At 42.9% G+C, this 144,179-nt stretch overlaps 5 protein-coding genes across 11 annotated transcripts in view; 2 read left to right on the top strand and 3 right to left on the bottom strand.

Annotated features, from left to right (window-relative positions):
* Nucleotides 1-2,109, bottom strand: part of LOC118214491 (glucagon-2-like) — a 3,377-nt gene extending 1,268 nt beyond the window's left edge. For both annotated transcript variants that reach the window (XM_035394481.1, XM_035394480.1), the window contains exons 1-4: nt 1,996-2,109; nt 1,612-1,714; nt 1,245-1,400; nt 102-218 (exon numbers count right to left, since the gene is read on the bottom strand). In XM_035394481.1, coding sequence (XP_035250372.1) covers nt 102-218; nt 1,245-1,400; nt 1,612-1,706 — 368 coding nt within the window. In that variant the 5' untranslated portion in view covers nt 1,707-1,714; nt 1,996-2,109. The remainder of the gene's footprint in view (nt 1-101; nt 219-1,244; nt 1,401-1,611; nt 1,715-1,995) is intronic.
* A 2,124-nt stretch (nt 2,110-4,233) lies between these two features.
* On the bottom strand, nt 4,234-30,174 carry LOC118213702 (dipeptidyl peptidase 4-like). 5 transcript variants are annotated; one of them, XM_035392748.1, is made up of 28 exons: nt 30,120-30,174; nt 29,034-29,111; nt 16,391-16,487; nt 15,941-16,025; nt 14,751-14,843; nt 14,526-14,617; nt 14,346-14,420; nt 14,194-14,246; nt 13,984-14,056; nt 13,310-13,430; nt 12,884-13,038; nt 12,423-12,520; nt 12,168-12,297; nt 11,919-11,957; nt 11,597-11,695; nt 11,409-11,479; nt 10,975-11,025; nt 10,345-10,475; nt 10,091-10,141; nt 9,745-9,843; nt 9,580-9,649; nt 8,832-9,026; nt 6,666-6,720; nt 5,961-6,060; nt 5,691-5,749; nt 5,418-5,490; nt 5,186-5,259; nt 4,234-4,827 (listed from the first exon to the last, which is right to left on the bottom strand). In XM_035392748.1, the coding sequence occupies exons 3-28, from the start codon at nt 16,394-16,396 to the stop codon at nt 4,726-4,728; spliced, it is 2,250 nt and encodes a 749-aa protein (XP_035248639.1). In that variant the 5' UTR covers nt 16,397-16,487; nt 29,034-29,111; nt 30,120-30,174; the 3' UTR covers nt 4,234-4,725. The 5 variants fall into 5 exon arrangements, with proteins under 5 accessions (XP_035248639.1, XP_035248636.1, XP_035248638.1 ...); XM_035392745.1 differs by having other exon boundaries at nt 15,941-16,028; nt 30,120-30,173; XM_035392747.1 differs by lacking the exons at nt 29,034-29,111; nt 30,120-30,174 and adding an exon at nt 16,875-17,032.
* Nucleotides 30,175-35,538: 5,364 nt separating this feature from the next.
* Nucleotides 35,539-42,216, top strand: zgc:92027 (uncharacterized protein LOC449543 homolog). The gene is made up of 8 exons (XM_035394123.1): nt 35,539-35,774; nt 37,003-37,167; nt 38,212-38,281; nt 38,890-38,933; nt 40,146-40,293; nt 40,859-40,972; nt 41,160-41,218; nt 41,351-42,216. The coding sequence occupies exons 1-8, from the start codon at nt 35,751-35,753 to the stop codon at nt 41,375-41,377; spliced, it is 651 nt and encodes a 216-aa protein (XP_035250014.1). The 5' UTR covers nt 35,539-35,750; the 3' UTR covers nt 41,378-42,216.
* A 2,580-nt stretch (nt 42,217-44,796) lies between these two features.
* On the bottom strand, nt 44,797-103,148 carry LOC118214274 (potassium voltage-gated channel subfamily H member 7-like). Of its 2 annotated transcripts, XM_035394121.1 has the most exons (16): nt 102,651-103,148; nt 101,661-101,891; nt 79,706-79,861; nt 73,363-73,800; nt 73,031-73,051; nt 70,944-71,155; nt 66,293-66,718; nt 61,352-61,751; nt 60,371-60,570; nt 58,095-58,347; nt 53,571-53,776; nt 52,892-52,973; nt 52,129-52,335; nt 50,023-50,179; nt 45,982-46,165; nt 44,797-45,320 (listed from the first exon to the last, which is right to left on the bottom strand). In XM_035394121.1, exons 1-16 carry the CDS (start codon nt 102,724-102,726, stop codon nt 45,045-45,047), a joined length of 3,525 nt encoding a protein of 1,174 aa, XP_035250012.1. In that variant the 5' UTR covers nt 102,727-103,148; the 3' UTR covers nt 44,797-45,044. The 2 variants fall into 2 exon arrangements, with proteins under 2 accessions (XP_035250012.1, XP_035250013.1); XM_035394122.1 differs by lacking the exon at nt 73,031-73,051 and having other exon boundaries at nt 58,095-58,349; nt 60,370-60,570.
* Nucleotides 103,149-119,474: 16,326 nt separating this feature from the next.
* LOC118214350 lies at nt 119,475-127,610 on the top strand. The gene is made up of 20 exons (XM_035394251.1): nt 119,475-119,522; nt 119,997-120,036; nt 120,565-120,638; nt 120,754-120,834; nt 121,048-121,209; nt 121,332-121,424; nt 121,766-121,927; nt 122,048-122,140; nt 122,809-122,970; nt 123,091-123,183; nt 123,670-123,831; nt 123,955-124,047; nt 124,366-124,527; nt 124,876-125,007; nt 125,231-125,321; nt 125,703-125,835; nt 126,039-126,138; nt 126,684-126,754; nt 126,881-126,978; nt 127,219-127,610. The coding sequence occupies exons 1-20, from the start codon at nt 119,475-119,477 to the stop codon at nt 127,242-127,244; spliced, it is 2,076 nt and encodes a 691-aa protein (XP_035250142.1). The 3' UTR covers nt 127,245-127,610.
* The last annotated feature ends 16,569 nt before the right edge of the window (nt 127,611-144,179 follow it).

Raw genomic sequence — 144,179 nt, forward strand, 5'->3', positions numbered from 1 at the left:
TAGAGCAGGGTCGATGGGCATGGGCTGATCTTTCCCTCTCCTGTAGGCACATCATGAGCAGCGGGGAGCTGAGCGGAGGGGGGGAGGGGGGGGGGGCCTACTCTCTTCTCCCCCGCCCGGTCTTCAGCCAAGAGACGAACTCCTTCGCCGCCTGGTCCTGCAGGTAGGAGCTGACGTCGCTGGTGTAGGTGCCTTCCGCATGGCGTCTGGTAGGGCCGCTGAGGAGGACAGAGAACGTCGAACACGCACGTGTGTCAGACCACGACTGTCACTGCGGGGACCTCGACAGGTGGGAAGTGTAACTAACCAAGCAAATGATGCGTATTGTTGGGGTGAATGACCTGCTCATGCCATAATGTATTATGGCTACACTGTAGCCCAGAGGAGCAATCCAGAAATCGGCTGGTGGCAGAACATCTTAAAATGAATTAGTTTTTAGTCCTGCATTGACTGTCTGCTCATGTATTGGAATATGGAATTTGAATGTTTTCCTAGAGTCTGTTTTATTTTGAGGTGTTACCACACATTTAGCAAAAATATTTTGCTCTCCTAGAAAAGCCCAGATCGTTTTTTTATATCTGTATTTCGACCTTGCCAATTGTTTGCATTATAATATGAGTGAGATTATGACACGGTTTCATTACTGTTGCTTACAGTGTTGTATTGCAAGCATAAGCACAGTATTATTCCCATTCCTGATGTCACTGAATCCTTTATTGCATACATAACCACTCAAAGGATTGACTCGGGGGTGATACATTCTACCATGAACTGAAAAATAGGAGAAAGTCGTAAGATTCAGGATAAGTCATATATTGTATATAAGTGGGGCAATCTTATCCTTTTGATTGGATGAAAGCACAGATGAATTGCAAATATTCACTTCCTCTAAAAAATGTTGGAGGGCTTTCCATATACAGTTGAGTGTCTGTCTTGTGGATCCCATAGAAAACCTATTGAAGTTTAAAATGATAAATGTGTCCTTACAAAGAAGGTTGTTTTCAAAATGGGTAACTTTTTAAAGTGAATGTTCTATTACTTCAGACACATGTCATGCAGATCTCAGTGTGTGACACCTGGAAAGCCATGGAGAACTTCATGTGTCTTACACTTTTGTGTCACATGTTACACGTGTTTGCAAGATGAGTGTTCAGCGGTAGCATTTATGGAAAAATAATGACACATTCCGTGATGCTTGCTTGGTCAGAATGTAATGAAGATTCCATATTGACTGAAAAACTTACCCACTTCTCTTAGAGTTCATCAACCACTGAACAAAGTCTTGAGCTCGCCTTGTCTCCAAATATTTGCTGTAATCGTTGGTGAATGTTCCTTGTGAATGTCTCTTCACATTTGTAAGTTCCTTAGGTTCATCGAAAAGCGAGTCTTCTGTCATTAAGCTACAAGAAAAGTGTTTGATTATTGAATTCTGAAAAGGATCCTTCCAAAATCAGACATTGAAGCTGCACAATTGCTCGAAATGTAAAACAATAACTTAGTAGCATAGTTAGAACTCCAAATATCATTACTATTAGCATTAGATATTTTTTGTCTATGTTACTTTTTTTAGGAGAGTTTGAAAATTGGAAAAGCATGCTCTAGAGACACTACCTGGAGTTGTCTTCCGTCTCCTGAATTGGGATTTCCCAGCTGCTTTGCACAATAATCAAGAGCAGTAGACCAGCCAAAGAGTGAATGCCTTTCATAGTGCGACCTGCGAAAAATGTGACAGGCAAACAGAGACATCAACACAACATCACAAAGACACAACCAAGACCGCTCCCCTCAACACAGTGGAGCGCCACAACACCGCATGTGTACTATACAGCTGATAACAAGCCCCAGTGTTTTCTCCCACGCGTACCATAAACACTACGGCGAAAGCACTGCGAACGGCCGGTCAGCAGCCCACCCTGACGGCAAAACAGAAGCGTGCATGCCCGTGGGTGTCGCCTCGCGGTGGCGGAGAGGCTGGGGAAAGAGTCCGTGGCTCACCTGCGTCTGAGCCGATGTGCGGAGGAGAAGTAGAGAAGTAGAGAAGTAGAGGAGTAGAGGAGTAGAAGCTGCACGTGTTCTGCTGGTGGATGCTCTTCGCTGCTCTTCCCTGCCTCCCTGGAGTTGCTTCATGGTCTCTCGCTGGTGTGCGGAAGCTTATATAGCGGAGCGTTCTGACAGTGCGCCCAGGTGACAGACTCCGCTCAGATTATTTGCCACATCCGTTTCTCTCAATCCATTAAACAGGCTTCGTCGGTTTATATTTGTTCAAGGGAGACGAACCAGTGTCCTGAGGAGATAAGGGCTGTCACATAGGTGTAGGGATCAAACAGGATGCCGTCCGGTCAAATAAAGCAAAAAGAATATTAAAGTGCTACCGTGTCCTTTCTAACTCAGTCGTCAGGAAGCGGGATCCTCTTTGCTCTGTCTTATTACGATAACATTTACAATGTGACACCGTCCGACCGCGTTTTTCCGCTGAACACGAGCCAGTGAACTGCACCACTACACAGCTGAGTGAAGTAGCACCAAAGTGGTGGTGCTTTACACTGTAATATTAAAACAATAAAGGGATTAAAAGCTATCTGCTGTATGAGACAGCCGATGGATTCATTTATATTTTTATATAGTTTCCGGTTGGCTTCATGACCTATAATCAATGGTTTCTATGATGTACCTTTTTTTAAAAAACAAATTATTTGAGATCATTTCTTAGAGATAATATTTTTACTCTGATTATCCTGTCTCTTGATTTATGGATCACACAAGTGCCTGCAAATCCTGGCCCAAAAATGACAGTGAAGGATGTACACAATTTCAAATTTGACCAATGCAAAGCACTGGAGAGTGATGAAATAAATGAATTTTGCCTTTGATGCATTGCATTGATTTAGCAAATACTTTTATCCAGAGTGACTAAAAAAGTAAAGAATATTTGTATCTAGTAAATGATAATCGTATGTCTACTGTAAGTCTACTTTACAAAGGTTTTTGGCCATTTAGCAGTAATTAAACTTTCTAAAGGCTTTACATGTAACATACATATTACATGTGAATGTTTTCCATAAAATGTGTGCATTTACATAATGTCTGTATTACATGTGAATATTTGTACCTATGTATGTACAAATAATTATACGCTGAACATATTTTGTTGAATGTGGTTAGCGTCGATGGCTTCTGCAAGTAATGAAAAAACAGTTCTCCACACTCTGTTCTTTCAGTAGTCAGAATTTATTCACGCTAATGGTATGGCCATTCTGATTTTCACCAGAACCGAAGTGATCAAATGTAAGGTGGACATATGTGATCTCACATCTCCCAGTGGAATACAATATCAAAGCTCATTTTGTCAGTTGCACTTGCATTCACAAAAGAAGAATAGAAAAAAGAAGAAAGAAAATAAGAAACACAGCACAGAACATGGCAACCAACACCATCATTTAAGATCAGAAAACAGGCAAAATCAGATATTTTATTTCATAATGTGTTATATATATGCGGTGGGTTCTTGGTGCCTGTGGATAGATGTTACAGATGTGGTGGGTGCTTATATCCTCTTTTGCATCTTTGGATAAACACTTTAGATTTTCAATAATCCTTATAAAAAGGGTGTGGGGGATTTTTAAAGGGACTATTGATCAACTATGGACTAAATATATGACAAAATACAGCTGCAAGTAGCAATTGTGGAGAATACATGAAAGTGCAAATGTGTCTGTAATTAGTGTTTATAGTCTTTAATAGCACATATAAAATTAAAATATTAAAAATTATATAGTGTTTAGCACATGTCTAGCACATACCTATGTTCACGATGTGAACCGAGGACTGATGAATTGAAGACCACAGCTAATTAACTGTGCCTTCAGGAAAGAAGCATTCATGTGTCCCCAGGGTTATATATTTTGAAGAGGTGTGACCTTGTTGTAATGTAAATTGCTGACTTTCAGCAGTACTGGAAACATGACAGTATACTGTTTTACTTGCAAACTAATCATTAAAAAATAGCAAAAGGTCAAGATCATGCATGCCAAATTTCATCCACATGTGCCATGAAGATATCTATAATTTAATGTATGTTTGGAAGATTTATGGCCTTTTATCTGCATCCGTATTAAATGTGGCTCATGTAGTTTTACCTACAAACTTCTAATTCACACAGTGGAAAAATGACCACCAGTGCAATTTATACTGAATATGTAAATTATTTAAATGAATCAGGGCAAACACAAATGAGACACTTTAAATACATTTTATTGTATGTCTGAACACACATTGTAACAACTTTTTAAACCTGGAATGTGCAGTTTGCAATTACCACAGACAAATAAGAGAGAACATTCCAGAAACATGCAAGGGTCTTTAATAAATGATGATCACAGCACTTTTTCAGTTTCTCACATCAATTTCAAATACAAAAGTTAAGCATAGAATAATGATAGCAAGACGTCCTTTTTCATACGAAATACCAACAGACCTATAGGAATACAGGAATCCTATAGGAATCCTAAGTCACTAATACAGTGAGTGCAGTTTCAGTCTCGTTTCCATTAACTGTTCAATTGCTCGTCTGCCAAAGTCATAAACGGACCACGCAGACAGGATCTCACATAGACAAAAACAACATCAATTGATCCCATAGGCAGTAGATTTACAGTGGAGACTGGGTGTGGCTCTATTTGGTTGATCCCACAGGCAGTAGATTTACAGTGGAGACTGGACGTGGCTCTATTTGACCTCGGTCAAGCATTTCTTCAAGAAGTGGCTCATGTGAATGAAGACGTGGTGGAAAGCCGAACCTCTCAACCCGTGGTCCTTATCAGTGTACCACTGGAGAAAAGACACAAACATGCAGCATGCTTCAAAGTCACGTGCAACAATTTGTCAAGGGTTCGGTCTTCTCATTCATGCTGAATTAAAATCAACTATTTTGTTTCAAGACACACCTGGGATATGTATAATTAGCATTCAATTTCAACATATACATTCATAGGAAAAAAATAAATATTATACAATATATAATATATCATTGCTTGCTAAACGTCATTGGTTTTAGCAGTTGTAAGGGACTATTGACCTGCATGCTTAGTTAGCATTTAGCCTAAAGATGGTATATACTGCATCCTTTCTTGCTTAGTTAGCATTTAGCCTAAAGATGGTATATACTGCATCCTTTCATGCTATTTACCATCGCTTCAAAGTCCACTTCCTGACTAACAAGAGCCTTGGATATCTGTGCAGCTTGCTGGAAATGGACATTATCTGAAATGAAAGAAACGGAAAGTTCATCATACAGTACAGTCCTTGATGAAGGAGCAAACAAATACGTGCCTCTGTGAAATTTAAAGTATGCACAAGTCTCTGTTCACACAAGAGAACCTTACCTGATTGTGCTGATTTCTGCTAAGAGGAACACTTACCATCAGCGGTCCCATGAACCAGAAGATAGTCCACTGATTTAAAGTTCCTGGCTCTACGTGTAACTGTGGAATTCTACAATATAAACAAAATATAGACTGCTCCTTGACAACTGATTCAACTTTTTTAGTTTAATACTTCAGAAATGACAACAAATAGCGAACCATACACACGCAAAAATGGGAATTTATTCTAAATGGTTGCAATGAGAAGATTTTACAAATAGGAAATGCAAAACAATCTTAGGCCCTTGGTTACAATTATGATGGACTTACTCTGTAGGATTCAGCATTTTCAGTAGGTCGATTCATATAACGTTCAGTGTAGAAAGAGTCTAAAAGTTTCAACAAAACACTCAATTTGTATACACTTTGTATATTAGTATACACTTTGGTGCCACACACTTAACTATCACTGACAGTTTAACATACTTTGGGATTTAAACTGTGGCTTCAATGTAAATTATGACATATGTATTATATATTTGTATTCTAACACTGAAAACAATATGCGTTTATTATAGTATTTTGGTGCATTTTACCTACCATAATATTCCCACTTAGCCACTGGGGCAACTGCAATTCCACACTTGAAAAGTCCAGTTCCTGCACCCAAAGCCATGGAGGTGACATACCCGCCATATGACTATAAAAAGAGGTCATCGCAGCATCAAAATATTAGCATGTTCTGTCACTTATGTAATTCCTTTACAAATCCAACAGATGGTGCTAAAAAAAAGTCACTCGCAAAAATCACAATTTCGCATGTGAATGTAACTAAAATATTCACGTGAAAAGAAAATGTTCCATAAGAACAGTACATCTTCACATTTTTCACACCTGAATGATGATTTCCGCACGTGAAAATAAAACGTGTGACATGAAACCACGTGAAATTTGCATCTTCGCATGTGAATCACACGTGTTCACACTGATAGTGATTGGCTTTCTTTACACCTGAACTGCAGTTTACACATGTGAAAAAGAAAACGTGTGACATGAAACCACATGTGAAATTTGCATCTTCACATGGGAATTCCACATTTTCACAAGTGAAAATGACATAAATATTAAATGAAAACGAGTATAAATGACACAGGCGACCTTTTTCTGCTCTCGCCTTATAAGTGGGATTATTTTTATCGTTGATATTTTTTATAGTATATGTACTCCCCCTACCCATTGGGGCTTAATGTGCGATTTTAACATGATTTTTCATAAAGGGATCAAAAGCAAAATATTCATACTTACCCAACCCCAAATAGCAATTCTTTCTTTGTCCACAAAGCCCATATCAATGAATTTTCTGAGGAGAAGATATACAGGATGTAAAGGTTTTTTGCTAGATATACACTCACATTGCATCAGAAACCTTGGTGCTAGCCTAGCAGACAGCACTAAAGGGACAGCTGTGCTATATCTTGAAAAGATCACCAGACTGCACACACCTACTCAGCCACCCTGCTAGCTCCATGCTCCCAGCCCCCTGGTGTGCCTGCACTTACAGGTCACCCTATCCTGCGTGTTCGGGCCCCCTAGTGGTGGAATGAGCTTCCCACTGCAGTCGGGACTGCATCAACCCTGCTTTTCTTAGGCAGCGTACGTACCACCATGCACCCTGCACACTGCAAGTGTGGGCTTGGTTAGTACTTGGATGGGAGACCTCCTAGGAAAACTCAGTAGGAAGTGGTCTTGGTGGGCCAGCAGAGTGATATTCCCTCTGGTCAAATGAACCCCAGTGCCCTAGTACAATGATGGGGACACTGTGCTGCAGGAGATGCCGTCTTTCGGATAATATATTTATCCGAGGTCCTGATTCCCTGTGGTCATTAAATATGCCATGAGATTCATCCCAAAGGGTGTGTCCCAATACTCTAGAAATGCATCCTCCTTTTCTCCACTACCACCTCATCTCCTCTGTGCCGCAGAACTGATCTTTGCGTCCTCCTCACTCTCTCCCTCCCTCTCTCCCTCCAATGTCCCAATATTGGAGGAGACATGCAGAGCAGCTTCAAACTCGGCTTTGATGTTGACTTTGATGACGGGGAAGAAGACAAGCCATCGGAATTGTCTTCATGCCTCCTCCTTCCCTCCTTTCCTCCACTCGTCTCCTTCCCTCCTTTCCTCCACTCATCTCCTTCCCTCCTTTCCTCCACTCGTCTCCTTCCCTCCTTTCCTCCACTCGTCTCCTTCCCTCCTTTCCTCCACTCGTCTCCTTCCCTCCTTTCCTCCACTCGTCTCCTTCCCTCCTTTCCTCCACTCGTCTCCTTCCCTCCTTTCCTCCACTCGTCTCCTTCCCTCCTTTCCTCCACTCTTCTCCTTCCCTCCTTTCCTCCACTCGTCTCCTTCCCTCCTTTCCTCCACTCTTCTCCTTCCCTCCTTTCCTCCACTCTTCTCCTTCCCTCCTTTCCTCCACTCGTCTCCTTCCCTCCTTTCCTCCACTCATCTCCTTCCCTCCTTTCCTCCACTCGTCTCCTTCCCTCCTTTCCTCCACTCTTCTCCTTCCCTCCTTTCCTCCACTCTTCTCCTTCCCTCCTTTCCTCCACTCGTCTCCTTCCCTCCTTTCCTCCACTCATCTCCTTCCCTCCTTTCCTCCACTCGTCTCCTTCCCTCCTTTCCTCCACTCGTCTCCTTCCCTCCTTTCCTCCACTCGTCTCCTTCCCTCCTTTCCTCCACTCGTCTCCTTCCCTCCTTTCCTCCACATACTTGCAGGGAGGAGACGAGTGGTACTGGGGGAGTGGAGGAAAGGTGAGGAGTGAAAAGCAATGGGACGCAGCCATAGAGTAGAGGGTTCCCCGGTGTCCTGGATAAATTTACAACCTGGCTCTCTCAACCAGCCACCTAATCATTCCCTGATTTATCAAACTGTTTTACTTATTATAATGCAAATGTAAAGCACTTTGAGTTGCAATGTATGAAAGGTGCAATACAAATAAAGTTTATTATATTCTTACTTTATTAAAGTGATAAAAAAAAATCAATTAATGTGATGAAGAAAAAATCAATCGATAGCTGAATGTTTCAAAATCCCAATCTTTTGAACATTGACCTGACATAGCTATGACAACAGTCACTAAATCCATCAATGGGCTTAAAATAGATCAAGCTACAGGAGAGTAGTTAAACTTGTTTCCACGTCACTAGTTTATTTTTAGTGTTTGCTGGTTTGGAGGGTATTCATTTAGACGTCAGAACGATGTGTGACACAGTCGTCTAATGTGACGTGTTCACCCATCATCATTATGATGAGCTGATGAGTTGGAACAACAAACTTTTGCTACGGATGCATCCTGACTTACTTTCATTTGTAGAGACAAGGTCAACTGGATTGGCTTATTGGCCTCGACTAACAGTGCGGCTCATTTGGGGGGGTGGGGGGGCTCTATGACTGGTTGAATCCAGAGCGATAAGACTCACCTCACGGCTGATATCTGATCTTCCACTTCATATGTTCCCAGGCGCTGGTAGATTGCGTGCATTATCTTATCACCTTGGTAACCGGTTCCCCTCCCATCAACGCTGGCGACTATAATATTCTCTGTGCTGGCGAGGTATGTGGCCCAGTTCAGCCTGAATCGAAAATCTACCCTTTGACTACAGGGCCCAGCATACCTGTGAACAGATAAAACTGAATTAGCACATTATATCATTTTTAATTACAGACAGGTTCTGCTGGAACACTGTAAAATATATGTCAGAAAATCGTTGAAGTTCATACAAAACTATTTGCCTCGATGCAGTTCCTCAGTTTGTTTCAAGAGCTTACGAACATACCGTTTGCTCCCGGTGTACTTGTAAGCAGTGTGTTGTTAAGCAACTCATTACAAATAAACCTACACACTGGATCACCCTTGCACTTTCTTTTTAATGTAGGAATCAGGACTCAACCTACGTGCAACAGAATTATGTATTTTTGAAGGAGGAGGGTCATCTCACTCATCCAACGGTCTGGTGATCATGCAAACAGTTGTGGTATAATTCACATCAATACAGCATTGATAGTACCTGTGAGATTAACAATTTTGTGAATTTGGCCTTTTCTTTTCTTGACATTACATTGAAGAAAAGGTCTATATAATATAATTAACTGAATGAGTATATGCATATATTATTACACATTAATTACAAGAAATGCATATTAAAGCGTACACAAATGAAAACTCACACATCGATAAGAAGCGGGTATTTTTTTGATTCATCAAATTGAGGTGGCAATGTCATCTGGTACCAAAGGTCTGTAAGAAAGTACGTTAACAGGAACCAGTCAACAGTGACATGATGGGAACATACAGAAATGTTATTGAACTTAGTTAACAATCACTAGTCTTACCAAATCCCCCTATTTTCATGGTTCCCCGACGCATGGTCGGCATATGAAATTCGTTTAGAATTTGTTCCAAATCTTTGTTGTCCTGAAGAACGCGGATCTCTTAAATTGCAAACAAATATACAATCAGGAAAAACATTCTATTTTTACTGAACATATGACAAGTCCCATTGGAGAGCATTTAATTACTGGATAATTCAGTCTTTATTAACAGTGCAGTAATACAGAAATCTAAATGGCTCTCAATTTGATAATAATAATAATAATAATAATAATAATTCTATGTGTTAAAGATTAATTGTAGCAATTGTGTAACTAATTGTAGCAAACCAGTTAGGGCATGACACACCTGAACCGGAGTCTCTGTTGTCTCTAAGCGTGTACAAAGGCAATCCCGGTCCTGAGGAGAGAGACGAAGTAAACGGACGTCAGACAGGCCTGCCGCACCCATGCGCAGAACCCGAGCCAGCCAATGGGCAGGGCTTCTGCTGGCTGCCCCGAGGGCCAACGCCACTGTGAAAACGGATTTCTCCTAACGGAGTTATCGCGCACGGCGGCTATTTCTGTCTCGCGGATGAGGGGGGGGGGGACTGGGTAACTGACCGTAGCAGTCCATGCGGTAGTAGCTGGCGCGGGTGCTGAAGTAAGCTGAGCTGTACTGGCACCTGTCCGCCCGCAGGTCGCAGGTGAGGCACAGCGGAGCGGAATGGCGGCCGCCGTCCGCGATCCCGATCCTGACGCACAGACAAAATGCTCTCACACCTCGGGGAAGCGCTCCCCGCTCCACCGCGCAAACAGCCCGTTAGCACGTTAGCTCAGTTCCGCTTCCTCCTCGGAGCCTCACGGCCGTCGCAGCGGCGGCGGTGCTGTGTCTGTCGGTCCGCCTGCGTTTTGCTAAACGGAGCGGCAGTGGCCCATAGCAGCAGCGTTCTTCACCCACTATTTAGCATTAATTTGCCAGCTGTTTATCGCTGTAGTGACAATTAGCTGATAAGGGCCCACTGCATGCTTGGTCGTGGGTCAGGGAAGACAGCTAATTATTACAACAGTGACAATAACTATTATCACATGGTGAGTGTCCTCTCATACACAATGTCATCACGGATGGATATTGCATGGTTGGTCATGGTTCTCCCTTATGATATGGGATAACTGAACATAAGCTATGATGACATCACACAACCCACGGTTAATCTGTTATTATTTATGTTTATGTGTAAATGGCAGACTTACTTGTAGAGGTTTCTCTTTCCTGGCCATCGGTATTCATTGCTTACATAATATCTGTAAACAGAAAAACCCTTATTACACGGTATAGAACATTGTTCTCTACCTGCATACAGAAGCTCTGTGGAATGTTCCTACTCACTACCAACAGCAGCAGCAGCACAGCAGCAACAACAACAATATATGTAAGAAAATTTTAATCTGTCTTTAAATTACATATTCGCACCTATGAATATTGATTTACCCATAGGTTAAACACACAGTATTTTCAGGGACCACTGCCGCAGAAGTCAAGGGAATATCAAATTCTAAAATGACTTAATTTTGGTGTGGCACGGTCTAGACATAATAAAGCATTTATGATGATTTTTTTCCCAGGGAACATATTTTTTACGTAAATCTCATCTCGCCACCAATTGTCCTCAAACCCATTTACTTACATGGCATCTTTGGTCAATTTTGAAATGTAGATGACCTCCCATTCTCCCGATGTGATGGGTTTTGCAACGCCCTACAAATGATTAACACATGTGGGTTTCACTTGGCAGTTCTCAACGTCATTCTCAACTACAAAATAGCCTAATAAACCTTGCATCTATGTACATATGTTCCCGTGCGAAGCACTTACAGAAGTCACGTAATGGATGTGTTTATAGCCGTTTGAGTCGCTCATCACTTTGTAAAAACTGATGTTGTCCTCAGCGAAGAAAGGATGGAGGGGTGCATACTGAAAAACAAAAGTGTGATAAATGTTAAATACAATATCTCACCTTACTCACTATTAAAGGCCAAGAATGCATCAGTTAGGTTGTGCCTAATGCTACACAATAACACATCATGGCTTTAGTACCAATGTAGCAATACACTAAATGACATGCCAGTCATTATTATTTCTGAGTACAGAAGTGTCCCTTCAGTGCCAGCTATCCGATTTACTGTGAATGACGTACGTGGCCAACCCAACCTGTCTTGCTTGTCTCTTCGTAACTCTGTGGACAAAGAAATTGCACAATTTAATGATGCTTACTGCATAAAGAAATCCACGCACTTCAGCGACATGATAGTCAGTGTTAATGATATCTTTTGAATGAGCACCTTATGGCTTTGTTTCCTTTTCCAGTTACACTGAGCATCGCAGCTTTTAAATGATTATTAACACCTAAATGGTTCCACGTTGAGCAGGGATGCGCCACACGTACCGTGGTTTCGTTCCAGCGATTTCCATCTAAGTCATATATCTGTAAAACGACACTGTTCTGTCTCCGCCTCTGCCACTGAACTGCAATTCGCTCATCCGTAACCCAGGTGACGGAACTCAAATAGTGGTCACTGCAAGACATAAAAACACAAATTCTGATATGAAAAAAATATTCGTCCAATTCTAAAAGCTCTGTTTTTGGAGGACTGTGTATTCCCTTTTGCCCTGTGTTGTAGTAAATAGCTTCATACTGTACCTTGCACCAACAGAATCTGGCACTACAACCTGTGTGATTCTTGATGGGTTTGCGGTGTCAACAACGAACAGCTTTGCCACAGGGTTTGTAGAGCCAGCCTTTGAGAAAGAACAGCATCAGATGCTTCGCAAATTCAAGTACAACAACAAAAAAATTCTCTTTGAGCTGCTTTACAGTATCAAAAGTAATCAACAAATGAAATAAGCTCAAAAGATTCCCATTTCAGAGTAAATTAAACTTTAACATTTGTTTACTGTAGCATTCATTTAACATGAACATTTTGGCATTACATTACATTTAGCATTTACAACATTTTATAATTGACAGAACTTGTTTTTCAAGCAAGTAGCATGCTCTTAGGTAAAATAACATTTTTTCATCAAATTTGTCATTTGAACACATGGACCTTAACACACGAGGCCTTGTTTTTATATCGGGTATAATTTTCTTAGATGTCCTACCTTGGGATACGGAATTTCGACTGTTTTGGGATACTGTCCTTCTCCATACCAGGAGTAGTCAATAGTTTGAACCAAAGTGTCATTGAATTCACCGTAGGCCAGGTACGTTCCGCTTGGTGACCACCACATAGCATAATTTGAGGCAAACATTTCTTCTGAAAATGAATAAAATACATAAAACCAATACGCCCATATTCTGGTAAGTTCATAAAGGAAAAAAAAGTGCTTCAGAAAACTTATCTTTTTTTTCACAGAGAAATTATACATTTTTTTTATTGCTCAGAGTTAAAAAGACCAGTTAAAAATGACAAGTATTCAGCATCTTGACTTTAAAAAAATGATATAATTTAAGAGGGACATGTGCAGTTCTATATATTCCAATCACCACGAAGTTCAAAATACAATAATCTTCCAAGGACCTCTCACCTTCATAAGGCCAGTCTGGGACACCATTGAGAATTTTATTCTCCACTCCATTGGTTGTCACTTGCACTGCTGCTGCAGTGGCATTTGGTTTCAGATAGACGTTGTAATTCCAAACATAGGCCTGTAAGAAGCCAAAAAGGACGGTTAATGCAAATCCCAAATAACGGCCTGCAGTACAGCACAGTGGAGCTGGGATTGTAATTCAGACATTGCGGATTCAATTCCCACATGCGGTGCTACTGCTGTTCCTAGAGTAAGTAACCGGAATCACTTCAATAAATCCCCTGGACTGCACGTAAAAAGAATTAGCCATGTAATTTGCTCTACCTAAGAGCATCTACTAAATTATACAATGAAAAACAAGGTAAACAAGCTGTATTTCATATCAGTCAAACTAAGCTGTATTTAAGTCAGTTAGCTGATCTTGGCTTTTACATATGTGAGCAAATTTAATATCCATGAAACGTACAAACTCCTTGACGCTTCATTGCTAATTATTTACATTGTAAGGACAGGGCATGCGAAGGACCAATGCAATATGCAATGAACCATGTCCACACACAGCGCATGCCCCATCTCTGGGACGTTGAGAGTCAGCTTTCCCCCTCGTCGTTCGGATTGAGAGGCCGAGGTCAGCGATTAACAGCGATCTGGTCCCGGTCACCTCAGCTTACCAGTGTGTTCCCAGTCGGGGCCCACGTTAAGAGATGGACTCTCTGAGGAATGTCTGACGACGTAAGAAAACTCCTAAAAAGAGAGGAAAAACATGCCCGGTTCCTGTGCAGCTCGTTTTGGCATTAACAGCACCACAGTGTTATTACACCCGTGGCTCTCGTCGCCCGCCGTTGTATTTCGCCACTAGCAACAAAAATTAAGCTACTTACATGCTCTCCATATCGTAGATGGAATAAGAAGCTGTGAACGAATGCCTCCATTGCTGTGGGAAGATGCAATGATACATGAAAAACGGTGCGCTGGAGTGATTTTCTACATTTTATTGTTGCTTGGCTGAACGAATGATCTGGAGACGCGCTACCTTTGTGTAATTGCTCTCGAAGCACACATATTTCCGATCGGCAGACAACAAGTAGTCAGTGGCATCCACTTGAGCCTGCAACGCAAAAACAAAATACTACTTCAGACGGAGAACCCATGCGTTGATGTTCTGATATAAAAAAAAAAATTAAATGCTGTATAAAAATTAAGAGTGACTTGCAAAAATGGTTTGGTTCAAAAATAACGAAGAGTTTCCAGTCTCAACATTGTGAAGAAACACTGAGCCTTCTGTTTTATGAAGGTATTCGTTGTCTGCAAGAGGACGAAACAGAGGTTAGTAGAGGTGAACTAAGTCAGGCGCTAATGTCGATATCTTCCACTGAAATGACACAATTGAACAAATGGAATATTTTAGGACCAGGCCAGTTAACACCATGTGCATTACCTGATATCCACAGCAGGTTATATGACCAATACCTAATGGTATCATTGAAGTAGTCCTCAAGTGTGTATGTCCTCCGGGGAACGCCTCCAGTGTCTTTGCAATTGATAAAAAATGACAGAAAGCATGAGCCCTCTAATATGCATCATAGCTTAGATGGACTTAGGCGGACTACAATGCAGTATATCTTATAAATGTCAATGCAAACACCTACCTAAATCAAGCAAACCCCTCCTCCGTGTATGAGACTACGTATGTATTGCCACTAAGACACTGTCTGGTGTTATAATTATATAAATATGACATAGCTTTTAATGTTTAAATAATTCAAATGTGTGACGGTTTATTTGGCCGAGGATACATTAATGTTATGCCAAATTAACATGATCAAAAAATGAGAGTTCATTTGATAGTGAAAAGGTTTTATTTAACTTTGAAACTGCACTGTTGACACCTCAAACTGGTACTGGTACTGCTACAGTAGTTTGTCAACTCTAGCAATGTTTTGTTTTCTGATATGATTTTGCCAAACCTTCATAATCACCTCAGATAACATTTATAGACAAATACATAACATGTTTGCAATATCATAGCAGACATTTTCAGAAGACTTTTCTAATGTTCGTCAAATTTCTGTCATCATTGCTTGGTTTGATAAAAGCTTATTTGCCCTTTGAAATTCTGATCTGAAATAGTTTTTAAAGTCTGGGGTTTAATGAGTATAATTCTAATTTAAGCTTAGTTTAAGAATAATTATCCACTGCACGTTGCTTGATTGCCCAAGCTTGATTTGTTGTATCTCATAAATGACATAGTTCAGAATTATTATTACAGTCTTAATTACAGTCTAATAACCTGGATTCCTATAATGCATAGCGCCTTTGTATTCATAGATATACAAGTAGCCTTCAGAAAATATTAGTTGCAGTACATATTACCTCTACATTTGTGTGCAATCAACATTTGCACAACAAAACATTTCGTTCGTTCAGGCTATAGACAAACGCTGTCTGTAGCCTATATGTAACTTTACAAATAGGCTATTTTTGACAGGCATATTAAGCAAGATGTTTAGAAACAAATAATTTAGAAATTCAATAAACACAGAATTAAACTCAGACCAAACTGACAAAGAAAATAATATATTCAGCAATTCGACGTCATTTAAGAACACGTTAAATGGGTCAACTCACTGTTTAAATATATCGCCGTGGGGACTGCTATTAACGTGATGACGACAGCCGCTCCTACCACACCCAGAAGTACCCTGCCACAGTGCTTCTTAAAAGGTGAGGCAAAAAACATCACTGTAAAGATTGTGGGATATAGCCCATAATTATGTACTAGTCAGCAATGAACGCGTTAAAGAGTCAACATATATGCGTGTTAGTCTTTGCTGACGAGCAATGGGCTAGTTTAAGACGTTTGTGAGCGTCATCCTTCCGCTAACTTGTTTAATTCATTCTTGTCGATGTTAAACATATTCTTCTGTTGCATATACAGATGATTATCACTACATAAATATTTCCAAACAATACAAACAGGCTAATCGTTGCAAAAATTCAATTTTTAAGACATTTAAAAACCAAGTTATGTCCAAAAAGATATATAAAGACAAAAAACATACATAGTAAGTTACTGACCAACATGTTTGCATCAGCGATGATTAATATTCACAGATGAGAAGACCAGTTCTGTGTCTGAAGAATCCAAAATAGCGTGGCTGAAGCCTTCTTCACTCTGTGGTTAAAAAAAGAACACCAGAAGTAAGGTTATGGACTTCTGGAATCCTCGTTAAACATTATCTCAACTTTCCAAACGGGCACCGTCTAAATCAGTTGGATTAAAGTTCTCTTAGTTTAACTATGTTTTCTGCGGGACCACTGAACTTCAGTGCGCACTGTTAGAAAGTTTGAAGCCTTTGCACAGATGAATTCTAAAATCCCCCGTCTACTTTCCGCGGTCTCCTTTCCAGTTATGATTAATTGCAAACAATGCACTATGTGGCTTTTCATTCACCACACCAGCACTTTGGTTTTAGCATTACACAAATCTCTATTCATTAGCACTGAAACGATACTCAAACGACATGCAACACAAATAGGATACAGAATAATTAATGCTCACAGTAATTTAAATTGCGACAGGATTTCCACTCCCCTATTTCTTAACATGAATGTGCCAAACAGTGGACCTGAGGTTAAACGCAAGTGTTTCCTTTTTGCCGTATAAACATGCACGCGGTTTCGTTGTACTATGTGCACAAGAATCGGTTGACAGAAAAGAAACGGCGAAACTGGAAACCCCCTGACGGTGATCATGCGAACTGAAGTTGTACGGCAAATGTCCATTCACGCGAAATGTTACAGAACCGTTACGGGGGAAGAGTAGATAAAATATAGGCTATAGGCTAGACATTCATTGACCTGTAATTGGTTGACATATACAATTTAAATCTGCTTTTAATTGTTAGTTGTGTTTTAAATGCACATTATTGGAATTAATGGAGTTTATTTATTCTCCTTTATAGACGCCATATAAATATATAAAAAAACATCATCTGTCACCATACGTCCTTTCCAAACGGAACATGTGTTGTGACAGGTGCTCTGGGATGACATTGTGGCATGGGAATGGAAAAAGATACCTCGCTGGTATGCCGAGAATTGACAGTTAGTCGTCCCAACGCTATTATTCATTTTCACATCACTTTGTTTGAACCCAATGCCCCTTGTGTTGATTAGCTGCTGTATTTGATGCAACAAGAAGAAGGTGAATAACACAAACTGACAGCCTCTTTAATTGCAAAACATTTTATTTTTGTAAAATTGCATCCCATATTCCAGATACCTGTACAAGTGACATTATTCATCAAATGTAAAAAGAAGGAAAGTCCTGCACACTACTCTTCAATGCTCCCTTTTATTGAACTGTATAAACTACATACTGTACAACGTTTCGACCCTCAGGTCTTCATAAGGTGATGTATACACCTTGACATGCGTGTACCTGCGTGTGCCGCACCTGGTGAAGGCCTGAGGTTAAGAACGTTGAACTTATTTTAACATTGCCCTATGTGGAGCATAAGTCATTTGCATATTACTGGCTGTGTTCAATGGCTTTTCACTGATTGGAAACGCACCCTTTCCAGAACCAAATTTACTTTGATATAAATGTTTAGACCCTGCCACCCCCCCACCACCTATTCAGTCACTCAGCAACCACACATAGATAATTTTTCTAAGATCTAAATTATTCAATTTTTATATGACATCAAGTAAAATCACAATTAAGTTATTTAAAAGCTGTTACTACTTTCCCTGAAGCAACCATTATTTGTGGTGATCAGGTGAAAATATAGTAAAAGACATTAATGGCACAGGTTTACACCACCTGTTCTTCTGGATTGTAGTTTATTAACCCTTTGAATGGATTCTGTTCCCCTTACTCTGGTCTGAAACAACTGTGAATGAAATTTTTACTTCACCCACATGATATTGAAAAAGTACAATATTTTTGCTAATGATAAATAATAAAGCCTAATGCTACGGAATGTAGTTTCAGGTTTCCTTTCTAAAATGTCATGTTACTTAGTTTCTGTTTACTTGTAATACTTGTCAGTCCTTGTTGGGGTATGCAAGGTGATGTGTGCAGATTGGTTAAAACCTGTTCTTATTAACAGGATGTCTGAAGAGACAGGAATGTTTCAAAGTCTGAATAACACTTTGGGGGAAATCATACAGATTATACAACATTATACAAATTTCACCTAATTGCTGTTTACCTGATAAAACATATTCTACTTTCACCGTTCAAGCCACAAAAAGCCAACTCTGTTCCTTTATTTGAAATGAGCAAGATATGTAGAGCTGGTGTGTGAGTGTGAGATTGCTACTCAATGCGTGGGTGTGAGGCCTGGTAAATTAAGCTTAAGGTATGTGCTAACTTGGGCAGCATTTACACTACACTGGAAAAATGTCTGACAAAGTAAGGACTCCTTGACATATACAGTCCCCTCCATGATGTTTGGTACATAGTTTTTAAAATGTTTTTTACTCCACAATTTTCGATGTGTAATCGCACAATTCATGTGTGGTTAAAATGCAAAATGTCAGCTTTTATTAATAGGTAGCCTATTTTTATGCATTTTTGGTTTCAGCACGTAGAAATACCATATAATACAGCACTTTTTATACATAGCCCCCCTTTTCAGGGCACCATAGTGTTTGCACAAATGGCTTCTTGGGTATTTTTATTAGTCAGGTGTGTTCAGTTACTTCCTTTGAGCTGGTGTAAGGGCTTTATGTATCTAGCCTTGATTCTAGGCTTTGGATTGCCTTTGGAGTCTGTTTTTGGCATCTGAACCAGAGTTGTGCCAGTGAATGTCAAGGAAACCATTATGAGGCTGACAAATACAGGAAAAAAACAGTCACAGACATAGGCCAAACCTTAGGTTTAACAAAACCATCTGTTTGGAACATCATTAAGAAGAAAGAGAACACTGGTGAGCTCAGTATCTGTAAAGGGCCTGGTAGGCTGAGAAAGACCTCTACAGTTGATGATTGAAGAATTCTCACCATAATGAAGAAAAAGTTCCAAACACCTGTCCAACATATCAGAAACACTCTTCAGGAGACAGGTCTGGATGTGTCAGTGACTACTCTGCAAAAGACTTAATGAACAGAACTGTTGAGGCTATATCATAAGATGCAAACCACTAGTTAGCCCCCAAAACAGGGTGGTCAGGTTACAGTTTGCTAAGAAGTAACTGATCGAGCCTGCATAGTTCTGGGAAAAGGTCTGGTGGACAAATGAGATCAAGAGTCGCTTGTATCAGAGTGATGGTAAGCGCAAAGTGTGGAGGCCGAAAATGAACTGCCCAAGATCCAAAGGAACTCCCTCATCTGTGAAACATGGTAGTGGGGGTGTTATGGTTTGGGCATGTATGATTGCCACAGGTGCTGGCTCACTTGTCTTCACTGATGATGTAACTGCTGATAGCAGCAGTTGAGTGTAGAGAAACATCTTATCTTCTCAAGTTCAAGCAAATGCCTCCAAACTCATTGGATGGCCTGACAATATGTATATGTAGTCAGGCTTTATATTAAAAGGTCAAAGAGCCTTACTATAAAATCTCACTTTATAAGCAACAATCTTGACATCTTTTCATTCTGTGGCTTACTTACAGCTTGTCTCCAGTTCTTCTGGAAGCATTGACACAAAATCGTAAAATTAAATCGTAATTTTTTCATGGATTGTTGACAGTGGCTCGCTATTAGCAAAATCCTGTATCTTCTTGATATCCACCTGCAGTTTATAATGTGCATTCAAGGGTAATTACTGGCAGTCACAGCATCTATGAACACCTTGAACAACCTCACAGTCTTGTAAAAACTGTGTTCATAGATTTCAGTGTCGTATTCAATACCATCCAACCACACATCTGGCTTGGCAAGCTGATGGATCTGTAGATTGACTCCAAACTCACTGTGTGGGTTACATAATTTCCTCCTGAATCACACTCAGCAAGTCAGGCTCAATACAGTCATTTCCTCCCCAAAGACCATTAACACAGGGGCCCCTCAGGGCTGTGCTCTTGGTCTCGTACTGTACCCGCTAAACACCAATGAGTGTTAAGCCTCGGTTCCCACTCCCACCTTTTATAAGTACGCAGATGACATGGCCCTGGTGGGGTTCCTGAAGCCAGACACCTCCATCCATGGATGTGTCTGAGAGGGAGGCAGGGAATTTTATCAGCTGGCGTTCAGACGGCTACCTCAAGGTTAGTGCGAGCAAAACAAAGGAAGTGCTCATTGGTTTTTAGACGAGTTGAAGGACAAATCCCTTTTGCCATTGTTAATAATGAAAAATTATTAATGAGTTGATACGGATAAATATTTAGGGATAAAGATGGATAACCAGCTTAGGTTTAATGAGTGGGCTACTGCAAAAGTCGGGAAATTGCGACAGCATACGTTCCTTTTAAGGAAATTGCACAGATCTGAATGTTGATGGTTTTGTTTTGGAACTGTTTTGTAAGTCTTTCCTACAGAGCATCTTGTCCTTGGATCTGATTTGTGTTTTTGGCAACATGCGTACCCGGGATCAAGTGAAACTGCAGCGCATGACACAGATGGCTCACCCGCTCTACGACAAGCAGCCCGAAAAACAACAGGATCCTGCAACTAAAAATAAGAACAGCTAGGTTTAGTAAGTCTTTTGACTCTACAGAAATTTGATTAGTCAATGATCAAGTGATTGCTTGAATAATAAATAAAATGGTTGCTTCCAAGGGAAGTGTGCTATAAATATTGATTTGGGTGCAATATACAGTATATTATCCGTTTTATCACAATATTTAGAAGTTTTATCTCTCTCAGTCTCTCGCTCTCTCTCTGTTTATAGTACTTTTATTCTTCTTATATGTCTTTTTACCTTGGTTCATTGTGTACCATGATCACTTGAATTTCCCCATTCTGCAATTACAATAAAAAAATAAAACAACAACTTTGTTTCCATTCATAAAATGTGCTGCGGAGGAGGACTCAGCATTTTGAGTCAATGCTGCATTTGGAAGCATTCATTACAATACATTACTATTACATTACAGTACATTTATTTAGCAGACGCTTTTATTCAAGGCGACGTACAAACACATTCAAAATAAGGCCTCACACAAAAGTCTGAAAAGCTCAAGAATGCTGACAACTGTATGGAATCCAGGGCTGAAGTGTACTGTACTAATTGAAAACAGTCCAAGGGGTTGAGCTGGGTATTGAAGGAATGAAGGATAGAGCGAGAGAGCCAAAAAAAAGTATTCCAGTGTAATGGAATGAAGATCAGAAATCCTGGACATGAGACCGGTTCCTCATGGGATTTCCTGCTGTTTCACCATTCACTGTGGGGATGAGCTTCTGGACTCTGAGCTGGGGCGTCTCCCTGCGTCTCAGGCCTAGGTTCAGAGCCCCAGGGACAGAGATGGTTTAGCCTCGCGCATACTTCCGCAAGTATGTGTGTCCAGCAGCATATCACAGCCGTGCACAATGAGGACGACATGACACCCCAGGTTGAGGACAAGAGGTCACTTGGAATGATGTGTTGCAAAGTGAAATGTGCATCTGCCTATCCATAACTTATCTTTTTTGGTGACTCTGTGGTCGAGAGGAATACTCTACTTTAGTGGTGCCCAATCACATGCCATGGAGGGCTGAGAGTATGCAGGTTTTCACTCCAGCCAATAACTTGCATGTTGGACACTCCAGTCAAGAAGTCATATACAGGACACCTCAGTTAAATGGCCTACAGGGAACCCCAATTAAAGGCTTGCTGACAAGGTACTCCAGTTAAAAGCTCACATCCAGGCTACCCCAGTTCACAAACAGAGCACTCCGGGTAAGAACTCATGTACAGGACACCCCAGTTCAGAGTCCACAAACAGGGCACTACCTTTAAGAACTCACATACAGAGCACCCCAGTTCAGAGTCCACAAACAGGGCACTACCTTTAAGAACTCATGTACAGGACACCCCAGTTCAGAGTCCACAAACAGGGCACTCTGGGTAAGAACTCATGTACAGGACACCCCAGTTCAGAGTCCACAAACAGGGCACTACCTTTAAGAACTCACATACAGAGCACCCCAGTTCAGAGTCCACAAACAGGGCACTACCTTTAAGAACTCATGTACAGGACACCCCAGTTCAGAGTCCACAAACAGGGCACTCTGGGTAAGAACTCATGTACAGGACACCCCAGTTCAGAGTCCACAAACGGGGCACTACCTTTAAGAACTCACATACAGAGCACCCCAGTTCAGAGTCCACAAACAGGGCACTACCTTTAAGAACTCATGTACAGGACACCCCAGTTCAGAGTCCACAAACAGGGCACTCTGGGTAAGAACTCATGTACAGGACACCCCAGTTCAGAGTCCACAAACGGGGCACTACCTTTAAGAACTCACATACAGAGCACCCCAGTTCAGAGTCCACAAACAGGGCACTACCTTTAAGAACTCATGTACAGGACACCCCAGTTCAGAGTCCACAAACAGGGCACTCTGGGTAAGAACTCATGTACAGGACACCCCAGTTCAGAGTCCACAAACAGGGCACTACCTTTAAGAACTCATGTACAGGACACCCCAGTTCAGAGTTCCCAAACAGGGCACTACCTTTAAGAACTCATGTACAGGACACCCCAGTTGAGATCTCACATACAGGGGACCTCGGTGAAGAGCTCACTGAGAGCTCACAGGTTAGACAGCAAAGTGAAGGTTTCCTCCCAGCTGATATCACACAAATTCACCAGTAATTATGGAACATGGAGATATGTGGCGCAGGCTAAAGGGCAGCAGACTCAGACCCCACACAACCTCCCCCCCCCCGCACAGTCAGGGGTTTGGGCTCCTGCCCACGCCTCTGCTGCCTTCTCTGTTTCCCCCCCCATCTGAATAACGTAACAACAAAAATATGAAACGAGGGTGGTCCGTCAGTGCACAAGAAAATGTGTAAATGTAAATGTTTTCATTTGCGGTGCAGGGCATTCATTACAATACATTACTATTACATTACAGTACATTTATTTAGCAGACGCTTTTATCCAAAGCGACGTACAAACACATTCAAAATAAGGCCTCACACAAAAGTCTGAAAAGCTCAAGAATGCTGACAACTGTATGGAATCCAGGGCTGAAGTGTACTGTACTAATTGAAAACAGTCCAAGGGGTTGAGCTGGGTATTGAAAGAATGAAGGATGGAGTGAGAGAGCCAAAAAAAAGTATTCCAGTGTAATGGAATGAAGATCAGAAATCCTGGACATGAGACCGGTTCCTCGTGGGATTTCCTGCTGTTTCACCATTCACTGTGGGGATGAGCTTCTGGACTCTGAGCTGGGGCGTCTCGCTGCGTCTCAGGCCTAGGTTCAGAGCCCCAGGGACAGAGATGGTTTAGCCTCGCGCATACTTCCGCAAGTATGTGTGTCCAGCAGCATATCACAGCCGTGCACAACGAGGACGACATGACACCCCAGGTTGAGGACAAGAGGTCACTTGGAATGATGTGTTGCATAGTGAAATGTGCATCTGCCTATCCATAACTCATCTTTTTTGGTGACTCTGTGGTCGAGAGGAATACTCTACTTTAGTGGTGCCCAATCACATGCCATGGAGGGCTGAGAGTATGCAGGTTTTCACTCCAGCCAATAACTTGCATGTTGGACACTCCAGTCAAGAAGTCATATACAGGACACCTCAGTTAAATGACCTACAGGGAACCCCAATTAAAGGCTTGCTGACAAGGTACTCCAGTTAAAAGCTCACATCCAGGCTACCCCAGTTAATAGTTCACAAACAGGGCACTCCGGGTAAGAACTCCCGTACAGAGCACCCCAGTTAAGATCTCACATACAGGGGACCTCGGTGTAGAGCTCACTGAGAGCTCACAGGTTAGACAGCAAAGTGAAGGTTTCCTCCCAGCTGATATCACACAAATTCACCAGTAATTATGGAATATGGAGATATGTGGTGCAGCATAAAGGGCAGCAGACTCAGACCCCACACAACCCCCCTTCCCCCCGCACAGTCAGGGGTTTGGGCTCCTGCCCACGCCTCTGCTGCCTTCTCTGTTTCCCCCCCCCATCTGAATAACGTAACAACAAAAATATGAAACGAGGGTGGTCCGTCAGTGCACAAGAAAATGTGTAAATGTAAATGTTTTCATTTGCGGTGCAGGGCATTCATTACAATACATTACTATTACATTACAGTACATTTATTTAGCAGACGCTTTTATCCAAAGCGACGTACAAACACATTCAAAATAAGGCCTCACACAAAAGTCTGAAAAGCTCAAGAATGCTGACAACTGTATGGAATCCAGGGCTGAAGTGTACTGTACTAATTGAAAACAGTCCAAGGGGTTGAGCTGGGTATTGAAAGAATGAAGGATGGAGTGAGAGAGCCAAAAAAAAGTATTCCAGTGTAATGGAATGAAGATCAGAAATCCTGGACATGAGACCGGTTCCTCATGGGATTTCCTGCTGTTTCACCATTCACTGTGGGGATGAGCTTCTGGACTCTGAGCTGGGGCGTCTCGCTGCGTCTCAGGCCTAGGTTCAGAGCCCCAGGGACAGAGATGGTTTAGCCTCGCGCATACTTCCGCAAGTATGTGTGTCCAGCAGCATATCACAGCCGTGCACAACGAGGACGACATGACACCCCAGGTTGAGGACAAGAGGTCACTTGGAATGATGTGTTGCATAGTGAAATGTGCATCTGCCTATCCATAACTCATCTTTTTTGGTGACTCTGTGGTCGAGAGGAATACTCTACTTTAGTGGTGCCCAATCACATGCCATGGAGGGCTGAGAGTATGCAGGTTTTCACTCCAGCCAATAACTTGCAAGTTGGACACTCCAGTCAAGAAGTCATATACAGGACACCTCAGTTAAATGACCTACAGGGAACCCCAATTAAAGGCTTGCTGACAAGGTACTCCAGTTAAAAGCTCACATCCAGGCTACCCCAGTTAATAGTTCACAAACAGGGCACTCCGAGTAAGAACTCATGTACAGGACACCCCAGTTCAGAGTTCCCAAACAGGGCACTACCTTTAAGAACTCACGCACAGAGCACCCCAGTTGAGATCTCACATACAGGGGACCTCGGTGAAGAGCTCACTGAGAGCTCACAGGTTAGAGTGCAAAGTGAAGGTTTCCTCCCAGCCGATATCACACAAATTCACCAGTAATTATGGAATATGGAGATATGTGGTGCAGCATAAAGGGCAGCAGACTCAGACCCCACACAACCCCCCCCCCCCCCCCCCGGCACAGTCAGGGGTTTGGGCTCCTGCCCACGCCTCTGCTGCCTTCTCTGTCCCGCCCCCCCCATCTGAATAACGTAACAAAAAAATATGAAACGAGGGTGGTCCGTCAGTGCACAAGAAAATGTGTGAATGTAAATGTTTTCGTTTGCGGTGCAGGGCAGGAAGACGGGGAGCGATTCGATCGCTCGTCACCGTATTGTCAGGACAATTGCAGTGACAGTACAGAGGGGTTTGCTGTCGTTAGCACGTCACACGAAGGCCGTTTCTCGAATTAGGGCGACACCCCTGTGTCGAGGGAGTCGCAGGATGTGCCACCGAGCACGCTCAAGAGGGGCGTTCCGAATGCCCCCGGGGGGCAGATCGAGTGTGCGCTGGAACCCTCAATCTTGCGTCTGCCACCGTAACGGAGGGCCTCCCGAGCGAATTCGATCAGCCAGCCCGCTGATGTCTTGAACAGCCGCGCAGCCAGGAAACAAAAAAAAAAAAAAAGGAAAAAAAAGAAGGAAGGAAAAAAAAAAAACCCCCCAAAAAAACAGCCAGGCGGTTAGACAAACAGCATATGCTGCGCTGATGGGAGCTCTGCATGTGACTGGAGTGCGCCAGGACGGCCAGTCAGGAGACCTGAAGGACTGACTTTGACGAGAAACCTGTCAAGAAGCACGCTCAGCGGATGCGCAGTCTTCCCATCACATCCGCTCTGGCTTTAAAGCCTTGACAACAACAACAAAAAATTAAAAAATGAAATAAAAAATGTGCCAATGTACGAAGAAGAGGGTGAGGTAGTATTACTTGCTGGTCACTGGCAGGCTCGCTGTATAATATGCTCAAGCTTGACTGAGAATTTCCACTTCTGAAATGTCAGCAATGTGCTCTAAAATCAGAATGTGAAATAATACGACGGTTAGAGAGAGGGGTTTTTTTTATTCTCTCTGGTAACTTATCAGGAAATAGTTTTTTTTCTTTCATTTTTCTGCGTGAGTTTGCATGTTCCCCACATATAAAAAATGAGACTGTGTAGGGTCTATTAGACATAGTGATGGATATGAATTAACGACCGCACAATACTCCAGGACATACTCACGGCCAAAATAACTTTTCTGGAAACATTAGCGAGATATATGCCATGTGTTTCTTTGCCACATAATATGTCTTTTTTATTACTTGTAGCACTGAATTGTGGCCTGCCTTTCAGAAAGTAGTTAAATTATCAGACAGATCTTTGATATTGCTCTTGTGTTGTAAATCTTACAAGCATGCATAATAACATGACACATTTAACAGGCAAAAACATATTTAGAAATCCCACAGTCCCAGTAATGTTGTCCTGTGTGAATGAAATATTCTGGATTTAGGCCCTTAAATTTGTCATTTACTTAACGACCCACTTGAACAATATTTTCTGAAACTGTCTGGTACACTGTTCACGAGAACAGCAGAATTTAGTGAAGACCCACCCAAGATTTCAAGTCCTTAACCACTATGCCACACCCTTTTTTTGGTTGACAAAATCTTATATTCTGAACTAGAAGTCACAACTTTCAATGACTTTGCCACTTCATTTTTTTTTTTAAACCTCAATTCATTTATTTTTCCCTTCCCCTCCATACTTGGAACATCTAAGTGTTTTTATTGGCCAGTCACATCACTGCAGCCCTGTAGAGTTCTGGGGATACGCACACGCTCGCCTCTGAAGTGCACGCGGCCAGCTCTGCTTCTTTTCACTCCAGGCCACCAATGAAGTGGCCCCTCACTGAATCTGCAGGTCTCTGATTGGCCATTGAGGGTTGCCGGGACGCAACGTGGCACGGACAAACCCGCTGACCGAATCCTAGCTTCCCTGAGGGGTCTCCAGCACTCCGATGGGACACACCTCCAGCCTGGTAGCACATCACACATATAAATGGTGAAAATACGTTCACCAGACGCAGTGGGTTAAAGTTTTCTTTGAGGTGTAGGCTTAGAGAGCGGCAGTCCTATTGCCACATATTAAACAATGGGATAATTATAGTCGATGGAATTGTTTTGAGGGAAAATGTGACACATGCTAGAAGAACTGGCAGTGGCATATGTACAGACCTTTTGAGTTAGTCTTACACAAGATACCCAAAAAAAGCCAAAAAAATGCACTTGCAAGCAAAAACCTAAAAAACATTAAAAAAAATAAAACCAACAAAACAAAAACCAAATCCTTTTTTTTTTTTTTGAAAGGTACTTTCCACAAGCAGAGCGTGAAGCTGCAGCTGAGCAATGCAAATTTGAGCTTTAGTCATCATTATTTCCTTATGGATGGCTGCGCGTCAGCCGTAAAAGGACAGACACTGCAAATGCAAATTCCTGGCTCGAATATCTATGGTAGCAGAGGCCATGAATAACAGATAAAAACATGATGTATTGTCTTACCCTAACATCCCTCAGAAACCCTGTTTTAACGCCCTTGACCAGTGAGCAAAGTGAATTGCATTAGTATTGACATACGCTGGTTCCTCGCTGCGTCTGTATCTCTGCATTGCTCAGTGAAGTCTGGCTGCGTGTATATTCAGAGGCAGACCTTGGCTGACACGTTCGATTGACATACAGAGTGACGGGTCTCAAAATAATATATCACAATACAAACGCTTGTTCTAAATATACAGCCCTATCCAAAAAACCTCAAAGTATTTACAATGTATTGCAGCAGCGTATATAGGAATATAGCTACTGGGATAGCTACAGTAAATTGTCATCTGTACAGTGTGAGGAGAGATTCAAATGACGTTAAGAATAACAGCTGGCATATTATTTTCCAGTAATTCAGTAACATAGGCATTTCCTATTGCTAAGTGGTGGTGAAGATTGTAACTGGCATAACTGAGTAAAAAGCAAAGACATTAATGCTGTCAGTTCTTTATTCCCTTGACTTAAGATAGAAAATGCCACCATTGGCCATGCTTAATGTCATGTCAGTTGCAAAAGGTATAAAAGCCTCTAAAGTTGCCTGTTACCTCCTGTTAAAGCTGAAAATATGAGCAGATCTGCTGAGGTACCAGGTCTGATGAGGTCACAGTTTTGTTCTGCTTTTACAATGAACACGCTGTACTGTACAGAAGAATGCCGATCGACAAATGCAACACAGCTATAGAGCGAGATTTTTTCCCCGGGAACATCTGGGATTTGTTGAGATTTCAGGAACAGGCTTGTTGAACAGATTTCAGGAGAATGCGCGCTCGTGGTGCGCGATGGGTGTGTGGCTGCTACGGATCCTCAAAATCTGAACAGTCCTCGACGAAGCCAACTTTTTAATGAGCTGGCAGTCCGCTGATGATGTCAGGCAAATGACGTTTCCTCTCGGAGGTGCGCGTTCTAAGTCGTAGCGATTACATTAATGACAGTATGCTTCCCTACAGAAGGCTCATCTGACTGCCAGGAGCCGTTAATGTTCGTGTCAGCCTTCAACTATATCTGATATGAGGTCAGCTCACCTGTCACGAAGCAGTTGATTTCCCATGATTCCAAATATCTGCCAAGATGTCAGGGGCACCAGCTGGGGTTCATATGGGCTAAGCAAGTATTGGGTGATAAAATTTTTAAAAAAAAAACAGACTATGTTGGTTAACCCATAACAGTGTTACCCGGGACTGGAGCATGATTATAGATGCTTTTATGTTCACTCAGACAGTATTTCTACATAATATTCCAGTCCGTTTAGTTTGTTTAAATTCAAACAAGGAATACAGAGTAAAATAAATTAAGTGACATTCTCAAACCCTAAATCTACTTTCTTTCCTCAAATCAAATACTTAGAATATTTGCTTATACGCCCAAATTAGAGTAGGCTATTTTTGAATGCATCTTCTTTAAATCAAAAGCATGTAATAAAGCATTTACACCTGATCTGAAATTCTAGTGTACAGTATTCCATTTTGAGGGAAAAACAACTCGGTACAGTGCAAATAAAAAATGATTGTTGATTGAAAGTGCAGACAGTAACATCTGCTGGAAAAAAAGTCCCGTCAGTACAGGATCACTGGTGATTTGTGCACACGGCAGCGATGCTGTGGAAGAAACTAAAAGCCTCTGCAAACGCACGCAGCGCACCTCTTAAAAGCTTAACAAATATGGGACCCGATGTCGACAAAACTTTCTGCACCATCACACCTACGCCGGATTTCCTCAGCAAACACATAGATGACTCGTTTGATCTAATGCGCCTTTGATCTAAAGCAATATTGAAGGATGACCTATGTCCGCGTGTCTGCAACACGAGCGAACGTTACACGAGCGAACGTTATTGAAACTGTTTACATGGCACATAAAATATGTTACACATGACACTGGCCTGGTAGGACTACTTGTGACGACTTTCAGTTTTTCCAAGTTTAATCATATAGAATTTCATAGATAGCGTAGATAGAATAAGACCTTAGATTGCTTTTTGCCTAAACCACATATGCTAGCAATTAAGAGAAGTGGTCATACTCTCTCCTCTCAAAACGTTTTGACTTTTCTCAGTACAGTTATATGGAAACTACATTCTAAGAAAGTTTTGGCATATAACAGGAACTCACATTGTCTCTTATTCAGTGTATTTTTCTGCCATCACAAGGGAGCAACATTCTTTGTTACACATAAACTGCTTCTGACTGATGACAAAGTCCAGCGTTTTTTTTATATTTTAGTTGGCTAGAACGAGGCTTGGATCGGCTTACTGGCTTTGTAGTTCAATCTGATTCTTCCAGCTTTTATTTTACGCAGGATACTCACTAAAGAGGAAGGCTTCGGGCGTTTTGTACGGTAGTGCATACTTTTTTAGCATGCGTTTTTTAGTTTTTAGCAACGATGGGCCTATACAGTTTGCGAGCAGTGAATGCCGTCACAGAGGCACTGAGTGTTAAAATTATTTCATGAAGCTTTGATAAGCACTCCTGACAGGACCTGTCAACAGATTCTCTTGATGTGAAATTTACCCTAGTAAATCAATCATGTAATTCACAGGGCAGAAGAGTTGGTCCAAAGCATGCAAAGCGTAAAATGTACCGCCTTATCGCCTTTTTTAGTGAAGACAATATATAGAGGAAATATAACTGGATACCCTACTAACAAAATGTGGTTGTGGCGACGTAGCCTACTATTAACGTCCTCGATTGGTCTTGTAACGTGCGCTTTACGTTTCAATTTACGTAGTATTAACATTAAAATGTAAGACCAGCGCCCCGTCACTGCGACGTCGCAAAACAACGTTGTGGATACGTAACAATTACGTCCTTACAACTTTACTTTTGCCAATGTAATAGAATAACCTTACCCCGACGATGTGATTACCTCGCCAGGCAGTCATCCGTAACGTTATAGATTTACGTCGCTGACACGTTGTTTAAACTTCTTTATTACGTTATTTACCTATCCACAACGTTGCTGATTGGTCACTTACTTACTAAACCCTGACCATACATTTAGATTTTGTGTATTAAAAAAAGGTATATCATGCTGTTGTCATTTTGATCTCAATTCTATCCTACCAATGAAATGCCATTGCTTCTGTAATTCATATCTTCAAAATTTATTTTCAAAGATACTCAGTGCAGCAATAAAAAATGTACACATGTCAAGCCCAAATAGAATAGAAAGCCTTTATTGTCATTGTATAGAATACCATTGAGATCAGGTTCAAGTTACATTTCTAGGTAGGCAATATGTGCTGAAGCAAGCACAATTATGGTACAGATGATGCGACAAACATACAGAACTAGATACAAATACAACATAAAAAGGGTGACTTTCACTAGTGCAATGTCCATAGCAGGTCCCCCAAAGCATATGTGCTAGTATAATATACAGTACCTCCTCATCACCATAATCACTTCCACCACCATCATAAGCATCAACTGCAGCATATTGACAGAATATCATGACTACATCCTCCCTAGTATTTTTCTGATAAAATGATGGCATTACCATCCTTACAATTTCTTGATATGTCAACAGATTGAAGTGCACAAGAACTAAATTAAAACACCCAAAACTGCTTGTCAATAAAATATACATTGTCTTGCATTGTTGTAGTTTCAGGACAGTAATAACCATAGACCAATGATTTCAACATTGTAACAATGTTGAGTATTTTTGTCTTTTTCAAGCGGTGAACTACATTTAAGTTAGGATCCCCCACATATTAAAGTAGGATGTCTGCAGGCATTAGCAAGTTAAATTTAAGGCTTTTTAGACATTTTAAATGCTTCTTAGAATAACATTTAAGACACACAAGTAAGCACAGGCAAGTTGTACTCTTAGCTACTTGACATTTTTACAATTATCTAAAACGACAACATTGACATTTGTCCAAATGTTTATTTTGGTCCAAGAAAAGGACACATTGCTGGCTTTTACCATTCAAATACAAATGCATTGTAACCACAGATAAATACACCATGATATTCAACTGTCATGATGTATTAGACAATTTTCTTTGAACAAAAATAAATGTAAGACAAGTTGAGACTTTTTAAGGGCTTGCAATTGCCCTTAAATGCATGTCACATTCATTTTTTCATTGTTACTTAATTTTCAAAAATGCTTTCCATGTTAGCTATTTAATAAGGTTATAAGTGAGGATGAAATTAGTCAAAAACTGAACGACGGTGTTTTCTCACAAACGCGATTCTGTGAAAGAAATCTCAAAATAGAAAAATGGCGATTTATTGGCAACGTGTACTATCGTACTTTCAAGTCATTTGAGCAAGGAATTTGAAACGGACCGTTTGTGCATTTTCACTTCCTGTTAAAGCTGATCCCTGTGAAGTCTCCTTTCTTCACACATCCTTATTTTTCGACATCCCACACACTTTCCAAAAAGTGCGCGGGGCCTTATTAGACCATGATCACTTCAAGATGTGCATTAGCACTGACACACCAAAAGCTCTGCTTAAGTACTCTGACACAGAGGGATTTCTCCTGACGTGACTCCACGCACAAGTCTGGCAATCCGAGGAGCGCCGGTAATTTATGAGTTGCACGGAGCCAGTGGGAGGTGGGGGAGTTCTTACAGATGGTGTTACACAAGGGTCACTCAAACTTAACGACTGCGGTACCGAATCTGCCTGCAGTGCTTCTCAACGGCCTTCTCATTTAAGCTGAAAAGCAGTTGTTTTGTGAAAACAACTCAAGATGGTTACGGCTATCATCAAGTATGGCTGTGAGAAAGGCGATGTTTTAATAATTGCTGCACTTTTCACTGTTTTGAATCAAATGGCCACACTGAGAAAGAAACATTACACCACCTAAAAAGGCATTTATTTAATAAGAAAATAATATGCAGGATTATTTCATTTTATTGCTTACAAGTGTTCTTGATGAACACGTAGGCTAAAATGTGTACAGTAGAATCCCAGAAGCTTTCAATTAATCTCAGATCAAATCAAATCAAAATGTATTAATATAGCGGGTTTCACAAACAATTGTCACAATTCACTTCACAGACAACCCTGGCCTAAACCCCCACAGGAGCAAGCCTAAGCAACAGTGGCAAGGAAAAACTCCCTGTAACAGATAGTAAGAAACCTCGGAAGGAACCAGGCTCAAGGGGGGAACCCATCCTCCTCTGGCTGGCTCATAGTGTAGTTTCGTGACCAACAAGGTCAGTCAGTCAATGCACACATGGATCAAATTAGAGGCAGCTAAGCGACAATCCTGAGGTGGCGGCTGAGATGATGGGCGGGGCCGGGTGACGATGAAGGGGGAGTGGTAGGCGGCTACTGAAGTGGGCAGGGTGGAGGTGATGACGAAAGAGGGGCCGGACCGCTGTGGTGGGGGGTCCAGATTCTTTGGATTTTGGGCAAAATCCCCACCGGTGGCATGGGGAAGAAAAATGAAATGGCAGAAGTGGGCAGGCCCAGGCCCGTTAAGCCCGCCCACAGCACCTTAACTTGTAATTGTTGAGTCCTGAGGACAAATAAAAAATAAAAGAAAAGAAAAAAAAAAAAAAAACAACACACCAAAAAGCTACTAAGGGCGAAACTAGTTAAACTGTGCATTTTTTATTTTAGTTAACATTGCTGTGTTTCTATACCTAAGTTAAATGAGAATCTACTTGCAACAGCTGGTAAGAGTTTATGTGCATTTTAAAACTACAATACTTTTTCATCCTTTATGATGATATGTTTTGATTTGAAGGCAAGGGACAGATGTAGTGTTAAAACCGTAACACTACAGAGCTCAAATAGCCGTTATGTGAACACCAAACCACCTGTTTGGTTTGGAATTTGTCTTCACATGAATCCTATCAGCCCTTGACTGGATGATTCAGCTGGGATTCAGAGGAATTCTCGAAGTATCTATCTTTGCTAAGCAGTGGATTGCCCGATGCTAAGGATCAGGGACACCGTATGGTAAGGGCACCTCATCCTTAGGAGGATTACAAGGCCAATAGGAGCCCTAAAAATTGTGCAGTTATTGTTCAGGTGAGATGAGTTGCTGGGGCCCAATGTGAAATATTTTCATAGGGCCCAAAATCCCTGACGACACCCCTGCAGGATGTATGGTAAGTACCTGTGCCATTACTAAGGACGCTTCTGTCCATCTCCCTTTATTCTATTCCTACCTGTCTGTTAATGAACTAGCAAGCTCAGTCTCAGGCTTCTTATATTTTTGTGCAGCTAATTTAGAGAGAAAAATGACCTGAAACAGAACATTTAATTGAATAGTACATAAGAAAATTCCCACAAATTCTTTGGCAACCTATAGCTCCCTACTCCAAGCACTACGAGGTTGTGGAACCATCAACCCAGTGCAAAGTATCTCAATTAGTCATCTATTACCACAAGTAAAGCATCTAAGCATGTGGACATAACTTTGAAGTAAATACGTTGACACGATATTGCTTACTGTGCTACTCAGCTCAATAGGGACAGACCCAATGAACCAAATTAAGAGGAAAAGTACTGTATACTTTTTTGGATCTTTACTGTTTTGAGAAATTAATGTGAGCTGGGTGAAAGAATTGTATTTTCTTTTTTATACTTTCCTTCCTTTTACTCCACAATTTGGAATGTCCTTTCATATAGTCTGATGAAAACTTACTGCCACAACCTCCACTGGGTGTCAGTTTGGGTAAGCACAGACAGGGATGTGCCTTCCTCTGAAGCATGTGATGTCAGCTGCCACATTTTATCAGACCAAAGTTTTCAAGTCTGGTACAGAGGTGCTTCCTGTTTAACAGGTAAATTTACAGGCGCTCAACTAAACAGCAAGGACTGTCTGTTTCTGGAACTGTCAAATATAGTAGCAGTTTGCCCTCTTGTGGTTTTTTGGGTGAATTACAATTTTGCCTAGACCTGTTCCTCATGCATTAACTTTGCTGGGACTCTTGCAAATCAAAAAATGTAAATAGACAATTTATTTTAATAAAGGGGGAATTATAATAAATTACTTTTGTGAACGAGTTAGGGTTACACTGACGCTAAACAGATAGCCAAGTAGCCAGTGGGATTTTATTGTCCAGGAAGTCAGAGAGTATGACAAGTCAGGAGTGAGTACTCCGTGAGCATCTGTCAAAATAACCCTTTTGAAAAGAATTGTGTCTAGTCCAGCATTTGTAAGTTATGTATGAGTCCTTTGTTTACAGTGACTGTAGAATAGGCAGGGTTGAGTATGCGAGCTAAGGTATTCTGTGTGTGTGCTACTGGGGGTGGGAGAGGGGGTGAAAGACTATAGCACTTCTAGGAACAAGGGCACCTAAAATGATTCGAAATTACAAATTCATCATAGTTCACATCAAACCATATGATTGTGATTCTAGCCGAATAAATTCTTGCTTCAATGTAGGCCAAATATGTATTTCTGGCGCCTGGAGCTTCTCTGAATGGGAGGGACCTAGCTCCAAATGGGCGTGACTTAGCTCCAAAGAGGAGGGTTATTGCATGACGCCTGGGTTGAAGTTTCGTTTACTTTGTTTCTTTAACGTGAGCCAGGGGGCAGCAATGCCTCTGTTTGTGATCGGACTTGTTTGACTCGTATCTCACTGGAAGAAGAAGACGAAGTGACCACTTCCCGTGATAACGTAGAGCACAAGCGCACACACTTATAGGAAGTAGCGTTTTCCTGTAAATACGGAGCATTTTCCCGTACGATAACGTTAGCTAACGATACAGGCGGTCAGTAAGCTAATTAGCGAATTTGCAAGATTGTCAACTTTCCCGAGACAGATGGCTTATCCAGGATATGGAGGAGTAAGTAACATTCATCTATGTGTAGCTAGCTAGTCTAGCACGTCTTTTTACCAATTTTAATCACGCTACATTCCATCTCGATTTGGCTGGCTAAATTGAGATGGAATGTAGCGAGCCAGCACTAGCTTCTTACCTAATTCAGCTAAGACCAGTTGTATTTAGCAGTAGTTCAGATATACCTAGCTCGCTGTGAGATTTTCCGTTAAAACCGTAGCTAGCTGGATTTGATTAGCTAGCCAAGTTAACAAATGTTGCATAACTTGGCGAATAGAAATAAGGAGTAGGCTACCTTATAGACTTCGGACTGGGGAAGTCAGATCGCAGCGTAATTTAGCTAGCTTACTAGAACCAGGCATTACCCCATTGCGTGACTTGGCAGATGTTATATAATAGTAATACGTGCACTTCGTGCTTAACTGGAACAAATGCTTGATTGCGCGACCGTCCCGCCCCGGCCCGCCCCACCATAGCAAGCTAAACTCGTTGACCTGAATGGCCATTTAGGTAAATGCGGTCTTTAAAAATCCGCTGCCTGATTTGGGGAACAAGAAAAGCGTCCCAGAACCAGCATTCAGTTTTCACTTTTTGTAGAATATTGCAGTAAATGGAGGAAGTACGCTAACTTGCCACACTTGCGAACAGTTTAATATACCCCACTACACAGCCTTAGGCATTAGCTAATTTCCTGAGACGTTAACTTTCCGGAATAAAATCAAAGGGAAGCGGACGTACCTCTACATTATAATGGAGAAATGTAAATGGAGAAATGTAAAAACTTAACGAAGAATGAGAATCGGGCAATAATGTCGTCAGTGGTTAATCTGCATCTTTTGAAGCAATGATTTAATTTGAGAAAAGATAATCATGTTGCACGAACTGGAATTCTAAATTATGCAGCCCTACTCATGAGTAGGCTATAGTGCAGGTGTGTACAACAAGGGCCGACCCATTTCAGGATTTTGTGACAACTTTTGCTCTTAATTATTTAATTGGCTCAATCACAACTTGATCTGACATTTATGTAAGCACCAATTACAGCCGGAAGTTGCCAGTGTATCCTACATATTTTTCCTGTGCTCATGTACAGGAGTGAGCCAGCATTGTTTGTAGAGCTGTCAGAAAACTAAACCTAACGTAACTGGTTGGAACAAAAACCCGGCATTCGGACTTGTACCTCCGGGACCGGAGTCGTGCACACCTGATTAACAGCGTCTTTTTCATTTTCAAGTATGGGGCCATGCCTGGCCAGGGAATGCAGATGCACGGGGGAATGATGGGGGGTCCCCCGCAAGGAGGGTTTCCCGGACAAGGTGGCTACCACGGGACTTTTGCTGCTCCTTCTCCTGCTGTTAATGACCCCATGTGGGGTTACTTCACAGCTATTGCTGGGCAGGTGAGTGTCCGTTCAGAAATCACATTTTCATCAAGGTGTTTAACGTCCAAAAATACGAAAAAGGGAGTTGCATGTTGGTACATTGTTATGACCACCAACCCCCTGGGTTGTAACAACAAGGTAGTTTAAAGATTAGCAAGTGCGACACATGAAGCACAGTATTAAAAAGAGTGGTATTTAATACAAGAACATAAATCAACAGGTCAGCATTATACAGACGTGACAGGGACAGGGCAGGCATAGGGCATGTTACAGTGCCGTGTAGGCCTGTATGAGATCGCCTGGAAAAGGTCAGCCTACTTGAATGAACATGATCGCTGGCATGTATACATACTTCTGCGGTGATGTAAGCTATGGTATTACCCATCTTGTCCCGAAACGGAAAAAAAAAAAAAAAACCTGAAAGAAACGACCAATTTATGAACGCCACAGAATGACAACCAAAAGGAAAACTAGATAAATAAAGCGAAATGCTGCATTTGCTTTCACTTTGGAAACTTCTTTTCTGTTTTTGGATGGGAAACCCAAGGCATTTAAAATGTACTGATCTTTATTTGATTAAATTTAGGAAGTCAGCTGAGCACCTGCATTTGGCCCCAAACCACCTAACAAAAATTGCAGGGATGGAAAATTGTGCATCTATTCAATCCATGAAGCTTAGAGTAGAGAAATATGCAAAATATTACTCCTGACAATTGTTCACTGTTAACTGCCGAGACAGCTTGATGCTCTTTAACGTAACGAGTACAAGAACACTGAATGAGTTGACAGTTTCTCTTGTTGTGGACATATTAAATTGAATAATGCTTTGGATTTGAATTTAAGTTGGTGGAGTGTAAATGGTCTGTCTAATGGCTAGTGTAGATACTTGTTTGGATTTTATTTATATTACATTTTTAAACTATGTTACGTCACAGGTATTTAATGTTATTGGTTTGTGGCTACAGCACAGCAAAATGTGCCTTTTTTTCTACGGTACACGAGTACGGCCATTATTGGAGCTGTTCTCTGACGTGGTGTTTTTGGTGGTTTTTACGCGCACAGGATGGAGAAGTCGATGCGGAGGAACTGCAGAGGTGTCTGACGCAGAGCGGTTTCAGTGGCAGCTATAATCGTAAGTGCAGAAGGTGTCTTTGTTCTTCTATTAACCTGCATTATGGGTATATTCTCCTGAACTACCAGCTGACACGGTCGCTGAAATGTCTACAAAATGGACCCCAGAACTCGCACACCTCTGTTTGAGGTTCTGAGGTCTGCTCATCAAAGGCTGTTTAGCGTTTTTTTGTGTGTGAGGTCTGCGTTGTGTGTGCTTGTCTCTCATTTACCCTGGTGTTTATTTCTGTGCACTGCCTATACCTTTACAGATAATTATAGTAAAACAAGTGTCAGGTTAGTTTTTTTTACACTATGAGATTACAAGAAATTGGCAATTGTCTCTGTCCAGGTAGCCACAAGTAACATTCGGAAACATTTCGTGCATCACTCATTGAAGATTTTTTTGCTCTTTTACAAAGGCTTATTTTTTGTTAATGAAACATAGAATTCATATTTTAATTGCATTATGAAATGTGTTCGCACAGCGATTTACAACTGTGGGCATATATAGTAATATATGATACAGCTTCTAAGACAGTCAGGATTAAGTATTAATCCCAGCCATGTTGTGCACGTGTGTGAATTTATTTACTTACTTATTTTTTATTTTTTTATTTTTACCTTCAGCGTTCAGTTTGGAGACTTGTAGAATCATGATCGCTATGCTGGATGTATCCTTTTCAGATCAATGACTCAAGCAAGCCACCCCAAAATGTGCTGACAGTGCACCCCGACTCCCAGCCGTACCAGCGGTAAATGCCGCAAAAAATGCCCATCCAGGTGTTTTCATGTTAGAAATTTTCATGAAACCTAAATCCCAGAATGTGCAGTGCATTGTGGGTAGAGGTAGAGTGAGAAAAAAAAAGACACACACCAAACATGAGCCATTTGTCAAGTTGCTGGTTGGTGGGGCCATACCCATTACCTGTAATACAGCACAGAGTTTGGCACTCTTTAGGGTTTCCTGCAGAAATGGCTCCATTCTCCACAGACTCGGTCTTTACGCGCGTTATGCACGCCTGTAGACAGCACTGGATGTAGGCTACGTGCACAGAACCTGTATTCAGGGCGGAGTTTTCTTGTATGCTACTTAGGACACCTTGCCATTTGTTTAAGCTGCCTGTTAAATTCAGCCCTGCAGCTTCCTTGTTTCACCTTTAGTGCACCGAATTAACATTTTTCCGTGTTGACCTGTGCTGCTTCCTGGAGTGCTTTAGCCAATCACAGCACCTTAGGAGGCCTGCCCATATTTCCTACTGCTAATACTCAGATGAGTAATGGACTTTCCATGGTGGGAAGCACAGTGAAATTGGTACGAAACCACTAGAAACAATATGTCACCGTCACACTACTACTGATCATTCGGAAGTGCTGTCGGAAATTAACGTTGTTTCAGCTGGCCCATTGTTTCGTTATTGGCGCATAGGGTCATCGGATCATTAACCTGTTTAAAGATTCTCTCCTCTAATTGGTCTGCTTTGCGATGTCATGACATTCTTAAAGACTATGCTGTAAAATGCACAAATCAAGGTATTTCTATTGAGCGGTGAAAGCCACGAGATGAAACTAATGCTGCGTCCTTCTGTTGTGAAAGCACTTTAGAAACACTAATGTTCTCTCTTTGCTGTCGTCGTTTCATTCTTCAGTACACAAATGCATTTACATTGAAAAGTGATTTTAATATTAGCGTCATTTACTCAATAACGATCCATATACTGTAGTTCATATGAGTATTTACTAGAAAGTAAAGGTTAACTGGTAGTTTGCATTAACGCTTTGTGTGAATACGTTTACTGTCCAATTATTGCGCCATTCATTGATGTCAGCTGGTTGTCGTTCACTGCACTGAACATTGGGAAGTCCTTAACCTGGTCCCCTCCCAGCGGGATATGACGGGGAAGATGGGATTCAACGAGTTCAAAGAGCTTTTCACGGCTCTGAACGGCTGGAAGCAGAACTTCATGATGTTCGACCAGGACAGGAGCGGCACGATGGAGCCCCACGAGCTGGCACAGGCCATCACCTCCATGGGTGAGTGCTCCGGAAGGCTCCGGAAGGCTGGCGGTTTGGCTTCCCTTTTTATTTTTTTAAACAGTGTTTTTTTTTTTTTTGCCTTTGCGCTTTTCTGGGGTGGGAATTGTACCCTCTATGGCATAGACTTTAATAATAATGAAAAAAAAAAAAATGATGGGCTTTTCAGCTTTATTGGAGAGTGACTGGACAGTGTAGAGAGACAGGAAGAGCGGGGGAAGGAGAGAGGGGGAGAGACGTGTGACAAAGTTTGCGCGGTCGGACTCGAACCGCCAACGTCGCGGTTTCCTATGAGCATGTGGACAGTGCTCTACAGGCTACTCCACAAGACACCCCCAGACTTCAGTATTTCAAAAAAAAAAAAAAAAAAATGAATTGTTGAAAACTGGATTTTAAATCCATTTGTATATGAGCCCTAATTGTCACATGACCCTTAATCTTAGCTTGTCGGCCAGTACCTGTAAATTAATCTTTTTTTTTTTTGCGATAATGACTTTCAATACGCACTTCCAGCCAAGGCTTGACGCGTTGCTTCCTGTGGTTGGGGCCTCCTCTTGTGAAACAGGTTACAGGCTCAGCCCTCACGCGGGCAACGCCATCATGAAGCGCTACAGCAAGGGCGGCAGGATCTTCTTCGATGACTACGTGGCGTGCTGCGTGAAGCTTCGCGCGCTTACAGGTGAGGGGCCCCAGGTGTCGTGGGTAAGCTTCACCTGCGCACAGTGCGCAAGGCATTGCTCTCTGTCCATCCATCCATCCATCCATCCATCCATACATCCACTATCTATTCCTCCTTATTCCTGGAGCCTGTCCCATAATGCACTGGGCCGGGAGGCATCGCTTTAACTGCAAAACTCATTTTGCAGAGAACTTCAGGAAGAGAGATGCCATGCAGCAAGGAGCGGTAAACTTCCAGTATGATGATGTAAGCGTCCAAATTTTTTTTTTTTCTTCTTTCATTCTTATATTCGTTGTCACCGTCGATGCTTAATTTGCCAAGTGCTCGCCGAAACGCTAATCGATTCGCCGTCCTTGTCTCCCCTGGTTCCCTGTGTAGTTCATCATGTGCACCATGGCAGTCTAAGGGACCCCACTGATGTTCTGCTCTGCAAGGCCACCTACGGAGAACAGGATTTTCAAATAGATGCCACCAAGGGCATTAAGACTACTAGACCAGAGGATTTGATACAGTCGTGTGCTTTTGCTAACCATCACATAAAAAAAACAAGATATACATATAAATATGCATTTAATCATTTTTATTGTGCTATGCAACGCAAGGATGTCACTTAAATTTAACTGCTTGCGCGAATCGCTACTAAGTGTGCTAAGTGAGATACTGTTGTATTTTTTTTATTTTTATTTTTTTATATCTGGTGCCAACATCCGTTTTTTAATATTTTCATATCTGGATTGTTATTGTAATCTGTGCTTATGCTCTGCTAGAGTAAACATTAACGACTGAACAATGGGATAGTTTTCGACAGCAGTCCCAAGATTTTACACTTTCGCACGTTTGGAAGATATTCCTTCGACCACTTTCCAGTCACACTTGAATTTATCGCAGCTGTTCTGTTTCATTGCCTGTGTAACGGTGAAAATGTAAGAAGTCAATGGATATAGGGCTCTGTATTACTCTGTATCAGTGATCTCAAACTCCAGACCACGCTGTATGCATGTTTTAGTGGTTTCCTCCAATCAGCAGCCAGACTGATTCGGCATGGATTGTTGATTCACTCCATTCAGCGACTTCAATTAAGCGCTTAACGTTACGAAAACCAACAGAGATCTGAGTCTGAGAGCCCTGATCTACATAATCTGCTAACTGCTTCCTGTACGCCACGCCATCATGTTCTACTGCCATGTATAGAGAGCTTCATTATACCTGTTTCAGGGACATTAAAAGTTTTTATTCATAAGAAACAGTGAACTCCAGATTATTTCTGGTATGCATTTTATTTATACAGTTGCACACAAGTTCATATCTAAATCAGCCGTGATTATTTACATATTATATATATGTATATATGGAACATAAATATTCAAATCTACTGTAAAGTGTTGCTTTATATAAAATATGCAGTGGCAAACTTTAAAAATGCATAGAAATACTTCAGACACGCATTCGATTTAAAATGTACAGATTTCCACAGTACAAGTTTGAAATCCATGTGCAAAAGTTTGCAAGTCTATTAATTGTGTGAGAAACAGTCCTGTGGAGATCTCTCCGGACCTTCAACAGCTAAGTTTAATCAAGCTCGTGGAATATATTCACTGTCAAAGCTTATTAAAAACACTATTATAGCTTAACCGGTGCAGTAAAAGTGCAAATACCGGAATCCAGCTAATGTGGAAGTCTCTAAAATTTAAGAGGATCTTTCTGAATACTTCAAGTGATACGTACATCTGTACATCTTTACACCTGACTGTACATCTCTGGGCAGTTCAGGCAGTATTTTTTTTTTTTTTAATTAACTTTTTTCTAAACTTTGAAGTCATGATGAAAATTAACATGAAAATGTGAATGTATTTTGCCAACTCACTGTAGAGCCTATTCCAAACATTTTGTTGTGCGTACATGCCATTCATAAAACATCTCATTTCAGGGAATGTTTAAACCAAACACATATAGTTCATCTATAGAAATGTATTTTAGAATTGCCCTTAAATTCCAAATGTAAGATATGAATTACAACTGGTTTTTATAAACTTGTGTTCATGGTCGCAGTATGTAGCCACCATCTCTTTTGGGAACGCTGGCATTTTGATGGCCCTTCCGTCCTTTTACACAAGGTGAAGGAGTAAAACTCAAGGACAAATTCATGCGCAGTTGCCAGCAAACTATGTTGCCGTACAACATTCGAGATCTAGCATGTCTGTTTTCATTTTAATACCCACCCTCTTGTAGCCTGTTGGGAGAAAAGGATTAGCTTTAGTTTTTCAAATATAAATCTTACAGTACATGTTGATTAAATCATCCTAATGTGTACCAGTTATAGTTGTAGTAAAAATAAATGACATTGGAAAAGGCGAGGCATATGATGTTTCGCACAACACCATGAAAAAAATAAATAAAAATTCTAGTTAGTGATGGAAAGAAAATGCCACTTAGGTTTCAGAAGATCGTTCTAACAATGAGTTGCCAGAAGCAGCAGTTTTATTAAATAAATAACATTACAAATATAATGTCCAAAAATAATATGTAAAAAGGTTTTTCTTAATTTTTTTTATTTATTTTTTTTTACAGTAAATGTGTTTACTATGGAAGAGGATTAGGGCCACGTGCAATTTCTTTTGGAATTCTGACTTTAAAGTCAGAATTCTGAGATTCTGAGATTCTGAAATTTTTCACGTGACCCTAATCCTCTTCCGTAGTTTACCTCTAGGTTTAAAAAAAAAAAAAATTATGCGAAGTTGGCTTTGTAAGGTAAAACGCATCTGGAATTCCAAAAGACACTTAAAGAGACAAGAAATCTAAATCAGTGCTTGAGGAAAGTTTACCCCAAGGTTAGTCTCCACTAATAAACTTTGACTTTACTGTTGTAGCCCCAGCATTAATATGACGCTTGTGCTGTGGTTTCAAATGATGTTGCCTAATCTTACCGTATAAATCTGTTCCCTTGTTAAAAAACAATTATAATGGCTTTGGATGATACGTTTTCAAATAACTTTCTCATTAAGATCCACTATATACTTAATTGACCTGGCGATGGTTATTTACTCTGTATGGAATGTATACAGTATACATTATTATATATGTGTGTTTGTGATCATTTTAAAATTGTTTGTGAAATTGATTATCTGAAATATTTGTCTGGTTTTAGGCACAGTATTGCATCTGTCTGTGGAGTTTATTACTAGGATAAATATGGTGCCGTTGTACACATTTACATTTATATTACCCGATAAATATAGATTTTTTTATTTTTCCAAATATAAGGTTACAGAAAACACTAGCATATTTGAGAATATATGAGAATATACTAATGTGCCTATGGCAAAACAAAAAAAAAAAAATTTTGGTTCAAGTAAGCTTTGTCCTGTAGAAGTGATTTTACAAACATGCCCACAGCAGGACTGGTAACCAGTGGGGTGAGCTGTTTCAACATGCAGGAGAAAACCCACCCCAACATGCACTTCTCTTCTGAAACAAGCATGTAAGGTGCCTTGTGTTGAGGGCAGTGTTAAACCTGCTCCATTTACACAGTCATTGGGTACACCGTGCCCTCCGTCGTGTTTTGGGACATTCTTTCTCGATTTGGCTCTGTACTCCACAAATTTTAGATTTGCAATCAAACAGTTCGCATGTCGCTGAAGTTCAGATTCTCAGCTTCACAGGATACTTAAAATACTTGTTAGTTTCTCCATTTAGAAATTACAGCACTTTTTAGACATAGCCCCCCATTTCAGGTCACCATAATGTTTGGACACATTATAAAAAAAAATACCCTTTTAATAAAAGCTGAGAATCTGCACCTTTACCCCGTGTGAATTGTTTGATTGCGAATCTAAAATCGTGGAGTACAGAGCCAAATCAAGAAGAAAAAAAAAAAGTATCTCCCAAACATTATGGAGGGGCACTGTGCATGTTTTACATACGCCATTCAAAAGATAGGAAAATAATCTACAGTATTCCTTGCATATGGCAGGCGTACATACAGTAATCCTTCTAGACCCTGAGTCAGGCTTCAGAGGGTGTGCGGTGCAGCTGATCTTGGGGGGGGGGGGGGGCGGGCAGCCGCAGGCGCGGTCTACTCCCACGGAAGAGCGGGATCGGAGACGGGCCTCCGCAGGGCCGGCGTTCCCGCGTCGCCCGGGGAACGCGGGGCGGAATGGTTCTGGCCGGGAAGCAGGAGGGATTTTGGCCGTTGCTGCCGCGGAAGAGCGGCTTGGTCCCGGTTCTGTCCGTGGAGGGCTTCCGCGTCTCCCAGAAGAACTGCTACGTGCTCCTCGGAGTCCACTCCCGTACCCGACAGAAGCTCTTTGGGTTTCTGGTGGGGATTCCGTAGGTCGAGGAATTCAGAACTCTGTCGAATGCGCACACAAACACAGACACACACACACACACAAAATGGATATTTTCTGTCTGTAGGTCAAGGTGTCAGTGGTGTAGAGCGGCAGCATATCTGAACATAAATAAAGCTTATGGGGTTGTTCCACAGTAAATATCAATACAAGCCAATCTCTACAAACCCCAGAATTGGGCTCCTTTTCAAAGCTCATTAGTTACGCTACTAATGTGTAAACTTGAGTTATGAATAAATTATAGGTAATGTACTTTTCCTGTTAGTGTCCAAAATTTCTAAAGGTGAATATGCCACATTATTCAATACACTGTATATTCACGAAAATCATACGGCGAAACAATGCTAATATGAATATTGTACTTTAGATCTGTATAGGATTGTGAGTAAACAGAATAAGGCATGTTAGATATCAGATACTGGTTTGCGTCACTTGGAATTTCAGGTTGGAGCAACATCTAAAATCCTAAACGCATGTTTTTTTTTTGTTTTTTTAAATGAATGAAAACTGGTGTAAATTAAGGAGTATTTTTAAACCGGTGGCTAAACAGGATTAGCGGATTAGCACCCGGCCGAGCTGTTCATCTGATTGGCGCGCATTAGCGACCGTCGTTGCTAATGAATGGGTCGTGACGCAGTGCGAGCCCCAGAGTGCGTGCGATACCTGCGCTGACCCGGAGCTGCAGCTCAGCCCGGTCCCGACGGCGGAGGCGGCGGCGGGGCAGGCGGTGGGCCCCCGGTACTCCGGACTGGCCGTCACCATGCTGTAGGTGGGGGGGCCGTGGGCCGACTGCCTGTGCAGCAGCTGCAGGATGGTCTGTATGTCGGAGGTCATCTGCGACTCCAGCCTGGAATAGGGAGACGTTGATCGAGTTACCCTGGGCACTGGCAACTTAAAAAAAAAGCACAAGCGCGAATCCGCGACAGCTGCGACCGCACGCGCGCATGCATCCACACACACACCCTCACACCCTCACACAAACATGTGGCCTCTTCTTTGGCTCATGACCAACCTTTCCACAAAATCTTGTGCAAATCTGAAAATCCATTCGGGAGTTATGCGCCTTTTTGTGATAGGCTGTGCCCATCGCCACGCCCCCTCTTGGTCAATCGGCCTGAAAGTTACTCGGCTTTACCTTCAGTCATAGCCAACCTCCATGCCAAATTTCAGCCTCCTGGGGCAAAAACTGTGGCCGCTACGGGGTGGGGCACTTTTGTAGACCAATTGACCAACCAACCGACCGACAGACAGAGCTATAGAGCTGCGTTCGCAGCTAAAAAATGGGATACAGTTATGAATGAAATATTTATTGAAAGAAAACTTTTGTGAGGTTTGCTTCAATGTTTGCGTCAGTCTTTTTTTAGCATCGATTTTTAAAATGAGCAAAATTAGGAACTGTAGAATACCCTTATAATAAAGTAATGCGAATCAGTAGATGCTCATTTATGCAGTTCATTTTATATACACCAGGGGGAGTATGTGCTCTAATGATTCTGCTTGGTTCCCTCACTAGTTCGTGCAAAAAAAAAGAAAAAAAAAATCTCAGCTTTTCCCTTTTTCTTTGCCATGTCTGCTTACAAACAGCTAGAAAAATTGTGGATTTGTCTCCAGAGCATGTTCAGTTCTGTTTAGGTACTGTAGTGGGCTTTTTACATTACACCTTATCTCTTCAATTATTTACTGCTGTAGTTGTCATTCATATCCAAATGGGCCTCATTCACAAAACTTTTCTTAAATTATTCTTACTTTTGTTCTTAAAAACTGCAGACATGCAGTTTTTGTGGATATCCCAGGTGTATGAGATGATGAATGCTAACTGTGTGTAAATTTATTGCACAATGTGAATAGCCAAAGGAAACAGCCATGAGCAAATACAGATAATGGAAAAAAAAGATCAATGCCAAAATGTTCTTGGAAATGTTCTTACAAACAGTTTACGATCAAACGTGATCGTACATGTTTTGTGAATGAGGCCCATTGTGAGAACATTTGTGGATACTGAAGAAATTATGCAACATGAAGCAGGTGCCTCGTCTGTGCTTATGCAAATAGGATGACAAATACCAAGTCATCATAACATAACATAACATAATGACAAGAACAGGCCATTCAGCCAAACAATGCTCGCCATTTTCCTGACTAAAATAGTGCTTTGATTACCTACAGACTAGATAGTATCTAACACTGTATAAAGCCTAGCCTTGAGTTTAGTTCTGATGCAGTAGTGTATTACTGAGTACAAAATACAAAATAAGGAGAACACTATTTTCCCTAAGCTGAGATGCAATATGGCCATTTTGGTCACAGTGATTTTCGAGCTTCCTGTTTCGGCAGACAGGATGTCACAAGCAGTGTAAAATTCAGCACCGAATTAGACTACCAAAGACGCTCAGACACAAACAGTAGCATAAATATCAGTACCAAAGTACCAAAAACTGTCAGACACAAACAGTAGCATAAATATCAGTAGCAAAGTGCCAAAGATGCTCAGACACAAACAGTAGCATAAATATCAGTACCAAAGTACCAAAAACTCTCAGACACAAACAGTAGCATAAATATCAGTACCAAAGTACCAACGATGCTCAGACACAAACAGTAGCATAAATATCAGTACCAAAGTACCAAAGATGCTCAGACACAAACAGTAGCATAAATATCAGTACCAAAGTACCATAGACGCTCAGACACAAACAGTAGCATAAATATCAGTACCAAAGTACCATAGACGCTCAGACACAAACAGTAGCATAAATATCAGTACCAAAGTACCATAGACGCTCAGACACAAACAGTAGCATAGATATCAGTACCAAAGTACCATAGACGCTCAGACACAAACAGTAGCATAGATATCAGTACCAAAGTACCATAGACGCTCAGACACAAACAGTAGCATAAATATCAGTACCAAAGTACCATAGACGCTCAAGACACAAACAGTAGCATAAATATCAGTACCAAAGTACCAAAGACGCTCAGACACAAACAGTAGCATAAATATCAGTACCAAAGTACCAAAAACTCTTAGACACAAACAGTAGCATAAATATCAGTACCAAAGTACCAAAGACGCTCAGACACAAACAGTAGCATAAATATCAGTACCAAAGTACCAAAAACTCTTAGACACAAACAGTAGCATAAATATGGGTACCAAAGTACCAAAGATGCTCAGACACAAACAGTAGCATAAATATCAGTACCAAAGTACCAAAAACTCTCAGACACAAACAGCAGCATAAATATCAGTACCAAAGTACCAAAGACGCTCAGACACAAACAGCAGCATAAATATCAGTACCAAAGTACCAAAGATGCTCAGACACAAACAGCAGCATAAATATCAGTACCAAAGTACCAAAGATGCTCAGACACAAACAGTAGCATAAATATCAGTACCAAAGTACCAAAGATGCTCAGACACAAACAGTAGCATAAATATCAGTATCAAAGTACCATAGACGCTCAGACACAAACAGTAGCATAAATATCAGTACCAAAGTACCAAAGATGCTCAGACACAAACAGTAGCATAAATATCAGTACCAAAGTACCAAAGATGCTCAGACACAAACAGTAGCATAAATATCAGTACCAAAGTACCATAGACGCTCAGACACAAACAGCAGCATAAATATCAGTACCAAAGTACCAAAGATGCTCAGACACAAACAGCAGCATAAATATCAGTACCAAAGTACCATAGACGCTCAGACACAAACAGTAGCATAAATATCAGTACCAAAGTACCAAAAACTCTCAGACACAAACAGCAGCATAAATATCAGTACCAAAGCACCATAGACGCTCAGACACAAACAGTAGCATAAATATCAGTACCAAAGTACCAAAAACGCTCAGACACAAACAACATTTATTTCTGTGATGCTTTTCTATTTTTGGCCATTACTCCTCAAATGAAGATAAATGGGAGGGAGACAGAAGCGAGTGGAAGGACGGGAGGTAGCCTGCGGTCTCTTCCAGAAGACATAAATAAGGAGGTCAGACAGAGGGCAGTGAGAAATGTCTGAGTGAGAGATGGAACGATGAGTCTCTGCTTACACGAGAAGGTTTTTTTTGTTGTTGTTGCTGCGATTATTTCTCATAACAATACCACCTGCTCTCTGTCCAGCTCCCTAATCAGCGAGCCAGAACAGACCGGTATCACATTAAGCAAAGAGAAAAGGAACTAGGGCTACTTCTGCTGTGGCGACACACGTTTGCTGAGTAACACGCAGAGGCTGCAACAGGGCTGTTTCAAGCCTTCACAGTATATTATAGCTCAAGAGACTCCTTGCCTGAACTCTCAAAACCCAGCCTACCTAGAGCTGAAAATGGGCAGTTTAGCGTATGCTAAAACCTATAGCTGTTTGCATGTTCATGAGATCTTAATATTAATGGATGTTTCTTTTTTTGTCCAGATTCAACTTTCGCATTGAGGTCAGCTTGTCCATTTTGTATTGGTTGCTAAAATATATTTTGGCAATGCAATATCAAGAAGTAGGCTCGGCTATACTCTTATTATGAGGAAATGTGGACAGCCGAAAATATGGATAATCTGAGATGAAACCATGATTTGAGTTTAAATCTCTATCCGCTTCCATTGGTCTCTTTACTGTGTTTGAGGCCATGCGCTGAAAAGCTCTCGGTTCCTGCAGTCAGAGCGGGGGGTGTGGTCTTGGGGAAACGGTGGGTTTTCACCTGTTCAGGTGCTCCTGCAGAAGGTCCAGGCGGTTCTCCACCTCCCCGTACGTGATTTCGCTTTCGGTGTCGTCCGCGACTTTCAGGATCTGCGACTGCGCCGACTCGTCCCGGGACCTCCTGGGCTTCTCGCCGGCCCACTCCTCGCCGCAGATGTCTGCCGGAACAAAACACGCGAGAACGCGTCTCTTCACGCACGGCTCAGTTCCTCGAATTCGTTCGAAACACAAAGAACAGAAATAGAGCGCGGTTAGTCATCGCTGGCGCTTCTTCTTCCGCGCTCTCCCGTTGTTGGCAATTCGTCCGTTTGTTTGTTGCTAGCGGCCGTCGTTGCAAAGGCTGGTTATCTCGGTACACCCAGGCCCTCCCCGAATGGCCAGACCACGCAGGTTATCTCTGGCAGACCCCCGTAAAGCCCCCCTAATCTCAATGATCTATTGTTATTCGGGTCTTGATGTCTGAATTTATGGCTCTATAATGTTTGCTAATTAATCCTAACCATAGCTTAAACCAGCGACGTGACAGGCAGTGTATGTCTAAGTGCTGCATAGACCTTAATGTCTTCAATGTATTTTGATGGATAGAAATGAGCTGTTCCTTTTTACAGATTGCTTTACCGTAATATAGCTGGAGCTGCGTAATGACTATAATGGTGCGGAAACGTGGAAAAAAAAATGTCCTGCTGTGAACGTTATTGCAATTAAAATCATGCAGGACAAAACAACTCACTGTCACAGTTATGTTTACTGCACGCCGATGGGTTCAGCAATGAATTGAACAATGGAGTCTTTGTGTAATCAAATGTAATCAGATTACCCCATTATGTTCCCGCAATACTGTACAGCCAAATTGAACCATTCCATTGTACCATTCGTTTCCTATTTCCATATTTTTGCAAAGGCATGACCCTCAAAATGGTGAATTTAAAATAATTATCTTCCATTACACAGTAGGCTTAGGCTACTCATTTTTACAAAAACAATAATTGCGGCGCAACATGTTCTGCGAAGTTCCAATAGCTGTGCTGTAACTGAAGTACCTACACGCTTAATAATAACTCCACAGATAACTACTGTACGTGAAAGGTTACTGTTGATGTAAAATATTTGCGTATAAATTAAGTTAGCTAAATGAAGATTTGCAGACTTGTGTGGAATGTAAGGTACTGTCCTCAGGCTGCCATAATTACAAGGCTTTTAAAAATAAATAAACAGTTATTTCTGCCACCTACCCGCTGCTCCCTAGAATGTGCCATGACTGCATTATCTACATCTGGGACCGAAGCAGATGTGGTACTGGTAGCATGCAGGTTTTGGTTATTCAGATCAGTTGTGCATCACACAGTTAAATTTATGTAAGAGTGAAACTCTGAAAGCCACAAATAAATCAGTTTCATTGTTTAGAAATGGTTTCCTAAAGCAGTCTGGTGTTGCCCTGCCAACAGTATTAAACGTCTAGACTCAATTACAAGCCATAAAATTCAAAAATTGTAAATTATTTAAAGAAGTCTGACATCACCAGAGAGTAAGAGGCGATTTGATCCCTGGCCTTCCGGGCATGTCCAAGTGCCCTTGAGGAAGTCACCTGACCTCAATTGCTCCTGACGAGCAGGTTGGTGCCTTGCATGGCAGCCTTTTACCGCTGTTGTGTGAGTGTGTGTGTGTGTGTGTGTGTGTGTGTGTGTGTGTGAACGGGTGAGTGAGAGGCACTCATTCTCCACTATGATCTCTAATCCCACTGGGAACCCCTATGAAGTGCCATAGTCCCTGTAGCTGTGGGTCTGAACCTCATGAAGATTCTCATACGGCACAGTCACAATCATGCGTGATTTGGGAGAGCCCGTTCGAGTGTTAGTGTAAGGACGGAGTGTAGCACAGTGGGTAAGGAACTGGGCTTGTAACCGAAAGGTCGTAGGTTCGATTCCCGGGTAGGACACTGCCGTCGCACCCTTGAGCAAGGTACTTAACCTGCACTGCTTCAGTATATATCCTGCTGTATAAATGGATACAGTGTAAAATGCTATGTAAAAGTTGTGTGAGTCGCTCTGGATAAGAGCGTCTGCTAAATGCCTGTAATGTAATGTAATGTTAAAAACGGAGGGATTACCCCGGGGGGACGGGATCCTCCCCAGGCTGCTCCGGGTGTGGACGTCCAGGGGACCGTCGAAGTCCGGCCCCAGATGGGGGCCCTGCTCTGAGGGGTACCCCAGTATCTCCGAGCTCAGGAGCCCCTCCTCCTCCAGCGAGCGCTTGTCGTCTCCTGCCTCTCTCTTGTCTTTCTCCGCGTCGCTCTCTGTGCCCTTGTTGCTTCTCCCTGTGGAACGGTAATCAGCTGATTTGGCGGAACACTCCATTCACAGTCACGGAGAGCACCAGCGCTGAAGTTAATACGCTCGACCTATCAGTCTACTTTCTGTCCTTCAAGGTCCAAGTTAAAAATAAATCAAAAGCTGTCCTTTGGCTTCTATGATATTGAGTGAGTTTCCCATAATGCGTCTTTCAAATTATTTTCAATAGTTCTGGTAGATTTGTGAATCCGCAAGCTTTATTGCTCGTGTTTACAAGTCTAAAAGCATGTGTGCTGCCCACACACTTCAATTTATGTGCCAAAATATAGCAGGAGTAAATATATATTGTGAGAGCTCGAGCTACTTCAATATCAAATAGGAGATCGGAGTTATCCACAGGAATATTCTATTTAATTCAACATACATCATTTCAAAGCCCCCCTTTATGTAGTGTAACTTTTATTTGTCATGTTTATTGGTCATGTTTAACAGAACCAGTGGCATCACACTCGTTTAATACCAAGTCAATATGCTGCCCAGTCATACATGGACAAAAAAGGTACTGCATGCATTTTACCCTACCATTGCATGATTTCCGTTTGAGAGAAAACTTTCTTCTGCTTTTGTCTTCCTCATCCGAATCACTGCTTTGGGAATAGTTCGCCTGCACGGGCAAATGAAACAGAGGATCATTACAAGCCTGGCAAACAGAGAAGACATTTTAAGATGAAGTCACTGCTCAGTTATGCGTTTCGATAAATCCCGGTCGTGGTCATTCTTTTAATCCGCACAATTCCACTTTAATTTCGCCCCCAGCAGACGCGGCAGACTGAGCGTGCCCAGACCGGTCTGATTCCTACCATGTCAGTGTTGTTTAGATTAAATACCGCATAATAATAGTATCTGCATTTCAGGATTACAGCGTCCAGGGCAGGGCAGTACATCTATAGCAAATGCGCTGGATTATTGCCCGTCTACTGCATGCTGCACATTCTATGAGCTGACAGATGGCCAAACATGCACATAGGAAATACATGGAAGGGAATCATCTAAATACAGTTAGTCACTACAGTCCATGTTAAAGTATAGTTTGTTGGCTGAGGCATTTAGACTGCACATCTTTTGTTTTGAGAATGTGCAATTGTTTCATCATTTGTTTGTTGTTTTTCGGAATGACTCACTGACCCACAGCATCACAAACCTGAAGCCGTTAATCTGGGATAAGAGCCCCTCGTCCCTATCAGACGTGCCCAAATCGCACCTTTGCTTCCTCGTCCCTCAGGTTGAAAGTCAGCTCCAGGTTGGTGAGGAAGTAGTCGGCGAACTCGGGGTACATGTCCAGCACTTCCAGGAGCTCCTCCCTCTGGATGGTGTGCAGGTCGCAGTAGCTCAGCGCTCTGACGTCGGCTTTCGACTTCCCCGGCTTCGCGTAGAGGTGGATCATTTCTCCGAAGATGTCGTTCTTCCCTGGAAGAGAAAAAAGGGCAGCTAGGAACAGTGCGGTTCTCTCAGTGGGAGCCGTCACCGCTGATGTGCTTTTCCTTAAGAGCTTTATCACCACCGCTTCCTGTGAGGATAATTTATAACGGGAAGCTAATATTTTTCCTCTCCACGTTATCAACAGCGGTACGGTTGTCGGCGAGCATTATTCGCACCGTTTCTCCCCGTGAGCATACAAAGAAACGTTTTGTTTTAGTTCTCTCTGTTTATATTACAGGTCTGCTAGTCTTCAGCGTCTCCACACTGAGAACCAGAGAAAGTATTAAACACAACAAACCACAAAAACACAAATCTAGCAGGGCTCCTGTTTGTGCTTGGTCAGTTAGGGGTGATAGAAGTCTTTCTTAAATAAGACGGAGGGCAATTTTCACCAGGAACATAAATAGTTACAGAGTAACACCTTTGCTTAGGTTGTTAGAAGCATTTATCTTTGTGAATCATAAAGTGTAAACAATCCACTGATCGCTCTCGGTCTAAAGTATAGCTGACCCTATAGTATAGCTATATAAGTATAGCTATAACTAATCAGACAAAAAAAAAAAAAGAAGAAAAACCATTTCAATCATAAACCTTTAATCAGTCATTTGGCTTTCCTATTTTTATCAGTAGGTTGTCCATCATATATTTTTTAAAGAAGCATGGAACCTGTAATCTCACTAGTGAAACCTGCCCCCCCCCCCCCCCCTCCCCCGTTTCTCTCCTTCGGAATCAGCTTTTCCACGGAGCTGAACAAAGTGAGTGGTGGAAAAATGCCTGAGACCAGCGCTGTCTGTTAACACCTGGCATGCACTTCACACAGGACCCACACGTCACACGCCTCACCCCGTGTCATTAGCGAAGATCTGATTCACAGATAGAGCTGTCAACAGAACGCATTCCCTTTGTTACTATTGTCATCCCACCAGATGGCTGCGAGTGTGAACGGAGGTAGGTCATCTCAACTGAGTAACAGTTCACATTCAGCTTTATGTTGTGAGATACTAGTTGTGGATGAGTGTCTAGTGTGCCAGCTATTACCGTGTGCCACGCATACTGATAATTAGCAGTGACCTTACTGGCGTTGTCCTCGACCCGTTTGATACACTATTTACCGCAGAGAAGCTGCATCCGCTAACAAAACCTGATTTTATGTGAAGAAACACATCCAATAGAGAGCCATGCGCTTTACTCAGTTCGCTTCAAAGGGAATGACTACATTCATTGGGAGTAAATTATAAATGATGTCATGTTGCACTCTTAAATATTAAGCTTATAGAAAGAAAAGAAAAAACATTTTCCAGAATAAAAGCCTCTGGCCTTTAAGTCTATAGACCTATGGGGACCTGGCCCACCTTAAAGAGGAAACTTAAAAGGGGGACATTCAGTGGTGCTAGGTCAATCTAAATGTCATCCCCTGTCTGGCATTTCCATTTGAAGGAGAAGTGAAAGGTTAGGGTGCTGTGCGGTAGAGGATGACCTATATGGAGCCACCGCAAGGCTCTGTCTCTTGCCTGCTTCCCCCGCGCTTTAGGAACACAGCACAGCACGGAGCATGCAAATACGTGCACGGGCCTGGAGTGTATGTGTGTGTGTGTGTGTGAGAGAGAGAGCACCCAGGGCTACAGGCCTGGTGTGCATGTGTGTGTGTGTGGGAGAGAACACCCAGGGCTACAGGCCTGGTGTGCGTGTGCGTGTGTGTGCGTGTGTGTGTGTGTGTGAGAGAGAGAACCCAGGGCTACAGGCCTGGTGATTGTGTGTGTGTGTGTGTGAGAGAGAGCACCCAGGGCTACAGGCCTGGTGTGTGTGTGTGTGTGTGTGCATGTGTGTGTGTTTATTTGTGTGTGTGAGAGAGAGAGAGCACCCAGGGCTAAAGGCCTGCTTTAGATGCCACAAGCAAATGGCCCACAGCTCTTTTAGTGCTTTAGGTTTCCCCAGTACATATCCCTGCAGTGTTAAAACATACACATGAGCACACACACACACACACACACACACACACGCCATGCAGTAAACACGCTCACTCTCACACGTAAACTCACACACTTTCAAGTCTTTTCATAGTGCTGTTTCAACATAGCACCCTCTGATTTTATTTTTTATTATTATCCTGAGATGTTTTTTTAGGGTTTTTTAGGGTTATGAAAAAGCAGGTTAGCAGTCCTGTTGCCTAATTCCTTTGCTGTGACGTTCAAAGTTGCACTTCCTAACTGAAACTAGGACCTCTGCCCTAATTCAGTCAATGGCTTTGCGAAGACCATTCATATTGCGGAAATATGGGACCTTAAAATGAGGCTTACCCTACTGCACCTGTTCTGCGGAGAGTAGTTCCCCTTATTACACACAGGATCTGGCTGTACAGCACAAAGCAGGGACCATTTGCTTCTTTCACACATCGATGTTGGAATCAGGGGCCTAATACGAAACTAACTGCATACGATATGTATTACACAGCGTACAAAATTATGCACGTGCTTGAAAAAGATGAGCCAAGAAGGCGGTACAAAGTAAACCATGAGCTGTATCGGACGGTCAATGAAATGGGGGAAAATACTATTATATGAATACTGCTTCAGTCCGTATGTGTGGGTAGTTTGGGAAACACATTTTGGTTAAATGAACTGTTATATTGGTCAATTCCACTGAGTCACTATTAACACTATTTTCCACATGTAAGGGAATTGAAATATAGCTGAGCAATTGTTTATTTTAGTATTCTTAGTTGATCCTTATTATAGGTGTGAATAATTTTTGAGGGCCCTGTATATAAGAGTCAGTACAAAAGTCCTGCCCTGCTTTCTTTTCCATCTCTTTTACTCTTTACTAAAAAAAAAATCATAGAGACACTGTTCCTTTAAGATGCCAAACCTTTTGCCGAGAACTCGATGAATAGAAATGTCAAATCTCGCCATTCCATCAGACCTCTGTAGGGATAATGAGCAGGGCCAGAAGATATCACCGCGTCCTGTATCTTTAGGACAGGAAGTACATGCAGTCATCGCGGAAGAAACGTAAGCTGGCATTTGGGGAATATGGCTGTGTTACAATTAACGAGACGACAGGAGCGCATTTTTGAAAGGAGATTCTTCTCCCCAAGGAAAATAAGACTTCAATAATGCAGATATCGTCGCGGGTTATAAATACAGACGCTGCACGCTTTCAAAAGCAGCAGGATAAAGAGTCTGTAGCCGTGCTCGTGCGCTAGCATTTTATCACTGTATTTTTTGTATAGAGAAGAGAAGAGAAGTTCTCTGTTTAAGTTCCCTCAAAGAGCCTTCACCAAGTCATTGTTAAAAATAATGACCGAGCTTTTCAGTGAGGAAGTCACTGTGTCCCTCTTCTGGAATCGATGGCCATCGCTTGTATATTAGCAAGCACCATATTCCTCTATTTCTGAGAAAGGTCATTCCCCAGCCTCCTTCCTGGGATAATTTCACTCATGCAGCTGGGGCACGCAGACTGTAGGTTCAGTTTACCAGAGGAGCCGCTAGTGCAATGAGACTGATGACACCCTAACGAACGAAGTCACTCTGGAGTGTCTGCTAAACAAATGTAATGTAATGTTTAACTGAGAAAAATGGCTTTAAAGTGTTTTAACTGGCCAGTCAAATGGGTTATAGGTATATAAGTGATATTGCCCTAATTGTACATGTATTCATGAGGTAATTTTTATGCCCAAAAACCACGACGGCTGGCCAGTTAAAACACTTTAAAGTCATTTTTCTCAGTTTTACCCTTTGCGTAGTTACTGCAGTTAGGCTTTGTAGGGCAGTATTATAACCTCTATTGTTGTTATAGGTCTAATACAAAAGCCATCAGTCTTACCACTCCATGCTCCTATCTGGTTAAACTGAACCAAGTTAAAATAATAGAATGGAAATCCAATGTCCTAGCACATTGATGGACACTGTGCTGTAGACAGTGCCATCTTCCAGCTGAGAGGTTAAACTAAGATTTGATAGCGATTAAAGATCTCAGGTCACTTTTTAAAAGCCTATGGGCTTTTAAAAGCCCTGGTGATTCCCTGTCAAATTACTATAAAATGTGGCTCTTAACATTATCATTTTGTTATTATTTCTACATTATGGCCACCTAATCATCACTTATATCAGATAGGCTACACAGTTCCTTGCATTTTCTACCAAAATTGATCCCCATGCCATCAGGGCAAAGGTGAAATGAGATCTCAGTTGACTGACCTGACCTGAATAAAGGTAAAACACGTTGAATTCACATGAACAGGTAACCATAGACATTATCACTCCTTAGAATTTCTATGCCGCGAAGACTTAGCAGCTTGTGAGCTCACCCAAAATGGCCACCACGATGTCGTCCTTCAGGATCTCGATGGAGCCTCGGGACAGGAAGTAGAGGGCGGTGAGGACGTCCCCGCCGTGCACCAGCGTGTCTCCGGGCGGGGCGTGGGTGGTCTTGAAGCGGACGGCCAGGGCCCGCAGGCAGCCCTTGGTCGCGCCTTGGAAGGCCTTGCAGTTCTCCAGCAGGTTCTGATTCAGGTGGAGGCAGATGTCTGCCTGCAGGCACTCTGGGAAGCCCTTTAAGACCTGTGTGCATACCGGCCACAGCGCATGCAAAAAGGGGATCAACGGATTCAAAGACTTATTAACCGCCACATAATCCCATAAACTGTGTTTGTTCAGGATGACTGATTGCATTAGTGTTTACATTAGTTTACAGTACCTGTTTCTACTTCAGATATATGTGTGTTTTTGTGCAGACAATACAGTCTGTGAATGTGAATGGTAGTAGAATGCAGTAAGGTATATTTTCTAACTTATCAGATACTTAAAATTTATAGATAAATCTCTGATAGATAACTTAAGTCTAAGTGTGTTAAAAGCACGTACTGTACAACAAATAGATCCTGAGTCTTTGCTTTTTAATAATATTTGCAGTCAATTGAATACCAAAATGTTTCTCTGAATTATTAGTTTAATGCAAACACTTATACGGGCACTGAAATTCTATGCATGCTTGCAACAAAACAGAAATATTGCAATTGAATTTATTATTTACTGAAAAAAAGAAACTTATTTTAAAACAAAGTGAAACCCTGTCTCTTCTCAAAGTGAAACAGGCCTTTCACAGTTTGCAGTGTTTGGATGAAGCAGGTTTAGTTTCACAATACGCATGCACACGCACAACAGACTGGAACGAATTACAGAGGAGAATATTGTGAAAGGACATGCACGGCAGCTTCTGGCTAACGAGGGTGCTGCACACGTTCACTGCGATCCCAGCATTAAGACAAGCGGCAGCGTCAGCCTGGAATGACTAGAACATTCCGGCTGGGGAGGTTCACTCTGAGCCTTACACGATACGAAGGCGACAGCCTTTCACGCCGAAGCCAACCCGCGCCGGCGCACGCGGGCGACCCCGTGACGCGCGCGGACGGTCGGCGGCACGAATCGGGCGGCTGATTGCTGACTGGCGTGCGAAGGCACGCGGGACTGGAGCGCTGGGATGGGCGCGCTGGGACGGGCGCGCTCGGACCCGCGGCGAGGAACGACCAAATGAACCGCCGAGCGGCGGCGGGGGGATTCCGTTCGCTGGCGGATTTCCTCCGTCGGTCGTATTCCGCGATAAAGAGGCGGGAGAAGCGCGGCGCGGCGAGAGAGGGACGCCGTGCCGACCGCGACCTCGGGCCCGGCGGTGCTGCGGGAAGGCGGCTGTTCAACGTACCGAAACGTTCATCCCTCACTTGGATATATTACATGCCCCCCCCCAGCGCACTGACCACTTTATTATCACAAAAACAGTCGGCTGATGTAAGATTACAAGGCTAAGGGGCAAGAGGAGCATTTTTCCCTGCTCATTTATATGTCTTCCCCCTTCTCCAGATGAGCCTTCATATCGCCAGTGTCTTCAGGACTTATTCTTACTCCAAACAAACACATCAGTCAATAAGCTGAAGTACATCCATACAAGATAGTGCCGTATATCTAATAATCATTTAAAAATACAATCAGAATCTGGGCAAACCACCAGTGTTTAGCTCCGCCCTCTTACAAGCATGTAAACAGGGCTCTTTTGTGAATTGTGATAAGAAAATGGTCTGTTGGAGTCCGCTTCACCTGTTACCTAAGTGCCTGCCTGTTACCTACGCGTAAAAAACGGGCTACTCTTATCAGCACAGAGACAGTGTACGGACAATCCCTCCGGCAGGGATCTGTGCTAATCGGTTTGTCTGTACGCCAGTACCTCCTGCTCTTACCACAGTGGTGAGGCCATTCCGTTCGGTATGAAGCAGACAAGAAAAAAGACAAGTGCTTCATAAGTACATTGATTACAACCACAAAACGAGCCTGGCCAAGCAAGCAAGTAACATGCACGTATTTACTGCATTTACAATAACAAGGAAAAGATAAATTACAGTTAGGTCATTTCACATACTGTATGAATGTGTACTATGCAATAACAGTATGATTAGTAAACAAGGTCAGCAAACACAGGGAATGCATAAGTTGGGAAGACTCTGGTAAGTATGCTGGACTGGAATAACATCGGGTTCTGTCATTTTACGGGCCTTTTGGCCGAGGGGCAGACGGGAGCCACCGGCGCTCGTACCGTGTTCATGTCGATGCCGTTGGTGTAGGTCCAGGAGTGCTGGAAGTACTCCTCCAGGCGCTGGCGCAGCGGGTTGGGGATCTGGTGGAAGCGGATGAACTCCTTGACCCGCAGCATCTGCATGTGGTAGCGCGCCGTGCCCGAGTACAGCCGCTGGATGATGGCCGACACGTTCCCGAAGATGCTGGCGTACATGAGGGCTGCGTCACAGGGGGGGGGGGGGACGGGGGCCGCGTGTGAAATCTCAACAAGCCAACCGTGTCTATCAGCCCATCAGCGCGGGCCCTATTAAGAATTGTACTCAAGACTACGAAGGGGCGGCAGCAGAGTGATAGACTACCACATGTGGAGTTGCTAGTTCAAACCCCTGGTGGGCATGTACGGATGCTGACTTGTATCTGGAGATATGAATTTGGGTCTCTACAAAAAGAACTATGCCGTCGAGCCCTGGAGCAAGACCCTTAGCCCAACTAATTGCTCCAGGGGCTTTACCCCTGTTCTCTCTCTCTCTCTGACTCCCCACTTGTGACTGTTCTCTCCGGCCTTTCTCCCAGAGTGTCCTTGTGAAAGAGAAACATGTTCTCAATGGACCTGGTTAAAAAAAGGATTTTGTTCAAAAAAGGGACTGAAGCGTGAGGTGTTTGACTACAATGAAATAAACTGCACTCATCTTGCACCTTACTATACCTGTTGTACTTTGATAGTGCTTCCGATAAACTTTTAGCAACTCCCTCTGTCTTACTAGTGTTGTGGCACTGCTAATAAATAATAAATTTAATTTAGTCAGTGGTAGACAGTTGGAACCCTGCTCTTTCACCTTGGTGTGCAAAGAATACATGTTTATAGGCAATCCCATATACTGACACATTCCATATAGCTGTGGTGCATGATGAACATTGTTTTGAGTGAGCTTGTAGGTTTGTCAGCACCTAAGAGAAAGGAAATAGTGCGGGAGAAATAATGGCCTGGAGAAGGACTCACAGCCGATGAGCATGACGCAGATGGAGAAGATCTTCTCGGAGTTGGTGTTGGGCGAGACGTTGCCGAAGCCCACGCTGGTCAGGCTGCTGAAGGTGAAGTAGAGGGCGGTGACGTACTTGTCCTTGATGGAGGGTCCGGAGTCCGGGTCGCTGAGGTTGTACCGTTTGCCGATGGACAGGCCCAGGTTGTCCAGCCAGCCGATCTTGTGCTCCAGGAAGGGCCTCTCCACGTTGCCGATGGCGTACCAGATGCAGGCCAGCCAGTGGGCGATCAGCGCGAAGATGCACATCAGCAGCATGAGCACCGCGGCGCCGTACTCCGAGTAGCGGTCCAGTTTCCGAGCGACGCGGACCAATCGCAGGAGCCTGGCCGTTTTCAACAGCCCAATCAGAGTGGTGGTCTGGGGACACAGAGAAATGGAGATATCCAATTAGCTACCATAGATTTGTGCATTCCATTCAACACTGTAAGTCAGGCAGTTTTATTTCATGTAATCATTGACTGGACATTGCACGACTCCTGGGTTAACAGAATCTAAAAAATACAGTGTTCAGAAAAAGGCCAAAAAAAGCATTGAACTATTTTTGTGAAATTGTGGAATGTGTTAGAATGAGATGGCCTACAGCAATTCCTGAAAGAAATAAAATACAGTTCCTCTGAGTAGAGTTTGAGTATAAAAGTTTTATATTGTCTTGCGGTTTGGTTTAACGGTGTCCAAGTAATACCTCTGGTTTTTCACGTACACTTTGAGATTTCAGCTTGTCTGTGAAAGCTTGTGATGTGTCTGAAGGTACACTTGTCTGGAGTTATTATTATCTGTATGTCTATAAAGATGGAATGTTATTTGTTTCTTCATGGTTGTACTTGTTGTCCTCTCTCTAGTATTTAATCAAAATGCCTTTGGCCAGTCAGTACTCTGGTCTGAACAGAAAGTAAACTTTAAATTACATCGTACCGGGATGCACATTGAGCACTATTTGGAGTCATATAAACCACACTGTAACGGTAATTTGAAATTTTATTTAAGAGATGTGACAGTAATACAGAAATATATGAAGATGGCTGGACTATACCTTCAATAACACAATTGTAGCAAAATATCCATTAGATACTCCTGCCAGTAATCCAAATGTCTCCTTTCTGGCTGGATCAGCCATTTTCATTTTAGTCAAGTCTTCTCCATAGTTTAATGCAGTCTTAATCCCGAGAATGTTGCTCGATTAAACACAGCGCCAGGTCATAAAACAGCCAGCCTGAGCATAAATCCTCATTTAATAAAAAGACACGGAGCGTAACCGCATCAACGGGCGAGGCTCAGAGCTTACCATTCGGTTCACATCTCATCAGGAAAAGGTCCACCAACACCTTCATGCGGGGAAAATGCATTACCCTGACAATCACCAGTCCCCGGGAATTTGAGTTTGCAACTGTGAGCGGTTATTTTTGGAGCATAAATTTTCGTTAGCGGATGAGGAACTGACAATGATTAAATTTCGTAGGAAAATGGGCCCGGCCCGGGGCTCTGTACGGGCAGGCAAAAGTGCAGGGTTAGCATGTGTTCACGCTGCTTTGGGATGATGATGTTACACTGAAAACGAGATTCCAATGAGCAGCTCAAATAGGTTTAAATCAATCTAAGAGTTACATGAAATAAGGTAGCGACATATAACAGCACTTATTTGAATCTGACTAAAATATGACTTTTAATGCTTTACATATTGTTATACGTGTTGCTAAACGAGATGGTACATCTCAAGGGGTTATTCCTAATAAAGAATTTCCCTATATTCCCTGCAAACATCCCATTGTCATTAGGATAAGAGTCACATAACCCTAACCTAAAGGTCAGAGGTTCGATTCCTGAGTAAGACACTGCCAAGCAAGGTACTTTACCTGCATTGCTTCAGTATATATCTAGCTGTATAAATGGATGCAATATAAATGCTATGTAATAGTTATGTAAGTCCCTCTGGATAAAAGTGTCTGTCAAATACCTGTATTGTAATGTAATGTACGAGGTGGATTGTGCATCCCTCCCACTAAACAAACTGGCGGTTGCCACGGGTGGGACATTCAAGCACTCAAGATCTCTGCATGGTGAGACGTTAAAAAGAAATTTGGACGTGTTCTGAAATAGCCTTCTCCTTTGACACATTCTATATATTTTTAAGTCGTTAACCAAACGCCACGAATGGCCCCACATTTTCAGCGGCGCCTCTCCCAAGGGCTCTCGAAAAACGGCGCAGCTGAAACGTCGAGCTATTCGTGGAACTTGTTTGGTGGCGTCGAATATAAAAGTCTTTGAGGGCTATTTCTGAGCGTGTCCAGTTTTCTTTTGAGTCACTGATTTGTTCTGTGGATAAACGTCCAAAGAAGAAGACGCACGCCGTTTTTCTATTGGCTGTCATCAAACACACACGATCCCGGGAAGGCTCGGCTGCCCGTATGCTGACGCAGTCACGCAGGTTAGAAAACCGCTTCGGAAAGACCGGGGACCCGACTCAGAGGTGCCAAGGTCATAACCCTGTCGCCAGGATAAACAAACAAATGCGCCCGGGCAGGGTATCGCTCTCAGTAGCTGTTACATATCTTCCCCGTTGTGATGGATGGAATCGCTTCCTTAGCGTCATCATGTCACGCTGCCAGATAGATATCCACTGTGCTGTTGTGGATGTTCCGTCGTCAGCAAAGCCAAAGTATAATTGCCCTACGATTGTTGAGGTTATGAGATTATCATTATTACAGTAGCAGATGGAACATACCGGTCTGGAACGCTGTCCAAACGAACCCTGGCGGAACCTCCTCTCCCCTTCTTCGGGAACGCGCTGTGCCGGCCGTGACTAGCTAATGCATTTTATGCTGCGCGTGATTCTGGCGACATTATTTTTCATTTATTATGAATGGGAACTGCCGCGCATAGCAAAACAAGGGACTTATTGGTGTTTATTAATATTTGATTGGAATCATTACGTAAGCCGCTGGTGTGTTTATGTATTTTATTTGAATGGTCCGCAATACACTCACCGGGACTTACTGGGGACCCTTGGTTTTCAGAAGCGAACATCTGCCCTTGGGTTCAGCACGACTCGCATTAAAACGCAGCAGACCGCCGGCTTCTCTCTGTAGCGGCCATCTGGTCTATCGCTGTAGTAGTTACCCTTCACACACTGACCCTCTCACCTCTGCTCGTCCGAACAGCTCATCTAAAAATAAATCTACCGGCAAAAGGATGATTGAGCCATGGGTGATGTGCCACTGTGCTGACTTGAGAAGGTTAATAAGAACATTGTCATTCCGTTATTGATATGCGCGCCGGTCGATCAGTGTAGACCTCATCGCGTGTTAACACCTCCTCCGTCATTTCCTTGTTTGGTCAGGTTTCTAACTTAACCATGCAGCGCCGGCTGCTGGCCTAAACGCTCTATGCGGTCGTTTAGGGCCACAACCGTCCATTTTTCTACTGGTTCTCGGTCTGCGATCTGCACCAGTCCCCACCCACCCACCCTTAGTTCACACGGCTTCGTTTTCATTAGGGTCAAATATGAGTGTCAGTTCCGTAACCACGCAAACTTGTCCAAGAGCTGTTAGGAGGAGTGTTTATTAACGTCACACTTAAAGGTCTGACTTAGCGTGCCCGCAGAGGAGGCCGCTCTTCAGACCCGGCAGCGCGCAGAGAGAGGAGAGTCTTTGAGCCAAGTCAGAGGGATCCTTTTTAATGCGGTATTCACGCGGCTTGGGAATACTACGCACCGCACGCGTGACGGGGGACCCCAGCCGAGCTTTCGAAAGGTCAGAGATATAAACAAATTTCCCTCCCGCTGGCCGTGGTAAATAGGCCCCGCTGCCTTAAGATGGCTGATCAATAAAGTAAACTGATACAAATCTCCACCAGTTACCCTTTGACAGTGGCAAGCTGAAGCTCTCAAGCAACAGAGCAATTTGTCACAAGAAAACGATTTGTACGGCCGCTATACGTCCCGCAGGAGATGTTCAAGATGCGCTTTAATAATGGTTTGCCTATTGTTAAGCAAGATTAACTGGAAAGGGAATGAAACCTGCTTGTGTTCCTGCCAGTCATCCTCTTCACTGGAGCCAATTTGTGTCATTGCAAACTGCGGTTTATGTTACGGCTAACAGTTTCAGCTCTTCACCGCAGGGCTTATTATGCCACCCAGATGTACTGTACAAGCATCGGACTAGCTGCTGTTCCATAAGGTTTTATTCGAGTACCATTCTCACTTGGTAAGAGAAGAAAAGGTGAATTTGAGATTAGCATTGACTCTCTGACTCTTTACGGTGCAACAGAATACCACAGACTGCTGATGCAGCACCTGCCCCTGGAGGTACATCTCAGTACCAACAACCAAGCAAAGAGACATGCCAACCAGCCCTCCACTCACATGTACAAACACACACACACACACACACACACACACACACAGACACACATACACACACACAAACACACACACACACACACACACACACACACACACTCACACACACAAACACGTACTCGCGCACACAAACACAGGCATACACACAGACACACGCACACACTCATACACACAAACACACACATGCAGGCGCACACACATACACACATGATCGCATTCCTCATTTAAAAGCACCATTGATTGCCATTTGGTAAGCCATTAATCCACGTGAATCCACGTGATTCAAAAGCAATGTCCATTCAGAAAAAACAAAAATGAAACAAAAAAAAAAAAAAAGCGATTTAATGCTGTAAGCCTTTCGGATCTGAGATGGAAGCATTACTGCAATAGGAAGTAGCCTAATGCTATAAGCTTACTGAATTAAAAAAAAAAAAAAATCCAGTATGAAAACAAGAGGCGATTAAAGGCTATTTTAACATCGTACAGGACGAGTTCTACGCTGTAAGAAACATTTTAAAATAACGTGTCGACGACGACCGCTTACTTCATCAGACCCCGAGCCGAAAATGAGCAGGTCGAAGGGGATGGCGGCGACCATGTCGATGAGGAACCAGCCCTTGAAGTAGTGGACGGCGATCCGGCCCGGGTGGCTGACCACCTCCTCGTTGACGTTGACGTAGGTGGTGCGGAAGTTGATGAGGATGTCGATGATGAACATGATGTCCACCACCAGGTCCACCATGTCCAGCGGGTTGCAGGAGTAGCCGCAGCGGTGCCGCCGCTGCTCCTCGCGGCCGTTGAGGAGGAAGGCCGCCGAGTAGGGCGTCAGGATGGCGGTGTAGATGACCAGCAGCAGGATCAGCCAGTCCCACACCGCCTTGAACGGGCTGTAGTGGAGGATGGTGAACCTGTTGATGCCCGGAGTCTGGAGCTTGTACTCGGGCAGGACGTCCGCTCCCAGGGACAGCACCTGCGGTAATGACAGCGTGAGAGAAGCGTGAGAAGCCTTAAAAAAAAAGAACCACGTCGCCTTGTTATCAGCTGACTGCCGTTTAAAATAAACCATCCCCGTTTCCTAGAAGGACAAAGCTTTTATTTGTTTCAGCCAGTTTAGCTAACTTTCATCATTCGTCAGTTTTAGAACTTTAAGAATGCAGTCGCAAAGCAGGTTAAACGCAGCACATAACATGTCATTTTTTAATGACTCCAAGACTAGTTAAAGACAACACATTTTGTGTTACTTTCAACGCAGTCTGTGTAGAAAGTTTCCCTTTGTAGCACATACATTGTATATTCATCCATCCCTTGCATACTTTTAGTTCCAAAAAGTATAAATTAAGTATGGATGAATCACAGCACAAACACATATATCCTTGTAATGAAGGAAAGACAGTTATAAAAGATTGCATCATTCATCCATTATCTATACCCGCTTATCCTAGTCAGGGTTTGTGGGAGGTGCTGGAGCCTATCCCAGCGTGCATTGGGTGAGAGGCAGGAATACACCCTGGACAGGCCGCCAATCTATCGCACGGCACACAATATGAGCTTTTTTATTTATTTATTTTTGAGGCCTAAGATTATTCACTCACACCTTTTACTCACCATTCACTCACACACGCATACCTATGGGATATTTAGAGTCTCCAATTAGCCCACCTGCATGTCTTTGGACTGTGGGAGGAAACCAGGCCGGGATTTGTACCCAAGAACCCCACCTCTGCTTCTTATCCCATTCTACTGCATTTCAAGGTTTCAGTCCCTTATCTTGTTTTTTTTACTGCTGTGATCTTTAAAATACTCTCCATGAGCTATTACCTTTTCAATAATCTCAAGCCGCAACAATGAATACATAAAAAAGCTCATGGCTTTTTTATGGCTGCTAGCTTATATGCAGCTAAATGACACAGGTCTACTAAAAAGCTTGCGTTTATATAATACTTATGTTTTATTATTATCCAACAGTAATCTGGGCACTTAAGTCAATGAAGGGGAGAGACAGTTTCAGTTAAACCTGTATCTACTTATAATAACAATGATTTTAATAGCAAACAAACTCAGTGAATCCAGCCATTACTCCTAAATGATGATCTGCAAGTAGCAGTTTTCTATCACACCATAGCACATATCATCATATCATTACTTTGAAACGCAGTGCAAATTCTATCCTAGCAGCGCACCTTATTTTAAGAAAGCCAATCTGTTACCAAGCCAACAGCGAACTCTAAATATAAATGCTATTCCTCAATATCTATGGCATAAAAAGGATTTGCATGAGCAACACTCGTAGCATCAGAAGCCGACAGATCCAGCTTGCGAGAAGCCCAAACAGCAGCAGATACCCAGGAGGAGTCAGCTCTAATTTTGTTATTGAATATTTGGGACACTTTTAATACATTAAGACAGAGTTAAGTCAGTTAATGCTTCATGTCTTATACTTTATATATTCTGTGATCACCAATAATATCAGTTATTATATTATATTGCATGTTTACTTTGGCAATATAAGTTTCATGTGTCTATTTAGCCTTAATGGGTGTGATAGACATTTGCACAAGACCTCATGTTTGGTTTTGTGACTCTGCAAGTCTGGCCGGGCATACTGAAATGCATTATTTTCACGCCCAGTTTACTCTACAGCATGGAAATCACCTCAGCATGGAAAAGCAGCTATCACAGGTCCAGGGGAAAAAGAAATGCATTTCACAGACCAGATATAAGCTGCTTCTGTCCTGGCCGCAAATTCAATTTCCAAGCCGGCTGGAGAGTCTGATTCAAGTGGATGGAGAGACTGGCAGATAGCATCTAGGGTTTTTAGCGCCGCTCGAGAAGACAGGTGTACAACAGGAGGAAAAATATTAGCCGAGAACACTGCCTAAAAATAAGTGCACGAATATTGCCCAAGAACAGGCCCGTGTTCCGTTAAACTATTGCGAAAGTGCACCATCCTCCGAGCTTATGAAATAAACAGCGTCGCTTTGCACTGTCAATGTGCTCATTTCAAATGTGAAATATACACATAACAGACAGGAAGTGGTTCTGCAACTCTATAACTCCTTTCATTGGTTTTCAATGCAACTGCTCTCATTAAGGCTGAAGTGTTTTCAATGTGAGCATTGTGAGTATTGAGCAACCGACTGCTCATTGCCCAACAGTGATTTCCTATGGCCGCAGGCAAAATTACACCTCTCTCTGGGATGTTTATTATCACTGGTGTGGGTCAATAAATGATTCAGACTCTATTTTTAACTAATTAAGCTTAGCTGAGATACGCTATAATTCAGCACTCTGCAAGCTTTTAATTCTTATCTAGATTTAATGAGGACTGGCGGTCAGTGGACAGGGGCCCTTTCCTTCATAAACACCACACCGGAAATAAACGATGAAGGCATCAGGAATTTTTAATAAGGACTGACAGTCGGTGGATGCGAGCCCTTTCCTGTATAAATACTACATCGGAAACGATGGAGGCAGTGGGAATTTTTTTCGTGTTGCCTCAGCATATTTTTCTGCAATGGAAGGCATGAATTATGAATTTTTTTATATGTCTTAGCAGGCAGGAGAGGCAATGCTTCTCAGAGTCACGCTGAAATCACTCACATACAGGAAGGTAAGAGACAACAGGGGAAAATGGAGAAACACTGAAAACAGGAAGTTATAGAAAAATAACAAACATTGCCTTTCGGATAAAACACTTTTTCGTTCATACCTGGAATAAGGAGAGCAGCCATTACCACTGTGATATAGAGCAGAGTCTGGTTCGCCCTCCGGCACATTCTGTACACTCATTGACATTAATAAGAGGATACTTCCTAATCTGAGTGTGGAAAAAAACTGGAATCTCCTATACTGTGCTCCTGTTTTTAGGAACAATTCCGATATTACATTACAGGCATTTAGCAGACACTCTTATCCAGAGCGACTTATATAGTATTTTACATTGTATCCATTTATACAGCTGGATATATACTGAATAAATGCAGGTTAAGTACCTTGCTCAAGGGCACAATGGCAGTGTCCTACCCAGGAATCGAACCTACGATCTTTAGGTTACAAGACCGTTTCCTTTCCCATTATACTACACTGCCGCCCTATGAACTATCACATCATAATACATCGCACAAGTTTTCATAACAACATGTCAATGTAAGAATTCATTCGTTAAGAAATTCTTAACTTCAAACAAGCTTTATAGCGAATTCAGGGTTTGATCTGGACAATCTTCCCTCTGCAGCAAGAAAATCCTGTCTGAAGGACTTTTGTGGTATATGTACATAATGATTCTGCAGACAGGAATAGCATTATCAATCTCAGGAACACAGCAGACATTGACTTAACCTGTGCCTGATCCAATAATGCGCTTTCTGTGCCACCCAGACAAACTTCCAGCTGTCCTTCAATACACAGAAACATGCATTAGGGAACTTGGCTCTGTTCTAATACTGCCAACTAATTTGTTTTGCTGGCTGTGAGCTCCAAATTGTGGTACGTGTAACAGTGGCCAAACCCGAAGCATTGAAGCCGCAGTGCAACGGTTTCAAAGAAGGCCACGGCCATCTGAAAACAGAAACACCTGTAATGGTGAAAAAGGCATCTGTCTGTAATGAATACCATCTGTCCTATTACTGACATCACCTGTTTCAGACAAGAAGACCAGCCAATAGCGGATCCGGCTGTTGATTTCTGGCCCAGGACTGTTTCCTCTGCACTGGAATCAGTGTAGCTGAGCAGTTAGGAAACTGGACTTTCAATTAGAAGGTTCAGAAGAGTTCAGAAGGGGATTAGTTCTGCCGCTACCTCGAGCAAGTTACTTAACCTGAATTGCTTTTTTAGAATGACAAAATTCTAGAACATGCAAAATATCCAAGTTACCCTTAATGAGTGTCTAATGAATAATTTAAACAAAATGATTTAAATCAATTAAATGCGACAAAATAACTTCAATTGGTTTTGGGTGTGGCATTACTCCGATGCACTCACTATTCAATTAAAAATACAGGGCAGCAATGATTATGCATGGCAGTAAAAAAAGAGTGATGTCACACAAGTGGCTCAACACTTACTGAGAGAAGAGTTCCATTTTAACGTATCAGCGCAGAGTGACGGATCAAGCAGTCGCTGAACTTAAAGGAGCAGTACTGCGTGAGAATGCGGCGTGTAACCCGCTTAAACGCGCCGCTCCGGCGGTGACTGACCTGCGTGACCTTCTCCGTGACGTTGTGCGCTCGGTCCTTGACCTTGGGCGCCACGATGGTCTTCTCCGAGGAGGGCGGCGAGGCGGTCTTCTTCTCGTTGGTCTCGGAGAAGTTGAGCGCGATCAGCGGGATCTTGTTGATGGTGCTGTACTTGTTCAGGTTGGAGTCCGAGGTGGAGCCCAGCAAGCTGGACTTTAAATGGTTGAACGGGCCTTGAAGACAAAAGCAGAAACCATGTCGACAACAGAATGGCTAGTGTGCCGGAGTGCAATACTGCCTGTGGATGGTAAAGAGAGATTTCTTAACCGATGTCTCACTTCCAGTGCTTTTTTGTTGACTTACAACCATACAATTCAAGTATGAGTAGCAGTAACAAGGTAGCTAAGATAATACTGTCAGCCAGCTAGCAGGCAATTGAAGTAATCCTATTGAAGGCTAACTCAGCTCACACATGCCAGAAGGACAAAATGCACTGAATGTATTTACATATTTCACCAATTATGTTACACACGGCCAACGATTCCACAGCCTTATTCCTCTTTTCACACATTGCATGACCTGTTTCTATTTTGATCCTCTAGCACTTTTATATTACACTTGTATCTTCATCCAGCTCTTATATTGCACTTGTATCTTTATTCTTGATGTTGTTGGTCTATCATATCTTGTAATCAGACCTCATTCTAGCTTCACTTGGCATAGCTTTCTGACCTAGCCTGGACTTACTGTGTGGACTGGATTTGATGTTCATGGCTATGAACAACAGTCACAAAATGAGTATTGTACATTATAGGGTCGGCTTTTTAATTGTCCAATAACCTTCGATATGAACTTATTGTAAGTCACTTTGGATATTATAATTATTATTTTATTATTATTATGTATTATCATGAGATGTCTTGGGGTGATGTTGCTTCAGAGGAAATATTTTGAAATGTTAACAAGCAACAAACCATTAATATTTCTACATGAAGGTAAAAAAAAAATCCATGGGTTATAAAAAAATAATGTTCACTCGTTGAATAAGGCGATCCTAACCACACATGTTCTTGTGTTGCAAAACACATGACTCAGTATCACTTTATCCCATTGAATCTAATAACACTGTAATAAAGCTCCATCGATAAATTAGCTGAGAACTGGAGACCACAAAGCTTGTCCTCACATCAGCAGTACAGATGGGAACTTTGAAACAGTGAGGCAGCTGGTAGTGCAGTATAGCAGGAAGCTGACAGGGCTGCTCAGAGAATAAGACATGGCATGAATGCTTCTTCTCTTTTTCAGATGCGAAAATCTGTCTCGAAATCATGGTGCTCTGTGGAGCAAGGGCTTATTAAGTAAAAAAATAGCAAACTGGACTCAACAATTACAAACAATACAAAATTAAAATTAAATAAATAAAAACGAACAAACAAACTAACTAACTGACTAACTAACTAAATAAATAAATAAATAAATAAATAAATAAATAAGCCACTCATTTTTAAGATTGCAACTTTTGAATAAAGGATTTTTTACCTATTCATTAAAGGGAGTGGCTTGGAGTTTAAAAAATATTTCTGGCCATGCTTTTTGAAGACATGAGTTATAAAATTGACTGCACACTAAATCATTAAACAAAAAAGATGGATTATTCCCTGTGTTATACTGCCATGTTTTGAAAAATAAGCACTCAAATGGAAACAAGAAATGAATAAATAAATACACATTTTTTATCAGTCATGACAGGTTGCATAATTATTTTGAAGGAGGGAGAATGGGCATTCGGCATTCAAAAATGACATACTTTCAAAAACAAATTCAAGGCAAGGCTTGCTTCATGCGGGCTAGCAGGGGGGTTATTTATGCTTAACAATGAGAACAAGCCACAGTTCAGGAGCATCTCTCAGTGGCCTAGCGGTCAGCAGTAACAAGCCCGTGACACCGTGAGAACCTCCACAAAACATCCTCATAAATCATCCATGTTCCAGATCATACATGCCAAGTGCGTTCGACAGAGACTTTGTGTTCATCGTTTTCCACAGAAAACATGCACCAAGCAGTCCGATATACCATGTCGCAGGCACGTGCATGAAGCATACTGTTACCTTTGAAAGTGCGACCATTGTCTGAAACGTAGCACAGGTGTGTTGAAAAAAAAAAAAAAAAAAGACGGGGGAATAAGAAATATGAAATTCCAGCTGTATGTATTTCTCAACTGAAACCAACAGTTTCTTCAAACACAATTAATAACCAATATGCCATCTGCTACTTGTGTTACATAAATATTACTGTTATACCGTTATAAGTATTAAGTATAACAGTATTACTGAACAGTATTACTGATGGCGTGTTTGCGCTATGTGATTTGATCATCTGATTGGTTCTTTAAAAGCCTGATTGGTTCTGATTGGTTCTTTCTCAGGACGGACCAGCCTACCTTCGCTTGCGTGGCGGTCTCTGAAGGCGCTCTTGGCGTTGGTGCTGAAGGCCTCGATGTCCTGCACGGAGGACGCCCGGCGCATGCCGCAGACCCCGTCGCGGGCCGGGCCCGGGGCCAGGCAGGAGGAGGACACCCGCTGCTCCGGGTGCGGCCGACCCCAGCGGCGTTTGGGCGAGGAGTGGTCCAGGGGCCCCGGCGCGCTGAGGGGGGGCGGCGGGGGGCGGCGGGAGCCGATGAGGGCCCGGGTGTCGTCGGCGGCCGAGGGGCTGCGGCTCTCCCCGGCGGGGGACCGGTGGCTCCGCCCGGCGAAGGAGTCCTCGCTCCGTTTGGGGGAGTCCACCGTCACGGCGTCCGGGTCGTCCTGGGGGAGGGACCGCTTGCTGGCCCCCAGGAGGCTCAAGAGGGGCAGGCGGAATCGGAAGAACCTCCCCTTCTCTGCGAGAGAACGAACGGAAGACCATTAACAACTCGTCTGCCCATATGCTTTTAAAAATAGCGCTGGTTTGAGTGACAGCTTTAGACTGCACCGAACGAATAAATCCCCTCCAGGGTAAAGCCTCCCTCAAGCAGACATGGAGACTCTCACAACACTGCATATTACTTTGGGGCTTTTCATGACCAAAACACAATCATGTTAAGTTCTTTAATCTTCCTAAAAGCATCAGGGTCCAAAATTCAATACATTTTCCAAGCATGAGCAAGAACATTATCTGAAAATTTCAACAGGATTCTTTTGGACATGAGATTGTAACATAATGTACAGCTCCTGGTTAAATGGGTGCTTAAATCCTTGCAGCTGAATTTGGCCTTTTCAATAGCAGTTTTCAACAGTCTCCTTGACCAAAGCATAAAGTTAATAATCAGATTTGGAACAGGTGAAAGCTTCATATATACAGTATTTTGGTCTTAATTGAATGGGATTTTTTTGTTCTCCTAGAGATCCCCTAATTCAGTACCTTGCAGTCATGTTAGTATAAATTGTATTGTATGTCTGACAGTTATTTTGAAACAACTTTAATTTAGCGGGTTTGAACTGCAAGCATTGCCATGTTACTGAATATTTCCCCCCTTGGAAATCTATCACATAATATTAAATAGTATTTATCCAAATCAAAATTTAATTTACAAGAAACATTAATATATAACATTTTTAAATAAAATAGATATGACAAAACACGTGTCATTATTGCTCACATGTCTTGTACTATATGCAGACAATGTCAAAGTAATGTAAGCTTGAATGACGTGCTATATTTACTCTCATGCAACATCCGTGATGCTTCTTTTATTCCTTTCGCTCAAACAGCAGACGAGAGAGGGTGCAGTCAGTGTATGTACTGACAATGCCACAGTGATTGAAGGCTCTCCTTATTGATCATTAATGCAGAAGAGAAGAGAAACTGAGACAGAACGTAGAAACACAAGGCAGCTGTCATTCAGCACAACCGCTGTATCTCCTCAGTTTCCTTCTCGATTACCTTGCGGCATTCACCAATGTCACAGTGCTCCATTGACACAGTACACCCATCTGATTCAAAAAAGGTGTGAAGTACAGCAATGAATATGCCTGTTAATCGATTATTTTGACAGGTGATGAAATGCAAAGCAACAACAAATTAGTAGCAGGAATATCCGTACTTGTTCTTGCACACCTGAATCACCATTATTCTTAAACATGCACATTTTATCAGATAACTGACTGCCCACCAGTATTCAACAAACAGCTTAATAAACCCTAATTATCTTAGCTCATTCTGAATCAAAGCTAACATTCATGGTGGGTCAGCATACCAGTGTAATTTGTGTGAACAGTGCTAACATGTACAACTCTATCAACTCATTAATTCTGCTGGAGCAATGCTATCATTCCACTGCCACACAATTGCCATGGCTGGCTTGATTTGTGCTATGGGTGTCCATTAGTAGGCTGTTCATGGGCAGACAAATGGACCGGCTCTGAAATTGCTTACTGGTATGTAATCTGTAAATCGACACACAGCAGGACAATTCCACATATCACACAGGAATAGGCCAAATCTATTTCTGCTTAGAACTCATGACACAGAATTTCATATTTTCATACTATCATGTTTAGTCTTTTGTGCTCAATTATAGAAAGCACAAAGTGCATAATAACATAATTTTGTGATGTATATTTAATCATATTCTGACGTGGTTGCTAAATTAAATAACTCCCCTCTACTGGCTCAACTGCATTGCTTTCCAGTTGAGACTGACTAAATAAATACCCATATTTTACGGCAAAAAATACATAAAAAACTGAAAGCTCAACTTCCGCTCGCGTGCAGGGTGTCACACGCACCAGCGGGCTAACAGCGTTGTTATCCCGAATTACTCGTTCCTCTGTCTTGTACGAATTCAGCTGGAATGGGAGCATGAAATCCCGCTGCCAGTGTTATTGTACACACTCCGCGGCCAAGGGAAGTAGAGCAGGTCTTCGGAATGGCAAACCGGAGAGTTAATCTCTTTATACTTCAGTTCATGACTCCTCTATTTTACAACATGGGAAATAAGCAGTGTGTCTAATTTTATGTGCCATCAGGGGTCAGCCAGTCTCGGCACATTCATTTGCCATTTCCTACAGCGGCTATTAAGCCATTGATATAAATTATTGCGGAATTAGACGGAATAGTTCACAAGGGGACCGCGATTTGGAAAAACTCCCACGACTTTAATTTAGTTCCGGACATGAAATTAATAGACGTGACACTTCTTTTAAAAGCAAAAATAATGAATGTCGGGGCTCTTAATGCAAAATCCAATGTTTCTCCCGTCTGTTTTCTCTCGCGTGGCTTAAATCGGCTTTGGCGCGATTCATTTCTCAAGACGTGTGTCTAATGGCGTGATTTTAATGGGATAAATGTTCCCGCTCTCATTCACAGTATGTGGTAATATCCTGAAACAATGGGGCATTCCTTAATTGGATAACAATTTATGGTTACCAGTGAGCATTATTCTTGGATCTTTGATAAATGCTTCGGGGTTGTTGTTTTTTCTTTTTTTTTCTTTTGCAGGGTATCTAGCCTACACAATGCTCGTCAAGAATGCAGTAGCCTACATTAATACTCAGTTATGGGTGGCGCAGAACGTGGCGTATTATGAATGTGGTGGAGCAGGCAGACTGAAATCAGGGGGTTATACTCCATTACATGCACATTTTTGCTTGTTGCTATGATACCACCAGATATATTTGCATAGAATGATAATTAGATTTGAGTTGCCCGTTTCCCCTGAAGTATGAAAGCACGTTTTAGAACAGGCGGGCAAAAGGGCAGCAAATGTATTTCCTTGTACCCGTTTAATTTCCTGATATGAATCTACTAGTCAGCCATTGCCTTACTGCTTGACCACATGTTAATTCTTCCATTTCTAAATGCACCGTTCTTTGTCCCTGTGAGTCATGACTTCTGTTATAGTAGGAAATAATCACTTCTGAGAAGCAGCATGGAGAACAGTAGAGAGGAGCGTGCACATGCGGGCACACACAAAGACATAGATGTACAGTATATGTGCGCATTTACTAATACTCACACGTGCACACTTCACTAAAACACAGCTGGACATGCATACATGAACAAGCATACATGCACACACACTCACACACATGCACACGCGCACACACACACACACACACACACACACTCACACACACAGGCAGTGGTGGCACCCCGTTGCCCTGAGTGATGGAGATGCTCTTTCCCTGGGCGGCTCTGGGGCGCTCAGTAACTGAAGAAACTGGAGCCTCACGTCTTCAAACAGGAGGCCGAAAAGCCTTTTCTCTGACACTCACGCCTTCTGACACATAGCTAAGAGGAGTAGAGGAGTAAATAAGCACCACACTCAGCTGCTGATGTTCTCTACATTAGCCAAGAAAACCAAGGGACGCTTCTGGAAATGACAAAGCACGTTGAATGCTGCGTAGGGGGAAATCTCGAAATGCAGTATAATAATAGAAATCTTCACGGTCTGGAAACGCAGCGGTTGCATCGCCCGCTTTGTAAAAGTCATCTCCGATCATTCTGCTCGGCTAAGTTCCTGTGGGTTCCTTCCTGCTTCCATGATACTGATGAGAAGAGAACGTGCTCTGCGCAGGTCAAACAACACAAGTGAAAAATGATCACTGCTCCCTTTACAGTATGTGGTTTCTGCAACATACTGTACGATATCGAAGGGAAAATATGATAAATAGCAGAAATAGCAAGTGAACTCATTTTACACTATAGCCTTTAAAAATTTGCATGAAAAATGACAACAATAAATATCAGTCTATTTGTTCTTTTCTCAGTGAATAGTGAATAAAACGTGAATAGAGATGCAGGCAATAAATCACACGTTCAGCTAGCGGCCTTATGAAGAGCTACCACTTAACAGATAAGCGTGACATAATATTTTATTCATGTGGCAGCTAATTATGAAATAACCATTTCGTTTGGCAGGATGTCTTCTATGAAGCCGTGCAGACGCCTATTCCAGGGGCGAGCAGAACCACTAAGGGCTCCCCGGCCAATTAAGGAGATCTGGACGATGACCCCGCTCGGCAACCAGGGGGCCCGTTCGCGTCCCTCTGCCTCGAAGGGGGAGGTTAGGGGTGCCGTATAACTGCTTAGCGCTGGACACCCAGATTAATCTGGAGACAGCGGCAGCACGAGGGGGTGCACTGACGGAGGGGGAGTACTGACGGAAGAAGGATCATTTCCAGCTTTACGTTAAAATACAAGAAATAGAGAACGCTGCAGCCAATATTTAAAACTAAAACGTGAGTTTTGTGAGGACACCTATATAGATAATGTAAACAAATTAAAAGAAGTAATAATAATAATAATAATCATCATCATCATAATCATACTAATAATACATATTTAATATTTACAATAATAATAATAATAATAAATATTTTGTTTTGCTGGGTTCAGTTCTGGGTACTTCACACTAGGATGAAGCAGGCCTAGAGGAGCTGATAGGATGACTTATTTAAAAGCAGACTCTCTACAGTGCTTCTCGCTGGCCCTTGGTGTTCTGAGGGAACAGGTGGTGGCAGGTGTGTGTGCCGTGTGCAAATGACGCTGGAGACTGCTGGGCCACACAGCTGCTGGAGCTCGCTGATGGAGAGCGACAGCAGGTTTGGAACCGCAGCTATCTATGTTAAAAAAGGAGCACAATTCAGCGTACTGGGGTGTAATTATCTAAACCTTAATTACAATTCAAGTGCGCTTAAGTATAAAATAACGTCCTCCAAGTATAATTCAGGATACTGTTATTCACATGGGTATGAGGATCAAGGTATAAAATTCTTTACTGTATTAACAGAAAATGCATTTGTGGAAAAGAATGATTTGACATGCTTTTAGAGAGTCTTAACTGTTGTAAGAAATCAAACCCCGCCCCCTCAAAAGAGAGAAAAGTACACTATATGACCATAAGTATCTGGACGCCCCTAGGTCTGGGGCTGTTTGTCATGGTTTCGGTTGGCTCCTCAGTTCCAGAGGCGGCAAATCTCAATGCAAAGACATTCTAGATGATTCTGTGCTTCCAACTTTGTGGCAACAGTTTGGGGAAGGCCCTTTCCTGTTTCAGCAATGCCCCCGGCCGCACAACAAGGTCAATAAAGAAATGGTTTTGTCAAGTTTGGTGTGGAAGAACTTGACTGGCCTGTACAGAGCCCTGACCTCAAGCCCATCCAACACCTTTGGGATCAGTTGGAAAGCCAACTGTGAGCCAGGCCTAATCGCTCAATCAGTGCCCGACCTCAGCAATGCTTTTCTGGCTGAATGGAAGCAAATCCTTGCAGCAATGCTCCAACATCTAGCATAAAGCCCTCCCAGAAGAGTGAAGGTTGTCATAGCAGGAAAGGGTGGACCAACACCATATTAACGCCCATAATTTTGTATGAGATGTTGGATGTTAGGTGTCCACACATACTTTTGGCCATGTAGTGTAGGTCTGAGACCGTTTCCAGGTCAGGGCTTATAACCTCCTCCCATGCCTGGGTGAGGCTGATGTTAAAGTGGAGCATCACAGGTCTTCCATTACATTACATTACATGGCCCCTGGCTCGGCATGACTGTACAGATATAGGCCATCCTACATCACTGCTGCTCAGAGTCTGATGGCAAGGGTTCCCATTTGGCACTGTGAGTCTGGATCGGGGAGGGGTTTAAAAGAAGAGCATACCCTCCCTCTTCTCATTGGCCCAAGCCGGATTTGAGGTGGCCAATCAGAGGCGAGCTACACAGGAAGTCCACAAGGCTCAGCCTGTTAGAAGCACATAATGAACTGCACACCACACAGCAGAGAGAATGGCGCTGGGCCGGGTACTCACTGTGGTTGGATTTGGCGGAAGACGTGTGGCTAAGCTTCTCTAAGGATTCGCTGCTGGACTCATCCAGGACGTAGTCGAAGTTTAGGATGAACATCATCACCACCCCTTCCTCGTTCTTCACTGGGATTATGTGAGTGTTGCACAGGAAGTCGGACCCTCCGAGAGAAACAAACAAACAACGTTTTCAACCTCAGCTTGAAAAATTTCATACATTTTCAAATGTAGCTATAACTTGACTCTTCATTCTGCCATGGTTAGTGAAGAGACCTTGAGTGCTCAAAGTCATCTACATCCATCCATCTATACCCGTTTATTCCTGGTCAGGGTCATGGGGGGCAAGGGCAAAGTCATCTCCAGTACCTTCCAAATATGTAGTGAAATTGTAAAGGGCTTTTTGAAGTTTGCATAGTGCAGAACAATATGAGTGCGAGGCTCATAGGCACTTAAAATAAAATAGCCACATTTCTGTGAGAAATGCATCTTAAAAGCACACATTTATTTTTACTAAATCACAGACATATAATATTGACCGTAATAATCTATTCATTGATTACAGCAGATTTTTTCAACGTCACAAAATATTATTGTGCTCAGTCGACAGTTACACTATGCGTACAGTACAGAGAATAATGCAGTAGATGAAAAGGTCAGCGTGACAGACAGACAGTATGATGTGTCTCTGTAGCGGAGGGCCACCTGGGTTGTCAGGTGGCCTGATCGCTGGCGAAAGAAGTGGAGCGAAGGCCCGGGGGTCAGATTAGGCCGGGCCGCCCTGATCCCATCACCAGCGTTCAGCGCGCTCCCCGGACGTCACGAGAGCCCTGAGGGGGGCGGGACGCGCCAACGAAGGCCGCGTCAGATGCGCGGGGAGCCGGGACGCCCCGGCGCAGGCCCCGGCGCCATTTTGCGGGATTTCCGGTGCTTTCCGACGCCCGTTCGCTCCATCTCTCCGGTTCCCCCGGTGCGGCCGGGAGACCATTCCATAGGACCATGGAATTTATTAGCGCTAGGAACGCGTGCAGTTCATTATTCATTTCCTTTAATCAAAAAACGGGAGCGGTAGAAAATTGGTCAAGACTTCAATCCCCGCATAATTCATGAAGGCTAAGCATTAGCGGAATACAGAGTGCGCTGCGCATTAATATGATAGCAGGTCACATTAAGGTTTCACAGAGCCGGCATCTTCACTCCGCATTCTATTAGCGAGTGAACCAATCAGCAACGAGAGGAAAAGGTTCACAATCACTGCAGTATAAAGTTGCGTTGGACAAACTTATTTTGCAGTGTCTTCATGCTATGCACCTTACGAAGGATACGTACTGCAGGTGTACTCCTACATAGCACTTCAAGCCCATGTAATCTCTGAAAATCAAGAAAAAAATGTTTTCAAAGAAATAATTATCGCTGCGAATATGGCAAAGCTGCTCACAAGGGACGTACCAGAACCAGGGAACAACCAGAAATGACATTAGGCCCAAATGTCAGCAGAATCACAGCAAATACGAGCATAAAAAAGTCAGGTACACGGTAGTTTCTCCACCGGGTGCTCTTTCCGCGTTTTCATTAGTGATGGAAATACCACAGCTTTGACGGTACTTTAGCTTTGAACTCAAAGACCTGCCGTCGAAACAGCTCTATTTATACCACAGACACAGTCCAAAGCTCTCCCCCCCATGCTCTCCCCCTGATGAGCCCGGCGCAAAAACCACACACGCTCCGCATCTATCAAAAAACAGCGATGGTAATAATGATGCGGGAAAATCTATTTTCCGCGCGCGGGGGGGGGGGGGGGGCTCAGCGAATCTATTCGCAGCCGCTGCAATGTGCTGGGTTAAGCACCTCCGCGGCCTCAGTGTTCCGTCAGCGTCACTTACGCCGAGCTGCGCCGCGTGCGGAGGGTCGCCCGAACCTGAAGTGCGGCGGAAAGCATTCTTCCTCAGGTTACCCAGTGCACTGCAGTGTCAGAGCGGCGATCGAGAAAATTAAACAAGAAACCGTTTTTGGCGCGTTCTGTGCATGTCCTCCTACAGCGTATAGTCTAGACCCCAGCTATGCTTCAGTATCTGGCAAGGGAAGCTACAGTTTGTGAGATTTGTTTTCTTCAATCTGAACACTTGGCTGGTAAACCATTGGATTTAGATCTTATGCATTTTCGCTCTTATTCGCAGTGAATTATGCAGCCTGTTTTCATTTTACATACAACCCATTTGTACAGCTGGGTGTTCACTAAAGCAATTCAGCTCAAGTACCTTTCTCGAGAGTACAATAGTAATGCCCTACCTGGGAATTGACCATAAAACCAGGAAGTTCCCAGCCCAGTTGTCTAAACATTATGATATACAACTACCTCCTGTCTCTTACTTCACCCCTCCCACTGACGAGACTTCTCTGACTACTTCCTGTTGTGTCCAACTAAGATTACTCCTCTCCCCTGCACTTGACAATTCTAGTGTGCAGTAAGTAGACGACTGTAAACACAGATAAACATGGATATTTCAGATTTTTTTTCCCAACCAGCTATACTTTTTCAAAAGTTCACTGCAGTGTTCATTACATCCCTTCTTTGAAGGCAATGTTGCTCGCATCCAGGCCACGGAATGCACAGTAGACATGGTCGCCCATAAATTTTTCACAGCAAGGCATTCTGACCCACAGAATATTGCTTTCGGTGAGTGCACCGGAGCTCAAGGTCTGGGTCTTAGCGACTGCATGCTTCACCGACACTTGAATTTCATGCTTCCGTGATACCAGCACAGAGAAGTAAAAAGCTTTTAAGTCCACACATCACCTGCAAAACAGAACGCATTTCCTCTTAAGCGCTCTATAAACCATTTCATGCCCATAGCACTCCACAGCTATTGGACATGAGTGCCTGGCAAGTGTGATATTTAAAAGTGGACAAACAAGAAAAACGTTTTTAGCCATTTTAGCATTCAGCAATAAGCACTTTAGCCATATGGTTATCCAATTAACGCCTTTTAAAACATCTTACTCCATGTCCACCTCTCCATTTCGAAGGTCTAGGTGGAACTATAGGCCTGTGTCATTACAGCAGTGTTGAGGAGGGTGTACACTAACATGTAAATGGTAAATAGACTGCATTTATATAGCGCTTTCATCCAAAGTGCTTTACAATCGATGCCTCTCATTCACCCATTCACACACACATACTCACACACCAACGGTGAAAGGCTGCCATGCAAGGTACCAATCAGCTCGTTGGGAGCAATTAGGGGTTAGGTGTCTTGCTCAGGGATACTTTGATACGCCCAGGGTGGGGGATCGAATCGGCAACCCTCCGACTGCCAGACAACCGCTCTTACCTCCCGAGCTATGTTGCCCCCACACATGCGTGTCCTCTGAATTATGTACAGCCCTTGGAAAACGTATTTTCACTCTACATTTCAGCACCTGTGTCTGGCTCATGCACACCTGGCTCAAATGCTTCCTCTTTGGGTGCTCTGTGAACCATAGGGGTGCATCACAGACAGTCCACGTGCCCCAGTGAACTCCTATTCAGCATGACCTCCATGTTCTTCATGTTACGTATTCAGCACAGCATGGAACTGGATACGAGGTTTATCCGTGCAGAGATCTTTGATAGAAGGGTGTCCATGGCTTGCCCTAGTGTCAGTGTGCTGTGTATATTAAATGTATTTAGCAGCTACTAAACACAACAAGCCAGGTAAGTTTTGGGTTTTGGAAGTTCTTCAAACAAGTCGCCAATGATTCCAACTAATATTTATTAACCAAACGCTATAATACAACAGTAAGAATACTGCATGAGCAACTGCATGGAAGCCCCATAAAAATGACAAATTACAACTAAATAAATAAATAGAGGCTCCTAAGATACATATGGCTTGTAGGACCATTGCAAGCCCTTTGCCTTCAGGTTTAGAATATGCACTCTGTAAGTGATGAGTCAACTATTGTGTTCCCCCACCCAATATAGGGCTTCACAGACAAAAAATGCTTCACAGATCTTCCCAAGTACGAGGGGTAAAAAAAAAAAAAAACCACACGTCAGCTTTTATGAAGGCTTTTGTTTCCCATTGAGCACTGTCCTCTCCTGGTAAATGAAAAGGCCTCTTTAATGCAAAACCTCTCCGCTGAAAAATGCTAACTGATGTCTGTCTGGCTCTCCCGGCAACCAGCCGCGTCACGAAGGCACGTTTGCACTCCAGAATCCAATTCACACTTCCCAGCTTCTCCAGCAGAATTAATTAGCCAAATGCTCCCTGTCTATCTGCAAAGTACTCGTGCCTGTTGTTCTAAATTTATGTGTTGGGATTTCACAGGGCTGACTGCCACTGTCTGAACTTGTACAAATGTGAGATACAGAGAAATCATTTCCCTTAGTGGACATGGCCCAGGAAGAGCTGCCGCCATGTTCCTTCGGACAAAAAACTGAAGAAATACTCTCTTCTCTCTAACTTATTTCCTTCAAAATGTTCCTGCCATTTCCCTAGGCCATATTATCTGGATCAGACACATTCCACATTTTATCATCTGCAGGTATCGCCCCCCTCTCCCAGAAGTAAGAGTAAGGGGTTAACATCAATTATTCTCTTATTTTATACAGTGGCTGCAATGTAAACAGCCACGGTAAGGGGTAAGGGAAAATAAGGGAATAATTTATGTTAACCCCTTATTCTGACTGTCTTGCTACGAGCTGGGGGAGGGGGTTGAAACATATGGATGATAAAATGTGACGTGATCTTTTCACTTCTACAATATGAGAACATGCACCTGGTTTCCCTACAGTGCATTACAGTATGTACAGACGTCGAGCGCAAGCTGAATACGCCAGGCCAAAGAAGTAGACAGAATAAAATAAGACTAGCCTCAGTCCAGGATGCTCTCAGTTAAATCTTAACCGAGGATTTTAAGTGCCCTGGAATTTTAGAATCTACACAGAAGGGATAATGCATTGACATTAAATAATCATGGCTTTTAGTTTTCCGAGTCCCGGCTTCATTGAAATTGCCTACAGGAACAGCCCCTTTGCGTCTCACAAGACATCTTTTCTGGTAATTAATTTTTCAAGTTAAACTATGCACTCGCGTCTTAGCAGGCTCCTCGCTACCATATGCTTTCTGTCAGGTCCCTTTCTGTTTAAATGAAACCGTTAATGGAAAAGCCGCATAAAGGAACATCATTTAAAAACCTACAATGACCCTGCATCACTTACACACCTCGTTGTTGTTATTACAGAGATTACATGAGCTAATTAAAATTGTGGATTAAAATAAAAATACTCTAAACACAAATACACCAGCTTATTATTAGCACTGCTTTTCAATAAATGGTCACAGTTCAGAACAACTGACTCTGCAACATTGCCAAGCCCGTATCCCTAACTTCACAAAAATGACCATTACATTTCTTCAGTGATATTTGGTGTCAGTTGTCAATCTAGCAATATATTGAACTCTGTATTGACAATGAGCAGCACAGTTTAAATGTCTGATTACAGTTATTGGCTATTTTAAATACAAATAATTATGTAGCAACTTATCATGGGTTGGGTTTCTAAATTCTCTGAATGCTGGCAATAATTTAAAAAAGTAATACCAACAAAAGGCACTCTTTGTCCAGAGACTAATGTATTCCAAATGGGTCAAAGTTATATTGATCAGCTCAGAGTAATTTGACAACACACACTAGGAAAAGCCTAAATGTTTCCGATGGTCAACAACCTACCACACAGTATTCAGTGTGACCATTTTTTTTTTTTGGTTGACCTTTATTTAACCTGGCAGGTCAACTGATGACCTGGGGAATCAATGTGGACACAGTGTAAAATGCAAAGGATTGTGTCGCCAATCAAATGTCAGGGTGATAGGCTGGCCAGATGTAGACAGCCAGGTTGTAGACATGAATTTTGCCAGGACACCAAGATCTCCCCAGTTTTCCCCTATGTTCAGGGAAGCGTCACTTTAAGACCACAATGCTACAAGCATTTCAGAGACATACTGAAAAAAGAATCATCGATTTTTCTCACTGTGGCCCAAAAGAGTTCGTGCTTTTCTGTATTTGCAGATATCCTAACTGGGAATTCAACTAACACGGAAGTAAACCAATTCTGTTATATCAGTTTAAAGAATAAAAAAAATTAAAAAATGCTAATCTTTATTTCCAAGTTCACCACCCAGTTCATTTAAGAACGAATGCTGGAAATGAGACATCGCAAGCCACTTTTCAACATAAACAGGTGGTCCTGAAGCGGTTTCATTCACACACCTTGATTGCCATTAGCGCTTATTGTTAGTGGCAGGTACCTACAGGACTGACTGACCTGCGGACCGCTCTGCTCACAGCATGGCTTGTGTGTGCTCACTTACTGTAACTGAAAAAGGGATCAAAACTAAAAAAAGAACGCTAAAAATAGGAGAAAAATGCATGAGCTGAAAAATGACTCACCTCACTAAAATAGATTGTAAATAATGGTATGGCATGATTTTCTGGTATTTATGGCATGATTTTCTGGAATTTATATAATACTCACTATATATACATATACAGTATATATATATGTGTGTGTAGTAATCAGCTAGAACTGTAGTTAAATACAATATGAAGACAGTGTTTCATTGAGAATGACGGTTTTAATGGGATCGAATCTAGTTGCATTCCTTATTATGCTCATATAACACAAATTTACTGACAATAAATGTCAAATAAAATGTCTACTATTCTTTAAAAAAAAAAGAAAAAGAACGAAGCCGTAAAGATAATGGCACTGCGGAACGAGCTTGTATTTCCCATCTATCGCTATAGTTCTACCGAAAACTGTCCGATATCCCATCAGCACTGGCGCATGTATTATTTATAGCATTTGAAACAAAATGAATAATAGATCATTAAGCTATTTCTAGGGTGGCTCCAGTAACACCAACTCCGAAGGGTTCTACCGTAAATCGCTGATTCGGCAGTTGCTGTTCTGGCAAACAACTTGTGAAAACAACACGTCGCTGGTCCAAGCTGCCTGAAACTAACCCGGCCCCCAGCGCTTTCGGCATCGCCGACAAAATGCTGACCGGAGAATAACAAATATTCTCGTTTTGCAAAGTCGCAGCATTTCAAACGTTTCGCCGTGACGGAAGCCAGGCGATGATGCAGAGAGACATCCTTTCACACCTCCGGATGGACTGACCTTTTGCCCGTCCTCTGTTCTGTCACATAGTCCATTCTCTTTGAAGACAACGTTGTCAGGAGAAGCCTACAGTACATCCATCCATGCTGGTGGATATTTACAGAAGCAGATTCAGGTTAATGTTTTGCTCAAAGGCAAAACGGCAATCTCCCAAACCACTATGCCACACTGCTACTTCAGAGGATGTATGAAGTCTGTAAATGTGTACGTGTTGTTAGCATTATGTACTTTCAATTATGTACCCGCTCAACCAAGGTTAGGCTATGCAGCAACCACACCTCACATCCATTTGACCTCAACCTTTTCAGAGAGCAGTGTGTAACCCAAGCAGGACATCGAAGTGGAAGCGAAGCTGAAGACCGAATGGTTGAATCGATAAGGCCTGCGTTCTCCTGTGGCCTGTACTTCGGCTTTCTCAAACACTAAGGATGGGCAGGGAATTGTGGGAAGCTCATTTGCCCTTCTACTGTGAGTGTGCATTTATGTGTGTGTGTGTGTGTGTGTGTGTGTGTGGGCGTGTGTGTGTGTGAGTGCGTGTGTGTGCGCGTGAGTGTGTGTGTGTGTGTGTGTGTGTGTGTGCATGTGTGCGTTTGTGTGTCTGTGTGTGTGTGTATGTGTTTGTGTGTATATCTGTGTGTGTGTGGGTGGGTGGGTGTGAGTGTGTGAGCGTGTGTGTGTGTATGAGTGTGTGTGTGCATGTGAGTGTGTGTGTTTGTGCATGTGTGTGAGTGCATTAGTGTGTGTGTGTGCGTGCGTACGTGTGTGTGTGTGTGTGTGTAGGTATGTGTTTGTGTAAGTACGTGAGCGTGTGTGAGCGTGTGGGTGTGTATGTGTGTGCATGTGCGCATGTGTAGATATTTGTGTGTGTGTGTTGGGGGATGAGTAAAAACAGCATATATACTTTGTAAGGGTTGCACTATATATTTGAAAATTGAGATATTGAAACATGCAGAAATATAAAATGACACAATTTTATACAATATATACAAGTTCTCATTAGCTGCATTTATATATATTATATCATTATATTTTTGTGGTCTGTGTTCATGAGAAATCATGGCACCATTATTCCAGACAAAGGTGGATTTTGTTTCTCGCTGAACTGGATACATTTTCTGTACGCAAGCTTTTTACTGGTATAATTCTTGCGAAACAGTACTCTGTATGAAACAAATTACATTTTTGAGTATCTGTGACTATGTGATTCACAAGTCAGCTTGATGCTTTTTTAAACTCAGAGAGAGAAGTGCACCAGAATAACTAGGGTTTATTTTTTTCTTAGTTGCTACGTGCCATTGCTCCACCTTCACTTTAAAATAAGGTCATTTCCATGTATGCAAAAGATTTGCATGTATAAAGACTGCACTGTTTGCCATGTCCTATGAACTGCAGCCCGGATTGTGGTTTAATTCTGGTTTATTTAAAATCGGATTTGTGTGGTGCTGATTTGCATTAATCTGGATATGAATTTTATTAAAACATCTAATATGTAATATTATTACCACTGTAATATCGTAATTTTGTGGGTATTTGTGACATTTCAGTCACAAATAAGCAAACAAACCCTTTCCATTTACGAGTCTGCGTTCTCATTCTCTTACTGTAGTACATACAGGGGAAGATGAGGAGGGAGATGAGCAATGTAACACGTAACATCTGCACCATCCAATAAAGCGCAACCTCAAGCATCTGTCTACATCAGAGCCCGAGAAGGGTCACATGACTCGCCCAAGTCGCCGAGATAAAGGCTCGCTATTGTGCGCACATAAATAGATACGCTGTTGAGATCAGTTCCAGTTTCAGCATAATGGAAATTTCATTAGGTTCGATTTCCACCATAAATTATTAAAACAACGCGGCTCATCGGCCAATTCTCAATATTTTTTTTGGACCGCAAACATAGCTTCACTTCGTGTGCGGAGGCAGTATAAAAGAAAAAAAACTTAAACCCATCACTTTTTAATTTTCTTTTAAAATACACAAATCATTAATTTCCACGTAATTCAAGACATATACTAGATTGTGCTACTGAGCTGTCTCAACAGCATTAAGCTGAAAACATTTTACTCCGCAGCTTCTACACTTTTATCCTGATAAAAATCTAGAGAGGAAAGTCAGTTTATGATGTTCAGAGCTGGACGTCCAGGCTCTTTGAACTGTTCATTGGATACCCTAGAAATGGATGTGATTGTTACAGCATCCGAGTGGCAGGGAATCCAGCAGACATTGTGCTATGGATGGCGTTCACGTTTCTGTTTGAGCTTCTCATAAGATGTCCATATTGTATTTGCAATATGAATATTATGATAGTCGGCATGAGAAAACGTACTCTGCTGCCAAGTAGGGTACAACAAATCCAAACAAACTGTACCCCACCTACTTTTGTGATGAAATTTTATTTGCATAGCACTGATGATTAGCAGTGATGCTGCCACAAAAGCACTTCATAGGAACATAGGAAAACAGCAAAAGGCGGACACGAGGAAAGTGTGAACCGTCCTTTCCAAAGACATGCTCATTCTGGCTGGCAGTGACAGCTCTATTCCTCGATGACAGAAACCCAGCGCTGTCTTCTCTTGGAACACTTCTATCTCAAACGCTAGAGCGACAGTACAAAGTTGTCAGCCACGCAGTGAGAGAGAAAGAGGAACTCTGTTGAAGAGAACTCCTCAGTCGAAATATCAATGAGGTCCATTGGCTGGCCATTCGGCCAATCTGGTCTGTGGCTCACTGCTTCTTTTCTGTCGTCATTTTTCCTTCAACCATTATTTGTGCAACAAACGAAAATTAATCTCTCACAAAATCACAGTCAAGTTTTCAATTAGGGTTACTGAATCAGTGCTTGCCAAACTAAAAAAAGCAGCCTTTTATTTTATGTGTGCATTCATAAAGATAATTGAAACCGAGAATTCTGAGTTAAGAAAACAATCGTGCTCAGACCAGGGAGACAGTCTCAAGTGTAAACTAATCCAGTAGAGGAGAGGAAGTTTGGGGCAACACTCGCTCTCATGAGGGTTGATACGATGGACAAAAGGTCGCATTTTGCAAATAAACGTGTCCACTTATCGTACATGCGAACTTCACTCATATTATCGTACTTGTGAACTGCACTTGATCTGCATCAATACTTTTGTGTATCCGTCTATAATATGGTGTGGGTACCATTTGGTGCTATTGTGCAATAAGCAGTACGAATGGAGATCTGTACTGAGTCAATCCACTGCTGAATGTGGGTTAGGCCCAGTTTATACTTGTCTCTTCATTCAACGTGTAACTGATTTCTTGACAAATTCGATACCCCAGTTGGTAACCGCAAATCTAATCGTACGTAACCCGATTTGAGTCGCATCTGGAGTTGGTCTAGGTCAGATTCAGACAGCATCGAATCTAAACGAAGACACTCCAGCGCCCGTCTTCTCCCTTCACCAACATCCCACTGACGCACAGCATCCCATAATAAGCGCGTGGGATGCACCTCAGCTGGCTGTCAGGTCGGATGGAACGGCGAGCGCAACAGCGAGGAAAAATGCAAGCTCATCTTGTACCATCTCATGACTCGTGCTTATTATGGGATGGCATGTGTCAGTCTGCACATACAGCTTCGGATATTCAACGCATTACAAATCCACTGTAAACACCGCGCTGCATGTACTGGATATAAAGAAATCTGATTTGCCAACTATTCGATATGAAAGCAAACAGGGTCTAAAGTGCTTTCACATTCATTTGATCTGAATGCCCATCACGTCCATGCAATGTAATGCAGTATATAAATATACGTCCAAGTGTCCATGGAAACCCTGGTGTGATTGAAAGTTTTGTGCATTTTGTAAAGGATCGAACAGTGCATTGTGTCATATCTATCAAAGAGCACTGAAGTATTGTCCATGGCAGATGCACTGACAGAAAGGACAGCTTGTTCTTTCTGTAACATACGAGCCACCGTGTCTCACAGTCTGTGTTGAAGTCTCACAGCCGATAATTTGAATAAGCAAAATATGTCCAGGCTTGCGTTCAATTCTGATACTTAACAACAGATGATTTTCATCTGCAATATCATTATGCATTTGACAAGGTTGGTGTGAAATGTGTCGGAAATCTGCGGTCTATTTCTTCGACACTTACGGAGATGTGGACAGTCAGGAGAAACTAAATAAACTTTTCTTATTTACAGCGCTTGACTTGACATCGCTGAGAGTGGAAACATATTCATTATTATTACTATCGTTTTCTCAGCGATCCTCATTCAGTGCAAATGACACATAACGGGTGTATTCTCATGTGATTCCCATTTCCATTTCTGCACCTCAGAGATACATTAAGCTGTGCTAAAACCTCTGTCCTTCATGAATACAGTCCAGCATTTCAACAAGTGCGTCACAGGCCATCTAAAGAAGTGGTTATTTTGGCATGTAGGCAAATGTATGATTTCCCCTCTTGGGGGGAATGTCTTGACCCTGCTGTGACCGTGAAGCCTTTTACGAGCCATACGTGCTGCAGATCGACTTTCCGTATTTGTTCTGTGAATGCTTTGATGAGGTAACTTCTGCGATTTGACTCCTGTTGTCTTTTCTGGCCTTCTTTACAGAGGCGCTGGTCCATAAAATAATTCCGCGAGTGATGGGTTTTTGTCGAAATCTTTTGCTTCTAGCCCTCTTTGTAATTGCCAGAAGAAAGAGATGAACGTGTCTTTATGGAACGATGAAATCCAGGAAGGGCTGGGCTTCAGTGCATCGGTGCGCCTCTAAGAGAAAAAACTTTGATGTCACTCATAGGCCAGACTGTGGGTTTTAAAATAATGAAAATATAATGCGCAAAAAAAAACAAGTTCAGGACATACTCGGAGTTCTCCATTTAAAAAACATCTCAATTAGATTGCACTGAAACTTTAGTTGCAGATGCACTTTAATTAGAGGGTATGATTTATGAAACAGAAGGTATTCATTATTTATTTGAGAGTACAGTCTATTCACTGGAGGGTAAGCACCCCGTAGGTGGGCCTTATTTATTTTATGCTATGGATCAGCAAAAACAAGCTCGACTCAAGTTTTGATTCGGTAGAGTGGGCTCTGTACAAATAAATAACATAAAGAATAAAATAACTTTAAAAAAAACCCCAAAATCTGAATTTTCAAAGCTGTCTCAAAAACAATAAATAAAATAAAAAAACCCAAAATCTAAATTTTCAAAGCTGTCTCCTAGATACAGCCTGGTAGGTGTGAAATGTTTGGCAGGAGAGTTGTTGTACAGAATAGTGACGAAGAGTTAACCTAACCCTGTGCCTGACCCTAGGCGCTGTGCGCAGGCCACGCGGCCACCCCTGTCCTCATTAAAGCCTCTGTACGCCAGCTGCCACAGGCTCCACTCATTTTTAATCAGTGCAGCCCAAAGCCATTATATCTGGCCGCTAACTCAATCAGCTAATTACAAACTTTTGGCAAGACTCGTTTTTGCCCAACCTTTGATTTGTCTTTTCCAGCTGCGTTTCAATATTTGTTTCGGGTTATGATTAGCCTGACACTCTCGATTAGTGCCGTCGAAACGGCTAAATTGTTTAGCTGATTGCGCTGGACCCTGTGACAATGAGCACTTTCCTGAAGGAACATCATTCAGGTTATTTTTGAGGGCAGTATATCACTTTTAAAGAGGCCACGTATAAACTGTGCACAGGGTAGTCATCAGCTGAGAGTAAAACTCTATTACCTCCCAGGAAATTAGGATATGCAGGCTTATACTTGACATCATCATTAATGGCCGAAACGCTATTTAATTAATACTTGTACAATGAGTACAATGCATTTCATCAAATATATGAAATGATGTGTGCTTTGTTACATTATAACATCACTTTGGTAAACAGTACGTGCCTCACACAGAACTGTAAATGCATTTGCTGAGCGTTAATTCTAATTGAGATTAGGGCCTATCGGATCCACTTTAAATGGGGGATCTGTTAGGACAAGAATAGAACTTTAATAGTAACATGTCACTGTCTTTCACTGTCTGTAACACAAAGCCACTACAGACAGCTACCGGAACTTGCTTCAGATCACACTGTAAACGTATATAAATATTAAACATAAATATTGATTTTGCACATTCCGGACAAACACTATGCTTACGGTTAACCAAGCCTAAATTATTTCACCCGATATGGATTAGTAGACCTGTTCCATCAATGCAAATGGTGTTGAGCATGCTGCTAGACATACTGTGTCTCACCCAGCAGCCCCCAGTCCACCAGCCAGGCGTCTGAAGACCACACTCCATGTTCAGCAGGCACAGACGGACTGGGAGTGCTCGCTAGAGCAGAAGCGATGCTCTTGCTAAGTGAGAGTCGCATCACAGGAAATCGGCAGATTTTTGTTTGATATAGTCTCTGAACTGCAAAACAGTGCAGCGTGTGCGGTGCCATACAGTACGCCAATACAGTAAATCTCGGTCATAAATACTAAACACCATAATGGCTGGAACAATATGTGGCCCAAAGGTGTGTCCATACCATATCACATAAGTTAACAGGACATAAGGACTGGCTTGCACTTACACCTATAAAAAGAAATATATCGGCAGCAGCAATACATTTTAAGACATATGTTTAACGCAGGTCTTGTAATGTTTATTGGAGAAATGCAGTGATCGCACTGGGACCTGTGAGATCACTACACCGGTTATCCTTCATCCCTGCACATAATAATAGTCATATATCATGGCTCCTCAACTCCAGGTCATGAGGGCCACAATGCCTGCAGATATTTGTTGCAGCCACATACTACACCACCTGATTTTTACTGATGAGCTTACTACCGGAACCAAGGAGGTTAAATAATTGGTGAAATCTGGTGCCCGCAGGACCTGGGGTTGAGTAGCCCTGATATTGATACAGAATTACCAGCCTGCACGCATATTGACAACAGCAGTCTGGTGCATGCGCACGGCCTGTGGCCAGTTTGGTGAGAAGCCCTGCCTATGAAAGAATTTACACAATACAAAAGTAATACCTGCATTTCAGTGACTCTCATAAGCCCTGATTAACTATGCACCTTCTCAGGGTACCAAAGAATCTGAATGCCGCAGCCAATAAAGTCATTTTACACCTATGAAAAATAATAACTATTATAAAGTCGCTGATGAAACCTCACCTTGAAGAAGAAGAGGTATGTCATCATGGATGAGACAATTGGAGAATGCAGCCCTTTCTTTGCCGCTGGGATTCAGTTGCTATAGCAACATTTTACAGCACGGCAGATAATTGGGCAATTCTTTTTGTGGTTTTAAGCAAATGCACTTCAAAGGAACAAGTTAGATGGAGAGAAGAAGAAAAAACTAAATGAAATGCTTTCACTTTTGTATTAATGTGCTTGGGCAAACAAGAAAACAGAATCAGCTTTCCTTTTATAATCCATTAGTTGAACAGAAATGCTCCTCCACTGACAAAACAATTGGATCATAGCAAGTAATATATTTTAAGGAAACTCGATTGGTTCACATGAAAATAACTGCCAAAGGACAGTGAACTCCTTTTTTTATGGCTGCCATGGCAGCGTTGTTGCCTCATGAAGTGCACAGCAGACATTAAAAACTGGAATGCCTTGCACTGCATTACTTTCACACCAGCCGCTCTGAACTGCCCTGTCCATCAAAGGTAACCATGCCACCGAAGGTAATGTCTGCAACCCCGCTGCTTTTAACGTAATCCCGAAATAGAGCTACGTCTAGCGCGGCGCGGTAAACCCAGGCAATGTTTTCATTCAGAAAACATGGGCCTTCTAATGTTTCATTGCACTGAATGGTTGTGAGTATATGCTAGCTCTGTTGCACCATCATCAGCAGAGATGGGAGAGAGCAAGGCTACAGACCCAGGGCACTAAGTGAGCATTACATCCATCTACATGCACTCTATACTACCCTGGAGGCAGTGATATGTATTTTTATTCAGCATGACACCTGAGTATGCTATTCAAGCCCCGTGTCTTTAATTTAGTCTGTAAACTGAAACAAGATCCTGCCCTGTCCAATAATCAAATGGAATATATTTAAGTATGAGGACCTTTTGGAAAATAAAATGGTAAAAACATTTCACAACAGTGTAAAATATTGCGATGACATGAATAAGCAATGACTTGTATCTTAAAAGCATTGCAATACATTTTAAAATAGAGTTAATGTCCATACAGGGTACAGTTTACTTGCAATGCAAAATTGACATAACTACCATTAAATCAACCATAACAGAATTCAATATAGACAATATGCTCTCTATGACAAGCATATTATATCAGAGCTGATTTACACTGAAGACTTTGCTGTGCAAAAGATATAATAAGCAAGCATGACTAACATGAGATCCACATGGCGCAATTGCAAAAATTGTCCCAGGCAGAGAGGATATTTTAAAGGAAAATATTCACTGAGACAGGCCTGTGCGTATGATAACACAACGGGGAAAAAAGCCCACGCAGAGCGATCCACAGTGCCTGCCTCGCCTGTCACTGACTGAGAGTGAGAGAGACAAATATAGCATCATGTGCTTCTTGGTATTATTTTTAGCCTCGGCATTTACCATCCCAGACCCAGGTAGAGCGCTCACATTCAGCTTGAGCTGTCTTTTATTTTTTTTTTACAACGTGAACGATAAAGGTAAAGGCCGGTCCAACAGGACATTTGCCCCTGTCACTTTCCATTCGTTAGCGCTAATGCTACGGCGGGGTCTCCTCAGCTCAAGGCTTAAGCCTGCACGGAGAAGCGGGACCGTAGAAATTAAATTAAAGCGCGAGGAGGGACGCCGGCTCGGTTTGGCAAACGCCGAGCGGAACGCCGCGGGCACCGGCGATTTGAACAGACGGCTCGGGGGCTACTGGGCTGCATTCGAGGAGCGTTTCTGAGCCCGAAATTCAGTTCAGATGAATCAGCGTCTGAGTGTTTGCAGCAGACACAGTTCCACGCTAAGGCTGCCTAATGATTCCACGTGAAGCAGGTCGGCATATTTCTGAAACCGCAGACCCGCTTCACGTCCATGTCCGGGTTCGGTAAGGCCATGGTTGAAAAAAGAAAAGAAAAAAAAAAAGAGAGAGAGAAAAAAATCTAGCAGGTTTTATAAGTCACTCTAAATCTGGTTATGAACTTAATTCATCTCTCCTCCTTCAGAGCCACGTTATCACCTGTTCAAGCAGGGCTAGCAGTGGGTACTCGTCTCCCAAATCACTGCTAAACAGATCAGCTGCCACGATATCAGGCTGTCAAACTGACATCACTCTAACCAACACCTAAACTTTCTGAAAGAAACAACAGGACTTTTGGAAAGGGAAGGCAAGTAACCGAACGGGACAAGAATGTTATAGCTTGTGAGTGGCCCGTTTAAAAGCTTGCCTACCCCTGCACCCTGTTTGATCCCACAGTATAGGAAGTAGAACAAACGACTACAGAAGTGAATGACAGCCCCACAGGAACTCAGCATTCCCCTGTACCCCATGGCTATACGCGGCCCAACCCCTCCTCACTTTACACTCGTTAACGCGATTTCATACTCTTTTAAATATTCAATTGAGCAAAAACACCTCTGAAGTCCTTTTCATACGCATTCTGAAACCGAGTATGTATCACAACAAGAAAGATGGTCGCAGCGAATGCTAGCATTCACGTGTTTAATGATGAATCATTCCGTGAAACTGAAAGGCCGATCACTTGTCTTAATTGCGCACTGTGCAAAGAAAATGGCCCTGTTTCGCCTGGTGTAAGATTTCTGTCTGCATCTGAGGTCTTCGTTGGTGTTTTGTTTGTATTTCTGAGCGTATGCATAAGCGGCTTAACCTTCCAGTATTTGCCTACAAAGTGAGCCAAGAAGCAAGCCTGGACCTGCTGTTTCTGCTACCGCGGAGAATGGCCCATTCAACTTTTACCATTACAGGCCTCATTTGCTTTCAGATTTGAGAATATTTACATGCCGCGGAACCGGTTCTCGTGCCAATTGATAAATAAATATGAAACCAAATGGCAGCAAGCCAACCTTGACGAGCGCTTCAGGTCGACTTCCGCGCAAAGACGAAGGCCGTCGCGCGTGAGGACGCATCTAACGGAAAACAGCGGCAGCGACCGGAGCTTTTACATCGGCTTCAGCGTAACTCCTTAAAAAAGCACAGCTTGATATGATTAGCGCTGGCACCCAAATGTGAGTGCAATGGCTGTACTAAAGGGAGGGAGGGAGGGAGGGAGGCAGGGAGGGTGAGGGAGAGAGAGAAAGAGAGTGGGAGAGATGGAGGGAGAGACAATGAGAGACAGAGACGGAGAGAGAGTGCAAGTGAAAGAGAGAGGAGAGAGTGAGAGTGAAAGAGAGAATAGTACGATAGAGTTGCATTATTTAAGCTGGAAGCTGGCGAAGGCCTTATTTGCCTGTTTGCCTCGCCTCTGTTTGCCGTGGGTGTTTGCACATCGTCTGCCTGCCGCACGGTGACCATTTTAGGGCGTTCGGTCCTTCCTCCTACCCACTCCAGATACGCGTCCTGCCAAATCCGCCGAAACGCTCTCCTACAACGGGACGTCTTTCCGAGCTAAGTCCTGTCCTACTCGCTCGCCCTCCATTCCTTTGGGCAGGGCCAACGAAAGCCTCCATTTAAATCTCCATTTCTCGCCACTCAACATATTGGACTGAAATGAAGGCAAAATAATCTGCATGAGCGCCAGTAACAGACAAAGAATGTTCAGTCTGATAAAAGGATGCACCGGCTTATTGTGCATTACTGCTATTACTGTTGTCATGACTATTGTTACGCATTACCATTTTAATCATGGATGTCACTATCGCTACCATTATCATTATATATAATGAGGTTAACAACTACTTATCCTGTCTTGTTCAGCCATATATTTTTACGTTCAATCAGGAAGTGTACTAGAAGCATAACCAACTTAATAAACAATAAACAACTTCTGGGCTGCGTCTACCCGAGCAAGATAGGGTGGGCTGAACAACTCCAAAGAATAAAATATACATCTGTGGATTCATGAGGAGGGGGGAGTTTGACCATTTTAGTTTTACAGGACATAGTTAAGTCATTCACATAAAGAGACAAGGAGGGGTAAAGATGTTCGGATGACTTGCGCCAAATGAGTTGTTTGCCATACCGCATTCAAAGCTACATTATAGCTATATTTATACGCGTAAAAAAAAAAATAGGAACAAAATCTGTGGTGAGATGAAGACAGGAGAGAGAATAGAGCGAGTCTGCCGCTGCTTTGAAAAGCTGCGTCGCGGTCACCTCATATTTGGGTTTCGGTGTAAAACCGGGCGTGTGCGCCGCGCCGCGCTAATGCATTTCTGCTGTAAGCCGCTCCTTCTCGGGCGCGTTCGAGACTCGTCTCCGGCGGCTTTATTCATGAGCGGGGCCTGCTCAATGCAGTATAGATTGCTCAGCCCTCCAGGGAATGCAAAATGTCTGCCGGAGCAGCAGATGTAGGTAGATGGATCAGTGAAAATTAAATTTGAGACGCGTTCGATGTTCTTTTTTACCCCCCCCCCCGTTTTCGCCCCAAATGTCCATTGTCCAATTGCATAATGGTTTTAATAGCTGTGGAATTGCAACGGCTTCTGGAACATTCCATTATCAAGTCGAAAAAATTAAATTAAACCCAGAGACAGAATGTCTTTTTCGATAATCATAAACGTGAGGAAGCGCAACTGGATTCACCATAAAATGAAATAAATGAAACAATGTACCATGCACGCTGAAGCAGTAAGAATCCTAGAATAATGTTGAATGTAACTACAGTCATCCTGTGGCTTCACAGAGCGTGGCATGCATACTATTTGTATCTTACAACACAAAATAACTTCATAAAATAACATTGTAAAAATGTCTGTAAGGCTAGGTACATATTACATGATTTGACGATATACTATATGACCAAAAGTATCCAGAGACCCCTTGGACTGAGGCTGTTTTTCATGGTTGGGGCTAGGCCCCTTAGTACCAGTGAAGGCAAATCATGAGGCTACAGCATACCTTCTAGTTGATTCTGTGCTTCCCCAACAGTTTGGGGAAGGCCTTGTCATGTTTCAGCATGACAATGCCCCCAGGCACACAGTGAGGTCCATATAGAAATGGTTTTGTCAAGAACGGTGTGGAAGAACTTGATGGGCCTGCACAGAGCCCTGACCTCAACCCCATCCAATACCTTTAGGATCATTTGGAAAGCCAACTGCGAGCCAGGCCTAATCACCCAATCAGTTCCAGACCTCACTAATGTTCTTCTGGCTGAATGGAAGCAAATCCCTGCAGCAATGCACCAACATCTAGTATAAAGCCTTCTTAGAAGAGTAGAGTTTGTGGTAGCAGCAAAAGTGGACCGACTCCATATCAATGCCCATAATTTTGTATGAGATGTTGGATGTCAGGTGCCCACATACTTTTGGCCATGTAGTGTATTAGTGAATTTTAAAATGGTTTTAAAATTTAACCTTTACGTCTGTATACCATCTATAAATAGACGGATGCGCAGTTCACCAAAGCACAAGAAGGAATCTGAATCTATTGATTCTTTGAAATCTTGTTCTGTTGAGGAAGGACCTCATACATGTAAAACACTACGGTCATTCCTCTTTGACACGGAATAAAAAGATCCCGGATGAAACAGCCCCGACTGCAAAAACAGCAACTACAGAACATCTGAAGGCTGATCTGAGATCAGTCTGAACGCAGCTCATCCACTCCCCTCTGTCTGAGGGGCCCCGAGGAATATCAGGCATTGGGTACTAATCCATTATCGCTGTAATACAGGGCTGTATGCAGGACGTGCAGGTGAGCTGCTGTGTACTGCACACAAGAAGATCGGAGGTAGCATAATCTGCACAAGTCTCCACGCTGTCTGTAAAGCACACACACACTCACATACAAACACACACACACACTCACATACAAACACACATGCACACACACATACTCTCACTCACACACACGCACACATACAAACACACATGCACACACACATACTCTCACTCACACACACGCTCACATACAAACACACACACTCACACACACACCAGCACACACGCTCTCACTCACACACTCACACACATGCACACACATACTCTCACTCACACACACGCTCACTCGATCACACACACACACACATACTGACTCTCTCTCACACACACACACACACACACCTATACATGCGTACACACACTCACACACTCTCTAACTCACACACATACTCACTCACTCACTCACTCACACACACATACACTCATTCACTAACTCACTCACTCACACACACATGAACACATACACATACGCACACACACGGACACACACACGCACGCACAGTAAAAACAAATTAGGCACCAAAAAGTTGTCAAATCAAAACTGCCACTGAAGTGCAAGCTGAAGTAATTTGCAATTAGCAATGTGTTCCCAATGTTAGAGGCATTAGAGGCAAGTAGCACAATGCAGAATGACTTGAGCATTCAAACACTGATTTTGGAACAATACGAGAACTGCAGGACACAATGTGCATCGAATTAAAGACTGATCGCTGGGACAAGAAACAAATAAAACACATTTTAACTGTCTTGAAACAAGGAAAAACGTCTTTTTAATAATGATTTCAAAAGCAGGATAATATTTCTCTGAGTAGCATTAACCGTTCTCGTGAAACCCACTGTGATTAAAGTGCGATGCTCAGGCCTCTGCGGTCGTACCTGCCACTCCACTGATTTCCCTGTTATGCAATAGTAGTGACTGTCACCACCCTAAAGATCACCGCCGCTTCTTCTGTCTCCCCTTGTGAATGTGACATATGATACAACTGATTAAATAAAACATTCTCCACGCAATGCAACGTAACTAGCCCAATGTATATGAGCTGTGGCGTGAAGCCATGGTTGTGCATTTGCCTACATAAGCTATACAATACCAGAAATGCTAGCAGTTGCTTTTCCCCCCCACTGCTATAAGATCACTGTGAATAAATAAATCCATGAATAACCAACTATGCCTACGGCCATGTTTTCCAACCAGTGTGCCACATCGCGCTAGTGTGCCAAGAGAGTTTACCAGGGGTTTTTTCAAATTCCACCACAACTGAACGTTTGTGTGACATTTAATACATTTTTACTGGTCAATGGCATAATAGTATGCCTTAGAATTTGTTTTGATTATAAAGAAGTGTGTCTTCACAGAAAAAATGTCGGGAAACAATGGTCTAAGGGGCCAAACTAGTTGAACCAAAGTTTGCTTATCATTTTTCAATCAGCTTTATAATGTTTACCAGTTATTAATTTGTTCACTTTCCAAATTAGCCCTGAAGCAAAAGAGTGTATGGAAGTGAAGCTGCCCTGAGTGTTGACATTGAATGTCCCCCACATTATTTCATAGCTAGGGCCGATCTCTCCATAAGTATATCAGCAGTGCAAATTGCTGATCACTGCCTACATGTAGGCAGATTAGTGTTTTATATTACATTAGATGCAAACAACAATTAACTGCTGATTTTACTGCGCAGATGTAGTGGAAAATTACTGCACTGCAAAATATTTCAAGGTGGCCTTCATCTGAATCTTCAGTTCTTCATACTTCTTCAGTATGAACAGTATGAAGAAGTATGTAGAACTGAAAGTCCGTTGTTCGCCTGACTCAAGATTTTAAGGCTGACAGGTTACTCTGTATTTTAAGTAGAGCCGGCTTTGAAATTCATACGGCGTGTCATTTTGGTGCGTCCTCCTGGTCGCGATCTCACACCACGGGCGTCGGTGCGCACGTTCACAAGAGTAGCGCGCGCAGTAATCCAGCACGGACTCACCATCCTTGCGATGATAGGTAATTTCCACCCGCCTTTCCTCTGAGCCCAGCAGAGCTTGGGCCATCTGGGCGATGGCGTGCCGTTTGGTGTGCTGTCCGTGGAGAAAGTCACAGGTGCACGGCTTCTGCATGACGTCTGGTCTGGAGTAACCAGTCATCTCGCAAAAGCCATCATTGCAGTAGATGATCGCACAGTTCTGGACTCTAGCATTGGCTATTATGAATTTCTTATCTGCAAAACAGACAAGATAGCTGCAGTTCTTTTCTCAATTTCACTGTTATGTATTATTATTATTGTTATTATTATTATTATTGTTATTATTATTATTATTATCATCATCATCATCATCATCATTATTATTATTAACAAAACAGTTTTCATCACAATCATAATAACGGAAAAAATATGATAATATATTCCATTAAATAGACTGGAATTCGGTTTACAGTTCAACACTTTTCTCGATATCGATAGACAATACAACTGCTCAAAACTATAACAATACATTCTAAACTTACCATACTGTTTACATATAGACATATCGTCATCCTTTCACTCAGTCAGTGCTTGCAAATGATGTGTGCATACTCTTGGACGACTCGAAGAGCATGTGTCTATATGCATGTATGCAACTACATGGGGAACATATTTATTAAAAGAGCACAGCACTATCTACATTAAAAGATCTATCCGTAATTTCGCGAGGACGTAGTGTTTTTCATTTGCCTAATCCTCAACTCATTCTTTTAACCGCGTTTTCGTACGAATGTTGCAGATATTGTTATTTTATTATGTACAGTACAAGGACACGCATTCTGTCTCTACATTTCACCTTACTAACTGTACCCAGCCACATACTCCGCAAGTTGCTTTAGAGTGAAAAAACTCTATAGATCGTACAATAATTGCCATGCCACTTCCCCGTTCAAATAAAACCAATGCTTCAAGCAGCTCGCGGTGCTGAAATCTCCATGGATGAAAAATACTTACTTTGTCCTTCGAATTTCCGTATTATGACGCCGAGAAATGTATTTTGTGGAGCAACGTGACCTCTCCGAACAGGCATGATTGAAAAATATCCCCAGTTATAGTAGTAACAAGCTTCTGCCGAACAGCTTTTCTTCAGTTACAAACGTTGTAGCCTTACGATATCCCTTTTGTCACAAGTCATCCTCGGAGCACGTGAAGTCCCCACTTTCATGACCTCTTCCCATTTAATTGGTGACCGCTCGTGTCAGGGCGCAAAACCCAGCCTTTGAAACACCACTCTGTCAATACGATGGGGAAAAATAAGGAGCCGGGGGGAAAAAGTCGAGTCAAATTTTTGTTTGACTAACATTGCAAATTGCACCGATGGTGGGTACGATCTTTCTGGTTTCCGGAACGATGTGGCGGTAGTGAATGGAAGACTGAATTTGATCAGCAAAGGGAGTGACGTTACCCCTCAGGGTTTAGCAACAGCACCGCGCTCAGCTCCAGCACCTAGGGCAAGGCTCGGCGAGTGCTAGGGAAAAGCCTTTGCACGGGCGCAGTTAATACGGATGAGTTGCTACGCTCAAAACAAAACACGTGCATAAATTTTCCACGCCAACGCTGGGGCTGGATCTTCAAGTGCACAGAACTGGATATTCACGTATACCGAACTCCCGAGGAACTGGATACTAAACGCTTAAATTACAACAGCTGTTTATGACATAATACTTTTGAACCGCAGCATTATATTTGAACTCCTCAACGGCCACATCACGCTTGAATTTGAGCATTAGTATGTATGAGCCCTCTAGAGAGGTGACTTGTCCATGGTGCTGAAGTCTATGGGCTAGCAGTTGTTCTAACCGCTGTCGTCTGTTGCAATGTTGCCCCACTTAAAAAAATAAAAAATAAAATATCGGGCGGGGGAGGGGGTCATAACTAAATAATAAAATAATAACAATGGTGAACAAATATTTATATTTTACTATTATTATTTTGATTTCACAGAAAACATTTTAAAAGTCACGTTTAAGTAAACGTAATGTAAATATTCTGAATGGGTTTTAAATTGAAATGACACTAAGCCGCACGTGCCTAATGCGGTTAGCTTATATATGAATTACAAGCGAGCAGCATGGAGGCTGGGTAAAAATGCAAATATGATGTAGAATAGAAAGCCTACTGCTTTGAAACATCTGTCTCTGTATTTCTCCAAGACCTCATCGGCCATCTGCTCATTTGAGAAAAAAAGTGGTATAGAACAAAACAAATAGATACATACATGAATAAATAACTTCAGGGAGATCTGTGGAATTTCAATTTAAATATGTAAACACAATCAAATATTTGATAGTCTTCGTCACTGCATGACGAACTGCCTCAGTATAAGTTCCCTGAGTTTCACACATCTTAAATGAGAGTGTTCTCAGAATAGTTTAATAAGCCGAAACAGCAAGGGGCAAATGCCTTTCATGCGAATTAACCTTTTCAAATTAGGGTTCGTGAACGAGTAGATAAATGCTTGTTAAGGACTTTTAAAGCACGAACAGCTAGACTAAAGTAGTCTTTTTAATAAATGATCTTTGTTAATACATTAAGACCCCATCAGATGTGTGCAATTATTGTTGATAATGTCAAATTAATCGTTTCCGGATTCACCATTTTAAACAAGTGAATGCAAAATCAGTTCAAAAATGCTTTTTATAGCAATTCGTCTGCAGATAATTTAAACTTTTTGAACATGACAGAACCGATAAAACGATGAAGCCGCTAATCAGTTTGCCACTCATCCACAATAGTATCTTACCTCAAAGCGGAATTTGCAGAATAGCGTGAAGTGGACAGAACCTTCTTTCCAGTGCAAAGTGCAACAAATGCAAATTTCATCTTTAAAACGAAAAACTGATAAGTCACAGACAAACTAAGAGACGAAAGTGTTGACAGCTGTGGAGTATAATAAAATGTAAATTGTATGTATACAGAATACAAATAGTATCAATAGCTGTTGTTTCTTGTCACACAGGCTTGAATAAATGTGTATTTTCAGAACATAAACAATTGTGTCATGAACTTTCTCAGAGAGCACAAGCAATAATTGCTTATTAATGCAATACATCCGAGCAGACTTTAGGGGACACTTCCCTGCCAGACCCGTCAACTGTACAACTGTAAAATGTATATGTTGAACTATGAAGTTTACTAAATTGTTTTGTGGTTTTCATATGGCAAAAGTAAATGTACAATATAATACTGGACACTGCTTTAAGGTCTACTACAACCAAAGTTTTTTTCCCTTTAAAATCCACACCTATTCAAATACGTGCGCCAGGTTCTGTTTCACATTTGAATAGGCAAAGTACGCCCCTTAGTCATCCACGGCCGTTTTACCACGTGCCCTCCATTACAGCATATAGCATTACATTCCATCATTAGTCACTGCATGCATGTACTGGCACCCTTGATACTGAGCAAAAAGGCTGTATAAAATAAACAACAGGTAATGGGCTATATTATATGCTGACATAATTGGATAATTATATTCTTTCATTCTGATACAAATGCTCAGAGAAAACATTTTTTAACAAGTAATACTTTTATTTCCCAAAAAGATACACTATAGGTGTCAAAGGTCACCTTCCATTCACAAGGACCAAACTGCTTGAATTGTCTTCTACAATGTTTTATGAGACTGATGATCATATTGACCATATTGATGATCATACTGACCGTTCCTCCATACAAAATCTTTCAGATTCCTCCAGATCCATTGGCCTGCACTTGTGGACTGCCCTCTTCAGTTCAAACCTCAAATCAGGTTCAAGTCCTGGAGGCTGAATTGGCCATTGCAAAACAGAAATTTTGTGGTGAGTTAACCTTTTGTTGGTAGGCGGTGGGCAGGTATACAGAGTGAAATGGTGAAATATTTTGGAGTATTTTGTAATACTTGATGTAACGGAATTGTTTTGCATCTAAGGGTCTGGGGGCACTTTTTAAAGTCAACGGGGCCACAAACCCCATCAAAAAACTACAGTAAGGCCCGAGACATTTTGGCCAAAAGTCTAGTTTATTCAAAGGACATAAATAAATTGGCTGAACATTAGGATTTAAAAATATGAAATATACTGACTCCCAAGAAGGTGGTATTCGCCCCCATTTTAAGTGCTCCGTACGGGGGAAACCATCTCCTCTGGAGGCCGCAAATCCTTGGAGGGTGGGGTGGAAAATAAACACTAAAAAATTTAGTTTAGTAATGAAATTACTTTCAACAGCATCTGCACCTGCCCACAGTATTTTAAAATAGGTATGTGTAAAATAAGTATTTAAAATCACACAACAACAGCATTTTGTTTATATTTCTGAGTAGCGTCACAAGTCACATAGGAGGTCTTTAACAAAATGGCCACGGATCCGGTTGCAGAAATCCTCGCCGAATGCGGACAGAATGTTAAATTCGAGACTGAGCGAGACGGCGACAGAGAAATGGCATGGGGGAGGAGGACGCATTATGTGCAAATTGGACAGGCATGCCTAAGCGGTGACACATTGCACTCCTGCTTTTTTTCCATTCGCTGCTGAGGGGATGGCAGATATCCGAGGCAAGATTCACCACGCAGATGGAAAAAGAGCCCAATCATCGTTCCTTCCTCGCCGTCGTGCTCATCAGCACATATTCATGCACAGCATTGCATGTAAATCACTTTTTTAAAACACAAATTTGGTGCCCGACGTGGGGCTGCACGTATCCAATTCCCATTGTAGTTTGGAGCAGTGCAGTTACCCGCAACCATGGCCACATTCGTGCGCAAACACCGCTGCCGATTCAGGAGCGTAGACATCCGCAGTTATGCTCCGAAACACGTGATGTCGCCAACTGCTTCATTTCACACTGCAGGTTACAGGAAGATCTTTCATATGTGGCATTGCCATGCTGTCCACGAGGTCCGCCCGACCAGTGGGGGTCACTAGATATTGATGAGAAGCGGACCCCTAGCAGCCTGAACCCACCCATGCCCTGGGCAAGGCAACTGAGAATTGTGCATCGCCCTACGGAGCTACCAGCCACAGTAGGCACTTGCATGGTCCAGATTTGATCCGAGACTGTGGGCATATTTCCATTTAGACTTCTGTGTAACATTGCGATGCATCACGTTTGTGGATATTTCCATGCTACATTTGGTTAGAAACTCGAATTTCTCACTCACAGATCAACTCTGTGTTTACAAAACAATATATTTACAGTATGTGTCGACAGCATTTTATCATACTGCACACACATTTTAACCAAATAATATGTTTGGGTGTCACATGTTTTGAAGACAATAGATCCATATTCACACCATCTCTGACAGGACAAGCCGAATCGTTCAGGTATTTCCTACATCGACAATGACCTAACTAACAAGGAACAAGAATATTGGGTAACATTCTGGTGGAATTCTCTTTGTTTATTAGATAGCATCATGGCTAAAACATTACTATAAGGTGTTTTCCAAAGTTCCAAGTTCAAAAAAGATTCTGTCAAACTCAAAGAACAGAATGTTCCATATATATATATATATATATATATATATATATATATATATATATATTGTGTACATACTAACTAGTTACTGATGATCCCTGATGAATATAATTTAAAAAGAAATACAATGCAGGGCATGTCTTGACAACATTTCCAGAATGTCATTTTTAACAGAATAACGGTGCGCAATTCAAGCAAAACGTAAAAGCTCAACATGCTAAGCTGAACATCCAAAGTATATATAAGCAAAAATCCATGTGCCTTGAAAACAGTGTTCCAGTGACATCAAGAAACCCAGAGAAGATTTACAAGTTAGGAGCACTTACCCAAAAGTTCTGACACTGTTTGGGGAGCCAATATTTATTAACTAGATATACAGCAGATCTATAGATACCTGGGGCTATATTCACAAAACATGTTGTGGCTAAAAGTAGCTCCTAATTTGCCAATTCTTGGAGAAACTGTTAAAAATAACTGTTAATAATAATAGCCGTGTCAGTCATAACTACTGGACTCCCCAGTCATTGGTCTAAGAGTAATTCACAAAGCATTTTAGCATTGAAACCAGCTTCTAATTATGCAAAAAGTTAGCGGTAGTCAAAGAGGACTCCTGAGTCACTAAGACCAGATCACATATGGTAATGGAAATGGCCACTTCCAGCAGTCCATCCCATAATCAGGTCAATATTTACATCTAATAACATTGAGATTTAAAAATGGTATCTCCCCAGTCTTGTAGGTATTATGATTATAGTAAAATGGAAAGTACAAGTTGCCATGCTTTTGAAGTATTCATGTTGTCATGCTTCCTTCTTGGCTTTTGAAGTGATCCCTACCCCAAATTCCCTGTCATTAATGGTCTTTCTTTCATGAGCCACTTGGGCAAGAAGCAAAAGCTGTTCTCGTGTCCAGAGTGGTTTTGATTTTAATTTGCAGGGCAATGCAGTGTCACACTTGTTGCTGTCAGACATGCCCATTCTAGCCTAATAATTAAATAACTGTTTAAATACATATCTGTTAATTAATTTACAAGTTGTCAGACACATAAGACAATTAGCCAAATATACACTTGACTAGTCAGTAGCTTATGTTAAATCAGCAATACTCAGCCTATATTTGTATTTAAAAACCTGTATTTCAATATGGCAATATTCTATTCTATGAATATTTCTACAATGAATTTGCTGTCACAGACCCATCCCCTATCAACCAATCACTGTGGGCATAGGAAGTAAGCTCATTCATAAAATACTACGTCACCCATAGCAACGAGGTCAACCCCACCCTTTCTGTGAGCTTAAGAGTTTTCCCCATTCCTTCCAGACCCATAAGTTGGTCTCAGCAGTTTTGTGAATAAATTTTAAGAGGAAACTCTTAGAAACTCTTGGAGCCACATTGGAAAACTCTTAGTGGTAAAATGAAATGTTTTATGAATACAGCCTACAGATTTTTGATGGTGTAAGCCAGTGATTTAAGAGAAATATTTTTCACTTGTCACAAATTGACTTTTTAAGGTAAAATGAGACATTGAAATTGAATCTAACTCTACAGGCAATTATAGAATTTGTAGACTGATCACCGGACTGTCTGCCTCAATATCTGTCACCCTGAGACTGCCGCTAGAGATGAAAACAAGTTATTTTTGTTCATCGTTCACTTTTATTTTGCCCAACTGCAGTCCCAGCAAAACAAACATTGTAAATGACAGTGATACGTGTACAAATTATATTGGTATTGCTTTCCCTCACAAACACCCACACACACGCACATGCACGTGCACACAAACACAGGCACACACACATACACACACTCGCACACACGCACACAAACACAGGCACACACACACCTACACACACACTCACACAAACACACACACACACACACACGCACACACATGCATAAGTGTTTCATATAACAACGCAAGATTGTAGTGCTTAGATTTGAATACTGTCATGTTGGGTAGACCACAGTGTCTTCCTGTGTCTTCCTGCACATCTTATTCCAGCTTGTGCCTCACAGGCTGACAGCGTTCCTGTGATGAACAGAAAGCGAGAGGCATATAATGGTCCAGCCCACCTGAGTATCACGGGATGGATGCTGCTGTGCGTTCGCGTCTGACTGGTAGGTGGGAGCACGTAAGGACACGCACAGCATCATTCCTGTGTCTTTTCACGTGCACGAGCACGCGCACGCTCTTTCTCACACCTTCATCCAATTACCGTATGCCTGCTAAGCAACGCTGACAGGAATGGTTCGCTTCATTCAAACCGTGCATTTCAATATCAGGGTGAGTCGAACTGAGCCATTCAGCAGATTTGGCTAAATAATCACTTGACCTCCACTGAGCAGCTTTCATTGCAGAGCAATGGCCGCTGACAACTCAGCAAGAGATGGCTGCAGAGAAGAATGATTACATCATTTCCACTCGGTTGAGATTTCCATCTCTTGTAAAAGGTTTTTCGGGAAACAATGTTTGATAGCACAGAAACCTCTTAACCCAGTCTACTGGTTTATTTTATACAAAAAAAATTATTTTCTGACTTTTAATTCCATCGCTTGGATTTAGAAAAAAAAGAAAACCTAACGATGCATAAGATCATAGCGTATTATTAAAATATAATTATATATCACATAATTAAATGCATATTGTAATGTATTTACATACACTTTCACAGTAATACACATTTTCCCTACAAGACAAAAAAGAAGGTGAATCCACAAGACTTAATTTGTACCTACAGTATATGTCACGTGGGCCTGTTTCTGGCCAATCACGTAGCCTTATTTTGTCACTATATGGAGCCATTTAACAGCCGTAGATGGGGGGGGGGGGGGGTCAGTTTAATCTGCATCTCATGGGCGGAGCGTGCTCTCCTCTGTCCTCTGGAGGGGACGGTCCCGTACTCCCACGCGGCGCAGCGCGATTAGGGCCACCCCTCAGAGGGAACGAAGCGAGGAGCTTACCCCCTCCGTTAAACCTCCAGACCATTACCGCCCCGGCCCGGGAGTAATCCGCACCTCCCGTCCCACAAAGCGAAAACACAGAGCTTGCCCCAGATTAACGAGCACACAAAACCATCTGCCCAAAGCACGGGAAAAACAATACGAGCCATGCCTGAGTTCACACCCGTTCTTACGATTAGGATTAATTTGCTTAGTTTGTGTTTTTGTCCGTGCTACGCCTACATTCACAAGCATGTCCGTTTCTACAGCTCAGGGTTCACAGAAGCCTTGTTAAGTAATGAAGGGTACAGCAGAAAGGTCTGTCCCCCCCTGCTGAAAATTCCAGCGAAGACCAGCTGGGATTCTAAGCTGGTTTTAGCTGGTGATAGCTGGTGTAAACCGGTCTGTGGCTGGTCAAAGCTGGTTAAGATGATTAAACTAGCAGAGTTAGCCGGTGGCTAAACGGGCGGACTAGCCGACTACAGGCTGGTGAACAGCTGGTCAAGCTGGTCGACCAGCTAGAAGTTTCAATAATACAGCCTAAACCAGCTTAAACCAGCTTTGGCCAGCTTAGGCTGGTTTTATCTGGAATTGTCAGCAGGGCTGGGGTTTTGGCCCCGCAGCCTGGCGGTTGAAAGGCCCATCCCGTTACCCTGGCTTGCCCTCCCAGCTTTTCTTCAGCAGGCTCTCCTCCAGCGGCAGACTTTCCCTCCATTGTCCCGGAGCACAAAGGGCCCGGCGGCAGCCATCGTGAATCAGGAGCGCCGTGTCAGACCAGCCGCTCCTCGCGCGTTTTTATTGCGCCGGAGAACAACAGGCCCTCCGACTGTCCCGCCGATGATAAGGGGGACGGGGCGGGGGGGGGGGGGGCGGATGTGTCCCGGGAGTTTAATGACACCGAAAGCACAACACAGGGGGGGCGGCAAGGGCCCCGGCGATTTGTCAAGGGCCCCCAGTCGCCGGGAGACGGAGTCACAAAGCTGCCTCGCGTTGGCCCGCTGCCGATAACCGCCATCGCCGTCCGTCTCTAGCGCCGCTATCTTAAGGACGCGGCTCGTGGGAACGGGACGTGACGGGGGGGGGGTGGGAGCGTGTGTGGCCCCCGGGTCACCTGCCGATAGGGCCCCGCGCCTCCGCCGACTTTGTCTACCGTCACAGTCGCCCTCCGGCTGAAGCGGCCGTGACAGTGCGGCACGTCGCGCTCGGATAAAGCTTCCCCAGGAATGCGCCCTAATCTGCGGCGAAGGCCACCCGCGCAAGAGAGAGGCGGCGTCGCCGCAGAGAGGCCTCTCCAAGCACCCCGCTCCAGTGAAAACATGCGTAGGCGCTCCAGCCATTCGCCGATAACACGTTAAACTCAATTCAGATTCATCTGTTTTCATGTTGATTAATCAGCCAATGAGCTAAAGTGGCTGATATCGTAAGGTATGTGCATGTGTTTTTCTTAAGAAAGGTGAACTTACATTGCACCCTTTGAGTTATGCTTCAGTTGCCATCTAACAGACGGAGTTCAAAATCCCTCACTTCAAACGCACCTTTTGCCATCATAAATAATGCATCTCTTCTCCACGAGGGAAATATCTGAAGACTTGAACCACTTATCACATCACAGAGTGAGTAAAAATAAACGCATAGAATGGCAATGCCAATAAATGGGAAACACGCAATATTTTTTAAATGTAATATTAAAGTCATTCAATAACCAGTGAATCATGACAATACGTTTTTATATGCCTCCCCATACAGTACAGCAGGCGCTGCTCTGAATAAAATTGATGCAGGATTAATTATTTGCTTGGGAGGCACACTATTCACGGTGACCTGATGAATAAGCACATTTGTACCAGCAAGATCCAAATCAAACATACAGAGCGAGTCATGTTCTCCACAGGGTATTTGCACAGTACTTCAAGGCACTTCCTATGTACAGAGCGTCTATTTTTGGAAGCAACTGGCGAAATAGCCAGTGTCATGTATTGGCTTTCTCTTCAGAGTGGAGGAGGGGGAGGTGTGTGTGTGTGTGTGCGTGTGTGTCTGTGTGTGCGTATGTGTGAGCAGGCAACAATGAGAAAATTATGTTTAATTAATTCTGTGCATGTAAAATTTTTTAAATTCGTGATTGAATTCCTTTCACTGCCCTGATTTAATCAGCAATTCAGCAATTCAGGAACAGCCATGCATAAGTTAGTGAGCCTAACTTGGCCTTCCTCTCCGGGGGAACTTTTACGAGGGAGCTGAAATGCGGATTGCAGCCTTGAAGTTTTCTGGGAGCCAGCGCGCTACGCGCTGCTGCCAGACCAGTGGCAGGTACTCGATTGCCTCATTTTCACTGCAGCCAGTCAGCGTGATCCGAGGTAACCATAGAAACCGCTCTGTCCCTCAGGATTCTCTCTCCTGCTTTTCTTCTTTTTTTTCTCAATGCGAAAGCTTTTCCACAGTTTAATATGATCCCCGTATCTCTGTTCCATTAGTCCGGCCTGGCACCGTGCGGGTTCTGGGCAGATGATTGTTAAGATCTGATGAGATTATCAGTGCTGCTGGTGCCCGACGGCGCACGCGGCGGCGCATCCCTTATCAATAGCCGGCGAGACTGAGATTTAGCCCTCCCTAATGCAGCGTAATGACATCCCGCATGTAATGCAAGCGCCGACAATCCATCCTCAAAGAACAGCTGTCTCTCTGAGTGTGTGTAATGCGGACACTCCGCAACAGAGCAGCGCTGGTGTTTTTTTAGCGGAACTGTGCTTAAGCAGACGTGCCTCTCTCTCTCTCTCTTTCACTCTCTCTCTCTCTCTCTCTCTCTCTGGTAGGCGCGACGGTCTCCGGGTACTCCTACTACTACTACTACTCTTTTTGTGGACAGACTCTCCGGACAGCACAGCCGACGAGAAGACAAACAACTTGTTTTTCCACGCATGAAAATGCTGGAGTCATTGTCTAATTTTTCTTTATTCACTACCACGGTCAGAGAACAAGAGACAGCAGAGGTCGTGTTCAGTAGACTTTTGGACACTTGAGTTAGTGTTTCATTAAGTGCGAGAGACCTCCCAGTAAATGTTAGGAATTCTTTCACCTTGCAGAGTGTCTCGTAAAAAAAAATCAACGATGAAAACTGTGCGGAAATGATTCTTTATTTTAGAAGCATGCACGATACATCAATCTGCATGCATGCATCGAAGGAAATGTCTTTATCCTAGCCACTGTTGATTATCCAAGTGTAGCAACCGGCTTAGAGAATTATGATTGATATCCATTATGGAATATGACCTCATACACACAGAACGTGCATGCTGCTTGGTTTGACTACCCAGCCTTGACGACCGTGATGGATATTCAGTGCTTTCGATGGCCATATGTATTTCTCAATGAAATGCATCTTCATTCATGAAATGGAGCTTTGCGAAAGGCTCAGAGCTGGCTACCGAGGGAGTGTTGAAACAAGGCTCAACCAGACACAGATACACATTTACCAAGCGGCTGATCCTATCAACCAGAGGATTTAGCTTGTCACAGGCCTTCTCATAATCACCTGACACTGCACAGACCTGTCATGAAGGGGGTTATTTTTTTTCTGTATTCCTGTATATCATGATGTTGCATCACACAGGGAGAGCCACATATCATTATCAAATTTTCTATTTCAGTTTGTCCATTACTATATGCCCGACACCCAACTGAAGGTTTTCCCAGCATGCACTGTGGCTTGTTCACCTCATTAAATATAAATCTATTTGAATGAGTCACCCTGGACTGATCCATCAAAAAGTGCTCTTTGACAACAAACCACGGTGTATAAAACCAATAACCAAAGAGTGTAAAAATACAGACAGTCATTGTGAATTGAACATAGAGGAAACAATGCCCTAAACAGGAAGTACAGGCCTACTGATTAAGAAATGGGTTCATGTGTCAAAACTCCATTTCCCTTATTCATGCTGTGACTAACCCTAACCGTAACCATTTAAGATGAAATATCACAAATAATTAATAAGAATGTTCTTAGCATTCTAGTGCTGATGTAGCAATTGAAATTGATACAGTAATTGAAAGCAATGGAGCTCTAGAAAACTACTCTTCAAAAAGATAAATGGTGAAAGACAAGGTAACAGCAGCACACAACCAAGGTCACAGACAAAGGTAGAAAAACAAGAGCTATTTTTATTTCATCCATCTGTCCTGGCCCAGCAACCTATTCATTCACCCACATCTTCATCAATAAGGAAGTATGAAAGTATGCATGCTATCCCACAACACCATGTCTACACTATTTTATAATTTATATTTTATGATATTTTGAATGATCCATTTATTCTGATATTTTCAAAGTATTTGGAAAAGAGACATTCTTTTAGAGAGAGCTATCATTTTACTACCACTGGCATATAGGCTGCATAGGGTGCAGATATCCCTTTTTCTATATATTTCGATTGAAAAAAATAGAGTTAATACAGCCATCTACTGGATAATACAAACAATTACACCCAAAAATGATGACAGAAAGAACATGTTTTTGTTGCTGCATCCTCAAATTTGGTCTTTTTTTCTGCAATGGAAACTGGACCAACCAATCAATACAAGAGTCACATTTGCAGTCCTAGTACAACTTCTCATTCTTCTTCTGCCACAGCAGCCCAAAACATTCACAGGTCATAGTGCTGCCACTTAGGTCTTATAATCAATTCTCGGTGTAGCCCCAAATGTAGACTATGATTCTGTCGTACAAGTACTGCACAAAGCAATGCATTGAACACAGCTGTATATGTGCTGTCGAGACTGTCTTTGGGGGAGCTTGGCTGTCAGTATGCCTATTTGAAAACATTGGCCTATCTGACCCTTAGCAGCTTAAGGAGTGGGGGACTGCTAGGCCCTCATATATATATATATGTAAAAGGCATGCATCTAGAGGATGTAATAACTGACACATGTTATGTACAAACTAAGCTTAAATGTCAGCACACAGGGATCGTAGCTCACTCAGTATTGGGCCTGCTTCACACCTGCGTGGCTTGTGGCTGTGGTGTGAAAAGAAGCAGCTGGCTTGCGCTGCGTGTTTCGCAGGAGAACCACAGGCTGTCCTCACTCTCCTGAATGCGCTTGTGCATAGCGAGCAAATTGGCATCTCCCAAAGTCGGGGGGGATTGGAGACCCCGAATAAACAAACACGTTTAAATAAATACATAAATAAGTAAATAAAAAAGAGAGGAAAAAACAGTGAACACAGAACCAGTCTAAAGCTCATTGACCTTAAAGTGGTAATTCAAACTGGTGGTATTCGCCATCAGTTACAGACTCCTGTTTACAAAAAGAGACATAGTGGGCAATTAAGAGGCAATCTAAAAGTGAAAAAGCTCTCGCTCCTGAGGTGACCTGACATTCTGAGGGTGGAGAAAACTAAATAAAGTGAAGGTCACCTTGTCATTTCCATACTCCTCCCTGCTTTTGGCTAAGACACCTCTGTATGTGAGGAGTACAAAAAGGACATTACCCTAACGATTCAAGTATAAGAGTAAGGAGATGGAATTTTATCTAGTATTACAAATATATTTCATGACTTCGAGGGCTTGGTGATTGTGGAATGCACAACAATGTTTGCGCATAATGTTTTAACAATTGTTATTTAATATGCTAATAAATATTATGAAATTAATTTTTCAGATTATCATGATTTTGAGATTTTAATTTCTCAACTGCTAAATGTCTGATGTCTTTTAAAACTTGCATTTGTCTAAATTTGCTACATGTCCCACAAACAAGTATACAAACAATGAAGCTCATGCATTTAGAATCATATCAATAACAGTCAAATTGGGACCATTTGCCACTAGGGCCTGACATTTATCAGTGTTAGTAATGCATAAAGAATTTTAGTATTTTAGAATTTTCCATTTGTACATGCACACATTCTGTCTTTTCTTACTGTCTTTTACTTCCATTTGAATATGTGCATGTACAAATGGCTACCACAAATGGCATGTACAAATGGCTACCACTCCAGACAACATCTGCAAATATCCTGGGTCCAAGCACAACTATTCTGCAAAAAAAAAGAAGAAATAAATAAAATGTCATCTCTTCCACCGTAAGGCAAAGTGTGAACGTGAGTGTGCATCATTTATCGACAAACGCTGGAAGGCCAGACCCGTTTGAGCTGAAGTGGCAGATCTAATCTGTGGGGTGTCCAGAGACACAGAGGACACGTGAGCTTCGGGGACTGCCGCGCCCCGGAGCTTGCTGGGTAACGGCTGTCTTATCTGGAAGGAGGGCTGCGCCAGGAAAGACCACTTTCCGTTAGGACGCCGCGGTTTCCGCAGCCTCTACCAGTGCGAAGCTCTAAACGTGAGCGCCGTACAACGTATCCCAAGCGAGCCAGACGCCGGTCCTAATTCAAATGAGGGTCTAAATGGTAAATGGACTGCATTTATATAGCGCTTTTATCCAAAGCACTTTACAATTGATGCCTCTCATTCACCAGAGCAGTTAGGGGTTAGGCTCAGGGACACTTTGACACGCCCAGGGCGGGGATCGAACCGACAACCCTCCGACTACCAGACAACCGCTCTAACCTCCTGAGCTATGTCGCCCCTCTAAACGCTAGCCGTTCCGTTTGAAGAGATTTAAAGCGTCGTCTCTGTTGGCCCCGCACACACCGAGTTAGACAGATGAAGGGAGGCCGGGCTTGATGAGCGCAGGACGTGGGTACTTACTGGGAACATTCTGATCTGACACACAAGAAGAGAGCCGGGACACCTGAGTGGAGGCAACAGTGCAGATTTAGCATACTCATAAGATCAAGATGCATCTGAATGTTCCGCCTCTTTACCGATAAACTAAAAGCTGAAAGTCCGTGCATCTTCTGAAAATTAACTGAATAGAAATTCAGAGTTACAGTATTTTATTGATCCCTCCATTCTACGATGTTGAAAAAAAAAAAAAAAAAGATCAACGTCCTGTGTCCAAAACAGGCCTCTCCGCAGGCTCAGTGACATTTTTATCAAAAATGAGTCGCCCATATACATGTACACTATATAACATCCTCCACATCCTGGTGGTGTTAAACACCTACGATTAACTAGCTATAGCATTATCTGCTTCTTCGTTAGAAAACTGCCTTCCTCGTTACATCGGGTTTAGCTGTCGCTTACTGGATTCTTGCACTGGAGAAGGAAGTTTCTGTAACAGTGAGCATAGCAGGCCTCAAACGTTTTCTTATTGGAAGTGCTGTCCTGTCCACAGATCCAACCAAAGCTCTCTGACGACAACAGTATCTGAAGCCTATCAGATGCTGAGGAACATTTGCGCTCCAAAGTGTCTGATGCCTTGGCAGTTGGCAGCAGAGTACAAATTGGCAGGGCACGGAATGAACGAGGCAAACGATAAACTGCTAAACACTTGACCCGGTATTGCTCTGCTTTCACTTTATTTAGCTCATTTTAAGAAATAAGCTTCCCTCCCAAACACATCACAGGCCCCACATGCCTTCGTCCAGTGCAGGAGGGGGCTAGGGATGTTGAGCTGCTCCAGCAGCCTCTCCAAGCACACATGCCTTACCCTGTCAAAAGCCTTCTCTTGACCATTCTCCAGCGTGCCAGTGGCCATCGAAGGTGAGCTCTTGCCCACTCACGTTGATTGTGACGCCGAACTGCAGACAAATCAAGACCCCGGTGAGAACGCCGAGCACGCAGATGAGCTTCCCTGAGGCGATTTCTGACTGTTTGAGCAGAAATTCTACGGTTGTGTGAACCAACTGTGTCATCAGCTGTTTGTGTGGCCGGCCTAAGACGATCCCCGAGGGGAAGAAGTGGGATGTGGCGGTCCTGGGATGGCGTGGTTACACGTGGTCTGCGGTTGTGAGGCCTGTTGGACGAACTTCCAAAATCTCTGAAACAACGCTGGAGGAGGCTTATGGTGGAGAAATGAACACCCATTACTCTGGCAACAGCTCTACACGACATCCCTGCAGTCAGCATGCCAATTGCATGATCTCTTAACTCTTGAGGCATCTGTGACATGGTGTTGAACAACAAAAAATTCAACATTTTAGGGTGGCCTTTTATTGACCCCATCATAAGGAACACCTGTGTAGTGATCATGGCTTTTAATCAGCACCTTGATATGCCACACCTGTGCAGGAGATGGATTATCTTGACAAAGGAGAAGTGCTAGCAAACAGTGATATAAACAAATTTGTGGGGAAAATTTGAGAGAAATAAGATCTCTGTGCACATAGAACATATCTTTGAGGTATTATTTAAACGCATTAAAAATGGCTGAAAAATAAAAGTGTTGCGTTTATATTTTTGTTCAGTGTATTAAGGAGGCCTGTGGTAGTAATTCTTACACTGCCACATTGTATTTGAAAATGTCATATAATTTCTCTTCATGTCAACCAAAATGCCTGTTTCAGGAGGAGCATTTATTTATTTGTAAGTTTGTTTATCATAAAGTACACAGCATAGCGTGTTTTAATTCATTAAAAATGTAAAAATTGTATCTTAAATCTTGCATAATGTGGCTGGTAGCCCATGTCCAGCATAGACGGCGCACCATCATCCAAGGTGCACTCACAACACCTGAGTGAAACTGCTTTCCACATTAAACAGATGTTCCTATGAAAAAAAATCCGAAAACCCTCCAGGACAGAGGTGGGTAAAAATAGCCTACCACTCCGTACTATAGGAATACGGCCATTGGCGTAGGAACCGGCTGGGACGGGTGGGACGGGTGGGACTTGTCCCCCCAATGTTTGTAAAGAATCGAATTGTCCCCCATAACTGATCTCTCTCCCATGTAAAGCTTTCATACAATAAAGTCTGCAACAGCAATAAAAGATGACTTCAAAAGCATCTGTCCAAAACGTGAACAAGCAAGGCAGTTTTCACGGTCGCGAAAACTTTTATGACGACGTCAGCTGGCTACCTGGCGATAGCTGCACTCGGTTGCTAAGCAGGGAATTAACGTGACTCCCAGTGTTGCAGTCTTATTATTTTAGCCAATGTTTTGTGTAACGTTATGGACACGTCTTGTAAAATTACATGTTTGTTTTAACTATCGATATCTCTTTTTAACGTTAGCTCCCCCTCAATAGCCCCCCTAAATCTTGTGTTTTCCTTTACATTTCCACCATAAATTGGTGCAGAAAAGGCACAAATTGGTGCATAAAAATTCACCAGAATGCAGGAAATGAAGTGTTTGACGCTCAAAATTTCCTGGGGGAGAACCCACAGACCCCCGCTTATGTGTCCCCCTTCAACGTGTTCAAACGAAAGCTACGGCACTGACTAGGGCTACAACTGCGGCCAATCACACCTGTTCAGTGAAGCAAGGGCTCAGTTTATAAAACCGTTTGCAACGTATTTATTATCCTGAACAGGGCCTAGATGGAAGGTTCTGTTGACACTAAATTACTGCTAATTCAATACCCTGATGTATGTAACTACTTACGTTATTAATATTAAATAATGGCGAGTTTACAATGATTGATAGAAAACGGATGATGTGGTGAAATACAAATATTGAACGACTTTTAAGATGAGGTAGTCTATTACCGTAATAGACCACTACCTCATCTTAAAAGTCAATCGCAGTTAAACCAAAGAGATTCGAATCTCTGGTTAAACCACAACAGGCCTATTATTTTTCAAACTTCAGACACTACTGTTCGCTACAGTGGCAACTGTGACGCGACAGTATATCGATGACATTTAATAGTTCAAATTAATTCCAATTATATATATTTCGCAGTCTCCATCTGTTGACTATCATTTGACTTATTTTCTTCATTCAGTATTACGCCCGTTTGATACGCTTACTGAAATACCAAGGAGGGGACAGCCTATACAAGTCCTGCCATCATGGCAGGAATTCTTATGCAAATCCTTCTGTTGGTTTTGCTTTTTCAGTATAGGCACGGACCACGATTAAGAAACTACACGCGTTACGGTGAGTTTACTATACCTTTCTAGTCTGGCGAATTGTTGAGCTGTGAATCACAATTTTAACAATAATAAAATTTATATTTTAGTGTTAATATGCCCTCCTTTGCAGGAGGTGGTGCTGCTGTATCATCTTAACGGCAGCGAATTATCGAATTTATCGAGCTAACACGCGAACTTTTCACATGGCCTTACTCACAGACAAGTTAGCCAACTTTACAGTACGGTAAAACTTACATCCGGTTAGCTATCATCAGATCTATGTGGATTTGTTATGCGTAAATAGCCCGATGACTTCCACAGTACCTAGCTAAACTCACTATCAAATGTGGTCTTGTAATACGGTAAAGTAGCCCTATATATCTACTACCTCTAACGCAAATTTGCGGTAAACTGGTTCATGGTTTGCTAAGAAACCAATTTATCACTTTTTATTAATCACTATGTGATGTAAGCGGAACTTGTTTTAGCATCTTCCTGTGGACCTGCTTAACATTAGCAGCGGTATCTGACGTCATTTCCTCCCTCTCACCAGCGGTACTTTGCCAAGGGGATGAGACTTATAATGAAAACTCATCCCTTCTTTCCTTTGACGCCATTTTAGGAAATGTAAGTATGAATTCAGTTCGATACATAATAATGCAGTAACTGTTTTGTGTCATGTTTGTGAGGGTGAGCATAGATCAATTCTTCATTGACCATTTCCTGTTTTATGCATAAACAGGGTGTAAACCAGAATGGATTTGGACCTGGACCGGATGACCCCAACAGACCCAGTGAAATATATTCTACGGCTTTTGTGGAGGTAGGCCCACTGTGGAAATGGCTTTTCTAATTTTCTACGTTTAAACCAGAATGCTAATGTTCGCAAATACCCACAATTCCCTCTTGCTTCCTGGCAAGTACCCACAATTCCCTACGCTTCCAAGTTGCTCATGAGATATGTGGCCACTAGTCAAGACCATTGAGTTGTTCAGATAATTCCAGTTTTTCTTCATTTTCCTTTTTCCCCTTTTAGGAAACATCCTTTGCCCATGCCGGTTGGGACGCGACCCCTCTCCCCTCTGCTGTGGCACTGATTGAGATCGCCCCGGCACAGGAGTCCGTCTGGCCCAGCTTCACGGCTCTCAGACGCTTCTTCCACCAGACTCTGGAGCGTTTCCACACTTACCTGAGAGAGGTGAGCGTAAAAACCGCCTCCCACAGAATCACTTAGGGTAGAAGTCACGGTGCTATGCTTTATACTCAACAGATGCAGGTTCTTATGATTATAATAATAACAATAAATTTATTTATTAACAGCTTTTAAGCCAACTGGGCTTAGGGGATGGACGGCAGGACCACACCAAACCCCGTGAAATACATTTCTCTGACAAACTAGAGACCGTTGTGGAGGTAGGCACTGTGAGCATGTGCTTTTATTATGAAATTCTTTTTTTTTTTTTTAAACCAGATTCTCAGGGTTACCAAATGCCCGCAATTCCCTCTGCTCCCAGGCAAATACCCACAATTCCCTCTGCTCCCAGGCAAACACCCACAATTCCCTCTGCTTCCAATCAAATACCCACAATACCCTCTGATTTCAGACAAATAACCACAATTCCCCCTGCTTCCTGGAAAATAGCCACAATTCCCTCTGCTTCCAAGTTGCTCAGGAGTTATGTGGCCATTAGTCCCTGTTAAGACCATCAGGTTGTTTGTTAAGATCATTTCAGGTTTTCTTTTTCCCCTTTTAGGAAACATCCTTTGCCCATGACGGTCGGGACGCGACCCCTCTCCCCTCTGCTGTGGCACTGATTGAGATCGCCCCGGCACAGGAGTCCATCTGGCCCAGCTTCACGACTCTCAGACGCTTCTTCCACCAGACTCTGGAGCGTTTCCACACTTACCTGAGAGAGGTGAGCATTAAAACCGCCTTCCACAGAATCACTTAGGGTAGAGGTCATGGTACTATGCTTTAAATTCAACAGGATGCAGGTTTTTATGATTATAATAACAATAAATTTATTTATTAACAGCTTTTAAGCCAACTGGGCTTAGGGGATGGACAGCAGGATCACACCAAACCCCGTGAAATACATTTCTCTGACAAACTAGAGACCGTTGTGGAGGTAGGCACTGTGAGCATGTGCTTTTATTATGAAATGCTTTTAAAAAAAAAATCAGATTCTCAGGGTTACCAAATGCCCACAATTCCCTCTGCTCCCAGGCAAATACCCACAATTCCCTCTGCTCCCAGGCAAATTCCCACAATTCCCTCTGCTTCCTGACAAATATCCACAATACCCTCTGATTTCAGGCAAATACCCACAATTCCCTCTGCTCCCAGGCAAATACCCACAATTCCCTCTGCTTCCAAACAAATACCCACAATACCCTCTGATTTCAGGCAAATACCCATAAATCCCTCTGCTTCCTGACAAATATCCACAATACCCTCTGATTTCAGGCAAATACCCACAATTCCCTCTGCTCCCAGGCAAACACCCACAATTCCCTCTGTTTCCAATCAAATACCCACAATACCCTCTGATTTCAGGCAAATACCCACAATTCCCTCTGCTCCCAGGCAAACACCCACAATTCCCTCTGTTTCCAATCAAATACCCACAATACCCTCTGATTTCAGACAAATAACCACAATTCCCTCTGCTTCCTGGAAAATAGCCACAATTCCCTCTGCTTCCAAGTTGCTCAGGAGTTATGTGGCCATTAGTCCCTGTTAAGACCATCAGGTTGTTTGTTAAGATCATTTCAGGTTTCCTTTTTCCCCTTTTAGGAAACATCCTTTGCCCATGACGGTCGGGACGCGACCCCTCTCCCCTCTGCTGTGGCGCTGATTGAGATCGCCCCGGCACAGCAGTCCATCTGGCCCAGCTTCACGGCTCTCAGACGCTTCTTCCACCAGACTCTGGAGCGTTTCCACACTTACCTGAGAGAGGTGAGTGTTAAAACCACCTTCCACAGAATCACTTAGGGTAGAGGTCATGGTACTATGCTTTAAACTCAACAGGATGCAGGTTCTTATGATTATAATAACAATAAATTTATTTATTAACAGCTTTTAAGCCAACTGGGCTTAGGGGATGGACAGCAGGATCACACCAAACCCCGTGAAATACATTTCTCTGACAAACTAGAGACCGTTGTGGAGGTAGGCACTGAGCATGTGCTTTTATCATGAAATGCTTTTTTTTTTTTAACCAGATTCTCAGGGTTGCCAAATGCCCACAATTCCCTCTGCTCCCAGGCAAATACCCACAATTCCCTCTGCTCCCAGGCAAATTCCCACAATTCCCTCTGCTTCCAATCAAATACCCACAATACCCTCTGATTTCAGGCAAATACCCATAAATCCCTCTGCTTCCTGACAAATATCCACAATACCCTCTGATTTCAGGCAAATACCCACAATTCCCTCTGCTCCCAGGCAAACACCCACAATTCCCTCTGTTTCCAATCAAATACCCACAATACCCTCTGATTTCAGACAAATAACCACAATTCCCTCTGCTTCCTGGAAAATAGCCACAATTCCCTCTGCTTCCAAGTTGCTCAGGAGTTATGTGGCCATTAGTCCCTGTTAAGACCATCAGGTTGTTTGTTAAGATCATTTCAGGTTTTCTTTTTCCCCTTTTAGGAAACATCCTTTGCCCATGACGGTCGGGACGCGACCCCTCTCCCCTCTGCTGTGGCGCTGATTGAGATCGCCCCGGCACAGGAGTCCATCTGGCCCAGCTTCACGACTCTCAGACGCTTCTTCCACCAGACTCTGGAGCGTTTCCACACTTACCTGAGAGAGGTGAGTGTTAAAACCACCTTCCACAGAATCACTTAGGGCAGAGGTCATGGTACTATGCTTTAAACTCAACAGGATGTAGGTTTTTGTGATTATAATAATAACAATAAATTTATTTATTAACAGCTTTTAAGCCAACTGGGCTTAGGGGATGGACGGCAAGACCACACCAAACCCCGTGAAATACATTTCTCTGACAAACTAGAGACCGTTGTGGAGGTAGGCACTGTGAGCATGTGCTTTTATTATGAAATGCTTTTTTTAAATTTTTTATTTTTTACCAGATTCTCAGGGTTACCAAATGCCCACAATTCCCTCTGCTCCCAGGAAAATTCCCACAATTCCCTCTGCTTCCAATCAAATACCCACAATACCCTCTGATTTCAGACAAATAACCACAATTCCCTCTGCTTCCTGGAAAATAGCCACAATTCCCTCTGCTTCCAAGTTGCTCAGGAGTTATGTGGCCATTAGTCCCTGTTAAGACCATCAGGTTGTTTGTTAAGATCATTTCAGTTTTTCTTTTTCCCCTTTTAGGAAACATCCTTTGCCCATGACGGTCAGGTCGCGACCCCTCTCCCCTCTGCTGTGGCGCTGATTGAGATCGCCCCGGCACAGGAGTCCATCTGGCCCAGCTTCACGGCTCTCAGACGCTTCTTCCACCAGACTCTGGAGCGTTTCCACACTTACCTGAGAGAGGTGAGCCTTCCACAGAATCACTTAGGTTAGAAGTCATGGGACTGTGGATTTTTATTGTATAAATGATAAAATATCCAGCTGTATAAGTGGATAGCATTATATGCTAAGTAAGTAAATGAAAGTTGTCTGAGTTATATTTGTGTAGTGAGCTCTGTCTGGCTTTTCATGGGCTCAGAGAGCAAGTGTGTACTGAGCTCTGATTGGCTGTTCATGGTCTCAGAGAGCAGGTGTGTACTTAGCTCTGACTGGCTGTTCATGGGCTCAGAGAGCAGGTCTGTACTGAGCTCTGATTGGCTGTTCATGGGCTGAATGGACAGGTCTTTTAAACCTTGTTTTTTCCCCCCTAAGCTGATTGGCGGCTTGCCGGAAGAGTGGCAGCCAAACTTCGCCCTGCACGAATGGAGCAGCCAGATGTTGTCCTTCGTGGCCACTGTGGAAGCTGTCCTAATTGTTGGCAGCGTCTTCATCTCACAATGCATTGTACGTTTTGAAAATGTTTCTTTATTAATGTCTTGGTACTGTTAACGAGAGTGAAAGGGAATGGGCCTGTGCACTGTGTTCTGATCAGGCTTAAAGCAGTTGTATGAATTGGAGCCTGTGACGACACAGTATATTGGTTGCTTGTTTTGTTTTGTTTTTTTGCTGTAGTTGCAGGAACACAAGGGTGAAAGGGTTGTGATTGGTTGCTGTGTTTGCCTTACAGGTGGAATCTGCCTTCCTACACAGTGAGGAGGAACTAGACAAGGTCTACAGGAAACTACTCAATCAGCAGAATCAGACTCGGGCTGTGGAAAGTAAGCTGTCATGTACTGCATTTTGTCTCACAGCACCAACACAGCTTAATGGCAGACTCATTAAAAACACGTCAGCCACTCATTTTCAACTCTGAAGTGCCACAATGTTTTGTCATTTTTGTGCCATTGAGAGTAGAAGTTTATCTATTACCATGGCAACGTGTCAAATGGGTAAAGTTTTATTGTTAGTGGCGCCATTTCCTTGATTGACAGTGTAAAAAAGCACATTGCCACGCTCCCTTGCTGGGCACTTAATGCATCAGCGCACAAGAATCTGTGCAGCGTGCGCGTCTCTCACTGTGGTCCCCAGTGCATCAGGCAGCCTGGGCAAAGCGGTTCCCTGTGAGCTGACCTGTGGCCGTGTTTGTGTGCGCTCACCAGATCAAGTCAAGGAGCTGGAGCTGCAGCTGCAGGTGTACGAGCGAGAGAGGGCTTTCCAGGAGCTGCAGGTCCGAGAGGCCCAGGGCCACCTCAGCACCATCGACAGGAAGTGCACAGAGCGCGTCCTTAACCAGTAAGCAACGGGCCGCTGGATTGGGTGGAGGGATAGAGGGCTGCTGTGCATGTGGCATGTTGTTCAGGGCAGGGCTTGAGCTGCAGGAAGAGAGCTCTATTTTGCAGGAAGCTGGCTTAGGGCAGAATGAGTCGGAAGCCCCTAGCAGGAAGCTAGCTCAAGGTCAGTGTAAGCCTGAATCTTGTGTGCTCGCTATTTTGCAGGAAGCGCGTTCAGGAGCTGGAGGAAGCCAGAATGATGCAGGCACGGGAAGAATTAATGGCTCACAAGCGGAAGGTGAAGAAGAACCATCAAACGAACTCGGTGAGATAGCAAGCCTGCGTCTGCTTCACACGCCCACCTGACAAGAATCACAGTTCCACCCCTGATAGTTATACGAAGGTCTCCTTCAACAGTTTGTTCCCTGGTTCGGCAGTCAAATCCTACATTCAACATTCAAATGATGGAGGTCATTAAAAATAACCCTCCCATGTGACTCGGTTTCCAAACCTGTTCCTGGGGATCTACCGTCCTGTAAGTTTTCACTCTGACCCCAAAAAAGCACGCCTCATTCAACAGCTAGAGTTTTTGTTCAGCCGCTAATTAAGAGTCAGGTGTGCCAAATTAGGGTTGAAATAAAAGCCTGCAGGTGGGTAGATCTCCAGGAGCAAGGTTAGGAACCGCTGCTTTAGACTGTTTAAAAAAAATAATACATTTTGTCCTCCATTCCACATTTCCGGTTATCTCTACCCTGTGGTCACCTGACTGTGCACCTTGTCACTGACACCTTCACAGGCTTGGTTTGGTCCCAAACGTCGGTGGAACATTAATGTAACGTTTGAATCCCTCTGTTCACTATCCCTCCGCAGTCCGCAGAGGTCACCCTTCAGGAAGAACAGCTGTCACTCGAGATCCGAGAGACCAGGAGGTCTCGCAGAGAGTGAGTGTTCACCTCCAGAGCCAAAGGTCCCTTTACTGATGAGAGTCATGAATACACACTGAGAGAGCCTCATTCTATACCACAAGGTTTGGCTGTTATGACATAAACCGTTTTTTTTTTCCAAAGGCTGGCTAAGATGAAATCAGCGATGGATGAGGTGGACGAACTGGTCTTTGATTCCACGGCACGCTGTTCTAAAAGCCAGACTCCCCCTCCTGAGACTGGTGAGTGTGTTTTCCCAAAACTCGTTTGCAATGTGTTCCAGCACATTACACTCGCCTGAGGGAGCCCTTATCCGCAGAGTCCCCACTGCACACCTGGACTGTTAGTTGACGCTGCATTTCATACTGTTATCAGGAAGTGTCTTCATTTTGCACTTAATGTTCTAAATTCATAGAGTAACTTGCCAGGTCTTCTGAGCTTTCTGTTTGATCATTGTATCTCTCTCTCTCTCTCTTTTCCAGACACTCATGGCTCACAGACTGATTGATGTGTCAAAATTCACCGAACACAGGTGCACCAGGCTCTTTACCAATAAAAAACTGATCTACCAAGCTCTTCACCAATCAAAACTTACCTAACAGAGCCGCTCCAAGCTTCTCACCAATCAAAATTCACCTAACACAGGTGTACCAGGCTCCTTACCAATCAAACCTGATCTACCAAGATTCTCACCAATCAAAACTCACCTAACAGAGCCGCACCAAGCTTCTCACCAATCACAATTCACCTAACAGAGCTGTGCCAAGCTCCTCACCAATCAAAATTTACCTAACAGAGCTGTATCAGGCTCCTCACCAATAAAAACTTATCTAATAGAGCGTATAATCCAAATGAGTGTCCTGTAATTGAACTATTTCTCTCTCAATAAAGCATTGTCCAAAAAAAATGAAACTGTTTTGTTGTTTATTTTGCTGTTAGTAGAGTTGAGAGAGATGCTGTGACTTCATATGGGTGGAACAGCCTCCATGCCTATGGTTTTAAAGCATTTAAGATAAAAGTTACACAGTATTTAGTCTGTTATGCTTCCCCCCCTTTCTCCCACCGTGATTGGTCCAATCCAGTCTCCCTCCGCTGTTGAATCAGGAGAGCAGTGCCAATCAATTTGCTCGCCTCCAAAACAGGGGATGTCGGCCTCTGCTTCTGATCACACTGTAGTTCACAGGCAAGGGCACTTCCTGTGCAACAGACTGCAGGGAGCAGACAGGGTCAGGTCAACCGAGTCCTCTTCCCTCTGCAGGGGTCACTGATACACGGTCAGCTCAACTGAGTCCTCTTCCACTCTGCAGGGGTCACTGATACACGGTCAATTAAACTGAGTCCTCATATCCACTGATACTCGGTCAGTTCAACTGAGTCCTCATATCCACTGATACTCGGTCAGCTCAACCGAGTCCTCTTCCCCTCTGCAGGGGTCACTGATACTCAGTCAGTTAAACTGAGTCCTCATATCCACTGATACTCGGTCAGTTCAACTGAGTCCTCATATCCACTGATACTCGGCCAGCTCAACCGAGTCCTCATATCCACTGATACACTGTTAGCTCAACTGAGTCCTCATATCCACTGATACACTGTTAGCTCAACTGAGTCCTCATATCCACTGATACACTGTTAGCTCAACTGAGTCCTCATATCCACTGATACACTGTTAGCTCAACTGAGTCCTCATATCCACTGATACACTGTTAGCTCAACTGAGTCCTCATATCCACTGATACTCGGCCAGCTCAACTGAGTCCTCATATCCACTGATACACTGTTAGCTCAACTGAGTCCTCATATCCACTGATACACTGTTAGCTCAACCGAGTCCTCATATCCACTGATACACTGTTAGCTCAACTGAGTCCTCATATCCACTGATACACTGTTAGCTCAACTGAGTCCTCATATCCACTGATACACTGTTAGCTCAACTGAGTCCTCATATCCACTGATACACGGTCAGTTCAACTGAGTCCTCATATCCACTGATACACAGTCAGTTCAACTGAGTCCTCACATCCACAAGATCACACTTATCCCACCCGAGTCCTCATATCCTCTGAGAGATGCTGGGTATAATTTTGTAAAGTGCACATAGTGCTCAAAAGAAGACTCTCTACATTACATTGTATCAAGCAGCGTTTAATGGGTCTGTGGTTTAATGACATACTGATGATGTATCAACATGTTATCTTTTGTTATCTGGTGCTGGACATATTCAAATGCGCCACAGAATTTGGACGCTACTTTTTTCAAAGGCTTGTAAAGAAAGCGTTGCATTGTTAAGCCAGTCTCTCATTTGTTTTGATGAAATTTAATGTTACTTTTGTCTCTTTTCAGGAAGTTGTTGGTTTTATGTTTCAGAGGCAAATAAGAGGATACACAGGAACACACTATCAAATACGGAAGCATGCAGAAGATTAAAATAATGACCCATGAAATGCATTTTGAAAAATTCCTTGCAGTGTGTGGCAGTTTATCCAGCGTTTCTAGACGCAATGTCTGTGTCTAAGTTGCTTTGGAGTCCGGTGAAAAGTATTTCTTGCTTTCAACCACAAACCACAAAATGATGTGACACACCTGTGTAAAGACTGTCTTGGTCTATGAATGTGATCTATGTAGGATGGAACATGTTCGAATCGGCTTAGTATGTTCAATCACGTTTGAACATGTATGAATCGGATGTAAGTATAGTAAATCAGTAAGTAAGTAAGTTAGTGAATACATAAATAAATAAATAGTTAAGGAAAAATGATGATCGAATCTAAAATGTGTCTCTCTTGTGACTGAGCTGCTGTAAGGATGATGTAATGAAGGAACACACATATCACAGAGGGATTCACTCTGTAATGGAGGCCCAGCCCTCTCTCTTTCTCAAAGAGTGAATGCATGACCTATGGCAGGAGCCCAGGGCAGGACTGAAGCCTTCTAAAACCCACAGACAATGCCTGCTGACTCTGCTCCTGATAATGCATTGAGATCACTTTCTGTGGGATTGCTGACACGGTAGAGATAAACAACTTAAACGCACTGCTGGCCTCAAGTCACAGGCCATTCAATTAGCTGGCTACTAGCACATTATTAATCATCAAATTCACTAAATCACAAGAAAGCATCTGCTGGGTATAAGGTATAGATGTCCATATAATGTCCCCCATAAGATTTATAATTATAATAATACTGTAATATGTATTTATTTTACAAAGCAAATTTCATAAGGCACTGGTATTGTGGTGCTGTGCATTGGGCACAGCAGTTAGTACAGTTGCAGGCATATACTTAAAAAGTGCATACTCAAAAGTAAACTACAATAGATGTTATAAACTGAAAAATAAAGACATATGATTTATATGACAGCTGATTACAGGTCTAATTGATCTGGTCATGGGTAACTCCCACTTCACCTGCTGATCAACCCATAATAAGACATTTCAAAGTTAGGATGGGCAGAAATAAAGCACATGCTCTCGCAGCACCTTCAGACGGGTGGCTGTCTCTGTCTCCTTGACTTGTGGCGAAAGGAACATCCATTGTCATTATTTTAGTATATACTTGGCAGATGTCCTCACTCAGGATAACCTGCAGACTGTCAGGCCTTTCTATTTATGCAGCTGGATATTTACTGAAGCAATTCAGAAGCGACAACAGGTTGTGTGTGTGTGTGTGTGTGTGTGTGTGTTTGTATGCATGTATGTGTGTGTGCGCGTGTGCGTGTGTGTGTGCATGTTTTGGTATATACGTGTGTGTACGTGTGTGCGTTTTTCAGTATTATCCCGTCATAAAATACTTTTTAAAACCCAGTTTACGGTAATTACACGAATCAAAATGCGATTGGTTCTGCATGCGACGCAAATGCAGCAATCCATATTTAGGGCACTGAAACAGCATAAGCTCTAAAGGTTTATCCGTGTATGTTCGGCTGCTGGCTCTGCCATTCTATCTGCGCTATTTGAGAAGCTTCCCCTAATTGTTTAGACGGGTGTTAGACTGATAGTGGGAGGTCGTCCGAGGGTTACCCGAGTAATATGCTAACAGATATGATCGCGGTTCGTGTGTGTGGAGCAAGGCACTGGGAGAGCTCAGGTGCTCAGCCAGCTCTGTCTTCTCTTTAAGGGCCTGTCAGTCGTGGGGGTCAGGCAGCAGGGGATGAGCGGTCAGCCAGTGATGAACACACGGCTCTCATGTGTCCTTGTTTGGGTCGTCATGCTGTGGTGCCAAGTGTGTGATCTCAATAAGCATCCCTGAACGGGCACAGTGCAATGGACTTTTTTAAATGAAAGATTTATTATTATTAGTGTGGTTGCCTTTGGCAATCACACTACTATTATCTGACATATTCATTATTAGTGTGGTTGCCTTTTGCAATCACACTACTATTATCTCACATATTATTCTTCTTTATTCCACCCATTTTTGGACAGCTACTCCTCACAGAGTTTTCGCACCACATACACGTGCAATATGTCAAATTGAGCAGCTTCATCGGGAATGGAGTGCTATTACTTTGTGGAAAGTTTCAGAGCATGGTTTCTGAAAAATTCAACTTGTTGTGGGCAATTTTCCCCATAGAGAATGAATAGTGGAATGATGACCATAGTGACATCACATCTGCTGAAGACAGAGCATTGTGACATCACGAGGGTGAACATTCCACCATTCATTTAAATAGCCAGTGTTTATTATTTCATAGCTTTTGAACTGCTTATCATAGAGAGTTGAGGGATGCCTCATTGGACTTAGAGAGTCCTTTGTTCACTGATGAAGAACCCTAACCTTAACCCTAGCCGTAGCCCTAATCCTAACCTGAGCCCTAGCTGTAACACTAACCTTAAACATAACCCTTACCCTAGCTGTAACCCTAACCCTAACCCAAACCATAACCCTAGCTGTAGCCATAACCCTAACCCTAAGCCTAACTCTAACCCTACCTGTAACCCTAACCCTAACCTGAGCTGAAACCCTAACCCTAACCCTAGCTGTAACACAAACCCTAATCCTAACCCTTCCTGTAACCCTAAACCTAGCTCTAAACCTAACCCTAACCCTACCTGTAACCCTAACCCTGATCCTAACTGTATGTCTAACCCTAACCCTAAGCCTAACCCTAGCGGTAACCTTAACCCTAACCCTATCCCTAGCTGTAACCCTAACCCTAGCCCTAGCTGTAACCCTAACCCAAATCCTAAACCTAACCCTTGCTGTAACCCTAACCCTAAACCTATCCCGATCTGTAACCCTAACCCTAACCCTAGCTGTAACCTTAACCCTAACCCTAACCCTTGCTGTAACCCTAACCTTAACCCTAATCCTAGATGTAACCCTAACCCTAACAATAGCTGTAACCCTAACCCTAACCCTAGCTTTAACCCTAACCCTAGCTTTAACCCTAACTCTAACCCTAACCCTAGATGTAACCCTAACCCTAACAATAGGTGTAAACCTAACCCTAACCCTAGCTGTAACCCTAATCCTAACTCTTACTATAACCCTAACCCTAAACCTAGCTGCAACCCTAACCCTATCCTTAACCCTAGTTGTAACCCTAACCCTAACCCTAGCTTTAACCCTAACCCTAACCCTAGATGTAACCCTAACCCTAAACCTAACCCTAGCTGTTACCATAACCCGAACCCAAAATCTAGCTGTAACCCTTACCCTAACCCTAGCTTTAACCCTAACCCTAGATGTAACCCTAACCCTAACAATAGCTGTAACCCTAACCTTAACCATAGCTGTAACCCTAACCCTATCACAAACCCTAACTGTAACCCTAACCCTAACCCTAGCTTTAACCCTAACCCTAGATGTAACCCTTACCCTAACAATAGCTGTAACCCTAACCCTAACCCTAGCTGTAACCCTAACCCTAACCCTAGCATTAACCCTAATCCTAGATGTAACCCTAACAATAGCTATAACCCTAACCCTAGCTGTTACCCTAACCTTAATTCCCAACTCTAACCCTAGCTGTAACCCTAACCTTATCCCAAGCTATAACCCTAATCCTAATCCTAACCTTAATGCTTGCTGTTACACTAACACTAACCCTAACCCTAGATGCAACCCTAACCCTTTCCCTAGCCCTAACCCCAACCCTAACCCTAGCTGTAACCCTAAACCTAACCCTAGCTCGAACTTTCACCCTAAGCCAGGCTGTAACCCTTACCCTAACCCTAGATGTAATCCTAACCCTAACCCTAGCTGGAACCCTAACCCTAACCCTAATGCTAGCTGCAACCCTAAACCTAGCTGTAAACTTAACACTATCCCTATCTGTAACTCTAACCCTAACTCTAGATATATCCCTAACCCTTGCCTTAACCCTAACACTAACCCTATGCCTAGCTATAACCCTAACTCTAACCCCAGCTGTAAATCTCACCCTAAGCCTAGCTGTAACCCTATCCCTAACCCTAGCGGTAAACCTGACCACAAGCCTAGCTGTAACCCTAACCCTAACTCTAACCCTAACCCTAGCTTCAACCAATACCCTAACCCTAGGTGTAACTCTAAACCTAACCCTAGTTGTAGCAACCTCCTAAAACACCCTAGCAAGCAGCTAGAACTCCATAGCAACCACGTAGCAACACCCTAGCAACCACCTACAACTCCATAGCAACCACCTAGCAACACCCTAGATACCACCTAGAACACCCTAGAAACCACCTATTACTCCATAGCAACCACCTAGCAACACCCTAGCAACCGCCTTGAACTCAATAGCAACTACCTAGCAACACCCTATAAACCACCTAGAACACCCTAGCAATGGCCTAGAACTCCATATCAACAACCTAGCAACACCCTAGCAACCACTTAGATTACCCTAGAAACCACCTAGCAACACCCTAGCAACCACCTAGAACATCTTAGCAACCGCCTAGAACTCCATAGAATCCATGTAGAAACACCTTAGCAACCACCTAGAACACCTAGTAACTGCATACCATGAGTAAAACACTGAGATATCAAGTTTTGGTGAAGAGTTAATTCAGCTAGGTATATATGTGTCGCAAATCAACTCGTTGCTGTGATGTTATAGCACATACAGATTACTCTGTCTCTGCTCATACTACAGACACTGTTCACTCTGTTCAGCATATATTATTATGATTATGATTATTATTATTATGATGATGATGATGATTATTATTATTATATCAAATGTTCTCAAAGATAAATTATTATTATTGTTGTTGTTATTGTTGTCATCATTGCCATTGTAAAGCAGACTATTTTACATAAAGATTCACTACAAAGCATCAAAAACACAAACATTATCAAATTATCTACTGAACAAAGACCAAATAAAATTAACTTATATTACTTTGGGTATAGACTCTTAGTATACTGTAAAAAACAAAAACCAGGACAAGAGCTCAAGGATAATACTGTTTAATACAGTTAAGGTACAAATAATATAGTGTTTTTCACACAGTGATTAACTGGCCTTCTGAACATCCTTCTCCAAGCATTAAAAACAGAAAAGACAAAAATCATGTGGCCTTACCTACTTTAATGATAAAGTACAATGATTTAATTCAACTTACATGCAATTTCTAATATTGGGTGAAAGATTGATATGTGCTCACCAGCAGATGGCAGTATTGTCCATTCAGTGATGTACAATTTAATGGGACATGGTCCAAGGGATAGAACAAATATAATGCAAAAAATGTCATACATGCAATTTGTTTTATCAGTAATGCCTACCCTGTCAATTTCACAATATGACAACAAATTTACAGTCATATAGACAAAGCATTAATGCTGTTCTTAAAATGCGCCCAATTATATTTTTCTTAGTTCAAATCTTAAATAATATCAGAGGTTCCAGGTTCAGAAAGTAAAAGTACTCCCCAGTACTTGGTTGCACCTGTGTTTTCTCATTAGCACAATTCCGCAGCCAGGAGGTAGAACTAATTAGCAAAATCAGCTGGCTGAGTTCATGGGTGGAAGAAACACATGGCGGGACTTTTCATTTCTGTCCCCGGGACCTTCCACCTCTGAATAATATCTGTGCTCGGTGTTCAGCATAATGTCTGGCGAATGAAAGAAGTGATAAAATGAATCTATTCTATTCTCCCATTTCCCAACCCTGAAAAGATGGGAGACATTTTGTTCCCATAGAGGTTGTCCCTTACTCAAAGGGACTATACAATTGATTATTGAAATAAAAATATTGTCAAGGTATTGCAATATGTCAAAATGTGTGGGCACATATACAAATTATTGCTCTTTGTTTCATATTTTCAAAAGGTCCACATATTTACAATATATTGCAGTATATTCCATTTTCAAATGGACTTTGATCCAATCAAAACAACTTTACTATTATTATTATTATTATTATTATTATTAGTAATAGTACTAGTAGTAGTAGCAGTAGTGCTGTGATAACTCTTTAATCCATTGACAAAAATGGATAAGGTGTATTCAAAGGTAAATGCAATACTGCTGGGATTAACTAGTTTTATGGATTTCCCATATATAACACAGTAGAAAGTACTTTCCGATTAAATAAAAAAACGGAATAAAATTTTCTGTTGCGCCAGGTGAGAAAGCGAGAGGGTGTGGGATCAAGACTGGCTTGGCATGCCCAAACAGATCTTATTATGGTGTAGTTACTCTTTGAAAGGCCATTTTCATCTATTCCACAAATCCCATTATCAGACAAACCTGCTTCTTACACCTCTAAAGACACCCAAAGCTTTGAAAACAGTCACTAGATCCAGCATTCTGCAGTTCCGCCTCATGGTTCCATACACCGTCAACAAAAAGGGTTCCAGAAAGCTTTACTGTGTCTCCACAGAGGAATCCTGTCTAGTTGAAGGGTTCTTTGTCGGGCTAAACGTTTCAGTCTGGGAGCTTTCACACTTTTCACACACCTACCACAGAGGGTTCCATAAAGAACCAAAAAGAGTTCCCCTGTAGAGACAACCCAAAGAACCCTTCCAGAACCATTTTTTTCTGAGACAGTATATCGGGTTTTCCTGGCACTGACAAACTGAACGTCTGCTAAGGGAAACCTTTGTTTTCAAGGGGAATCCACTGGTCATCTGGTCGGAGCCTTGACCTTCTGAACATGATACTCCAGCTCAGAAACCTGCCTCTCAAGGCGAGCCTGAGACAGACTGGGCTCAGGTTTCACTGGGGTCACCAGTTCGCCAGTTGCCGGTGCCACACACCAGGGAATTCAGCGATGAAAGTGCGCTTGTAAGTAGAAAACAAAGTAACTTCTGTTCGACTTCTTTGAAAGTCTTTGTTTTATCTTCCTAGTGTATCAACTGCACATGCTGTCTAGAATTTTGAGACGCTTGTTGCTTAACACCTGGACAGCTGGGTCGTATTTATTCAGGAGCGTCCAATAATGATGGTCGTTTATTTTTTTATTTCCCCGTACCCTGTAGAGTGATGAGAAACACGACAGCCAGAGGCCTCCTTCCTCATCTCATAATTCCTGCTACGGACAAAACGAATGGGCTCATTAATGAGGTTTTTACCCTTGAAAAATCGAATGAGGCGCTTGCCGGGTACGTTTGAAATGCTCTGCGGAGAGTGACCATTCCCTCGCGCTAAAGGACATCGCCATCTGGAGTGCGTTGTTCGGACTGAATTGAGGAAACGCATCCCTCGCCCTGACGTTCGCTAAGACGCGCCCTTTCCGTGACCTTTTCCAGACCGTCTGGCATGTATGACTTGTTATATGAACCTGTAGTGATTTGTCATGCGTAACAGAGTGCCAGATTACCATAGTCAGCTGAGAGGGTAGAGCTGTGATAGAAGGGAGCCATATGCACCTCCGAGGGCCAGGAAAGGGACAGGTGCTCGAGAGGGAGGTTACTCAGAGCCCCGCGTCGTTCACTCCCTTTCTTGCCACTAGGTGGCAGTGCACAGTAAAGAAAACCAGGATGCGCCCGTGCCTGTGGACCACACGTTGTGTTCTTGAGTCGAGCGTCTGCTGGTAGCGACCTGAAGGCAGACACGCTCTCGAAAAAAAACCTATGATCTTTATTTCCACATAATTAGCCAGAGGATAAATTAAAGCGTTCTTAATGGTGGCGGTAAATGCTAATATTGTAATACCTCCTTAAAACATATCCATAGTTGTAATAGATTGTGCCGTCTTTAAGAGGGAAATGTCACCATATCTAACATTCAAATAATTTGAATTATAAATCAGAGAGAAGGGGAGACTAGGTTCTAAGTTAATGAATATTTAAAGAGTGGAGTTTACAGATCAGCATATTGACAATAGAAGAATACTAATGTCCCTCTCTGTGCTTCTGATAAGAGGTTAAACAGAACACTAACTGCATAATTTATTTCCATTTCATTTTTTTTACCTGTGATAATCTTTTATGCCAGTTGACATCCATGTATTATAATTTTAAACAAAAAGCCTGATTTTCCCCTGAAAAATTAATGTATCGGAGGATGCTGCATGAGAATGAGATGGCACATAAGTTCTCTGTATTTTACATTAGAATAGCGAACTGAGGAAGTTCACCTAACTACACCTACAGATTCAGCATACAAAATGAGCTGGAATGAGGTGTAGTTTACAATTTTAGATTTTTGGCGTTCTTCAAACTTTTTGCGGAAATAATGTTGAAAACAATTCAATCTACATCAAGAATAGGCTTAAATGTTCTGCAACCGTTTCAAATCGACTAAAGGATTTGTTGACCGGATACAATGCCTGATTCATTTTCCATATGTATTTAACCTATTGCGGAAGACTATAATTACATTGGCTACAGCAGGATCCCCTGGAACGGATCTTGTCGGTTCAGAACCAGAGAGCGGAAACGGCTTCGTTCGGGCGAGCGCGCGCCGGAAGCGGCGGACGTAGCCTAACGCAGAGCGAAAGTCTCGCGGCGACGGTGCGAACGGCGAGGAGATCAACACGACGTGAATTATTGAGAGCGCTCGGGGGAATGCGCCCGAGCTCCCTCCGCCATGCGGGCGGGACGCGGCCGCGAGCGCGAGGGCCGGCGGCGGGACGCGGGGCTCGGGCTGCCCCCTTATCCCGGCGCTCATTAGGAGCCGGGAGCTCGGGCCGAGCTCGTTCGCGGGAAGGCAGGGCTCTCAGCGGGGAGGTGATAGCCGAGGCTGCTCACATCCCGGATATGCCTCCTTTCAGGCCCGATCAGACTCTCCCTAGAAGCTCATTAGTAAGCTCACTGATGCATAAGAGCCAGTCATTAGCTGAGCTCTCCCCCCTCCCCCCCCCCCCCACCCCTTCTCATTTCATTCCTCAGACACCGTGTCTGACAGAGGAGACCAGCGGCCTTTGCAGGTTTTAAAAAAGACGGGCGGGGTCTTACGTGCGCGGTGGCAGGGAGATAAGTAGGCTATGGGAAGTCAGTGGAAGGCTGGTGGGGCTGGCGGAAGGGATTTGTGTCAATTTGGGGGGGGGGGGCGAGCGGTTCAAACAGACTTTGTACATAGCCCTCCAAACTGAAAGTAAACATCAACGCTTGACCTGGACTTTGGCTGCGCACTCCATTCTTCTTTCACTGTTAGTTTTGATCTGGGGATATTTGTCTTTGCTGCAGGCAAGATCCCCCCAAGTATCTACTGGTTGGCCAACCTCTCTCCAACCCTCTCCTCGCACGGCCTGCTGGGTAAATAAGATCTCTGTTGTGTGCTGGCTTCCAGCTGTTCGGTGAACACCGGCTCAGAGGCCTCCTGAGCAATCTCTCACGCTCACCCCTCTCTCCCACCGACGGAGGAAATGTAGTCCTTTTTTTACATATTCATTTCTATTTCCTCAAATGCTCTAACAATACTGCCTGGGGTTCTTCAGAATAGATTTTTTAAGGTAATTAAGAGAACCGTTCTCCCCTTAGACTCCGGGAAAAACACATGCAGGCAATGTGTGTAGTGCTTATATTTTGAGCCTTCCATTTTCAATAGTTCTGAGTATATCTGATATGTATACATTTTGACAACTTGTCACGATTGTGAGGGGCCTGAAATACATGTTAAAATATGAAATGTATGATTATGACCTAAAAGCGATGCATTAGCAATGGAAGGTATATACACTGCATGTTTGTATCAAAAATCCACATTTCCACCAGTAGAATGCATGCATTCATAGATAGATACATTATTTATGAATTTGGTTGTCTGCAGCAGAACGCAAACAAAACAGCACATTACATAAGGTACACAGAGACAGCATGAAAGTAAAAAGCGCATGCAACACCACACCATAAAAGCATCAGCAGTTTATAGACAAGTTACAAAATGCCTATGAAAGAGTTCTGCTCTCCTGCGATTTATAAGCACAGCAGCAGTCCAAACAGCACACTGTTAGTTGTGGCATCCCACTACGTTCCTAAACTAAAAGGGAAACGACACAAGCCCTTGATTTAGCCGGCTTTGTGAGGAATCTGGCAGAAACCTAGCTAGCTAAGTTAATATACTGTGACATTTCAGCAGCCCAGAAAGGAGGAGGCATTTGCTTTTGTGAAAGTTTACTGAAACAAATCACATCAGCTTAATGCATTCTGGCTCTGGTTTGTATGGGATACTTTCATGTCAATTACTCCCAGTCCCGACCCAGTGAGACTCCTGCTGACTAATTCACCACTGATGTTTTCTACTACTACTACCACAGTACAAAAAAACCTTTAGGCCCAAACTGCCAAAAAAAAAAAAAAACCTCTCCTCTGCCACAATTGCACCGCACGGCAATTTACGGCAATTAGTCAGGCCACCGGAGCGGGGGTGACGTGACACGGGCTTTCAGAACCCGCGGAGGGGCGACGCTCACACGCCAGCCGAAAGAGCCCGCGGTGTTTGTTAACCCCCCCCCCCCCCGAGGTTAGCCGCGAGCCGACGGAAAACTCAGATTGACGTAACGCAGATCAATGCGGCTCCCGCCGCGCGTGGGGGGGGGGGTGGGGGGGTTGTGCCGCCCGGGCACCTCCGCTTATCGGCTTAACCGCGGCGCTAACGCGGCTTCGTTCCTGCTTTAACCCAGGCGGCGATGGATCTTTCGGTCGGGACGGCGAAGCGAACGCGGTCGCCCGTCGCGGACGGGACGGCCGATCGGTCTCCGCCCTCCCGGAGGGTCTTTTATCCGAGACGAACCGCGCCCGCCGCGGCGAGGAGGACGGGCGATTTACATCCGTCACTCAGCCGCCGAGACGGCAGCGGGTGGACCGCGTCGCCCCCGCTTGCCTTCCTTGTTGTCTGAAGTAAATGATAATAATCACAGCTCCCCGACACCCACTCAAGCTGAGAAGGTCTGAGATGCCCCCTCTTTAACCACCGCCGAACTGTCTGCCTCTGATTTCATTAACGCCGCTTGTCAGGCGACACAATAGGATCGGAGAGCGGGGCGAAACGCGCACGCACACGCGCGCACACCGTACTGTACGGTGGACACACACAAAAAAGAACTCCCCGCGAAAAAACGGCGGGCGTGTAACAATGCACTAACGTGCAATTTGTCGAGCGTCCCGCTGCTTCGGCGCGGACGGGAAACGGAACGTGACGTGACTGACGCACGGCGTTGTCTTTGTTTCCGAGTGGCCGACACAAAGGGGGGGGGGGAGGGGGGGGGAACGCGTAGCTCGGTGCCAAAATCTATTCCGGGGGCCAAAATGACGGCGATGCCGGGGGGGGAAACAAAGGCCAGTGACGGAGGACGGGACGCGGGGGCCGGGCAGCAGCCGGGCAGGACGCCAGCCCCGGGCCCGCCCGTCGCCATTGTTACGGAGCCGCGTTTCTACAGGCTCTCCTCACGGCCGCTGCGCGGGGCCCGGGAAACTGCGCTTCGCTTTTGTTTGGACGGCTCTCTAAATGCCAGAGCCACGTGCGGCATGCAGGGGGAAACAACGCTCCGTGTGACTTCGCGTGTTTAACAACCCGTCGTGCCGTGTGACAGAACACAACACGGCTGAATTTGTAAAGCCGGGTTTCGGATATTTTGTACCTTGCGTTTGGAACAATCCTCTTAAACTTGACAAATTACTTGCAATGCCTGACCTCAAACACGTAATTCATGACTCTGACTGCAATATGCCCCTGTATTTATCCTCTACGCTGCTCTTAACTACTGTTACATGGTGTCTCTTTCTCCATTTGATATTTGTAACTCGCTTGTCTTGCGTAGCTTTGTAACTTTGTGTTTTATGTCAGGTCTTCCTTGCAAAAAAGAGATTTAGATCTCAATGGGGTCCTTTCATGGTTAAATAAAGGTTAAATTAAAAAAAGAAAAAACACTGAAGCAGTCTTTGGCTACTTCGAAGAAAGTTTGAGGAACCAATCCCCAATTTGAATCAAATTAAAATAATTTGAAACATTCTCGAGCAATCGCTATTTTAAAAAATAAGCAATTTGTTTTCGCGTTTGATCCCACCTAAGTATACCTCTTCATTTAGATATATTCCATTCAAGATGTTTTGCTTAGTTTTGCAGTGCCGTTTCTTATTTCTCCATGTAAAAGTTGAAGTAAAATTACTCTGAAGTACATTTTTAACATAGCCTAAGCTTTAGCTAGTACACATCCCTCTGCTCTTTGAAATTATTTCACTCTTTTCCAAATTCCAAAAGGCATCATAATCCCTATGACAGAAGGCATTAATTAAGGCCATTGCATTATCATTCTGTCTTCAGAACATCACTGATTAAAATTTCACATGGTACAATTACACCCTCCAGTACTACCATTAAATGAACTCTGCAGTCAATGACTTTGGATTTTATTCTTGAGAGATTCGCGGAGCGTAAGAGAAATCTGACATGACGGACGACAGCTGAATCAAAATCACAAGTGCTTGAGGAAATGCTGTAATTACATGCAAATCGTAATATATCTTAGCAACATATTCATTAGAATATTGTGTAAATGGAGGAACAACTAAGTTATAACTCATCTCATGATACACTGGTTACAATTTGTTTGCAAAGTTTAATTAAGCAATAGATTACATTCGGAAGGGAGTGCTCAATTTAATGAATCTCCAGAGTGGACTGATAAACACTAAAAGAGAATCAAAGCATTTATCTCTTTAATGGATGCGAGAATTATGTATGTAAAAGCTCTTGAGTCTGTCGTATCAATGCTCATGGGACCATTTGCAACATAGAGATGACATTTATGTAATGTGCATTGTACATTTCTTTGCAAATGTATCACTGTTGTGCAATATATCTAGATAACATTTAGATTGACAAACACAAGAGTGTATGTGCTCAACATCAATGTCATACAACATATACAAATGTCATTTTTTCCCCAGTACACCTGGTAAAGTGATTTGTATACTGGTATGTATGGGTTTTCTAGTCAGTCAATATTTTCTCCTTAAGTGCTGATTTTGTTACCTCAGTCATGATGTAATATACTGTAGTCTACTTTCATTTCTGGATATTATGGGTAAGCACCCAGAAACATTTGGACTGGATTCCTTCATGTTCATCGTAGCCGGAAGGTAAAAACAGTGTATCGTGTCTTTTTTAATTATTGTACCAATCCCCTTGTCCACAGAACCATGATTTCTCTCCCTTTGTGTGAACCAAGCAGTCTTTCACCATGAGAAGCTCTGTCCAGTTGAGCCCAGTTGCATGCGTCCTGCTGCCTGCCCGCCCGCTCTCAAACTGCACAAGGTCGGCGAAACCAGCGACGTCAGCCGATGGAAGCGTTCTACGTGCCTCACGTCCGCCTCAGCGTGCCCATCCGTTATTTACCCTCGCGGTGCCCGGGCCGGGCGGGGCCTGCCGTGATCAGGAGCACGGACGCGCCCAAGGCCGGTCCTTTCAGTCGCCACGGACGACATGGCGGGTGGCACGCGTTTGTTATTCTGCACGTATTCGCGTACACCACGAATTCGGTTTCGATTCCTCTCGCTGACCATCGATCTGCTGTCTCTGATTCTCGGCCGATGCTTCGTGTAGATATCATCAGTTTTCTGCTGGTTTTGAGAAAGTAACTTATAGATGGATGTCTTTCAGTGGAAGGACTGTATTACAGTTTTAACTTTGGGTTTCCAATAAGCAATACGCAAATAAGCCGTTTTAGAGACAATTCGGAGGCTGCGAGTTTGAAGCTGCAGCAGAGAGGGGGAAGCGGACCTGAAGGAAGAAAGTTTCAGTGGCTCTGGTCTCCTCCTGCTGTGGCCACAGGAAATTCAGAAAACATATCGATTGCTTCTTCTTCATGCCAGCGAGACCCGCAGGGGTCAGTTTATGTAATATCAAGTAAACAGCACACTTAGCTGTAAACTTGCCCGCCACATTTCATATGCTGTGTGGCCTTTACATTGGTGTCTCTGACCTGCTGATGGATATAATTTCTCAGAACGAATTCGGATCAGGGCTGGCCAATCATCAGTTTCATTAGGGTCAATGTTTGTGCTGTCTCTGTGAATCGTCGCCTTCTTGTCATTTGAATTTTGCGGTGAATGCAGTTGCGGTTGGAAATATATTAAGACATGGACACATTACTGAGAATAGCCTATGTGACTTAGCGATTTGCACAAAATTTTTGATAACATGCTTTGCCATGCCATTCCAATTTAAGGTACTTTGACATATTCATACTATTTAACGCTCCATCGCTCTCTCTTTCTCTCTCTCATACGCAGAAAAATTTAAGGAAGAACCAACATAAAGTGTCTTAGTAAGGTGTTGGGCCACCACAAGCCACCAGAACAGGTTCAATGGTCCTTGGCATAGATTCTACAAGTCTCTGGAACTCTGTTGGAGGGATGGAACACCATTCTTCCAAAAGATATTCCATCATTTGATGTTTTGATGACAGTGGTGGTGAGCTTTGTCTAACACATCGCTCCAAAATTTCCCATAGGTGTTGAATTGGGTTGAGATCTGGTGACTGCAAAGGCCATTGAGTATGATTCACATAATTTTCATAGTCATCAATCCATTCAGTGACCCCTCGTGCCCTGTGGATGGGGGCATTGTCATCATGGTAGAGGCCACTCCCATCAGGATAGAAATGTTTCATCATGGGATAAAGGTGATCACTCAGAATAACTTTATATTGATTTCCAGTGACCCTTTCCTCTAAGAGGACAAGTGGACCAAAACCATGCCATGAAAATGCCCCCCATAGCTTAACAGAGCCACCAGACCCCCTCAATGTTGGGGTCAAGCATTCAGGCCTGAACCGTTCTCTTGGTGTATGCCACACATGCACTCGCCCACAGAATATGGTGAAGGATGGCTCATCTGACCATATCACTTTTTTTCCACATCTCTGTAGACCAGTGCCTATGGTTTTTGCACCACTGAATTCTCAAATGTGCATTCGTCTTTGTAAAAAGGAGTTTATGCACTGCAACTCTACTATAATATCCCTCTATATGTAGTTGCTGGACTGGTCTTATTGACAGAGTCTGATCACATCCTACATTGAAATTCTCAGTCACCTGAGGAAGAGTTGATTTTCTGTTTT

This window comes from Anguilla anguilla, chromosome 15 (genome assembly GCF_013347855.1).
Source record: "Anguilla anguilla isolate fAngAng1 chromosome 15, fAngAng1.pri, whole genome shotgun sequence".
Lineage (NCBI taxonomy): Eukaryota > Metazoa > Chordata > Actinopteri > Anguilliformes > Anguillidae > Anguilla > Anguilla anguilla.

What these genes read in the sequence shown, in the direction of transcription:
- LOC118213702 (XM_035392745.1), bottom strand. An exon ending in TACCCGCTTCTTATCGATGT is followed by an intron (nt 9,027 to 9,579) that starts GTGAGTTTTCAT and finishes ATCTGTTCACAG; the next exon opens with GTATGCTGGGCCCTGTAGTC. An exon ending in GGCTAAGTGGGAATATTATG is followed by an intron (nt 5,750 to 5,960) that starts GTAGGTAAAATG and finishes TGAAACTTTTAG; the next exon opens with ACTCTTTCTACACTGAACGT.
- LOC118214274 (XM_035394121.1), bottom strand. Translation starts at nt 102,726, where the DNA reads ATGCCTGTTCGGAGAGGTCACGTTGCTCCACAAAATACATTTCTCGGC. An exon ending in ACGGCATCGACATGAACACG is followed by an intron (nt 58,348 to 60,370) that starts GTACGAGCGCCG and finishes GTATGCACACAG; the next exon opens with GTCTTAAAGGGCTTCCCAGA. An exon ending in CAAACGGAAATCATGCAATG is followed by an intron (nt 52,336 to 52,891) that starts GTAGGGTAAAAT and finishes ACCGTTCCACAG; the next exon opens with GGAGAAGCAACAAGGGCACA.
- LOC118214350 (XM_035394251.1), top strand. Translation starts at nt 119,475, where the DNA reads ATGGAAGGTTCTGTTGACACTAAATTACTGCTAATTCAATACCCTGAT. An exon ending in AACTAGAGACCGTTGTGGAG is followed by an intron (nt 122,141 to 122,808) that starts GTAGGCACTGTG and finishes TTCCCCTTTTAG; the next exon opens with GAAACATCCTTTGCCCATGA. An exon ending in TCTTCATCTCACAATGCATT is followed by an intron (nt 125,008 to 125,230) that starts GTACGTTTTGAA and finishes TTTGCCTTACAG; the next exon opens with GTGGAATCTGCCTTCCTACA.
- zgc:92027 (XM_035394123.1), top strand. Translation starts at nt 35,751, where the DNA reads ATGGCTTATCCAGGATATGGAGGA. An exon ending in CTTATCCAGGATATGGAGGA is followed by an intron (nt 35,775 to 37,002) that starts GTAAGTAACATT and finishes TTCATTTTCAAG; the next exon opens with TATGGGGCCATGCCTGGCCA. An exon ending in TCATGATCGCTATGCTGGAT is followed by an intron (nt 38,934 to 40,145) that starts GTATCCTTTTCA and finishes GTCCCCTCCCAG; the next exon opens with CGGGATATGACGGGGAAGAT.